Genomic DNA, 127,393 nt, shown 5'->3' with positions numbered 1-127,393 from the left:
TGCCGCAAATGATTGGGACCGCCACTCGATTCGATCAGCTTTTTTGGGGGGCCCTGGGTCTTTTCATTGGCGCCACACAAATGATGATATAAAAACTGGAACTCGACGTCGAGAGAGTGCCATTTGAAACGATCAGTTTCACTCGTAAAATCAGAATATCTATTCGACTTTTTTTTCCCGTGTCTATATAGTAGTTTTTAGTAATCCAATCGAATGCAACTAAAGAAACAGGTTGGGATACTGTGGGTGGCATATAGTGTCCGGACCGGACCCGTATTGGGTATGACTGAAACCAGAGAGTCGCCAGTAATTGCACGACCGTGTACACATAAAAGCGCAACGTCAAGAAAAGGACGAAAAAAAAAAATTCAAAAATTTCCATCAACATGAATACCTGATTTTTGTATTCACCAGCATATTATAGATATATAACAGACACAGTACACGACACAGACAAAAAAAATATAGAGACGGACAAAAAGAAATTTGAACAGACACACACACACACACACATGCACGATATGATCCCGCACTGGTTGATTGATCGCAAATTGTTTTTTTTTTTTCTTCTCCTTCCTTACAATTGAGGTTTTCGATAACAGCAAAACACACAAGACATTTCTTATTCTCCTTTCTGCGTTGGCATTCTCTCTCTCTCTCTCTGTCTGTGAAACTTACATAACTATTATTTTATCGTGGGGGTTCTTCATATTCTTTGTTATAGACAAGAAGAGATTGGAATTTCGTCTATTCTTATCCATTCAACCTGTTTGTATTTTTAGAGATGGTTAAAGGTGGGGTCTCGGGATTTCTTTTTTTTCCAGGGGGAGAGTAGCGAGAGTCTTGAGTGAAAACTGAAAAGAAACTGAAGAAGACAAAAAAAAAACAACCCCAAAAATGAGAAAGAAGAAAAAAAATTGTTGTGTGCCTCGGAGAAAACCTATACAATCCCAGCAGGAAGGCCACAGATGGTCGTCAGCGCGCGCACCTGAGAGCGTCAGAGCTTTAAAAATAAAAAAAATAAAAAGAAGAAGTGGAAGCAGCAACAGCAGCGGAATGAGTAGCATCATTCCAGTCAGTTGGTGAGGCTGCTGCTGCTGCTGCCTGTGTAGTTATTTTTTTCTTTCTTTCTTTCTTCTAAACTCTTTATCCCCCACACATTCATTCCATTCCTCGTTTCTTCTGCCTTTTTATTATGCAACTATACACTTCCCTCTGTACTTGTATTATCTATTCAAAAAAAGAGTAGAGAGAGAGAGGCAATTTTTTTCTTTTTTTACAAGGAGAAATCGACAGCCATTGGGATTATGTTCATTTACCAGCAGCTGCTGTCACGAAAAAAAAAACTTCCACAGCCGAGCATATCCTTCATCACATGAGATACTGCACGCAGAGAGAGAGAGCTAAAAACGGGAATAGAGAAGAAGATGATCAAGTGCGTGTGTGTACAAATCTCTTCTCGATAAGAGCAAGACACGAGCACAGAGAGAGAGAGACCGGGGCAGAAAACAGAAAATCATCAAAGGCGGGAATATGAAGAAGATAAAAAGAACTGGGAAAACAAAATTTGGATAAAGAAGAAAATTTTGGGAATGATTTGGCACGATCCAAACTACTTTGCACGATAGTAGAATAGTCATAGCGTTGATATCTCCTGCATTTTTTAAAAGATTGTTTTTTTTTGTGTTAAATTTCCTCCGTGAACGTCGGGCGTTGGGATATGGGTCGAAAAAGAAGAATAAGAAAATATAAGGAAATAAAATTCTCGAATTTAAAAAATTTAGAAAAATCAAAATAAAAAACGATTGAGTATATCACAGAAGCGCACACCACACATCGCGAATGTTGTTTGTCGGCTGCTGCTGAGATCGGTCATCAGCGCCGTATTTTGTGGGAAAAAAGTTTCAAAACGTTCAAACCGTTTGGCGCTCGTCACAAAACTCGTCTCGGGTTCAACACTCACATCGGGCAAATTGTTTGTTTCACGCTCGTCGAAGGTGCTGTACATTTTATACGTATCGGACGTCGACTCGGACACACTCAAACGAAACGAAAAAGGAACGTCAATTTTCTTCTCTTCTTCGTGTGTCGTTCGGTTCATTTTGTTTTTTAGCGACGCATAATGTCCTCTATGCTGAAGCCGGACGGCCGTGACGGATTCATCGGACGGGCTGCTGGAGGGGCAGGAGGCGGTAACAACTGGACTAAAGGTGGAGGTGGTTGAGGAGGTAAGCGGACAATTTCCGGGTTGACGTCGACATCCTTGGTGGCGCTGGCGGCGGCGGCCGCAGCGGCTGCTGCCGCTTCCGTCTGGCGGAGTAGGGCGGCCGCCGAGGAGGTCGGCACGGGAGACGAGGTGACTGAGATGAAGGAATCGCAAGAGTCGGACGAATCTTCCGACGTGTCCACGTAATCCATGGCCGATTTGGAGCCGCTGGGACCGGCCTCCAGGTCGGACGGGCGGTTGGAGTGGACCAACGACATCCCGCCGGACGATTTGACGACGATCGACGGCTGCAATCCGGGCGAGTGGAGCGAAGTGTCGTTGCTCTCGCTCTCGGTGCCGACGTCGCCGACGGCGTGAGTCAGGGCGTGGCGACGCAAGTCGCAATTGCGCCGGAAGACTTTGCCGCAAGAGGAGCACTCGTATGGTTTGAGGTCCGTGTGCGTCAGCAAATGGGTCTTGAGGTTGGAGCGCTGGTTGAAGCTGCGGGCGCAGACTGGGCACTTGTGCGGCGACTCCTCCAAGTGCAGAATGCGGTGGACGGCCAGCGTCCGCGATTGGCAGAAACCCTTGCCGCAGTCGGCGCATTTGAACGGCTTCTCTTTCGAGTGGATGTAACTATAAAATAAATCGAAAAGAAAGAAAAAGAAAAGAAAAACAATTAAGACTCTCTCATCTCCAGTAGCTGGCAGACACATTTATTTCTCTTTTGGGTTTTCTCCAAAGGTCGAATGACTTTTTGGAATCGTCCGTGTTTTTTAGTTTTTTTTTCCTCTTTTCCAGAAGAGGAGAGCCCCCCTTTAATCTCTGCCGGATAATCAGGAATAAAACACACACACAAGAGGAAAAACAAAAGGGGCCATTACGACGAGAGAAAAGAGCTCTAAAAGAAAAGAGAGAGAAAAGAAGAAGAAGAGATTGGAGAGCCATTATAATACGCAACGGCAGCAGACAGGTAGTCGCTGGTATATAGTGGTGGTGTGGGTATTTCTATATATAAAAACACACATACATTTATGTATATCTCTATACTCTCTTATAGATAGATGCCATACGCTGCCGTTTCTGTGTAGGCGCAGCAGCAAAGTGTTGCGTCGTGGGCCCCTTCTCTCTCTCTCCCAACACCAACAATGGCGAACGGTGGCAGATAACTATCTCTCCCTTTCTCTCCTTATTGTATGTGTAAGATATATTCGGCTTTTCTGAGTCTTCCAGCTCTTGTGCAAGAGGGGGGAAGAAGAAAGCAGAGGATTTCAAAATGTTGATATTCAACCCCCCCTCACTAGGCTACATGTATTATAACTATCGTTAGGGGGCAAGTCAAGAAAGTTAACCGACCCCGATCTGCTGTATGTGTGTTCCAGAATTTTCTTCGTCCTTCTTATTTATATTCTTTTGCTATGGAAAATAACTGGGAATAGAACATTATGCTAAAACCAGCTGTTTGTCAGATATGACAATGAGAAATCAAATAGCCGGAATGAAATTGCGCTGGCTGGACAGGAGAACGAACGAAGGAAAAAAAAATAACGCCTTTGACTGTGTGCAGCATTGCACAAGTCCGATAAATGAAAAAACGAGTTTTTTTTCTTCTATTCTTAAAAAAAAAAAACTTACAGAGGAGTATATAGTATATAGGATTTTATCCAAAGACCTTCAATCCTTTTTTTTCTTCTGGCCACATTCAGTTGATTCTTGTTTTATTTTCTTATTATTCTCGCATGAGAAATCGCCTCTCCCTGTCTCTGCTCCTTTTTGAAATAATTCCAAACATTTCGAACGAACAAAAAAAAGAAGAAAGAACAGACGAAACTTGTAAAACAAGTTGGGTTCGAAAAAAAAAATAAAATCAAAGTTTTCGTGTCTAGTTCTATCTTTCTTCTTCTTCTTCGGCTCGCATTATAATACGCATACACGTTATATGTACTATAACGTTTTTTTTTCTTTCTTTCTTTCTTATTAGATTGCTGTTGTTGTATAGTTGTTGTCTGGGCAACGCCATATAGGGGGGGACTGTAGACGAGAGAGAGAAATGGTTTTCATTTTCCCACATGGAAGAGAGAGACAAGAAATTCTCTTGGACGAAAAGTCCCGCGCTCTCAATCTGATTTTCATTAACGATCAAAAGAGACGATAGGGGTGCAGCAGTTATTTACCCCCAACCCCATCTAGAATTTAATTCGAGTTATATATAATAACAAATCTCTCCTAGGGGATATCGAAGGGGGAGAAAAATGTTGTTGCCAGACAGAGACAGACGACTGAAAGCGACTTGGTATAGAACAAAAAAATAAAACAAAAAAAATAAGAGACTTCCCGGATTGGTCACGTCACGGAGAGTGAATTACGAATGTGTGTGTGTTTGCTTTTCTTGTATCTGTCTTTTCAGAGTCGAAGAGAAGAAGAAGAAAAGAAAGAAGAAAACGACGACGACGACGACGACGACTAAAAAAAGAATTTTTCAAAAGAAGAAGAAGAAGAAGTGGAGGTCATCTCTTCGAAAATGGGCAGTTGCCGGGGCCACACAATCTTATATGTGCTGCTGGCTGGGCTGGCTCGGCGCTGCTGTATGGCTGCCGTTGCCGCTGCTCCTGGCTGATGCTCTTTAGCTCCTGCTGCTGCTGCTGGTAGCCTCCTCCTCCTCCTCCTACTTCTTCTTCTTCTTCTTCTTCTTCTTCTTCTTTTGTGGCCCAAGGAAAAAGTTATACCTTCTCTCCCTTTTTCTATCTATCTATCTATCTATCCATCTCTCTTCTTCTGATTCTTGTATTCTCTTTTAGCTCTCCTTTCTACGTGTGTGTGTGTGTGTCTCGATATCCGAAAGGTGTGCGTGCCTGTGCCTGCGGGTCGCCCGAAACTGCTGGCACGCCATCCACCGCTCCATAAGAAGAGGAAGAAAACAAAGAAGAAGAAGAAGAAGAAGGAAGAAGAAAGATGAAAATGAAAAATATTTTGGTTTTGTTTTTCTTTTCATTCTTGTGGTCCACTGGCCGCGTTGTTAGGTCAAGAAGAGCACAGAGAAGCACGACGGATTCCTCAAAGGAAAAAACAAAATCTCGGAGGAGAGAAGAAACAGGTGAAGAGCGCATCTCATCACGACCGCCTCCGCGTCCGACCGCAACCCCGTTATGTTAAGACTGTAGCGCATTCCATAACTCGGTTGGACCCCCCTTTTCGTTTCATTAGAGATGATTCCAAGGAAGCCGAACAAGTGTGGAAAGTGGCCGTCGTTTAAATTCCTTCATTAGGCCTACGAGGAGGGAGGCCTTAGAACTCCGCTAACGGCGGCGGACCCAGATTCATTTTTTAAAGGGACCTCACCGACCGCATCGAATCGAAATATGACGAGGTGTAGTAGGTAGACAATGGGAATTCAGAAAAAAAGGGACTGGCTGCGGGTCCAGTCCTTGGCTTCCCCCAAAAAAGGGGTGGAGATGTAAGGAAATGGACTGGCGACACATCACGATTCCCCCCATTGTCATATAAATTCCTTTTCTTTTATCCCAATAATAATAGGAAAATCATAACTTTGACCTCGTCGCCTTTCGTTCATTCGTTTCTGTACTCAAATGGAATTCCGTCCGAGTTGGAAGTTCCAGCCGGGCAGGAAAAGAAGAAAAAAAAGAAGAGGCGCTTCTCCCCTGGTTGTTGGAGCTATCTAGGACCGCCCTGGGCGGTATATGATACACCTCACACGCCCCCAGAGTTATAACACACGGCCGTCAACAAGTCCGCGCTCAGCCGGGATGAGACGAGACCTGCTGCTCCTGCCTGTGCTCCCCCCGCTGCTGCTGGAGGGGGGAAAACCGTCCGTCCGTCCGTCCGTCCTCCGGATTGAATAAATTTCATCCATCAGAAACGTGTTCTCTCTCCCCCCTCCCTCCTTTCCACTTGCTTTGCGTCTACCAGGCGAATGTTACATCGGTGAAGGACGACGACGAGCACAACAACAACTGACATACCAGAACAACAACAGCAAACCCCCTCTCCACGATGGCGAATAAAATACATAAATCTGAATAATAACTTAGGGGGAAAAAAACCCAAAAGAAATTTGGAAATTACCGGTGGTCACGGAGATGATCCTGTCGGCGGAAGGCCTTTCCGCAAATGTCGCAAGAGTAGGGCCGCTCGTCGGTGTGGGTCCGCTCGTGGATGAGCAAATTGTAGGACTTGGTGAACTGGCGGTTGCAGAACTTGCAGATGAATTGCTTCTTGGGGCGGGAAGCGCGGCCGGGAGCGATGCCGGAAGAGACGGCCGACGACGACGAAGAGGAGACTCCGCCGCCTCCGCTCCCGCGCGAAATCAAACGGCGGTCAAAAGGCGACGAGAAAACGGGCGAGAAAGTGTCGTAGTGCCCAGCGAACTGCTGGTGTCCCGACTGCTGGTGCTGCGACTGAGAGGGCGGGAACACGGGGAACGGACCCGATTTGCCCAGCGCGAATGCGGATGAGGCAGCCAGGGGCTCGAGGACTCGACCACCTCCTCCGTTGCCTCCGGCCGGTCGGCGGTTGGAGGACGACGAGGAAGAAGATGAGGAAGAGGAGGACGACGACGGTGGTGGCGGATGGGCTGGCGGCGGACCCAACGAGGATTCCTCGGCCGTCCTTTTGTCACCCGGGCGCAAACTTGTCGCAGTGGCAGGGGGTCCGTTGCCACCGTTTTTGTCTCGGCTGGACCCTGTCGGGTTGTTGCTGCTGCTGCTGTTGGAGTAGTCGAAATTGTTCTTGCCGCTGGCCGCATCGGTGCTGCTGCTGCTGGCCTTCTGCGACGAGGAGCTCTCGTCCAGGAAGGACGGCATGATGTTGGCCACCGATCGCGACGGCACCACCGGCCGGAAGGCCGACACTTCCCTCAGTCCGGCCGCGTGAGCGGCCGACATGTGCATAACGTGCGGATAGCCGCCCAGTCCGTGCGGCGGCGGCGCCATGAAACCGGACGACGACAAACGCGACTCCTTCGAGTCGGCCATGATCCCGACGTCCTTTGAGTTCTCGTTTTCCTAAACGCTGGGTCACACAATCCACCGAAAAACTATCAAACGGGGCTGGGATTCAGGAGCGCAACGTAGGCGCGACTGTTCAATCCGGAGACATAAGCGCCACTGTCTCAGGGGCAACACAAATTTTCCTTATCTCTTCCTTCCTTCCTTTCGGGCACTCCAGTATGTAGGAAACCTTTTAAAAATAAAATAAAAAGAGATAGAATAGAAGCGTGGCCGGTATATTATAAAGTATATTGCGTCATTGGGAAACGATTTCAGGGGGGGTTCTCTTTTTATTTTTTGCGCTCCTTGAAGTTATACGACCCAATTGCCGCGTTGGTTGCAACAATACACAACCTATGCGCGTTGGTTAGGCCATAAAAAAGAATAGGAGCCGGGCAAACCGTTTGAAAAAGCAGCCCGCCAAATACGAATTCCGTACCCAAAATAAAAAAAAAAAAAAAAAAAGAGAACTGGGCAGCCCAAAGTCTAAAGACAATAGGCAGTAGTCGTTTTTTGGGCAGTAGCAAAAAGGATGGTAAGAAAAAGTTGCGTGTGTAAAAAAAAAAAAAAAAAAAAATCAAATTGCCCAGTTCTTTTCTCAGGAGATACACACAATGCAAGGCAGGGCCAGACAACGTCAACAAAATGGCGTCCTCGCCCACCTCCGTGCTGCCTGCTGCTGCTACCCCCCTTCCCTTTTCCCCTTGGAGAGAAACACAATTCAATCGCTCCTGCTGTTTTTCAGGAGGCCTGCCGTTGGCCTCCAAGGCCCCAACGCGCATTCTCTTATTAAAAACAAGGAGGGAAGAGATATGAAATTACAAAGGAGAAAAATCAGGACGGAATTTTTGTTCCTTTTCAGACAGAGAGAGAGGGGGGAATCTTAATTTTTTCGGGGGGAACACACTAAATATTTTTAATGATTATTAGAGCTGGAGAGAAGAAAAAAGAAAATGTGTTTTATACCTGATTCGGCTCCTAATTTCTGCCTCCGTGCAGATGTTGTTATAATATCCTTGGTGGTAGGTCGACCTCTTCAACCTGATGCCTCGACTGAGAAAATCAGACGATGGAATTCCACTGAAATTGCTCGGCGATTAACCGAGAAGTTGTTCCACTTTGGAGAAATGGCCGATTGTCGATGCAACAAACAGAAGCACTTTCTTCTTCTTCTTCTTCTTCTTGGCTGACGAAACGTCGTCGTTGGCCAGCAGCAGAGACGGCCGAACCAGACACACACACAAAAAAGCACGAAAGCAGCGGCGAGGAGGCCGCAAGACACTGGAAACTGAACGTGGAACGCCAGCAGCTGTTTCACATCTGCACATCCAACAACTTCTAAACTAAACTGCTATTGAGCTGCTACTAGTGTATAACTACCAAGTAGACATCCGCCGGAGGTTATTAGAAGAAACCAACAACAAAATCAAAGAAACTTGAAAATTCGACAACCAAATTTCTTTTTCCCAGAAAATAAAAAATCAAACGTGAGAAAAAGACAAAAATTCAAATGTGACACACACGCAACTCACAGAAAACGACACGGTAAGTTTCGAGATAATCAAAAATTCGGAGGACACGAAATGGAAATGATTTGTCGGAGCCTGGAAGAGTCTCAAACTTTGCTGCTGTGCTGCTCTGTCTCAAGACGATGACTGGAACATATCCGGTCGGTAGCGTGAATCCGTCCCGGCGCGGCACAACAGACTGGTCTATCAAGCTACCTGTTGCCTCCGGTGTACGTACGTTTTTTTTTTCTCCTTCGACCGCCCTGCTCCTCCCCCCTTCTTCCCCCCCCCCCTTCTTCTTCAGTCTCCTAACTTGGAACTTCTCGTGTGTGTGTTGCTCCTGCTCCTCCCTCCTTCTTCTTGGGGCGCGCATAACAACTTGGCTGCCCCTCCGCGTGATAAGAAAGAAAACAAAAAAGAAGTTGCTTATAAGGGAGTAGGGTGGTTCGAGTGGGGTGGGAAGGGGGGAACGGGTGTGTTTGCTGGTGAACTTCTTATAAGAGATAGAGAAAGGGAGGGAATGAGGACAGAGTAACCCAACAGCTTCTCTCTCCATATTCGGCCTCCTTCTTACCTGTGTTTTCTGCCCTCTTATTGCGCGCTACCACATCACCTCCCGTCTCTCTCTCTCTCCCCTCTTCTTCTTCTGCTTCTTCTTATTCTCTTCCCCTCTTTTCTGACTACTACCTGGGAGCCCTTACACACACACACATGCAGAGCGTCCAGGAGAAGGAGGAACCCTCTGGCGTATCTACCTGCGACATGCCAACGTAACACACACACACGGGTTTCTTGTTCTTTTTCTATCTTCTCTCTCTTCTCTTCTTCTTCTTCTTCTTTCCTCCTCTTTTATTCTTTTTCTTTCTTCTCCTTCCACTTCGGTGTTACGGCAGCCCAGCCCCATCATGGCGGCTACCTTATAGTAGTGTCTCTCCTCGGCTGGTGAATAGGAGCTGGGCAAGATGGCCAAAAAAAGAAGCTGCACCAAGCAGTAATAAAAGCAGTGGCAAAAGAAACACGACCGACGACCAGCTTCTTTCTTCTTCTTCTTCTTTCTCCGCAAAAGACATTGACCGTAAAAATGCGCTGATCAAAAGAAAATCATTTTCATCTTCTTCTTGGAAATCTAACGTCATTATACTACAACGTCATTTTTCTTATAGGCCTAGTTAGATATTTCTCTCCCTATTTTTTTTTTATCAAGAGTTCCTCCATCTTCTTTTTTACCTTTTCCCCTCGTGATGACTAAAAAAGCAGCTGGCTTTGGTATGCAGCTCACACACATCCCTCTACTGCTACACACACATGGGAAGGAGTCGGGAGAAGGAGGAGGCAAATGAGTTCTTATACCTTTTGTTTACGGTTTTACAGCAGCACCCGGAGAAAAAAGAAATATATATATAAAACTTGGCAGCGCAGCAGCCGGACAGAGATGGTAGTTGCTACGCAAGACTATTACCTATATTTATGCACCGGTCCAGCAGCAGCAGCACCCTAAAGCCAGATTTTTTAAAAACAAAAAATTTTTTAGTTTTTTCTTTCCTTTTCTTTTTGTATTTATCATCTTGATATAAATAATAGGCGTGGAAACGGTCGGTGCATTTCCCAACTGTCTCAATGTTGACCGTTTATAATATTCCATAAGAATAAGCGCCGAGAGAGCGGGACTCTCTCGTCGCGTCTCTGTGTGTATATAAGCAAGAATAAAGCGCTGGCTTGGGCGGCAGTCCAGAAACAAGAAGAGACTAATGGCTTCGACTTATTCCAAGACTTTTTCTTCTTCTTCTTCTTCTTCGTCTCCTCATTCCTGGCGTTTGCTCGTCTTAAGAACGTCGCCGACTCGCGATGAACGTGCGTGAGCTTCCACCCGACCGAGCAAACTCTCCGCTTTGGCTTGGACATTTTTTTTGTTTTCTTTTACTTTTGGGTTTGTTTTTCTTATTCTTTTTTATTCTTGTAAAAAAAAAAAGAATTTCTCGAGAAAAAATGGACAACTGGGGTACCTTACATATCTCCGATCTTTCATGATGGAAAAAAGAAACCATCAATCGTCTGTTTCGCCATGCGAAATAAGCCGATCTAATCTCCCAGCTCAATTCCTACTTCTTTTATTTTTTTTTTTTGTCTTGTCTTTGTCGTCAGGGCCTCTCGGCGCAATGCATTGCATATCCACCACATGTTCCAAATGACTTTTAACATTTTGAATTATACATATCTAAAACTAGAATAATAACATTCTTTTCTTCAGGCGAGTTTTATTTTATTCTTTTCTATTTTTTCTCTTTGGGGGCCCTTGTAAAAAAAGAAAAAAATGTTTTAACGACCGACTTACTGCTGGTCGTGTTGAGTTTTTCGGAGGGGGGTTTTCTGGTTTAGTTTCGCTGCCAGCACAAACTGCAGAAGCATTTTTTTGTACCGGTGTTATCTCCGCTCGTTTTGTAACCGGGGGTGTATAGTATCTACTACACCGCTGAGCAGAACTTTTGACTCTTGTGTCAAACCCAAATGGAGCTATATAAACCACCAGACAACCGCACACCAACAACACACACACAAAAAAAAAGAAGAAGAAGACGGAGAGAAAAAAAAAAAAAAAAGGAAAAGAACTTTGGGGTCGTCAATGCACACGCCATGCCCTTTTGGTTGGTTTTTTTCGTCTTGACTTTTCTGTCGCCCGTGTGTTCTTCCTTCACGCAGAAAATAAAATAAAAAAATAAAATCAACAAAAAAAAAGGTTCATCCTCTTTCCTTTCGGTCGCGGAGTTCACAAAGTTTTGAACACACACACGGAAAAGAAACGAAAAGGGAATAAGTCAGCAGAGAGAGGATGTGTGTGTGTGTGTTGTTTGAATCTATAGACACACGCAACGACCCCAGTTCAGAGACTTAGCGCGATAATATGTTGGTGAGGGACGACGACGAGTCGAACAAATACGAGAGAGAGAGAAAGGGAAATAACCTCAGAGGAGACCAAGAAGTTTGAGGGTCTTTTTTTCTTCTCTCCTGTTCGGTCGTTAAAAGACACACGAAAAGAAAAAGAAAAATATAATGTCAGAGGCTCTCGCACATTATCGAAGAGAAGAGAGGGGCGACATAAGTACAAAGAAGAAACACCTATGATGCGGCCATCCGCAGAGAGTCGTCGTAGGAAAGAAGAAGAAGAAAAAAGAACTTGCGGCGTAATGTGGTATGATGATGATGATGTGCTTCTGCTGCCTGTTAAGTTTCTGCTGCTGCCTTTAGCTGCCGTAGGTGCTGTTCGTGTGTGCGGGCGCCGCAGGTCAACTATCCTTATACTATCTAACCTATCTCGTCTCTCTTTTTTTCCCCCTTTTTTTTATTTTATATTTTTCACTGCGAGACAGTGGCGGTCGTATATACGATAATGGCAATAATTGACTTTTAATGACGTTCGAAAAAATGGGGCTTTTTTTCTTATATGGGGCTTTTATTCTTTTTTTTTTCTTCTTCTTCTCCTTAGCCGAAATGTTGGCCCGGGCACGTTCCCGATTCACTTCACCTTTTTTTTTTGTTACCTCCTATTTTTTAGAAATAAAATCAAAACTATTTGACTTGTAAAGTTATCTAATACCATTATATGCTTTAGACGCTCAATCGGGGAGGAAATCTTTATAAAGTTCAGGTGTTTTTAATTTCCAGAACGGGGTCGAGTCAACGGAAAATCCTCTGTGTGTTCTGTTTCGTGAGACTGTGTTTGCCTATACGCACACACACACGGAAAGAGCTGAGCTGAGGAGAGAGAGAGAAAAGTTTTTGATGAGGTTCGAGAAAGTTGACGTTGTCGCGCGATGTGTATAAGCAACGCGGCCCGCCCTGTTCTTTCTGTGTGTGTGTTTGCATAACTATTTGGTTATGAAATCTTCACCCGAAAATTTTTGAAGAGAAAAAAGAAAAAAAGAGTCGGCTCTCTCTCTTCTTCTCTCCCTTCTTGTTTATACAAGAGAGTCACCTTTTTTTCCCCCGCCGTTTTCAAAAAAAGAAAAATGGAACGACGTGGCAGCACACACAGAGACTCGACGACGAGATGTTTTTGAAGGGAAAAAAAGGAGCCATGGTGGCTCTCTTCTCTTCTCTCTCATGTCTACTGGGCACTGTACTACTCTGTGTAGCTACAAGCGTGTTGGAATTCTCCCTTCTTCTTTTGCATGCCGCACGCGAGCTCAAGAAGAAGAATATCATCCTGCCGCAACCAGTGGACCTTTTTTATTTTTCATTTCCTTGGATTTGTCGGGATGCTGGTCGCCCTGGGTTGGATTTATCTTTCAAGAGATTATTTATTTATTTCGGTCAACTGCTGTTGTTGTTGTTCTTGGAACAGATAAGACATTTTTCGGGGGTTTGAAGAAATAAAATTCGGGCGCCCCCTCCACAGAAATCAGTTCACCCACGGGGCTGCTGCTCAGTTATGTGCGCACATGTATAATTATATAGCTCTCAGAGGTCACTCTGCTGCTGGGTAATGTTGGGGCGGTTATTCACCTGTCAAAGCCGAGCGAGACGGAGCGCGGACATTTAAACTTGTCGTTGCCATCATTAGCTGGCACATGGCACTGCAACCTCTTTTTTCCCCCTCTCCCCATCATCATGTCGCAATGGCCAAGCATTGCCAACCAGCTTAAGTGCCGATGTGTGTTTATAGAGCTAACTACCGCTCGCCATTCTCACACCTGTCTTTGAATTGACGCTCTCGCCGTTATAGGACTTGAATAGAAACGCAATCGATTCGTGCATTATTCATTGGGGTCGACGCTATTTTTAGCTGATTCGATTAGTTTTCTTTTTTAAAACTAGACGACAAATTATTTTTAAATTTCCAGCGCTAAGCACAAAAAAAATTAAAAAACCACGAACGTTTGAGAATAAGAACTTCCTGGACAAGGCGTCAAAAGAGAGTTTGAAAGTTGTGGTCAAAAAAGATGTTTGGCAATAATTACCCGCCGCAATCAGCGCTGGGCTATTGGGCGGCTTCCTTTGATGTATTTCACGGCGTCTTAAGTGGTTTGACATTTTTTGGGAGGGAGAAAAAAAGAAATGTCTTTGTGCCCGTAATATTTTTACAGCTCCTCTTTCCGGTCGCGGTTAAAATCGTTTGTTCTGTCACTCTATTGCCCACCGTCTTTTTCTTTGGCCTTATCGACGCGGAAAAAGGACCAATAAGCGCAGGGGACCGCAATCTAAATGCAGCAGCGTCTCTTTTTTATTTTGAAATAGCGCCGTGTGTAATGTCGTCGACTGATAACGTTCGCCCGAAAAAAGAAAAAAAAAAGTGTCGGAAAGAACTCTCTTTCCTTTTCCACCCACACTGACGTAACACTAAAAGGTAAACTGCGGCTTATTGCACAGGCGACCGCAAACAGGAATAATAACCATCGCCGGGGAAATAGTTCCGAAGTGAAAACGGGAACGTTTATTTCTTTTCAACCGATAAAGACTATCGCGGCAAACTGACCCCGGCTGAGATTTCCCATGGCAATTTTGCCCCGCAGGCTAACAGCAACAACAACCGCACGATGAACAAAACGGTGGTAAATAATGTACGAACACACGGTGTCGATGTGTGTAATGATTGGAGTTAATAACTGGAGCGGACCCTAAATCACGCGCGGCCGCTCGATTGTTATCGCACCGGACAGCGGGGAGGCGCGAAGCAATTGAATTAACCGACAGGCAAAATCGATTCACGGAGAAGAAGGAGAAGCTCGCGTGAAAGACGACGACGAACGGCTAATTTATTTTGGTGACAACCAAAAAGAAATAACCCGACAACAGTTACGTCTAAAAGTAAATTCTTTTCTCTTGTCTGTGTTTTATTTTTTTTGGAAGTTGGACGGAGAAAAAAAGAGCCACCACCAGAGTTTGATTTTCCAGCCCAGCGTGACGTCCATTTCCCTCCTCCATAGTGGTAGATACCCCCATCATATCTTTTTTGTTTTTTTATTCTTCTCTTCTACTTTGATTTTCTGATTTTTCCTTCGTTCGCTTCTCCTATTCTTTTATTATTATTATCTACGGTTATACTATACCCCCGGCCCGGCTCCAAAAGTCAATCATTCATTTTCTCGTTTGCAATCAAGAGCTCAGACTCAAATATAATTTATCTCTAAACCACAAGAGCTCTTTGAAATCGAGAACGTCTTTGTTCATTATTTGAGAAATACATTTCCAGGGATGAACCAGCCCAGGTAAAATGTGTAATTCTCGTCCTCTATTGTATTTAGCATTAGTCGACTTTTATGAAACTAGAGAAAGTATAGTAAAAAAAAAAGAATTTTTTAATCAGTATGATCATGATATTAAATTAGACTGGAATTTCGGAAAAAAAAGGAGAAGAATAGTTTCACCACAATAACGTTCAAGAAGTAAAAGGAAAAATCAAGTGGGCGTCTCACGCGAAAATGTCCGATATTGTTCGCGGTTATAGGAAAACATGCGATTCCTCTTTGGTATATATCCTGATCCTCCCCTCAAATAACCCCTTTTTTTCTCTCCTTTCCTTTCAGGAACAATAAAAAAAAAACCATTTTGGATTTAGTCCAAAATGATTTTGTTTACCCCCTTCGACGATGGCCAAATTATACAGCCGAGAGGAGGTAGGACAACAGTAGATGTAGTGCAGGTGCGGCAAAGCCTTTTTTATTTTTCAACTTGGTGGGCGACGCCCCCGCGACTTGAAGGATGGCCAATGCAAAACACAGTGTTTTCCAGCTCTTTTCCCCAGTTTCTTTTTTTTTTTAGTTGCTCCACAACCCGCAAATTATTGGCAATCGTTCAAAAAATTAAAAATCTCAAAAAAGGTTACAACCGGTGGGGGATGGAAAAAAGAAAAAAAGAGGAGCAACGGCAGGAGGAGAAAAAGGGTAGGATCGGTACCCAAAGGTTTTCGCCTACCTCGGCGGCCACACCCCTTCGATTTCCCCACCACCCCTTTCATCTTTTTTCTTCCTTCCATTTCAGACGTTATGGAGGTGGCGGAGTTCAGGAGAGGTGTGTCGGAGTAGCAGAGAGTTGCTGTGTCAACAACAAAAACAACCCAGCAATTGTTTCTTGCTTGGTACAGGTCTTATGCAGTAGTATATCTATACTACATGTATACGTTATGGGGGAAAGGGGGGCTATTGCTCCGGATGATTCTTCCTTTTCTTGCTCTCGAGGGCTCATCTCATGCTATGGACCCGCCCCTTCATTTCGTCGAGGATATTCATCACAACACTTGTTGGGGGGAAGGAACCCACATCTTATATGTGATATCCTCGTGTTCCCCTTGGCTCGACTACGTTCCAGGAGCGCAATAGCAAAACGCCCATCTTCCTGTTATTTTTTTCCCTTGGCAGAAAAGTTGGGAAATTCAGAAACTTCTCCGACCCGTCAATTAAAAAGAAAAAAAACAGAAAAAATTAGAGGATGTAAATAACAATGCCCAGTCGAAAACACAAACATTCGCATGTTTAATTCTACGTATAAGCTCCACCGTCTTATTATTTGTTTAAAATACTTGCAATGCCAATCTCTGTAACGTCCTAGTCTAAACATACTTTTGTCTTCCTACGAACAAGCGCATTCCTCGCTGGTCTTGTGGAAAAATATTCCACGAATTAAAAACGTTCAAACATCCCGCCGAGAATAACTCGACTGATTGACGGAATGTATAACATTTAGGGATTAAAAAAAAAAAAGAAAATAAGAAATCAAAGACACCGAAATATTAAAAACACATTGGGAAATCTTAAGTGATCGGCGATTATATTGCGCCGCCGGTCTACCAATAAAAAAAAATTTTCAAAAAAAAGAAGAAGAGGCCCCGACAAATTCCAAGCACCTGCTATACAAGGTGCTGCACATAACGAGATGCAGCACACGTATGGCAGGCTCCTGCTATATTGACGATCAAAAAAGGTCTATAGCAGCATATAAGAAAAGAAGAAGAATGTTCATTGTGTTACTTCACTCCCCCACACACCCTACAGATCCCGTCCGTGCATCATCTTCTATCTCTCTCTTTTCTCTTCTTCTTCTTTTTTCGTTTTTCTGAAGGGAAGAATTAAAGGGAAATTTTTCCAAAATAGAAAAGAAGAAAAGCTGTTTTCTTGTACACATCTCTACTATATACACACATAATTCCTCACAAGTGAATGCTGCTGCCTTGAGGGCCGTGGCATTCCTGGCGTTCCACAACGGCCGACCGCGGGGTGAAGAACGCGTACACGAAAAATACTGGGCTGCTCCTATATACTTAGATGCCTTTTATACGACTGCTGCTGCTGCTGCTGCTGCTGCTACTACTGGAGAAGAAGGGGGGCGCACTTGCTTCTTCTTCTTCTTCCTCCATTTTTTTTTTCTTTTTACATATGAATAAATCAAAGTAGAGTTTCTCTTTAAAAATAATAGCAACCCTCTTCTTTTTCTCTCTCCTCTGGCTCGGCCATTAAATATAAGGGGGGAAGAAAAAACACGTTCACGGTTGAGCAAGCAAAAGTCCATTGATATATGCACCACGGCGCCAAAATTTAAAGGTATTTCCAGCAGCAGCAGCATCAACTGGTTGGGAATATTATATCTAAGGCGGCGTTTAGATTTATAATAGCGGATTTGTGATGTCTTGTACGGATTCCTCGTTTCGACGTGTGTGTGTGTATAGCGCCCACACCGGGAGCGCACCGCACCCTAGCCAGCAGCAGCTCCTTGCGTAATGGCGTTTCTTTTTTGTTAACGGGGGGAAAATATTACCGACTTTAATTGGAAGCTAAAAAAAGGAACCCCTTTTTTTCTTCTTCCATGTTTTTTTTTAAATACCAAAGAAGATGATAGAATGTCTAAGATTCATCGCATTCCCCGGCCATCTGCCGTTTGCCTGTCCACCAAAATGTGGGCTCCGGTAAAATATCTTTGAAAATTTAAAAGGATTGAATGCGGTATGTGTTACTTAATTCAATAGGCCAAATGCATATATATCGTTTTAATTTAAAAGGAAATGATGATGACTGTACAATGTACGAGGAGGTGCCGGTGTGGTGGCAGGTCCCATTTGGACATACGATTTTATAGACTTTGATTGTTTACCCGCAGACAAAGTTGTGAGGTATAAAACAAGCCTGATGTGCAGTCGCTCTACAAATGAGTTATTTAATTAACCTCTGATTGAGATACAGAAACGGCAAGAGAACACTTGCAGTCAACCGTCTAGCTCAGGAATAATCGCACTTCATTACGTTTCATAACCAACGCCACCAAATAGTCAAAAAAATGAAGAATAGAAAGACGTGTGTCCTACCTTTAAGCCCGGGAAATCCACAGCCAGGCATCCAAAAGTGCTTCATCTTCAGTAAAGTTGACGCCAGGCAGGATAGGAAAAGGATGTCATCGTGACTATACACACACCTTCACATGGGTCTACACGAGAGGACAGAGTTTTCCCAATTCAACTAGGAGCTATTTATCTAAGCAAAAAATAAAAAATGGGTTACAAATAAGATATTGCAGAGACAACAAGTAAGGAAAAGTTCGAAAGAAGACAGTGGGTAAACCCTGTTGTTAATTAATAGGATTACTTAAGGTCTATGTGTAATAGCCTGCCCTTCCATGCAAGTTTCAGGCACCATCAACCTCCACGGCAGGTCACAGGTTAATAAAAACAACAACATTCTTTACCCAATTGATGATGCTGAGATTGCTGGTGATGACAGGTCAGTATTCAAACATCTTGTGAGTACGATGGCTGGATCAGACCTGAAATCTGCATAAAGGTAAAGGTTACATTGAGCCAACAAACTCTACCATGCATTGACAACGAGCATGCATAATAAATGCTAGTCACAGTAGTCTGTGACTTCAACATTTCACAGATTTGGAACAGGTTTAACTGTTCTGTTTAAGCTCCCAAAATCATTCCATTCGGATTCTTAGTTTTATTTACCTGAGAAACAGCATGGAGTGGAAGGCAGTCACGACACCCAAATTGAAAATTCACACGACGACCACATTTTATTTTGTTGATGCTATTTCTCATACGTGTAGCCAAGTAAGCTACATGTTTCCAAATCAGTGATCCGTTCAGTTTTATTCTACGAACAAAAATATCTGAAACTTCGTCTTTTGGTTTTTTCGAAACTGAAACAAAGAAAGCAGACGACACAATATTCTAATTAACCGCGATTAAGATATCGATATTGAAAATCCTCCCGCCAAAATCCAAAATCAAAGAAAATCAACCCTTTCCCTAAAACCAAACCACAATTTGATCGCCAGCAATCAAGATCCACTAAACGGATCGGGATAATTTTTGTGTCAAATTTTCCGAAAAACCAACCCAGTCCTAATATCATCCCCCAGGACCCTCTTGGAAGCCCAGAGAGAATTTAAGTTCTTTTTGGTGTGTTCCGTTTAAAATCACGGCGAGCGGGAGAGAGATAGTTGGTGAATCAAAAGAAAGGTGGGAATAAGAATATAATAAAAAAGGTGTGTAACTGCACGTGAGGGTCAGTCCAGTGACACAACGCCTCCCCCACATGCGGTGAACCGCTTAAGTTACTTTTTTTTCTACTTCTTCTTTCTTTTCTTTTCTTTCTCTTTTGTTATATTCCACCCCCGTGTGCGTTTCCCGGACCCCGGCAGAAATAAAACATCAGCAGCCGCACGTCTGGAATTCAAACCAACGGAATGTTTTTTTCTTCTTCTTCTTCGGTACCGGGATCGTCTCTCGAGTAAGAAAAAAAAAGAGAAAAAGAAAAGTTTTTATTTTTTTTCTCTTTCTGGCATTCCAAGTTTCTTCTTCTTGAGATCCTCCTCTTTTTTTTTCTTTATTCCATTCTTATATAATATGCGTTAGATGTTGTTCCTTAGACATTTTCCTGTTTTTGTTTCTTTGATATCGATGCCTTTCAAGTAATCATTCCCGTGGCGTCTCGTTTCACCTTTTGTTAATATCACAACAGAGAGCTAGCCGAGCTAGCTAGAGATTGATCCGCCGTTATTCGTCCCGTTTTCTCTTGTACATTTAACTCCGCCCAGGTATTATTTTTAAAAATAAATAAAAAGATTGCGGACTATTATTACCCAATAGTTGGTATTTAAACGTGTCTCTGACAGTGTGGGAGAGGATTAGATTTTAAAAGAGGGAGAAAGTGGATACGCAATAAGATTCTCGAAGGTTGTGTCAACCTGGATCTGTGCAGATTTTGACAATATACGGCGCGTACCCAGTCACACTGGCTCTAGCCTATAAAGAACATTTATGTGTATGTGTTTTGTGTGTGTATAGTCCTTGTTTGGTTGACCATTTCTTCGTCTTCTAACCTATACCATTCGTATATATATATTTTAGCTGCCCTTTTTTAAAAATTTGTTTTTATCTTTTTTCTTCTTTCTTTTTAAAAAATATCTCCTTGTGAGAGATGATAATCTACCGACGACGACGAGAGATCGGCTCGCGCTTTCTTTCTATTTTTCTGTTTTTCCTTTTCTTCTTCTTCTTCTTCTTCATTTTCCAGAGCTCAGGGCAGTGAGAGAGAAAGAGTCGCGTCCACCAAATAAGTCGGCGCGCGGATGCGATAAGCATCTGAGAAATGCTCTGGAATGTCGCCCATGCGCGTCTATACTACTCCGACAACGGGACGATACCATGTGTCATCGGCGGCCGCGTGACCTCGTCATCACTGACCTGTTGTGTTTTCATTTCTTCTTCTAGATTAGATTTTCTTTTTCTCGTCCACCATCAAAGTTATTCTTCTTCTTCTTTCTTTCTCCCTTTTTTTTCTTTTCTTTTTTGGAATATTCATTTTTAATTACTCGGCGGACGACCAGAGTTGAAAATTCCTTTTATCCAAAAGGGGGGAGGGGGGATTTTTTTTCTTATTAATAAAGCGGAAATCATGCAGAGTAGAGAGAGGATGGTTAGTGCTGGTAGGATCGAGTCAAAGACACACGGGGGTGGAATATATGTGAGAAGAAAAAAAAAGGAAAAAATGCTCGGCCGGAATGCTTGACCCCATGCTGTCCGCATATGGGGAGATCCTCTCTGGATCTAACAACACTAACATTTGTAATAATAACCATAATTTTTTTTGTTTAAAGAAATGAAAACAGCCGAGAGTGGGAAGGACAGTGCGAGGAAATTTGGTTGGTCGTTTTATTATTCCGCCTACACATCATCAGTTCCACGGGAAAAGTGTTTTAAATGTTAATTCACGTACGTTTATCTCTGATGAGTAGACCAGATAGATGTCGAGACCTCCATTTCATGTTGCGATCCTATTACAAACAAAAGAGCTCTAGTAGTCGACTAACCGTGAGTCGACACATATCTACTCCGAGAAAAAAAAACAACCAAAGTTATATCCAAGCATCAGTTTAAAGAAATAGAACCAAATCAATTTTAGTATAGAAGGAAGGATATGTTAGACGTGGAGGGAGAGGATTTGTATGTTTTGGGTTGAGTTTCATCGGGTTTCCCTCTCTCTCTCTCGGATGGAGCAACTGGATAAGAGAGAGAGAGAGAATGACCGAAACTAGTAATTATAATATTTCCAGTCGGCATAACTCGGGATCATAATACGGCCGATAGTCAGAGATGAAAAGAAAAGCACACACAACAACAGCATAGAGAGAGAGGGCAACCGTTTTATAATCATACATCTAGCTCTCCCGGTTTACAAGTGAGAGCATATACACGGAGCCCCAAAAGGTATCCTTAAAGAAAAGAAAGAAAAAAAACGAAACGAAACGAAACAAAAGGAAATTTCAAACAAAAAAAAAACCCCGAAAAATGTGAAAAATTCTTTTCTCTTTCTCTCTCCCGATCCCCCCCTAAAAGAAAAAAAAAAAAAAAAAACGACCCACATCCTCTTCATTCTGGATGTTGGGTGAGTCAAACTGACTTAGCAATTATCGAGGCGTGTCCGCCGTTGTGTGTTTAAAAATCCCGGGCCAACCGCGCGCAAGTCGCCGGCCGTGGTATTTTATTCCATCGGTCGGTGAGAGACTCCACCTATATACTCTTTATCTTTGTTATACCCAGCTCAATAGCTGCTGCTGCTGCTGGTCGTCGCTACACACGTAAATAAAAAAAATCCTCTTAACATCCCCCGCCATCCGAATCAAAAAAAGAAGAAGAAACGCCGCCACTGCCGCTGTTGCTGTTGCGCACGCACTTTGAAAATCTGTGCGGATATTTCAAGTCAGGAAATCAAAGAGAAAAAAAGGAGAGATAAGCGATCGTCTCTGCCGGCCCCCATCGTCCGTACGGACGCACACAGTGTGGTGCAGCAGCAGCACAGCAGTACATACAATGATCTATGGACACGAACGAACATAGTTCACCGCGTTCAACGCCGATGACTCTACGCCAAGCGCGAGAGATTGTTACATACGAGTATACTCCTACGACGGGCGCATCCCGGAGGAAATCAACGAGTCCCCCAGCACCGCAATCCAACATTTTATGAATAGGAGGGGCAATGGAGGAGGAAGAGGATGTAACCGGCTCATTTGTATAATCAAAACATGAACACACAACACACGTATACCGGTACATACGGGCAGAAAACAACTAGCGCCGACGTGTCAACCCGTTGATCTATTCACGTCCGCCTTTTAATGAGCCAAAATGCCTTGTTTATTATACCATATAGGAATTAACCGTTGGTACATTTTTTTTTTTAGGGTTTGATTAAAAAGTTGTTTGAAAATCCCGCGCATTGTAATAAACTGGTTGCGTCGTGTTCAGATAATTAAGGTCGCCTACTCTCTCTATCTTACACCTTGATTTGTAATGCATGATATCCAATTCGGCGAAGTCGCGCAGACGATCCTTTCTGATCATTTGGCGACCGTGTCGATGTGCCGGTTGGACGCCGGGCTGGCGACACGATCCTTGGGCGATAAATGCGACACCGATGAATCATGTGTTTCCCCTGTTGCCAAAATGATGGATTCAATGCCGCGTACAGAGCTGATTTTTCATTCTTTCTTTTCTTTTCTTTTCTTTTTGTTTTAATAGATCGGGCCGATAAAAAACGAATCGAAAAGGCGGTCAGAGAAAGTTGGACGATTCGTTCGCCACCAGCCAAAGCGATCTCGGATTATTATTATTATTCTATTGCGCAATATCACGAAACTGGGAATTTCTGTTTTTTCGTTTCGTTTCAAACGGGCGATGACAATTTCTCTTCGGGTTTCATTTGTAATTCGGATTGGATGAAAGATGGGAAGGAAGGAAAGAAGGAAGGAAGGCTGCGGTTATTGCGGGGGTGGGTTGGCCGATGAGATCAAAGGGGAGCGTGACATCAACCCGCCGCCGGTTTGAGTTGCGTGAAACTCGAGAGACACGCGCGCGAGCTCGCTCGCTGGCTCGCAGGGCGGGCGGTCGATGAGAAATCGCTGGGAAGATGAAAAAATTCCTATCGGGTCGGGAGAAAAATAGACAAGAATGAAAATCTTCTTCTCTCTCTCTGTCTCACGACGATATTCACACACCATTCGAGTCGACGTGTATTGTGTGTGCGCGTATACCGCGCCGCTATATAAATGGCGTCGCTGTTGGATTGAGTTACGCAAGACACGACGGCGGCCAAAAAGGCTGGCGCTCGGCAATCGACCGCGGTGGAAAACGACACGATATATCCGCACACGCTTATGGGTGTATAGTGTGTGTGTGGGTTCTAATAGGAATAAAGACCGCACGCAGCAGCAGCCCAATAAGCAGCAGGGAGAGAAAAATGTAAATGAGCCCATTACGTCAATTGGCCGTTTCAAAAGTCTCTCCCGCAGTCGCTAGAGATGATCGGTTGATCCACGTAATAGTTTTTTCTTTTTTTCCGGTTCGATTTATTTCTTCGTGATCAACGCAAATTGGCAATATAAAGACTCGAAGCGTGAGTGACGTCGCTGATATGTGTGTAGACTCGGTTGCGTCAATTTTTGCGTACAAGGATGAACACATCGGAGGCGGGATCGACCCATTCCCACGTCGGGAAAATCACATAATCGTCCCGTAAAGGGAAAACAAAAATCCGTTCGCGCGTCAATCACGAATCGTAGCAAACGCAAGGATAGCAATTATAGTCTCCTCCCTCCGTTCCTCCTCCTCCTCTTCCTTTATGGAAAAACCAAAAAACCAAACAAAACTCTATCATATAGCTAGTATAGAGGATATTCGGCTCAATCATTCATCGTTCGTTCGCCATGCTCCGGAGCTTCTCTCGGTCATAAGTATCGACTGTGAGGGAGGAAGAGGAGGTTTCGTAATAATCATATAGATGTTGTGTAATGTCATCATTTTTTTGGGTTTTGTTTTGGTTTCGGGGTTCGGAAAAGAAGAAGAACAAGGGCATTATGATGATGATTAACAACGGTAACAATAGAGTCGGTCGGGTCACTTCCTTTTGCCACATGTTGCTCATTTATTATTCCATTTGATGAGAGATGGAGGGGAGTATATTATACGTAAGAAAATAGGAAGCTGTCGTCATACTTGTGATTGGATATGCGCGTGGAAGAAACACAACAAGTCCAGGGGAAAAAGATCTACGGCAATTAGTGCAATAGTTAAAAAGCCCCCTCGACATTGTTCCAACCAGGGAAAAACAAGAAAAAGAAATAAATAAGATAAATAAATACACAGTTGCTAGCTGCTGCTGCTGCTGCCTGTGATCCGGGAGCCAAAAGAAGAAGAAGAAGAAGAAGGGGGCTCTTATGCAAATCGAATGGTAATAACGCGTGGGATATCTCCTCCCTCGTTTCCACAAATCATTGAAAGAGAGCCAGAGCGATCAGCCGGTGCTGTACAGCACACAGCGCGCGAGCTACACTATCCGGCTGCTGCTGCTGCTGCTGTTTAGTATTTGGCTGGTTGCTACCTACACGGTGGAGATTTTCTTATTTTCTTTTTTCTTTCCTCCACTCATTTAACTATTAAAAAATCCTTATAAGAGAAATAATATAAACGAGAGAATATAAAAGAATTGGAATGAGCTTTTTGGCTATTGAAACAATGAAGCACACACATATAAGCGGGGCAGCCGTTTGCCTTATATAGCGCTCAGAGAGAGAGAGAGAGGCAACTCGTTATCGAGTCGAATATGCATATCATAAATCTAAGTAAGAGAGAAGACGAGATTAACGATTTTCCTGGCTATTCCAGCGCACCGATATAAAAATTCAAAAAAGAGTCCTGGAACAAATATATTTATATAATACGCGCAATGTTTCGTGCGTGCCCCTTTTTTTCTTTCTTTTTCCCCCCTGTTTGGTTGTTTTATTATCATTTCATTTTAATTCCTTTTTCTCTGGCTGTAACATTTATTTTATTTTATTTTAGATATATTTTTTTAAAAGGAAAAAAAGAAAGAAAGAAAAGCCCCACAGGTTCCATGTCTAATTATGTTGGAAACGGCCATTAAGATGAAGAGAGTAGCCGTATAGAACGATCGTTCTCTCATCGGGACGACTCCCGTGCGGCGGCCAATCAAACCCCTCTCCGAGAGAATAATATACTATATCCCGGTTCTCCCCTCAGTCCAGCAGCACAAGAGAAACAAAAAAATAAAATAAAATCTGAGGAAAATAATAATTCGTGGAAACGTTATAGTCACGTAAAGCATTGCCTCCAGTTAACTATGTCGTATATTTGGTTTCTTCTTAGTCTCATTCTCACGAGCGCCGCCCATAGACTCGGGTGGCTGTGTGTGATATAAACAAGGAGTTATGACCAATTAAGACCAGTGCGCTAAAAAGCGATCAATCAACCGACTGCGCCGTTCCAGCTGATGAAACGTCCAACAAACGGAATAGGTTTCATTTCATTTCATTTCAGATTTTGTTCGGAATTACAAAAAAAGTAGAAGAAAAAAGAAATCAAAACTCTGCTGCTGAGCACGGAGATTATATTATTATTCCAGTCCGAATGTCCAAAGTTTTTCGGGGAGTCGACGCTCGTTGACGATCGATGGACTCCTTACGTCTCTGACAGGTTCTTAATGCAGTTTTCTTATACTATAAGCTCGTTTGGTGGGTTATAAGATTCTGTAATACATTTATTCCTATATAGCTGTGTGTATACACATCTATAATCTGTTTGTCTGCTGTGCCGGAGCGAATTAAACTCGCTTTAACAAACAAGTGACTGCGTGCTCAACTCGGGCACAATCTATCATGCGTCCCAGACATTCCCCGGTGTCAACTGGCCGTGACGACACACAAAAATAAATCAAAACCTTCCAAGCGAATCACACAGTATACACACATTTGCCTTTCTACCATATCCTTTTGATCCCTTTTTCGTGCCTTGTGATTTTGATTCTATATGAAATTCAATGGGCGGTATGGGCACACAGCGAACTGTGACACAAAAATGCGATAACAAACGATCCGCAAAAAGGGGCGCCCATAGTGTCTCCCCCCCCCCCCCTCGATCCTCTATAGTGAGGATGAGATGAAAGGCGAGACAATTGTCAGCCGGAATCTTAAACGGATGAAGACGCCTGGGCAGTGCCCCCCGAAAGAGATTGTCTGGCAGGTTATTGAGAGGAAAAAGAAGAATCTACAAGATCTCCTGTATCCAGCATTGAATCCATTCAACAACCAAAGTAGTGAAAAGAATAACAATTTCTATACTGTACGTTCACACAATAGATGGAACTCGAATTGCTCCGGCCGATGAGGCTATATCAAATTGGCTGCGGACCCCCCGAAGATCATCTTTCGAGACTATTATATGTACGTTAGATCTGTGTGGCACTGGATGTTCAAAAAGCGCCCAGACAAGTGTATACTGTATATAAATCTACGTGAGCGAACACTGATACACAGCTATTGCAGATAGCTTCTGCGGCAAATCCAATCGATCACCCAACATGGTGGGCGTCCTTTTTTTCTTCCCAATTCATTTTTGGATGGCTTGTGTAAGTTGTAAAAACCCTCCAGGAACTTTTTTCTTAGGGGGGGAGATGAATATGTTCTACCTGTTGCGAAGAACCGGAACAATGGAACAAAAAGTTACACACAGTGTACACACACAAACGTATAGTATATCTGGTGATTGGGAAGGGAGGATGTACACGCGTATGTAATATAATATAAGTATAGTACAATGTCCGTCCAGCGCTGAGTCGAATGAAAAAGGCGAAAAAAAGGAAAGAAGAAAAAAGAAGAGGATTGTCGACTTTGTGTGTTGTCGTGGCGAATTCCGGCGAGAATGGCAGCAGGAAGGATGACAATCGATTCTAGCGGATCTTGTGAATAGACAAGCCCCGAGAGAAGAATGTCCGCTCGATTCACCGCCGCCGCGCGGCGTCCTTTTGTTCATTGCGGCGTCAGATGTAATCGCCCAAATGTTTTTTTTTTCTTTAGTTGGAAAGTTTGTGATTTTTCGTTTCTTTTATTTAATTTAAAAAAATGGTTGTGTATTATACGGTTTATGTTTTTGTTTGTTTTCGTTATTGAAATCCGTGGGTTACATAACACCTGAGCAACGCCCCCGGTCGGATCGATTTACCTGCTCCAATAACGGCCCCACATCCGACTGATCCTCCTACCACTGGCCGGATGTAATTTCAGTTGCATTCCGTCCACGAGCCGAAATTAGACGAAAGAAAAATACCCTCAAAAATCCCTTTTTTCTCCTAAAATTAATTTTGATTCTAACCAGATGATTGTTACTTCTCTGTGGTTTTCTCCTTTTTCTCCAGGCTGGTATTTATTATAATGAAGAATCTCGCACGAGACGAACATTCCAACAGAAGACCCATAGCATACTGATGGCTGGCCCGGGCTGGCCATATAATGAGCGGTTATCGATACCGGCCAAGCACACCAGCAGCAGTCAGCCGTGAAACCAAAATCCACGACCACACGGCACAACATCGTATGTAGCGTCGAGTATAGAGCGATTATACTATAGGTATATATATTTCCAAGGTAGTATTAACCCGGCCATTGGTTTCTAATGAGAAATGATGGCGAAATAAGAGCCAGCATAATAGATTCTCTTGGTTGGAAGAAAAAAAAAAAGCCCCAAACATGGAAGATGGCCAAGATTAGTCCGTGTGGTGTGGCGCAGTAAACCTTCTGGCTGCTTTATTTTTAATAAAGGGTTACCATTTTCACGTCTAGGAACCGAGACGCTCCAGCGAGTCGCCTCATTGTCCACCAGAGGAAACCCAAAAAAGGGGGAAAATATCATAAGAAGCCTAAAAGAACCCTCACAAATCTAATATCTGCCGATGCTTACTTATACTAATAATCACGGTCTAAAAGTAGAAGGGAAAAAAAAAGGGAAAAGAACGGAGAGAGAGTGAAAATATCTAAGTAGCGAAAGAGATTGAAAGGGGGCCAACGGCTGTCATTATACGTCTGCAGTCGGACTGGAACTCTACACAGAAGAAAAAACAACCGAAAATAGTATAAGAAAGAAAAATAGCTACACTTGATGACTTTGGCTGCATGGTCGTAGACAGGTTCATTTGAGAGACGGTCGTCATTATTTTGACCACCGACTCTCGTCGACGTTCTATTTAGAAACGTTTAGAAAACGGACCCATCCAGTTTTGATGGCCCCCTCTCTCTCTCTCTCAGCTCCTCTCTCCCAAATTTGTATCTATACACAGAGGCACTGCCCAGTTTATTTTTATAAGCGCGTTTTTATATTTAAAGAAATCGTTCGACGCAATAACCGCTTAAACAACTCATTATTACAACCCGATCGTGTGCGAGAGCCACCAGCAGCTTGATTGAATTGAAAACCTCAAAACAAACCTGTTTTGATTATTGTTTCTATAAATTTTTCTTTTTGAAGAAGTACCAAACCAAACCCCCCCAAAAAAAGTGATTAGTGTGTAACGTTACAAAACAGAGAAAAGATGATTAGTTTTTTTCCCAGGCTCAAGGGGATATTACATCTATTTCTTTTATTTCTCGTTCATTACATTATCCCCTCGAGTTTTTTTGTTTTTTCTTTTTTTCTTTGAGCTTCAGACAGACAGTGTCTGTTTTGATTTCTTTTCTCGTTTTGTTTCTTTTTCTTAGATATACTTCTGCGTGTTCATAGGAGAGTGGCTATTGCGGAGAAATGGACACACCAACATTTATTTTTTTCTTTCCCCCAGTCAAAGAGAAAAAGAGAAACCATCTGCCCCATACTGTGAGCCGCTAAACAGCCATAGAGTACACACACACCGCACAGTCGGAGCAGAGCAAAGGTTTGTCTTATTCCCTCTGTGCACTTCGATTTTTCATCATGTCACACACAGCAGAGACTCGGACTTTGTGGAGGGAAGAAAAAAGACGAGTCGCAGAGACATCTTTCACCCCTCCGAAGGAAAAAAATTCACTGACCGTCGAGCTGGAGGGAGGAGCGCACAGGGAAATAAAGTGGCAAAAGTTCTTCCAGCCATCAAAACTTCTTTTTATTTTATTTTTTGAAATAATGAAATGCGCGGAGAGCCAACTTTTTGGCTGCTGCTGCTGCTGGTTCCTTAAAGTAGCCAAGAAGCAGATGGACGACCCTACATAAGTAGGAGGAGTTCTTTTGATTTTCCCTTTTTTTTTCTGAAAGAGCAAGCAGCACATAGTTGAAGAAACCCTGATTTGAATTTCAAAATCAATGCGCCAAAACATCAGGAACCAGCAGCAGCAGATCCTCCTTCCTACCACCACGGGATCAAAACAATCGGACGAGGGGGTCGTAACTTCTGGAATTCCAGTCTCCACCAACCGAAAAAAATCTATATTCCTCCTCCTCTTTTTGCTCCCTTATCGTGTGGTATATATAAAATGATTTCTCCCAACCAAACAGCAGACGGTAAGCCCCCGACAGGAAACCTAGACCAGGAAAAATCACTTGATGGGGCCTATATGGTCCGCGCTGGGTTATAATCATCCACGGGTTTTTATTTCAACCAAAATAGTCGAGGAATCCTCATGCTGTAGACACAGTTGTGTGTGTCCCCTCTCTTTTATTTCTTATATAGCCAAGTAATGAGATGCAAATGATTATGCAGGGAGGAATATAATGCTGGGACGATATTTCATTTTTCGATAGAGGAAAAACTGACGATGGCCGGCCGGTTTCACACCTGATATTCCTCACTGCTGGATATGTTTTCCGCTCCTACGCTTATGGATGTTGGCTGGCCAGGAATCTCTTTTGCATCGTTCCTTACATACTATACATGTACACAATTTTCCTGTACAACAAACCCAGCGTGTGGGTTCGACTTGTTTTTATTTATTTTTTGTTTCGTTATTTTCTTCTTCTTCTTTTATTGTTTGGTGACTCTGGCTCGTGGGGTTTCGGAGCAGCAGTTGACAGAAGAGATGACAAGTTTCCCTTTGGAGGTTCTCTAGACGCTTGTGGCCCTGCCTGGTGAAGAAGAGAAGTGAACTGGCCTGGCTCTCGGCTAACAGCAGGTACGTGTTCTCTTGTCGAAGAAGGGATAATGAGATTCCGCTCCTAGATATGTATGCAGGAATTAGTCATCGACTTTGGGAGCCCGGTTGAGAGCGGAGACAAGGGCAACGACAGACGACGACGAGAGGAATATAAGAAAAAGAAAAAAAGGAAGAAGAATATGTATAACCAGTCGACGACACTGGCGAAAAGGCGGTGGTTACAATATCCATCCACATTTTCTGCCTTTTGGATTTTTGTTTTCCTTCCCCCCTTTGGAATAACATTAACGGACGACATTGTTTCCATGTACACGCGAGACAACACGAAGAAGGAGGGGGTCGGTGGTGATGGTGGTGGATATATATAAACAACTAGAGTGAACTGCAGTCCAGGATCTCCTGCTGTTTCAAACTCTTTGACACACAGCCAAAACATTTGGAGGGGAGAGATCACAGAGATTTTTTCTTTTCTCTTTTAAATACTTGATTATCTTCCGCGCATATATAGTCAGCCCACTTTTGACTGTACACATTACCGCCCTCATTCCCCCCCCCCCCTCATTGCTGGATGTCGTACGCTTCTTTTGTGTCCCTCCTTGTCGAACATGAAAGTGTCCTGCTGGCCGTCGTCGTCGATCGTCGCGGTATCGGTGATGGACGAGGACAGCCGAATGTTCCAGTGTTGTGACGGACCAACGTGCCGCTTCTCTTTTTTTTTTGTCCGTACATGTATATACTCTGCGTGTGCCCCCCTGGTTATATTTTAGTTTTTTTGGTCATCCTCCGGGGTCGTCTGGAGAGACAAGAAGAAAAACTATTGGCCCCCCTACTGGCGTCTTTGGCACAACTATTTTGCCCGTTTGGAGTTTTTCACTACGTTCCATCTTTTTCCCTTTTCGTCTTTTTGGCAGAGACCCCGGGAGTTGAGACGTGCGGTATAACACACACACACAAACAGACGAGGACACTTTTTTTTTTGGTTGGCTTTTGACCTCACGTCGTCAAGGGGACGACTTATAAAGGAAAGAAAAGGTCGTCGATACTTTCAAAAGATTTTTCTTTTCGTTTGTATTGTCACTCGTTTTCACAGCTCGTCTTGTTCTTATCTTCTTGTGTCTTCGGCTCTATTCCTTGCTGGGCCTGCTGCGGTTGTTTTCTCTCTCGTCGATCTTGCTCGTATAATGGAGCCGACACGGGCGGTCCGCTGGTTTAGATTCTCTCTCTTTAGAACAGATGAGATGGCTATCGTCATATCGCGGTCGAACCAAAAAAATGAAAGCGAAAATATATCCCAAGATCCGACTTGAAGATTTTTTTCTATTTTGTTTTTCGGATATTTTTTGGGGTTGACCTGATGTTGGGGCGCGAGCCCGCAATTATTATTATCTTTCAATTCCTGCAGCGCGTCTTTCAACAAATTTAAAAAACCCAAAAACAAAACGAAGGAATTAAATGCGCGGCTCGAGCCAAACCGTTTTGCAATGCAATCCAATCTTCTCCGAACAAATTTGACAGAGCCAAGATTACTAAATCTTATTTCTATTGTTCTCTCATTCTCTCTCTGTTCTATTCCCTTTTTTTTTATTTTTACGGTGTCTATATGTTTCCTTTGATGCATGTGTCTGCGTATATACAAGCGACGAACAAATCTCTGCTGTGTGTAGAGTCCTAACAGCACACGGTGTAGGTATATATATATATAGAAATAACCGGTTCGTCATGGACGGGAGGTCAGTTTCAATCCGCGCAACACGTAATAATCATGCGCCAGCAGAGATAGAGAGAGAGAGAAAGAGGAGAGCCCTTTTTCTCCTCTCTTCTGTCTCGTTCGAGAGTTAAAAGGTAACACGAGAAGATGGGAAAAAGAAAAAAAGAAAAAAACAGTTTTTTGATGAGTAAACCGCAGGGGTTCGCGTGTAATTTCCACAGCCCTCTGATCTCTCTCCTTCGTTTTTTTGTTTTTTCTTCTTTTCTTTTCATTTTGTTTTGTTCTTCTATTATATTTCATGTTACAACCCGTGTTGGAAAATATACTATTCACAGACGATTTGAAAAAGAAGAAGAAAAAATGGGAGGGATTTTTGAAGTAGATATCTATACGTCATTTTACAGATAATGGGGCTCAATTTCAAACAAGAAATAAAATAGTTAAAGCGATTTTTTTAAAACTCGGACACAACTAGTCCAATAACACAATAGGCTTTTTTCTTTCTTTTTCAAACAACTGTTATACTCTTCTTCTTCTTGTTTCAAGTGCTCCGACTGTAATTTTACACACGTAACGGTTTTGCCGGGGTGTATAATACTGTACCGTCCGTATGTTTAAAGAGCCGACATTTATTGGAATTTAATATTAAAGAATATCTTATTATAAGTTAATTAATTCTTATGATAAAATTTTGAGTTTTTTTTTTTTTAATAATTTCCAGTAGATTGAATTGATACCATTTCTTGTTTTCTTAGTCATCTCTCTCCCCTCTTCGTTTTGGTCCTCACCCAGGTGCGTGATATCAGCTGGCGAGGAGTCCTCGCGAGTTCTGCAAACGAGGTCATCACGATATTCAAGCTCAGCACACTGGATAATGTCAGATGCGGTTAAGCGTGGACGGAGACGGTGAGGCAAACGTCATAAAGAACGTCATTCTTGTTCCCTTTTCTGACTTGTCTGCTGGTGAAATGAACGTAGAAATAGAGTCTGACGGCTCTCCCAGGTGGAACAAAAGTCAATCTTCCACATGTTGCAGCAACTCTACGCAAGGAATAATACACTCAGATTTATTCTTTGGATCAAACCAAAAAGCTGAAACCCTGCTATAGATGATATCTGCAACACATCACATGTCCGTGCTATGTGTAGTATATAAGATTTTTATTAAATATCACCCATGTGATTCATCCGTTGATTTCTCACCAAATTGGGGGTCGTTATACAATCCGAAAGAAGTAAAGAAAAATACCAATTGCCTGCGAGATTTTTTCGTATGGGAGTGAGAAATCGACACCTTTCTAATTCATCGGGCATTGAGAAATGTGTGAGAGCCTCGGGAGCAGCAGAGAATAACCAGCCGATCTAGGTTGAGCCGATCATCATCTCCTCACACCCGGCAGAGCAGAGCCATCACGGAAACGTGTAATCACGCTAGACGTGCGTCGGTGCGGACGCCCTCCCCCGTATCCTTTTCTGAAGGCCAACAAATTTGAAGAGCCGATGAAAATTGCTCCTTATAGAATTATTGTTTGCCCATCGGCGCCCCGTTAAATTATATGACCGACCGACCGAATCGAAGACCAATTTTATTCAAATTCAAACGTTTTACACAACAGCGCTATATAGCCTAGCTGCTTTTTTTTTCTTAGACACCGTGTTCGCTAATCCTGAAGAGGAATTAAGAATCTCATTAGTTGAATGTCTTCCTGTTTTTCTCTGCGATTCGTTCCATCTGTGAACGGGTTTTTTTCGATCCAAAATTATTATTCTAAAAATGTTGCGTGTCCTGAGAAAGGTAAGACAATTCGTTGCTTGCTGCCATCTCGCGAAGGCCGATCCAACTCTTCAGGTGCAACCGCACAATCAGAAAAAAAAACCCTAAAATAAAACACAATGTTTTGACCCGAGAGTCCCTCCCGTGTAATAAGTAGACACACACACAACGTAAAATAGATGCGATGGGAAAAGAAACTTTTTATTTTGTTTCTCTTTTGTGTCCGTGTGTTGGTGGCATAGTAGAAGCGAAAGAAGATGAAGTTTCCTTATAGATGCAGACTCTTACGAAAGGTCTGACAGGGTCCGAACTGCTTTTTTTCTTTTTCTGAAATAGGAGGAGAAGACGCCGACCGACCAGCGCATCTATGGAAAAATAAGAAGAAGGGAACACACTCTCCTATACAGTCGAGTATAATATAAGGAAATACAATCAAGAGAATCAAATACAAGAGTACGGCACAGAGCAGAGAAGGAGGACACTCGCTATCAGTTCTGGTGATCATTATCGATTGGCCCCTTCGCTGTGCTAGCAGCTAGCAATGCGCCCGTCTTTTGTTTCGACAAAAGGAGAGACGACGGGCGAAACAAGAGAACTTTTGCGCGGAACGCATTTTCCCTTTTTTTTTCTCTTATTTCTCCTTTTTCGAACCAAGAGTTGTTTCGGCCATCGGAGGGGGTCGGAGCACGCTGGCCATCGATAAGAAGACTGGAACAGCGAATGGCAAAGGTGAAAGACTACTGGAAATTAAGCCGAAGGTTTAGCACCCCGCTGACTGGGACAGTAGTGGCGCGTTGCGGGTCCACAAGGCCCCGCGCATCCCAGTTGTGTGTGTACCTTGTCGATATCCATACCGCACCGTATAGGAGAGCACAGCTCGTTGCCCATCAAACGCCATCGATGGAAAAAGAAACGCTATAACTTCCTTCCCCATTTGTGGAAGGAGAAGAAAGGCGAAAGAAGAACAAAAAAAGAAAAAACTTTGAGGAGAATCTTCATAAAAGTCAGTGCCGCTTTCGACTTCATGCTGGGTCTGCCTCACCCATACCGAAACATCTCGAACCTGGGCAAAAGATCGAGTTTACGCGGATGGATCCAGTTCTTATGGGTATATGCTCATCTCGTTTGAGGTCAACCTTTTAACTTGTTGGCGGTAAGACCCAATAATCATCATCCTCTTTTCGGAGAAATTCCCTTCCAAGTTTTTACTTGAGCTTTTGCCATTACGAAGCGCGGAAAGTTCAGAGTTTTTATTAAAGTTTGTGTAGACAATTCCATGTGCCTCGTGCGCTCTGAGCTCTAATCTATAATGCAATTGGAGTTGAAAAGGGAAGAACCAAAAAGGGGGGCCATCTATTTTTCGTTGGTGGGATCATATTTTCCTTTTTTTCTCCAACTTGATGGACGGAAGCGTAATAAATTCATGATAGGGGCCCATAAGCAATGCGCACGGTTTTATTGGGGACCGCCGACGGACGGAGCGCGGCGGGAAAGAGAAAACAAAAGCGGATCAACCCCCGCTGCGTTCAAAAACCGGCCAGTGCTGCCTCCTCCTCAGCCCAGCGCCTCTTTGCGGATCAAATAATGGCTGTCAAAATATGGTAAAAAAAGAAGAGGGGGGCTCAAATAATAAGTCTCTTTTGGTCTCGGACTTGGCTACGTTGTATATCTACCACGTGCTTCATTATTTCGTGGCAATGGCAGCAGTCCAGCGCACAGCGAGCCTCTGTCAATTCATTAATCAAGCGCGCGTTGTAATATTTCCCCATGGAAGCGGCACGAGATCCCCAGGGCCCTTGGAGCTTACGCCTTTTTAGTTTTTACATCCGCGCAATATTCTTCTTCTGCGCGCAGGTTTGAGACGTGAATAAAAAATCTAATGATGACCCGCTGCGACGCGCTCCATCAATAACTCAATCGTCAAAAGGCAAAGAAGAAGAAGAGTCGTAAACACTGGAGCAATAAAGGATCATCGCACAAGATGAAAAACATAACGGGGAAAACAATGAGCCAATTAAAAAGAATTCTTTTGGGTGATTATATTATTCTGCGGCTCGTGATATTTCTAGGATTTTTTTTCTGTTTGGTTGCGGTGGGGTGGCCGAGAAAAAAAACAATAGGACACCGGCAGAAAGACGCAACAATGGGAACTCCTTGTTTTTTTTTCGTTTAAAGAGAAATTTGAATATCCCACTCGTTATTACGGGTGATGACAACAACGCAGGAAGCCAGTCAGCAGCAGTTATAGGCATTTAATAAATGCAAAAGAGCGGACGGCCCGCTATATTTAAGAAAGGAACTCTGAGGTGGTCTCTATATAGTCGCATTGTAAGCAAATCTTTTCTACTGTGTGCTGTGTGTGTCTACCGATCAATGGAGATTTGAACTCGTGTCGAGGCGGTACCATTTTGGGGATCACCGGGATCACGACCAGCGTCAGCCGTCAGTTAAGGTCTCGTCTTTCTGATTGGCTATCAACAAGTCTGCCTTTTTCTCCGTCCTCCGTCTTCTTCTTCTTCTTCAGAAATAAATTTATTTCTTAGTAGAAGATCCGTTTGTAAAAATCCAGCTGGGAATTATTCGCCATTAGGCTGTATCTCGATGATTAATAAAGGAGATAATAAACAATGCACGAGATAACCTTCACGACCCAATCAGCTTATCTCAAAAGCCGAAATGACGTCATTAATTCGCCATCTTGTTCGGGCGGTTCTTTCATTTCCAAGCCAAATGGCCTAAAAAGGATCTTAGACTTTATACCTAAACGATAAACCACTTAGATTTCACTAAATTTCCCATCAAGTCATAATAATGTTCAATACAGGTGGTCTTTTATTTTCTCTGGCCAAAGCAATTTTTCAAAATGAAATGAAAGAAAAAAACTCGGCGGTTCTAATATTTCGATTATGGGGCACGGGTAAAAACCAAGGCACGGGTCACTCAGCAGGTTACCTTTTATACCGCGCTCGCTTTTTTTTTCCGACCCGTGTCTTTAAGATTTTTTTGGTAACTTATTAAATTCTTAAAAGCCCTCCAAAAATAGCCAAGATAATTCAATAAATGGGGGTTGATAATAACAGTCGAATGAGGGGGGATGATTGTTGACGCGCGATGGCGACGCACGCGAAGAAAGTTAATTTTGATAGACACTCTAATTCAGTTGGAGCAGAGGACTTATGGGGAGCTCGGTGGAAAGATAAATACCCTGGCGAGTAGTGTTTTGTGTTTTTCTCTATTCTTGTGGTCCGATCCATAAAACGGTTCCTCTCAATCACTATCTTTATACACACACAGGCGCACAGGGTCTGACTGCTGACCCCCACCAAATTCATTTTCTATAGAAAAGAAGAAAAGAAAAAAGGTTGGCTGCTGTCGCCATTCTGGCGGTGACCGCAACGCTTCTCAAAGGGGGGAAGAAAAACCTTCGACTGCTATTTCTGGGTTTGAAAAAAGAAGAAAAAAGATTTTTATTTTTTGGTTTTACCACAAAGATTGTGCGCGGCTGCATCAGCTCTCCATCAAGGGCCACCTGCCAATTTGACAGATGAGGTTTGGCTTGGCCATCAAGTATTTAAGAGAGTCCATGAATGATTTGGACCTTTAGCTACATATATCAGCCTGTAATTCATCGCCATCTCCGCCTTCCATTTGCTTCTGCACGAAACGTTATCCGCGCTGTGTCCGTCTATAGGTAGCCAAAAAGAATTGGGCAATTTTCCAATTTCCTCGAGACGGGAAAGCATTGCGTTGCGCATTATCCCAACACTACAGGCGGACCGATTCGCCATAGAAAGGTAGTTTCGTTTATTTTTAAAAAAGAATAAAAAACATTTGATTTTTGCATTGCCGCGCAGAAGGTGACGCCATTTCGTCGGAAAGCCATAACATCTCTCTTTTTTCTATGTGTGGTATACTACAACATAGTGTTGTTGTGTGTGTATGTATGGCAGGAGTTCGTTAGTCATTCCTCCGAGTGTGGTTCCGACAAGCGAAACTTTCCATCATTTTTGATGGGTTGCCGCTGTTTCCATGTTGATATGCGCGTGGGAGGAAGAAATTCCCCCTCCAATAATATAAGCAGCGCACACACACACACACAGAGAGAAACCAGAAGCGCATAATGTCACCCGAAGCCAAGAAAGAAAATTTTCTTTTTCTTTCCCCCCTTGAATCTAATGTTTGAGAAAGTCTAGGAAAAAGACGGACTTTTGTGGACAAGACAAATGAGGCGGAATATCAGTTTTAAAGAGAGCCACTGAGAAATGAGAATCCTCCTCGTCGTCCAGAAAAGATCTCTGTGATGAACTTTCGAACCGTACTGGTGTACACTGTATAGAGTCCAACTTTGTAGCACTCCCTAGCGCTCCAGCCCCAATCGGCGCTATCTCCGTGAATAGGAGCCGCACGTACTACCACACCAACTGCTGTATATAGGAGCGCGCTTAATGATTTCCACATCTGATTCCACTTGAGAAAGAAAATAAGAAAAAGAAAAAAAGAGCTGATATTCACAGCAGCAACAGTCTATCTATCTCCTCCGATAATCTACTTTGAAATCTTTTGAGGAAGTCCGCAGAGTAGTGTAACAGCAGAGATCGCAGGACTCTCCTTATTTCCTTTTCCAAGCCTTGATACCCAAAACAAGAGTTCCGTCACACACAGCACACACACACACAATCGAATGCGTGGCATTTCAAACGAGTTCTTGGGAACGGTCGCGGCAAATTAGCCATTCAACGCCATTCAATAACCTTCAGACGATGCTAATCTTCTATTTTTTTTCTCGGGTTGCTACGCTGACGCAATCAGAAAAAAATAAAAAGACGCTTCAGTTGTGTGTGTGTGTGCAATACACTTACCTGTGGCTGCTGCGCCGAGGGAATAAGAGTCGTGAAACGAGTCAACGACCAATTTCATTCCCCTAAAAGACGGTGGTAAAAAAACAAACCTTGTAACGGCAGCAATATTATAGAAATGTTAGCCCATAAGATTATACGGTTCCTTCTTTGACTTTTTTTCGTTCATCACAAACGACGCGGAGAAAACCCCAAAAATTTATTCCAAAAAGGGGCGAAAGGGCGCAACGGTTGAGAGAAGACGAAACGTTCCAGCAACAGCAGCAGAAGGCCTCTCGAAGAAGAAGAGGGCGGAGCGGGGGCTACTATATATTGCCAGAGTCGTATATATGCATAGAGAGAGGCTACATTCTATGCTGGCAACAATCTCATAAAGCACAAGAGCTCCCATCTTTGAGAGGCAGCAGCGCGCTGCGAAAGATGAAACTTTGAAGCCGCCAGAAAAGCTATGAATTTCGACACTACGGCCATCAGCAGCGGCGCGGTCTCTGACCAAGAAACTTAACAAGCTTCTTCAACACTCCCCCCCACCATCATCTCTTTGGTCCATCAGGAGCAGAGAACACAGTCAAAGTCAAAACGCCGTTTTGCCTCATTTCCATCGGGTTTCAAATCTACGATCAGCATTACATTTCCACGGTGACATGTAGTACGAAAGTTGTGCGACCTTAAAATTTGCAGGCTCCGATTCCCCTCCGCACTTGTCAACATCCAAACTGACAAACTGTGTTCTCCGATAACAAGATGTATACCAATCTGTCGAGGTTTCACACAAAAAAACTTTATTTTTTTTTGTCGCAAACTTTATTATTCAGGTAGAAACATAAGTTTGCTTCAAAGAGATCCTTTGGATTTAGCTTTGTCTTCTAAATATTTCACTCTGAGACGAGTTTATTATATAAAAACGAGGACCCAATTACAGTGCGCAGTCATATTTAGAACTTGTGAAACTAAGTTCCCGATGTAGAAGACTGCTGGGGCTGCAAGTGTAATTATACCAGAACTTTGGGTTTGATGTGGGTGTGTGCTTATGGTTGCTATAGTCAATTCATACATTTGAGCTATTTTCGATTCACGTCTGCCTGCCAGTCTTCACACGTGCGTCAATAACACGGCCACCGAACCAAAATAAGACCGCGTAACTCAGCAATCAGAAAATGAACATTTACTTTTAGCGACTTTTAGCGTTCCATGAACTTGAAGGATATTTTTTAATGGGGAATTTTCGAAACGTTCAACAGAGTTCCAACATAAAATCAACAAATTACAATACTTAAACAACTTGAAAACGCCGGGGAACGTTATCGTGTAAGTTTTAGTATCTTGACAGGAGCGGAATTTAGTTACATTTCTCTTATTCTTTTTTTTCTTATTCTAGAGGGGAATTAGTTCATGTCAGCCGGCGAGGAAAGAGATATCCTTGTAGAGTGGGCGGTTTTTCTCTTTTTTCTTTCCCTTCAAAGTTTTACTATACACCACGGCTCGAGTTTGACACTTGACCGTCAACTACACATCGCCTCCGACTATTAGGATTAGGAAGTAGAACTGGGAGTCAGGGCCACAGGGAGTATATACTAGTAACGTAGCGTACGTGAGGCGACATCCGAGATGAGCTACACACAGGCACAGTGTGTGTATATAATAGCGCTCCTTGAAACAAGTTTCCAAATGTGTCTGACATTCAAAAGTCGTAAATATTAGATTCATAATCCTACTAGAAGACACGGCTGGAATAACTGCGCGATTGCCGTTTGTATCCGACATTATTCACTCTCGGAAAGCTTGGAGTGTGATTAGTTTATTTGGATAAAACTAACTAACATTATCAAGTCAAATCAAGAAGCTTGTTTTATGACGCGGACGTGTGGGTGTACAACACTAATATCGCGCATAAACGTGCTGCACGTTCACCAGAAGAAAAATAAAAAGAAGGAAAAAGGTTATCTATCGGTCAACAGACACCACACAAATCCTGAACTGGTTTTTCTCCCCGTTTTCGACCCCTCAGCAGCAGAGTCGACCCCCTTGATGGCCACGATCATCTTGTGCGTTATGTGTGTGCTTTGCTAATGGTGAAACAGTGTTTCGTATATACACACACGCGGAGCGCTTGAACTTGTACCCATATAAGTAATTCTTCTTCTCCTTTTTTCAAGTTTAAACAAACACTAACATGTGGCTGCCGTTGCCGCCGTTTCTCCTGAAAGAGTCCAGTGGAAAAAGAAAAATTGTAAAGAGACCGCGCCGACACCGCCACCCAATCGCAGTTCTTTAGTCCGAGCGGATGCCATGTGATCTCGAGCAATTCCAACTGCATATCCCAGCGGAAAAGAGGATCGTTAACTGGTGGCCCTGGTTCTATTTACTCAAGGACTCAGAAGAAGAAGAATCATTTCTTAGTTGAAAAAAAAAGTTTGAAGGGAAAGAAAGAAAAAAGGCAGTCACATCACATGATGGGTATAGTTCAGCCAAAAAAGTTGGTTGGGATGATCATTTATTATCTTAACGGTTGCTGTGCTGGTACTAGAATAACTGGAGAAGTGAAGCGGTGCAAGTGTTGAACAAAAGGAAGGTCGCCCAGCTTTTGTTTCTATATTTTAACTACTAGATCTATAAAACTTCAACTAGTCGTTTCTCGCCCAAGAAAAAAGACAATAGATATTGTTGGATTCCAATAGAATCCAAGTCGAAAGAGGCAAGGTGATGAGGCGGTCGACAGTGGCTAAAGCAGTAAGAGGTTGGCTCCAATTTTCCAGCCTCAATTTGGAGACGAGAGTTTAAAGCAAAAGAAAAGCGCAAGAAGGCGAAAAAATAAAAAAAAAAGGAAAGACAATCAAGTCGGTCAAACTGCCGGTTCGTACTAATTTGTAGGCGGGGTCGCTCACCACTCGCCATGATCTTTTTTTTTCCTTGGGAACTCAAACGTTCCGCTTTTTTTCCGTCTTTCCCACCTGGATCAATATATACGTGTATATATACAGTCGACGTGTATAGTGCGTACCACGGCGTTTACAGGGTTGCGCCGGCAACACTCTTGGTCCCCCTCCGCCCTCACACCCACTTCAAATTATCTGTAAACTATCACCTCGCAATTAAATCTCCTCCAACCACCACCGCCACCACCTTTTCTTCCAACAACCGAAAAAGAAGAAGAAATCATGCCTTGATGGAAGGTCTTCCTTTGGTGACTAGAAAACTATTGGGCGGACATTTCTACATAGAAAAAGGGTAATCGATTCAGAGCCCAAACTTGAGAAACAAAAGACTGAGAATGAGAGCATCACTAGATGCGCATTCAGTGTGCTTCTCTTAGAGCCCACTCACACTGTACTGCTGTATATTCCTCTAGCATCACTTGTGATTATCTGAGCGCGGGAACCAGAAAACAAAAACAAATATGAAACTATCGTGTGCTTGTCTCGTACTGTATAAGCCGAAATGTAAAACGTTTTTCTCATACAAATCATCGAGCAGTCGAGCTAGAAAAAAACAAAACAAAAACAACACCGAGTTGCTTGTAAACATCTTTCTAGATGTATTTGTTCCCCAAACTCACCGACCGCTTATGGCCGCGTTTAAATTGCATCATAGGAAAACAACCAAGTCTTTTAGGTCATGCGCCGTATTATTATTAAAGCAGACTTTTCATCGTCAATAAACTCCTCTTTTGCCCGTGTTTGTTGTTTTCCTTTTCTTCTTCACGTTTATTACTTACTGCTCAATAAAGAATACACAGCAGACTCTTAAAAAGAGAAGAATCCCGTCTGGGCCGCGGCTATTCATTAATTACCTTCGGTTAGACTCAAAGGCAATTTCTCGCTATGTACTATGGCTATCCCTTTTTTTTTATTTTGTAGGGGAAATCGATAAAACAAAAATCATCGCCGTTTAACCCGCCCCAATAAAGGTTAAATTAGTGCGCGTGGGAAACACGTAGGCTACGCTCTACAATGCTCAATCCTATCTTTAAGCCTCACTTTAACTATTTTCATTTTCTTGAAACTTTTATTTTTTAGGTCAGGCAGAAACTTTGGCCATTATGAAGATGTTCTCACGTCATCCCTGTCTGTACTTAACTTTGTTTGATATTTTGTTAATTTAGAATTCCAGGAGATACGAAACTCAAGACGGAACTGTTCGATAAAGTTTCAATGAAAGGAAACAAAAATTATTTTAATTAAATCTAAAAATTTGAAATCGTAACAACTTTTACCAATAACTTCCAAATCATGTATTATGCAAACGTTAACTTCTGAAGAAAACTAAAGCGGAAACTTTACAAAAATGTGAACATTTCTGAAAACTGACTGAACATGTGTGAACGAATGAAATCTGTGTTACAACAGCACCTTTCGATGAAACAATACAAAAAGAGAACGTAATTAACAAGTTTCTCATATCTGTGCTTGGCAAAATGACGATCGCGAATTGAATCACTTTTGATTAGATTAAGGATGCCACATCATTGAGGCTTACATGCGACGTTTCTTCACTCCCACACTTGCCGTCTTGCGTTGGCTACGCTTAGTCCCAGGATCTTGGTCGGGTTCGAAATCCGAATCGGGCTGTGAGCCATCCGTTTCAAATATTACATCAGGATCGACTGTTTCGGATGAGGAGCCTGCCGCTCGATCCCCTTTACCTGGAACCGGACGAATGTTCGACTCGTGATAAATAACCCGTTTCTCTATGTCAATTTAAATTACCCCACTGTGAATGTTCGGGCCATGCGTTATACGATCTGGAAGAGAAGAAGAAACAGGTTCAACATCATTAAATAAGAGTATAAACGCAAAAATGATTCTCTACTTGTTGGATCGTGCGTTTCGTGCGATACGTTCCGAACGTGGGCGCTCCTCCATATTATTGATACAACCGTCAGCGTGACCCTAGAAATAAGGAGTTTAGGGTTATGAATGGTGAGTTCAGTGGAGCTATTTCTGGCACTTACTTCAATGACACTCAGCTGGAATAACTTGCCACAGATAGGGCACTCTTGTGTTGCGGAATCCTATCAGCAAAAATAACCAACGTCACAAATTAAACCAGCAATTATGAGAACTGAAATAGAACTGAAGAACCTCTTTGTTTTCAATGGGAGATTTCCTGTAGACCTCCATTTCAGCCTCAATAATCCCGTTAGATCCACCCGATCGCTTTCGTGATTCAAATATAGGGCTTGCCGGAGAAATATCCAATTTCCGCATGGAGGCGGCTGGTGGTGAATCGCAGACGATTTCAACGGCATCGACGCTTTCTTCTTGTGCATCTACAGGCGGAGTGGTACGACTGGTAGAGGGTTGATTGAAAATCTGGCGTCGTCTCCTGTTGCTGTTTGCACTAAGGATGATAGGCTTTCTCCATTTTATTGGCTTATAGCCCAAACTGTGTATAACCTTTAACTTTTCTTCGTTTTCGATCAGTAGTTGGGAGGGACCTTTGCTATCGTAGTTGAGATCTTCAGGCATCGGATGGGCTTCAACATTTTCAATTCGATTAAGCATTTCAGAATATTTCTTGCACAACGTTTTCATTGTTGCTAGTTTCGCTTTCTGACTGGGGTTAGCCTGTTCCGTTTTGGTACGATTTACGTATTCTTTTTGGCGAGGAGGGGGGTCATCAATGAAATCATCGTCTTCTGTATCATCCGATTTCTTTTCCATCGTCGTTTCGCCTTTACGAGAGTTTCCATTTCGAGAACTTCTTTTCAGTGGTTCAATCTTCAATGGAAATTCATAGACGTCATCAATCTCGTCAGATGAAATGATTAAGTCACCTCTTCTTGAACTTAAAGGACGACTAGAGTTGGGAGATTCTGTACTGCCATCCCTTTTTTGAATTGATGCAGCAACCATTTTACTGCCATAGCTTACAGGTGATGTCTGTACTAATTTCTTGGAATCAATACTTGAAGTCTTTGCCTTTTGTAGTTTTGAAGCATTCTTTTGAAAAGGTTTTGTTTCAACTCTAGAAGAACTACAAGGTTTCCCTATGGTTTGCAAATTCTCCTCTTCACTTTCAGATAACCATTTAGGTGACTTTTTTCGAAACCTGTTAGTAGAAGTTGTTGTATCTGTGTGGCTAATCTCTTTTAAGTCGTCATCATCATCAACTATGTTGAAGTCATCATCAAATGATGTAACTGTCTGCTCAGATGGTACTGATTTTTCAGTTTTTTTTGCATCTTCTTTAGATTGCTGTAACATCTGATCCAGCTCTTTGCGTGTTTCATACGTATCATTATGATCGTAAATACCAGCCTCTGGAAACACACAAAGAAAGACAATTAGTGTAGAAAGTGACAGCGATTTCAAAAACGCTAATATACCTTTCAGTCGACGGTTCATTCCCTCTTGTTCCATGGTTTCTTGCAGCGCAATATTGAATAATTGTTTCCTACCATTGTTTTTAGCCATGTTGAGAGCGAATCATCACCAATTATTTCCAGGATTTGATAAAAGTAAGACTAATTTACGTTCCAAACTTTTCAAACAAAAAAGGTTATTGAACGCTGGAATTCAAAGTTTTCATGGATAAACTCGCGTGTGCAAAAAATAATTAAAAAATACTAAATACTAACAATTCTTAAACGTCTTATTAACGACGATTCAACACTTTTTTTTTTCGTAAGCGACTGCTTTTGAACTAACAGCGTTGCCCAACAAATTTATTGTAAAAGTCAATATAAATTGCCTGAAATTTTTTGGGCTATTTATGCTCTATGCGGATTTCGGAATTAGCCCCTAATTTCAGGTTTATAAGCTAATCAGTAGGTTTATTTATATTGAATGTGCTTAGTATATGTCAAACCTTCTCTGGAGTTTTCTACTCCAATAAAATAACCATAGATATGGCACATCCAGAGCTGTAGTGCCCTAGAGCTATAGGGTACATCTCGGCTGCTTAGTCTACACTAGAAAAAATGTTCTCTTTTCACGGAATAGTTGCACAGCTCAAATTTATTGGTTTGATTTATTCGTAATATATAGACAAATTAAACATTATAGACGTGTTACAGTTAAACGAAAATGGGGAGGGAAAAGTTCCAATATTCTGTACCAATAATCTTTTTGTTGCGCTCTTGCAATTCTCCAATCCGTGGTGGAATTTTCGTTTCTCAGTATCAGGGGGCGAGAGAGGAAGGAACGAATGTCAGATACGTTAATAAATACAATGCGATCGTTTGGACGAATTTGAACATAAAATCATAAACAGAATATCGTGACTGAATCCCAGCAGAGGATTGTAATTTGAATTTCAGTTTCCGGAAAGTAGAAATCGATTGCCTCAAACTACGCCGTGAGCCGCCATGTTATTTGGGTATACTTTCTTTTGAAGCTATTCATCGTTTGACGTACGTAATCCTTAGACTTAGAGTAGGAGGATAAGGAATGCAGTGGGAGAGACGGCGTCGCGATCCACTCATCGACTTCATTACTCAGTCTTTTATTTTTTCTCGTGCAGTGCCGGTTTGATCCGGAAATAACTGATGGCCGATGGAAGAATTTTGTTTCTGCTGCTGCTGCTGCTGTCACTGAGGCCCAACTCTCCATGTCTTAAGAAGTCCTGGTCCTCACTCCTGACATTTCCAAATTCAAAAGAACAAAACTAGTTTAACAGGGTTTATCACAATTAATCACCAATGCAAGTATATGGGCTACTTTTCAAAGTTTCTTCACCAAAAATTGTACGGTTAACTATTCCGGACATAACTATCTGTGACGTAGGCTACAATTTTTCGGTTCGCGTGTTTCGTCTCGTTTGCTTCTATGATGGAAAACTTTGCCTGAACATTTCAGTGAATATGTAGGGATTTTAAAGTATTTTTTTATCTTGATTTTTGGGAAACATTACTTTAACTCAATTCCTTTCAATGTTATTTGACTTTCTTATATATTATAACACCACGCCCTGTTGCATGCTGTTGCACTTGCGCCATGTTACATTACACAAGAAATAAAAGTGGATTGAAGGAGACGACTTTAAAATTCATTGAATTGCTGTTGTCTATTTAAAGGGAATACGGCGTTTCACCAGAATGATCAAAATTTTAACGTTGTATCCTTAAATCGGAAAATCCTATTGAATATTGAGTCCATACAAAAATTCGTTATTTTGTTTCAGAGGATTAATGAGACAACTCTAGACGAAAAACAACTTCCCTGCCATTTGTATATTATGCAACAAAGGTGAATAAAAGAATATAGGCGGAAAGATCCGTTTTAAATTATATAAATCTCACAATACGACAGCCCTTCTGCGTAGAGACATGTGACATAAAATGACTTCCCACGCCACAAAGTTTGTGCCGGTTTCATATGCAAGAGCGTGATTAACCATACTTTCCACTCAAAGTTTCAAGATTTTATTTTATTTCATTTTATTTTTTTTGCTGCGGTTTGAGGTATTAAGATTCCTCCACGTGCTCCGGAAATAAAAGCCACGTTCCACCTCCAATTCTCCTCAAAAGACGCGACACATTGTTTCTTCCCGATTCAGGATCAAGTCATAACATCCCACCCACTTCTGTTCCGACATCTCATATATATTTTGCGCGCTCCACCTTGCCGCACAAGAGAATTATGCGGATGGCGTCTACATAATGCGTCATAACGTATTCAAGCTTAAAACTATGTTCCCGGATGAACGAAAAGTAGCTACATATGAAGAACAACACAAATAATAACTGAAGCGTGATGCACTAAAATAGCTTACCAGGTGGGATCAGATCTCTTAGCGGTGAAGAGAGTGAAGCTGCAACGACATCCGCCGATCATTCCGTGGTATCCGGTTAGTCTGCAAAAAAGGCGGCAGTCAAACCGTTTGCCGCCCGGGTGTTTGGCGACAGCTGATGAAGTCGGCCCGCACAGGACGAGTGCCGCGATCAACATCGCGCACGAAGTGTACGTCAATACCGAAACTTTTGGTGACATTACCAAGACAGCTGAAGAAGAAACCTGCAAGCGGGATTTTCCAAACAGATGACACCTTCAACAATGTTTTCTTATCAATTTATTCAATTTTGAAAAACAAAAACAAAAAGTGCGCTGTAGTTGTTTTAATATTCTGGCCACGATTCAACCCATAAAAAGCTTACACGTGCATGTGCGTTGTTGTGATTGATCTGTCTACTTACGATACCTTAGTCCTATAGGTCCTATACGTAACCGATGCAGTGATGTTTTTTGAGTAAGCATCAGTAGAAGTGAGTCAAAGCGAAAGTTCGTGTAGGGTTTTGTTTCCCGGGGAACGATCACGTCAAAACACCCACGATAAAGCAATTATGCAGGCGCTTGCAACTTCCTGCAATGTTATGTTGTATCTATATAGTGTCGAACATCTTTCTTTGAATCGTATAGTAGCCCACACATGTGTATACCTCAAATGATATATCACCAGCTATTGAAATCAAGGCTATCGTCACTAGGAACTTTTGAGTGCAAGTTAATCTGCGCCAGAGTATTGAATGTAGTAGACTCACACTTCTCTAATTGGGGAAAGGCAATGAATCATGTTGCACTCATTCGTTCAACCTTCATGACTTTCATTGAATCCAGTGGAACCTACGCCTTTTCAAAGTGATGAAATAGGGATGCTGCTAGGCTACCACTCGCGCAAAACACAGTTATAATGAATCCGTTTTAGGATTACGTCAACCAAATGATAATACAAAACTTTGGAATGTTATGGTCTACACAAGTCAAACAAGAAATCACGCGGGTTTTATGTGGGCTTGCACGAAAACAACTGCATTACCAATAATACATTTCTATAAATATTGAATGGGGAACAAGTTTGTGCGATGTGATTTAGATTAAAAATGCTTGTATTTCTATTGGCGAGGTTATTTACGGTACCTATCCTATACGTCTATGTTGGGTCCGGTTGGGTCGCTGACACGAGTGCCCCACATACATAACTAAAACGAACTGGTAGCGGTTTAAATGAAATTGTTATAGATTTCTTATAATCATTCATATAGTCATTGTCTTCCATCTAAGTAAATTGCCTCTCGGACGCAACTGCTGTTGACCTTTATTTCGCCATACATTTTATAAGTCACGGGTTTACTTATGCTGTATCGATTGTACAGCAACGACTCCAATAAAGAATTCAGTTGACAAAAGGTGGGGGACAAGCCTCTGTTTGGTCAAACTTGTGGCCCCGGCTCCTTTCCCCCCAGAGATATATATAAAGTTAGTATTGAGTGAAGATTCCTTTATATAGTGATGGATATTTACTTAGGAACTCCTTTTTTTAGCCTGCTGTATTCTCGTCGCGGTTAGCGGCTATGTGGTGCGCTTAGCACTACAAAGGAAAAACAGACCCTTGGAAGTGTTTCGAAGGTAAAAACAATAGATAAGCCCAGTCATTTTCGGGACACAATGAACATGATAGAACCATCGATCCAATAAGAAGGACTTGTGGCAAAATGGATGATTTAGTATAGGACCAAAACAGGGATGTACTTCTTACGGTCCACTGAACCACGATCGGGAATGAATCAAGTTATGGCCATCAGTCACACAAGCGGAATGAGTTGAGCACTGCGATGCTTTTATAAGAAAGAAAATAGTTTTCACTAAAGACTGGGTCTATTATATAACTTTTAAACGGCTAACATACAATAATTGCCAATGTACTACAAAATTCTTAACAAAAAGAAAATGATACTATGGGGCCGAATGGAGTTGTAAAATTCAAAGTAAGTATGTTCTCTCTTCGACTGTAAATGTAAATCAAATCCAGCCTAAATAAATATGAAATGCCTCGGGCCCAAAATAGAAGAGTCATAAATACTTTCTGCTTGACTTTTTAAGAGCTCTATGATTTTTAGTGATTGCATTATCGTAAAAAGAAGCATATGATTCAGAAAATTCAAGTTGGAAAAATTCGAATTCAATATGCAACAAGTGTACAGTAGCTATTATGGATCAGTTTTTCTTCTCTCGAGCGCTCTCAAGTATTCTAAAAGAGTGGCGTACAAAAAGTTGTCAAAAATTTCAAATTCTTTCGGTCTTCCATCCAGCCTGCTCGTATAAATTATTCGTTGAATCAAAATCCTACGTATCTCGGACGTGATCTACATATTGCCCACATAGAATTGCCCTATGAACTTAAGACTTTGTAAAAGTGAAACTACAAGTTCAAGAAAAATATACATTTTGAATTGCATTTAACTTTTATATTAGGCAACAGTTTCTTTTATAAAGGATGACATTTTTTCGTTTGTAGTTTCTTCCCATTGACCTCATACCTATAAGCCAAATGAAAGCTATAGTAACATGGCCTATACACTACTACTCTCTAAATCAATCATTCGACAAATCTATCAGACGACACAGAGAGGTTTATAATAAAGTGCATAGTTTACAACTGCGTCCAGCGCCCTCCATTTGCGTGTAGGCTACAATAGAGGATTTAACCGTTTTACACCAAACGTTACAGCATGCAGGATAATAGATGAAGCAACTATAGAAGGTGCAATAGATAGATTGCAGGATTTTGGGCTCTTCAAGCTTAAATTTGAACATTCATTTCCTCGCTTTCTTGTTGGGTCTTTGTGAAAACTGCAGTTTATTCCTTTTCATATGGATCAATCAAGTCTCTTAAATGTCGCGCCTCTGCCAATCTTCTATAGGGGCTAACAAAAGTCTTTGTTTGATTAGTCTGTGGCCACCTTACGTTTTAGACCCTGATTAACCGTAACGTTTCGCAACGATATTTCATGAACACATTCGCTGTGTATGAACACGAGTAGCTATTGTGACCCATTATCTTTTGAAGTGCACAATAACGGAGAAGGATGATGCGCGTGATTTGGGTGCTGCCAAAGACACCCGATCATTAATCTCAAGTCGGTACAAAAGAAATGTGAGATGCGTTGCAGCTGAGCAAAAAAAAAATTCAAATTGTCTATTCACTAGTTTCACTACATACACCTTTAACTAAGAAATTAGCCTCTTAAAGCTTCATTAGTCCTTTTTTGTCATCGACAAATGGACACCACCTACTAGGATAGATAAATTCATTAAACCTAGTATAAAGTGACGTAACCAACCTTTTGTTCAGGAAGAAATCTTTAAATGGGGAAGTTTGTTGCCGCAAATTACAGTCCGTGACAGAGAAAAACGCACTTTTCGGGGACTATACTTAACGCTGTAGTTGATAAAACTCAATTTACTGAGAGAAAACTAAAACGTAGCTATATACCGCGACAGCGAGCGTCCGACGTTTCTGCGTAAAAGCTCCTTCCGCACGGTTTCCAGGTGGAGAATGAAGGCAGATCGGTCGTGAGCAGAGAGCTTTATATCTCTCTCGTCGCCTACTTCCCTTGACGTCCCGGCTCGACTAACCCGCGCGCGGGTTTTATACGTGAGTCACGCGGTAGAGTGGTGGAAGAGTTGTGTGCGTTGAACAGAGAACAAGCATTCTTTATCGTTACTGAGGAAATATCTAGGATAAAAAAATTCATACAAAGAACGAGAAGAGTAGATTAATACAAAATAGGATGATATACTACAGTACCTCTGCTAACATATACGTCTTGCATTCCTAAATCTACAGTAGATTAGACAAGAAGGTTTTCCGTACAAAGAATTTAGAATATTTAGAAAAAAATTTCAGAAGTCACTAGTAAAAAAAGAGAGTAGGTAGGAGGAAAGAAGGAACGCAACTCCTGCATGAGGGGGCGTGCAGTCATGTTGGAAACGTCGGGATATGTATTTATGCAATTGACAGTTTCATATTGCTACCAAGGGTTCTTTGATAAAAAATAATAATGGCATCTGGTTGCAAAATACATAGAGATAGGCCCATAGGTTAGGTAGAAGATATTGGCATAATATGAGACTAGATAGAATATAATTACACAACCGCATAAAAGCACTACAATGACTAAATAAAAATGATACTTCCTCGCTGTACCCTGTAGCTCCGGTTACGCTTTACATCTGATTGAAAAGATTGATACATTTTACGTTTAGCTTGACCCAATCAAAACATTTCCCCTGCGTTGGCTGCAAATGCTCGCGTTGCGAGAATAATGGACAACACGGAAACTTTGATTTGAATCAAACGTTTTCCTTGCCCCAAAGCTCATCAGATATGGAATACGAAGTGCTATTCACAAATGAATGGACTAACCAGCTAACTAACCAGCTTCACTTTAAAGAAAAACATAAATTGATCCTAGCTATTTTGGGAATGTTCCTGTTCCTAACTCCAGCTTGGCAATGCAGCGTCAAATCATCATTCATGACACAAGGAGTACGGATTTCAGGGCATCTCTTGCCTGGGGATTTCACTTATCCAATGGACGTGTGCGTAACCTAATTATTTTTACAAGCACGTGCCCATCTCAATGATATCGTGTTGGTATTCTAAGAAAAATATCTTTTCTGAGTGATATGATTTCATCTCAACCAATGGCGATAAGGTTACCAGAGAAAAGAAGACACGAGAGAAAATCTTTTAACGTTCCGACTCCGAGTAATTTATGAAAACGACTAACGAATAGTAAAAGCTTTTGAAAAGGGTAGTTTACCAAATCTCATCTTGTCATAAAAAAGATGAAGAGTCAGGAGGCACAAATGAAAATAGTAAGTTATTTTATTTTTTAACTCTACGGCGTACTCGGGGACTCAACGCCCGAGTAGTATATGAAGAACCTTATAGATTGACTATGAATCTATGAGAAGCATATGATTAAGAGAATTTCCGAATTTCCCATACTGATTTAAAATCTAAATATGCAAATGAATAAACAATGAAGAGACGAGTTAAATACTCTGTGGGATTTCTTCAATTTACGATTTACCAAACTTTTCTCAAGCTGTCTCAAGCATAGACGAGTAGATATTGAAAACAAGAGATAATTGCATCACTTCTACGTAACGAATAGTCAAAAAGGATAGATAGTCAAAAAGTAAATAGTCAAAAAGGAAGAATAGATGTACATTTGTCCTACCTTTAAGCCTGGGAAATACAGTCAGGCATCCACAAGTGGTCCATCCAGAACAGTCGAATCCAGGTGAAAGACAGGAAACAGGGGGTCCTGCCCAAACACACATGGGTATACACACGAGAACAGAAAGGATTTACCAAAAAGGGGAAGAAAAGATCCTTAAATCTACCCGACATCGGTAGTTTCGTTTCTCTAAACAAACGGGATGCTGTTTCTCTAAATAAGAAATAAAAATTGTGTTACGAAAAAATATTGACAGAAACAACATTATGTTTGGAAAAAGTGGTAAGTGATCCAGTGGGTTAATTGTTAATAAACAGGAGAATTTAAGATTCTTATGCAATACACTGCATTACAAGTCATGCATAATTAAAAGATCTAGCAGGTCAGATGATTATAAAAGCAACAAAAAATTATTACCCAATCGATAATAACTGAGATTGTTGCTGATGACAGTGACAACCTGACAGACTGTCAATAGCAGCACAAGCACAACTGGCATATTGTTACGATGGCTGGCTCAGGCCTGAAATCTGTTTAAAGAAGGTAAAAGTCAGGAATTAAAATTTCACATAACTTGAACAGGTTTCTTTAATATTTAAGGTACCATAATCTTTCTATGGTAGTATTCTTAATTTTCTTTACCTGCTACAAGTGCTACATATGGCATGGGGAGTGGGCATTATTCCATTAAGCAATTCAATAAAGAGACGCGACCTGAATTGACACGACGGCCACATTATTGTAATTTCTTTTGTTCATTGATAATGTGCTATTTTTCGTGCAGCCACGAACGTTTCCTAAAAGTTATCGTTCTGTTTTTCTTGTAATGTTGACCTTCGCCTCTTTTTCTAGACTTATTGAAAACAAAAGCAGACGAGAGACACTGGGGTGTGGAGTAATTTTTAAGATATCGATAGAAATTAAATATCGACCCCCTCCCTAAATCCAAAGTCCAAACCTCTCATGAGTACGATAAAAGCGGTTCTGGGATTTTGTCTCACCCGCGCACGACATCCGTTGGACGGATCGAGATTATTTAATGTCTTCAAATCCAGAAGAAATATAATCTGAATATAATATACGTATGAGCTTTGTTGCTCAAGGAGAGATGCGTCGGCTTGAATAACTTTATTATTAACTCCTGTTTTACTAATCACAAGCGGATTCGATAATAAGATACAATTCTACCAACTATATAACTAGATATTATAAGCTTATAGAGAGATGTATAAATTTTATCTTCCCGTTATATTAATGATTCTTGATGTATTGCATACAATTGAATTCCAATCAGATCTAGAATTTCGAACAATGTGAACGATGCTGCTTCATTGAGAATTCTATACCAATTTTGGAATTTAGCTATTGCATGACTATCAGGAATATCTTTACATAACTGATCTTGGACTCAGAATATAAATTATTTCCTATATCAAACTTGATTGTGGATCTTTAAGTAGAGTTAGCATTCCATACTGCTGTAAACCTGTGCTGGCTTGAAAACAATTAGGGAAAATGAACAACCACAGAAATGTCGTCACTGCTCATTGTTTAAATTTTTGATATACTGTACATCATGTGCAGGCTCTAACATTGTTTGGATAATAACTTTTTTCTTAACTATTTCGGTCAAGTGCGCAACGCCTTGTCATCGACGGGTGAATTTCTTTATTGGTTTTTAGTTGACCGTCATCGATTGAGAATTTCTTATTGACAAATATCGGTAGTTTGCTTTTATAAAAGTTATAGACTATGAACTTGTTAACTGATTGGACGATTTATCTTGTTATTTATTATTTTATCTTCATTGTACATTTTCCTTTAATGTTTCAGGAATGAAGTGTTTTAGTTTCATCATCGTGCTGATAGAATGGAATAGTTTTATATTCTTATTGTTAAGCAAACGATAATCTTGTAAATTCCAACATATTGCACATCTAATCAACATCACACATCAATTATAATTGAATTGTGAAGATATATATGAAGGTTTAATTCTCATTTTCGCCCAATGATAATATGAGTTGACGTCATGGTACAAAATATATAAAGTCCCTATAATTCCCAACTTATATGGCGATTAAACATCTGTCATTATCACAGATTTTATACACGAAGGGTGTTAATAGCTACACGTTTATTCAGCGTTTATTTTCGCGTAGAGGGTAGATTTGCCACAAATCACTTATCCGAGTTTTGGGTATGTAGCTCAGCACATCCGTGAATTGAGATTTTCTTATTGAAACTTTCTTTTGCACTCGACATCCGAGAATCGACGATCGTGAATAGTACATTAGGGAACATTTACATTATTTTAGTACATACTAGTTTGTCTCAATTAAGCCCCCTGCCCCCTAACCAAAGTTAAGATAAAAGTAAAAATTTGCGTGAAATAAAAACATTTCGATTAAATTTCTCAACAATAATAACCCAGAAGAGTTGAAATGGCCATTCTCGAAAATTGCTGACGATCAAAAGGGGTGAATGACTATGTATCTATTAAAACGAATTAAAATATTTAAATCATGGGTAAACTTTACCGACTGCTTATGGCTAAACATGATGCGTGCACTGCTTCAAACTGCTCGTTATTTCAAATATTTATCAACTCGAAAAATTTATTTGCAAAAAAAAATTATCAGATATTCACATTTAATCGACGAAGCCTATTCGTTCGGAAAACGAAATGGAAGAGGGCGGGGCCATGTCTGGAAATTAATGGGTCACGATAATTGTTTGCTTTTGACGTATAGAAACTATAGATAGATTTAATTAATAAATGTTACAGTTAAACTGCATTAAATTTGGATATTGAGCTTTAATCTTAAAGAAGAAATTCATTGACTTGGGTAACTTTTATACCAACTCATGTTTTACGAATAATTTGCGCAACCGTTTTTATAGCGACCAATTTACGAACGATATCAATTTTTAATTAGGACATTTTTTATTTTGACTGGTAGTCAGTTATAGTAAGAAATAATTACGCACGATTGAGTGATAACGGCATCTTTATTCTAATTATCTTATAATCGCTATCACCTGTCGCAAAGGATATGACGGTTATCTACACCGTTACGTAATTTTTATTTTCATCAACAAATTTCAAGTGACCCCGAGCTCAGAATATGAAAATGTTTCTCCTTATCAAACGTGATGGTGAAAACTGATTATTTATACCATCTCTACACGTTCATAAAACTGTGCTGACTTGTAAAACAGCTAGGGCTAATGATTAACGACGTAAATGTCGTCACAGCTCATTATTTAAACTTTGTGATATACCATGGGCGCAGTCTTTGTCATTTGCTAATAACTATTTCCTGAATTGTTTCGGTTACGGGTGCAACCTTTTCAACGACGGCCGAATTTATTTATTGGTTTTTAATTGAATTACATTGATTGAGACTTTTTTTATTGACAAAAATCGGTAGTTTGCTTGGATGTAAGTTATGGAATGTGAGCTTGTTAACTGACCGCACGATTCGTCTTGTAATTTCCCTTTATCGTCATTGAATGTTTATCCTTAAGTGATTAAGGATTTGAAGCGTATCAGTTTCATTACCGTACTATTAGTACTGAATAATTATTTATTCCTATTTTGATTACCAATTGAATGAATACCGGGATATTATCATTCGAGCACAATAACAAAGCTGAAAAACAAAAAATTTTCTTATCATACATCGTAATATGAATCGTATGATGGAATCGATTTTGCTCCTGTTATTATTGGCTCTTGTTGATAAAAATCCGGAAACCTTGATGAAATGGATGTCACAGTCCGAAATAAAAAATTGGCCTCCTTCCCAACTAAGATGGCGAATAAAACATCTTTCATTCCCTTAAACAAAGGAAGGATATTAACTGCTACACATAAATTAAGTTTTTATTGTCGCGTAGAGGGAAGGTTGGCCACAGTTCACTTATCAGAATTTTTGGTATGTAGCTCAGCACATCCATGGATTGAGATTTTCTTATTGAGACGTTCATTTTGCGCTCGACAACCGCTGAACGGATCATGAATATTTTAGTAAATAATAGTTTGTCTCAACAGAGCCCCCTACCACAGTTAAGATAAAAGTAATGATATATATGATATATATTTCATAATATATACTTGGGTACTGCGGCTTTACAACGAAACTGGTCGTCTACGACTCACCTGTTTATTCCAAGAGAAGAAATCGCATTCATAATTCAGGCTTCTTATGTCGAAGGATGTCACGAAGGAGTACTAAGCCACTTTTAATCGCGCAACCAACTCCTAAAGCCGACACCTTCAGTTCCAACTAGTATCGTCAGCCACCCTTGCGACCGGATCCACCGACGCTAACGTCTTAGCCACATAGCCATCGGTGTATGTAGTAATCTAATTTTTAAAGCTAGTATTTTCAATTTAATCTCAATTATTATTTGCCTAAATGATTAATATTATTGAAAAATGAGTTTTTTACGTGTTCGGTAATAAGATGTATTAAGAGACAGGATGTTCTAAAATCCATAATGAACGTCATTGATTAATTGAAAGGGCTATAAGTTATAGGAATATATGGTATACCTTTTCTTGCGTTAATAAGAACAAATCACAAGAATGTTTTTGTCTCAATGATCTATGTCTCAACTCTCAACTCTCAAGTCTCAAGTTCTTTTAAACCATCACTAAAGAAATCAATCTGGCAACACTACATCTACGTGTATTGCAACGAGTGGGTACTCTCTGGGGTGGTTGCTGTCAAAAGACCGGCTTTCGTATATTGCGGAAAATATTAATGGTCTTAACATTTTTTGGTCGTATTAATTGATTGAATTTTTGTGCATCTCTTTTAAGGTAACATTTCATATTTTACGTCATATTATTTACTCCGTCGTAACATTTCATTTTACTATTATTCAGAGAAAGAGCTAACACAAGATGACAGTTGCATTGCTGAAGTCACAAATTCTTCACATGAGTATTGAGAAGCAGGAAACTCTTCTTAAATTAGCTATCCTCACTGTTGCTGCAATACTTTGTAAGTTAAACCTTAAAATGAGTAAAGCCATGGTTGACAAGATCTTTTCTTTTTGTAGCATTCTCAACAAGATTGTTTTCTGTACTACGGTTTGAAAGTGTTATCCATGAATTTGATCCTTATTTTAATTACCGGACAACAAAATATCTGGCTGAAGAAGGATTCTACAAATTCCACAATTGGTTTGATGAACGAGCATGGTATCCGCTTGGCAGAATCATTGGTGGTAAGCATTTTAGATATATGAATGTAAGCTGCTTAAGAGGGTTGTTAATTAATTCATTTTAAATTATAGGTACCATATACCCTGGTTTAATGTTGACATCTGCTGTTCTGTACCATGTTATGAACTTTTTACACATCTCAATTGATGTGAGGAATGTCTGTGTCTTTTTGGCTCCACTGTTTTCCAGCTTGACAACTATTGTTACTTTCTTTCTTACAAGAGAATTAAAGGTATTGTTGTTTTACTTAAGACTTGTTTGTTTTTTCAAATTTTCATACCAGCTTAAAACTTGTATTTTTATATTAGGGTACTGGTGCTGGATTAGTTGCTGCCTCTATGATTGCAATTGTACCTGGTTATATCTCACGTTCAGTCGCCGGTTCTTACGATAACGAAGGAATTGCAATTTTCTGTATGCTGCTCACCTATTTCTTTTGGATTAAGTCGGTCAAAACAGGGTCTCTATTATGGAGTGCACTCTGCGCACTTGCTTACTTCTACATGGTAAGCTTCAAAATTTTGTCTTCTTAAATACTAACGCTAATCTGCTCGTTTTTTTTTGTCAAAGGTTTCGTCTTGGGGAGGTTATGTATTCTTGATTAATTTGATTCCCCTACACGTCCTCACGTTGATCCTTACTGGTCGGTTCTCTCATCGTGTGTATGTGGCCTACAGTGCTGTCTACACTCTGGGCACCTTGCTTTCTATGCAAGTCGCTTTCGTCGGTTTCCAACCAGTTCAGAGCTCGGAGCACATGCTGGTGAGACTAGACATTGCCAAAGCGTTGCACTTTTAAAAAAGTAACATTAACATTATTTTATTTCGTGTAGGCATTTGGTGTCTTTGGTTTATGTCAGCTGCATGCGTTCACAGACTATGTACGTAGCCGTTTAACGGCTGAACAATTTGATGTTCTATTCCGATCTGTTTTGATGGCCGCTGGAAGTGTTGCTCTGGCTGCAATGGGAATCCTCACCATTACAGGTGTGTCTGAACTGTTTCACGAAAACGAAGCTAGAAAAATTTTGAAGTAATAATAAATTGAAATAAAAATTCCAGGAAAAATTGCTCCCTGGACTGGTCGCTTCTATTCGCTACTGGATCCATCGTACGCTAAGAATCACATCCCTATTATTGCTTCGGTATCTGAGCATCAGCCTACGTCATGGAGTTCCTTCTACTTTGACCTTCAGCTCTTGGTGTTCCTTTTCCCTGCTGGATTGTACTATTGTTTCGCCAAACTTACAGATGCCAACATTTTCATCATCCTCTACGGCGTGACTTCAATTTACTTCGCCGTAAGTATCCAAGTTTCTAATTTGAGCTCTGTTTTGTGCTTAGATCGATCAACGTTTCTAATTAGGGGGTGATGGTACGCTTGATGCTAGTCCTCGCACCGGTAATGTGCATATTGTCCGGTATTGCCGTTTCGACTGCTCTGGGCAGTCAAATGAAGTATTTAGACTCTCCGCGCCAGGGAAGTCAATCAGCTGCTGAAAAGAAACCTAAGAAAGGCGAAGCAGTCGTTCCATTTCGTTCTGAAGTGGCCTGGACTTTCACAGTGTTGATTTCACTTTTTCTGGTAAATATTGTTACCACCATCAATTTTAATTTTCTTAAACAATATCTTTAAAATTTGCTTTAGGTGAGTTACACATTTCACTGCACTTGGGTAACATCTGAGGCTTACAGCTCACCTAGCATCGTTTTGTCTGCTCGTGGTCATGATGGTTCTCGGATCATCTTCGATGACTTCCGCGAAGCTTATTACTGGCTGAGAATGAACACTCCCGAGGTTTGACTGTTTGTTTTGGTTAATTTTTTTTTTCAAAACGGTTGAACTTATTGTTTGTTTTCCTTAACAATTTAGGATTCACGAGTAATGTCTTGGTGGGATTACGGATACCAAATATCAGCGATGGCCAATCGAACAATTATTGTCGACAATAATACATGGAACAATACACACATTTCCCGCGTTGGACAGGCAATGGCTTCTACAGAAGATAAGGCTTACGAGATCATGAGGGAATTAGACGTTGATTACGTACTCGTTATATTTGGTGGATTGACCGGTTACTCTTCGGATGGTAAAATTTAAAGTATTTCTCAAGTTGTCAAAATATATAATTACGTTTTTTTATACTAGATATCAACAAGTTTCTTTGGATGGTACGAATCGGTGGTAGCACGGATCGTGGCAAGCATATTAAGGAAAATGACTATTATACACCTTCTGGAGAGTTTCGAGTTGACCAGGAAGGATCGTCTACGCTCTTGAATTGTCTCATGTACAAAATGAGTTACTACAAATTTGGATCTGTCTACACTGAAGGAGGTACCTACAATGAATTGCAAGCTCTTAATGATCTTTCATTAATAATAATTTTGACGTCGTAGGAAAACCACCGGGTTATGATCGAGTACGTAACGCGGAAATCGGAAACAAAGACTTCGAACTTGACGTGCTAGAAGAGGCTTATACAACCGAGCACTGGCTTGTACGAATCTATAAAGTAAAGAAGCTACCCAATCGTGGTGTATAAGTAAATGTTATTCATTGGACCACACGTTCCCCGCCTCTCGTGTTCGCTTGTCATAAAAACGTTGGTGCACAATGGTCAAGCAAATAAACAAAACAACTTTTCTTTCCAATTGAACTTGAAGTGTGTATTTTACATTGTTGAAATAATAACAACGCATTTTATAAGGCACCGTGATTAGAAAGAATTTGAGTAAGATAGTTTCTAAGTGATGGGTTACATGCTATACAATTAGAGATTAACGCAGACTACTAGTATCTTGTCCGGCATCATCTGCTGAGATTGCTTTGTCTCCCTCAGGGGAATCAATTTCCATATCTTCACTGGCCTCATGGTTATTTTCTGTCTTCACAATAGGGGCAACTTCGGATTCTTCATCTGATGAAGCATCATCGCCAGTACTTTCATCTGTTAATTACATCAACTTTAGTTTACTGAGCGATTTAATTGAAAATACGAACGTTTTACCAGAATTGTCTGAAATATTTTCACGATCATCTGTTCTTTCTCCTTTTTCGTCGCTTTCTTCATTTTTTTCGCTTTTTTCGTCAGGTTTTTTCTCTTGTGGAACTTTAGACGATGCTGCTACTGGGGCAGGTGAAGGAGGAACAGGCAACCGAGGCCCCATGGGTCGCATTTTTCTAGGAGGGTTAAATTGATAACAGTAGCAGCAATAGTAACTGACGTATTCAAACTCTTCCTGCAAAGCCATGCCATTGTGACCACTACAATGTCGGCAAATCAGCGCGTAACGCTGATGAGGACCATCTCCAACAAAAAGATCCATCATCCGATCAAGAACTCCTCTTTCGCGTGCTAAAATTGGCCGAGGTAACGGCCGTGTTGGAGCAGGACCATAGTTCATACCAACAGGTCTGTGAAAACATTAAATTTGATAATATCAATGCAATTCAATTGCACCCATTCTTATACATAGAGTGCATACAGTTAAGCAACTAGTATACATTTAATTGTTAATCAATCATCATGAATTTATTTTTTCTTACCTCTGAGTTGATAGCATATGTTGTTGTTGTTGTTGTTGCTGCTGCTGCTGTTGTAGCTTAGCTTGTTGGTTTAATTTCATTGCACTTCCCACAATGGCAGGGTTGGGTTGGAGTGGTCCGTTTGCTCGGGGTGGAATTGATTGTTCTATTTGTCTGTGCCTCAACTCAGTACCAGGTGCACTTGGTCTAACATTCATTGAAGGAGATTGTGCAGGTTTGACTTCAAAAGGAGTATTCTGAGGTTTGTCCCCAAATCTATCTAATATCTCTTTTGCTATTTTGTAAGTTTCAGTATCCATCACTTCTTCAAGAATCTTTTTCTTCTTTTTCCGTAACTCCACTGACTTTTCTGAGTTACTCACCATTTGTCGAGTGAAGTACCATTTTATTCCTCTATGAGAGCTCCAGGTTCTGTCAAAATAAAATTTATATAGTATATATTCTATATAGATTCCATTGTAAATTGTAAACTTACACAAGAGCAAATGTCACAAGCCCAGTAAAATAGTAAAGCTTGAACTTTTGAATAGATGTAATAAAAATAAATGATGCTATAGCTATGATGTAAACCAGAATAAAGATGACTAGAAGTCTTCTTGCCACACGTCTCTGTCTCTCGATAGTGTCTTGTTGAAATTCATCAATTGATTTAAGCTCTTTATCAATTCCTTCTAATACTTCTTTTGTGGAAGGTTTGCTCTGAAAAGTCAAAAGAGTTTAAGTTAGTAGTTACTGTTCAGATGAGAAAGTTTATAAAGTTCGTTATACTCGAAAGCGTGACAACAGAATTCCCATTTTTGAAGGGGAGGTTCAAGCCGAGGACGAAATAATAAGAACGCTCAAAAGCAAACGTATACTGTTGAGTTGGTGTAGGTTTTCAAGAGTGTTAGGAATTCTAAATTTAAACTAGTTCCGTGTTTTGACCTTGCCTATGTGTAAGGCGCCATAACAAAATCAGCAGAAATGATACACAGTTACACACGTCAGGAAGACATTGCCATACTATTCGATCAGCTGTTAGTCTATCGCTTTATCGTAGATCGCGGATTCACGGTCTATCGGATTCTTTCCAAATTTTATACAATTAAAAGATGTACACATAACCCAAATTACTTTTATGTTATAAAAAATCGAATATAAATACCCAGCATTATTGATTATAAGGTGTGGTCTTGTCCTTCAGCTTCTATAAATGGACATCCTTATCAGAACAAAAACGGTTTCTTTTTTAAATTCAAATCCTTCGTGTGTGCGTGGCGATATGGGATCAATGACTTAGGTTCGTATTCGTTAATTGTTTTTAGAATGCGAAATATAATTTGAAAACTGCATTTTTGTTGTTAATTGAAATGCGACGTGTAAGTGTACAGTTGGGAAAATCGTAGAAAATATCTGCGTTTTTAAAATAGATTACATTATTAATGCGTAAAAGTTGTAAATACTAAAACAAGCACTAGACTCACTTTACATATTTATTGCTTCTTCGTGTTTCAAACGGAGCAGAATTAGAAATAAAGAAAAAGACAAAAAAGTACGCAAGTTAATTATTTAATATACTGCACTACTGTAACACATGCCCAATCTGATGGAGAAATATCAAATACATTTTCGCCATTTTCTATCTTTCTATCTCTTTAAAAAAAACCAGTCATTTCTTTTCTTCTATTAAATCCCTACTACAGAACCCATTTTGATGTAGGCTAGTAACAACATTTTCCATTTCTATTAATTCATTCTAATATTCAGCATAGATAGCACTCCAAACATTTTTGGTATAATTTACTCAATTGGATTGTACATATTAGAGGCACTAATCTTATCCTTACGTAATATCAAATATATCTGAGTGGTCTTGTAGTCGGGTTAGTGATTTATTCTAAAAGTTCCTGTAATAACTCCAGCCAAAACTGAAATCAAAGAGGACATCATGGAGACGCGATGCGTTGAAAATGTAAGATCAATACGGTACATTTTGATGTATAGAGCGAGGTTTGCCTTCTTTTAGTTCGTGAATAGTCTCAAACTAACTTCAAGCAGTTGAAAGGCTTCCAGTATTCTTCCTTAATAAAAGCTCGGTAATCCATTTAGCTCCTTGAAATGAAGGTATTGATGATCTATTCAGCAAGAAGGGAGTCGCGCAGTACACCTTCCTTGAATATATCAAAAGTTACTGTTCGTTAGCGATGTCGTTGTGCAATTCCTAAACTCCGTGTTTTTTTTAGACGCCAGCTGGCGCAATACACGTAGGCTATTCTGTTTCCATTAAACATGAAATACTTGGTACAAAATGGAATACATCGCAGCAGTGTCTCTCGTAAGTCTTTTAATTAAAAAACAAAACAAAAAACAACATTTTGTAGACAATTATTATGTACTGAGCGCTGATTCTTCTACAAGATCGAAAGAGTATGTTGCCGCACGTATCAAAAAGACAGAAAGGGGGATGCGGGGACTCGAATTTTAAAACCGGAAGAATAAATAACAAGAGGGAAGTTGTTGTTTGTACACAATTCGGCATTGCCGTTCAGAATCAACCAAAAACCTTTCTAGAAAATGTTTCGATTAAGAATCGGCATTCAATTAGTTTGATTGCCAGATAAGGAGGAAACGACCTCGCTTGTATATATTTTCTTTTTTTACTTTACGTAACGATCGATATCGGTCGCTGCAGTCAAGTAGCTTCAGCAGCTCGTTTTCCTTGAGGACGGGGACTCTTTCAAGTTTGTGTTGATATATTTTTGTGTTCGATAAATTACATGAATTCATCGACCATTGCCGATACCATAAAAACCAGTCTCTGCTGTTTGGTCCACTCAGCTGGCAGGTTGATAGCATCTATTTGGCTCGGCGTCCGAATTCGGGATATATAGTGCTGCTGTTGCTGTTGGCAAGGTTGCACCTACACTGTGTGAAAGTACATCAGATACTCTTTTTCTACTGCGGGGATTGCAAAGTTTTTATTCCGTGACACGAGCTTCTTGTTTGAACTTGTTGTCAGCATTAGTGGGCAAGCAAAGCTTGAGCTTGTGTTCAGCTTTGAGTTTTCAGTTGCTTTCTGTTGTGTTTCATTTCCCATTTACAGATAGTCAACACTAATCTTTTCGAGTTCAAATAACATGGATCTTGACAACGTGTTGCATCACGCTGGAGACTGGGGCAAATACCAGCACCTGCTGTTGTGGTTGGTTTGCCTTCCTGCGTGTATCCCATGCGGTTTCGCAGCTTTCAACCAAGTGTTTATGGATCGTGTGCCAGATGCCTGGTGCAAAATTCCAGAGTTAATGTCGGCTGAATGGAGCCCGGAAAATCGCAAAACAGTCAGCATTCCGAAATTGGTGATTATAAAACGAATAAAAGAATAAGCGCAAAATAAAATTTCATGTTTTAATTATTTCTATTTTGTTGAAATTGAGACGCTTTCTATAGGCATTAATCAATTGAATGTTTTTCCCCCCTATTTCTTATTCTTTGTCCGCTTTAAAATTATTCGTAGTTGAATTGAAGTGATTCTTATGTATTTTGTTCAATAAGGGATCGACCTACAGTCAGTGCTTGAAATACAACGTAAATTACACGGATATCGTATGGGAAAGCGGTGTAGGATCCAACTTGACAGGAAACGAGTCTACCGTGACATTTTGCACAGATGGATGGGAGTATGACGTGGAACAAATATCCTCTTCCATCGTCATAGATGTGGGTTGAAATATCATGATTCTTCTATTATCTTTTTTCTTGATTACTTCTTATTGGTATTAAAATTCAATTATTTTCTACAGTTTGACTTGGTGTGTTCAAAATCCCTTTATCCAACTATCGGCCTTTCAGCCCTTAATGTTGGAGGATTGGTTGGTGTCCTGCTGTTTGGATACCTCAACGATAGGTTGGATTATTTTTGCCTGAATACCATAACACTATTATATAACTCACTAAAAATTCTTACAGGATAGGCAGGAAGAAAAATTATTTCCTTTGCTTGACGATAGAGATCGTTTTCGGATGCGCTACTGCCTTTTCTCCAAATGTTTATTGGTATATAGTCTTCCGATTTTTCGTCGGCTTGACGATCCCGGCCATTCTGCACATTCCATTCGTTATCTGTCAGTTTTCAACTATTTTGCCGTGCCTTTCAACTTTCACCTGACTCACGATTTTGTGTTACAGGCCTTGAAGTTGTGGCGCCTGCAAAAAGAACCCTGGTCAGCTTCTATTCGAACATGTTTTACGTTGTTGGGCTGATGGGATTCAGTGGACTCGCTTACGCCACTCCTCAGTGGCAGTTAATTGCGCTAACAACATCGCTACCTTTCGTCGTCTACTTCCTTTACATATTGTATGCGTAATTCCTCTGTGTGTAGCCAAAGCACCATTAGTTGCTACCCCTTTAGACTGTCTCTAAAATATTTAACCGTGATAATATGACGATGAGTTTTTTGGCAACTTTCCAGTTTCTTACCGGAATCGATGCGCTGGTTGCTGTCGCAAGGACGCGTCAAGGAAGTTGTCGAAATGTTGAAGAAAATCGCCAGTGTTAACTGCAGATATATTCCAGATGAAATTCTTCAAAAATTCACGGTAATAACGTTGACTAATATTCATTGAATCATTTGACAACCGCTACCGGTATGACATAACAGCAATTAGCATTTGTCATGTCTAATTACGCAACTTTGTAGCCTACATTTTGAAGAGGAAAAAGCTCAAAGCAAATGCTGAGTGTACATAATACCGTCGTTAATGAATTCGCTGTTGGAAAAGTTATATACTACGCTATTCAATTCCTTATTGAATAGTAGATTACTATATGAGATTCGCTATAAGTCTCCCGCTTCAAAAGTATAAAGTCATTGATCACTGGGTTGAATGAGAAAGTCGTTATTCATCGAACCACCAAATCCGAGTAATGGGTTGTTAAATTTAACTGAGAGCCCAGCAGCTGACGTTTTCTTATATAACCAAACAGTCTCTCTATTACCGATGACGTATTAAAAAAAACTCGTTTCAATTCTCTCACGATCGAGAGCGAGGATCGCTGAAAGGATAGAAAAGGGCGACGACGTTGAATTAGTTTTTTAAGATAAAGACCCACACACACACACACACACAAAAGTGCTAAGAAACGCTACGGTGAATAATGAAACTCTCAGCGCAACTGGGTTTGTTTTCCGAGACATAAAAGAAATCGTTGGTGAAATCGATAACACCATCACTTGTCTTATTATTTGTTCAGGAGACAATGGAGCACCAACGGGAGCAAGCTGACTGCTTACGCAACGGAAGGCGGGCCAATTGGCGAGACCTGTTCCAAACTCCCAACATGAGAATGAAAACGCTGATCATCTCGTTTAGTTGGTAAGTTGCTCGCTGCTGCTGCTGCTATTGTCAACATGCACGAAAAGCAGATGAAAGCCGAATTTATTGAACGAGTCAACTCTTCTGTTGTGTACATACTAACTGCTAAATGAGGCGCATTCCTTTCGCCGTATACAGGGTCGTTAACGAGACGACATACGTCGGATTGAGCTACTACGGCCCGTCGATGGGAAACGATCCCTATCTCAGTTTTTTCCTGTCGTCCGTTGTCGAAATACCGGTATAGTATCTAAGTTGTTGAGTCCGTGCCAGTTATTCTTGTTCTGTAGAAATTCCACGTAATAATTGTCTTTCCCTTCGAATCTTTGTTGCGCTAATATGCAGGGTTACATTTTCTGCCTCCTACTCATGGATCGCCTGGGTAAGAAGATGGAGTATTGATCTGTCAACCAGAAAAATAAAAATAAAAATAAAAAATAACACGGCGTATATCCCTTACATGTAGGTCGTCGGATGACACTCTGCTCCTGCATGATCCTCAGCGGCGTCGCTGCTATTTCTACAGCACTTGTCCCTACAGGTATATATCGTCTAGTGTCTGTCATGTTTCCCGCACCGCTTCGTGACCCAAAAGGAAAGCGGCGGGATTGATACAAGCTTAAGTGTGCAAATATGGCAGTGTTGAGTTGGATTATATATCTTGTGTACAAGCAGACGCGGAAATGTTGACGCTGGCTCTCTTCTTGATTGCCAAATGCACTATTGCCGGCGGCACGATGATCATCTTCCAATTCGGTGGTGAACTGTATCCGACCGAGGTTCGCGGAGTCGGGATCGGTCTGGCCAGCTTCCTCGGCGGAATTGGCCTCACCCTTATACCCTTCGTTAACTATTTGGGCACTCAGTGGCTGGTGCTTCCCATCGTGATGATGGGCGCATTCTCAGTCGCTGGCGGCATCGTGACACTCAAACTACCCGAAACGCTAGGCGCCAAATTGCCACAGACACTCGAGGAAGGTGAGGATTTTGGCAAGGATTTCCAAGGTTGGGCAGACGCCATCCAACAAATATCGAGGTGATTATATTATGCAAGCTCAACAGCACTTAGAGCCCTTTTGACTGCTATTCGGCATCTGTTTGTTTCGACCCGAATTATAACTAAATATTCCATCATGTGTGCTGTGTTGTTGCCAATGAAATGCTTGTACTTTGATCCGCAGGATATTGCCAAAGTGCTCCAAGCGCCCGACCAAACTCATCCGCGAAGTCGTGAATCTCGAGCAGACTGGTGGAGGTCATCTGAATTCTGGATGCGTTATTACAGCAGGCGAACATATTGAAGCCTTGTAATGCGCTTTTCAAACTGCGCCAACAGCAAATACCTTGTTTGCTTATGCTGCCATGTATAACTACTGTACAGTACACGGTACACAACAGACCCATCGACGCTATACGAAAGAATTAAGGACTTTTCGCAGCAAAAGCTATATTTACTATATCAACTTTTCATATTTATAATGCAAGATGTATTTATCCGATTTAGACACAGCAGCACACAGGCATCCGTAATGTAATAATCTTTCAGTCACCCCGTCAGCCGGCTTCACTTGTTACATATAATAGAATGATAATGTCTACAAAATTAAAAGCTTTCCGAATGATGCAAGTCTGAATTTTCTTCTGCTTTTTTTAAATATGACAACTGATATAAGACATTTGATCAATTTCTTTTTCAACAACGAAATATAATGTGAATGTTTTGGTTGATTGGAATCGGAACAAAATTCTAAACGGTCACACAAGAACACAAGAAATCAATTGGGTTAAATTGCTCGCTGATCTGTCGATTTGGTGTCGCCGCCGTGGTGATTCCTTGATGACCAGGGCTCAGTGATTATCAAAGAATGACCCAGTCGGCTACAACACGGACGCCAGATCAAATCAAGAGCAAAAAAAAAACATTCAAAAATGAATTAAACCGAGATTGAAAACGGGGGGTGTGCGCTGCGCTGGCAATTGAGTGCGCTATACAATTAAGAATTTTAAAAAATTAAATAAAAAAATATCGGGTCAAGATCAGGGTAGACACCGAGAGACAGACATTTAATATGAGAGTGAACAGCAGATTTTCAAGGTTTTTTCTTTTTTTTCATTTTCTTTTCTTTTTATAGGATCATCACGATTAGGAGGGCAGGACGTGTGTGTGTGTGTTGTATGTGAAGTATATAACGACATTTTCTCCCCTCTTGTCTTTTGTCAAAATAATACAAAGTGCACATAGTCCAATAAATAACAGCAGCAAATATGTAATAATAATTATACTGTATACAAATCAATTTAGCAATTTGATGTTATATTGGAAGAGTGGTTTTTTTTTAGTCCATTTCACTATATATGTTGAGAGTAGGAGGAGGAGGAAAGAGCTGGAAGAAGGGGGCGGGTTCTATATATATATATATGTATATATCAAATGGGGTACAATATATTCAAACGGTGACTTCCTCGGTGAAGCGCTCCCGATCGTCGGTGTTGATGCGCGTTCGCGACGACGAGAGCGAACGACCGGGCGTACTGTCTGGCGTGATTTGGGCACTTCTCACCGAACTGTCGACTTCAAACTGCTGCGAAGAAACCACTGGCAAATCGAATTGATTGACGACGACGGACGAACTAGTACTAGCAATAGCCGTCTCGTCGGCGACGTGATCCTGCTGTGAGGTGATGGCAAATCGGCTGTTGAATTGGTTCTGGCCGCTAGTGGGGCTGCTGGTGCTGCTGACTGATGGCTTACGTCTATGACCTGTTTGGTGATGATTGGCCAGCACTGAAGTCACCTGCTCTGCTGTCGATGATTGGCACAGACTATGAACACTAATGGAGGTGGCCATTGTTGATGGATCCCCAGGGTGGAAAAGATGAAGGGCGCCACTATTTGTGTGGTCGCCGACCAAACTGAGCTGAGCGCTAATGGACGTCGAGAGGTCCGTCTGCTCGGAGGAAGTGCGCCGGCTGTTGGGGGCGCTAAAGTTCCTCAGGACGGTGACGCCTCGGGAATCGAAGGCGAAATTGGACGTCAGAAGCGGAGCGGCGGCCAAGGCTAACGACGAGGCCGGGACGGTGGACGAAGGACTTTCTGGCTGATTTGGCTGGCCGGCAGTACTAGCGGAAACCGTCGCCTTCCTGGATTGTTTCGCCAGCCTCACCGACGACGAAATTGACGTTGACGAATTTGAATCGGCGTCTTTGACATCTTCATCGTCCTCGACCACCACTGATGGATCGGCGCTGAACGTCGCGCAAACGATCCTGTCCGTCATACAGGCCAGCACGTTGTTGACCACTGGTCCGGAATGGAACATCAGACCTCCCAGTCCTATATCAAGAGAAATATACCCAGAATAACGTGGGATCATCAATCAGTCCATCAATCAAGTGAGACGACAAGTTGACTTGACAAACTTTCAACGTACCAGAGTCGGGACTGTTCTTTGGAGATTTGATCTTCTCCTTGACTGAATGGCCGGTCTTTCTCTGACGCAAATCCACGTCACTCTGCTCCTTATTTACCCTGCTGTGGTCGCTCGACGGCCCGTTCTCCAGGCAATTGCCACCCGCCACCACCGCCGTCGCTGCCGCCGCCGCCGTATCGGCGGCATCAAGGACGGCGATCACTTCAGTGGCCGCCGCAGGACTGATGACCTGGCGAGCTGCTTGCGACATGGCAGCTAATCGGGCGGCAAACTGCGTGTGACCGGATCGCACCGTCTTCTCCTTCAACTGCTCCAACTCGCAGAGCAAACGGCGAATCTCCGCCTGTAACGTGTAGCCCCGTCCCAGCCAAGCAACCAATCATCATTCACTTCCTCATCAATGAATTGCTCCGCTTATATATATATATATATTTTTCACCAGAAATGATTGACTTATAGATCTTTGTGTGCGCTAAATATACTGACCTGAATATCCGGATCGTTGACGCTGGACAACTCAGGGATCATGTCCGTTCTGAAACTCCCGCCCGAAGGAGTGACGTTGGAATGGTTGGCCGATTTTGGCTTGGCCAAAAATTTGGCAGCTTGGGGCTTGTTTGTAGTCGAGCTTGCGTCATCTTTGCCTCGCCCACGGAGAGCCAGATAAGCCTGTGAAAAACAAGTTTGAAGGGGTTCAAAATTCACTAGTCTCGTCCCCACCAATATAAGTTCCGATTTCAGTCGACTGAGCTTCTCGAGCCCCAACTTACTTTGCTAGCGAATATGAGGACGAGGAGAAGTGTCGTCGTCAGCTGCGCGTGGGAGAACATGATGATGTACATCAGATCGGGATTGGCCGGCGATTGTAAGAAAAGCCTGGAGAGGTGAGACGCAAAAGAAATGAGATCTTATGTCATTCGATTTTATTAAAAAATACTACAAGACGCACAACAAAAGTTGAGCTAAAAGAAGAAAAAACACACGCAGCCTGGGCATCTGATTGATTGCGATGACGTCTGGCGGGGAAGGAAAGAAGCATTGACTTACATGGAAACGTTGAGGAATATGGAGAGCAGGAACTCGTTGTAAATCGCCATGGAAATAAAACGGCTCTCATTGAATTCGGACGGCGCCTTACGGACGACAATGCACAGCCGGATGCCCCACACCAGGACTACCATCTCCACTGCACACGGAGAATCAAATAAATGTATAGAGACGGGATGCATATATTAGTCACAATTAGGGACGACACAAGAGAAGAGTTGGCCGTGTAGTTTCTGACGTCAGAGCGAAATTTAATTTACGATAACGCGCTTCTCTTCTTTAGTTTCCGCTCTCGCTTTTCAGACGGTATCACATATTTCTTTTGCAAAAAAAAGAAAGTGTATCATCCCTATACACAGGTGAGAGTCCCATCATTAAAGGGGATGAAGCTTGCTTCGATTTTTTCTCTCAGGAAAATGTCTAATTAAATTTTCGTTCTTTTTGTTCGCCGGCAATATCGCAATAAAACACGGAAAAGGGGAGTGAAATGATTGCGTTTCTTTCTAATAAAATCTACGGGGAAAGAAACTGAGTCATCAATCTAGCCGGATATCCCGTCACGATCATTAATGATGGGAACGCGGGCGATATTATGTACAGCAGATAATAATAACAGCAACTCGACAGCGGCCCTTTCTCTCATATTAAGTCAATTTAATTAATCAAACGGGGTTTATACTGCCCCAAGAAAATGCTTACGAAATTAATAGATTGGAAATTTTTAAAAAATAAAATAAAACTTACTTGCGGTGAAGACGTGATCCCACCAATCCGTCTGGCAGATGTAAGCTTTGAGATCGTCGGCCGTTTTGGCCACGATGACGTGCGGCGGTCCGACAATAGTCCGGATCGACAAAAATACGGCAAAGATGGACACAATGATGCCGAGTCGCTTGATCAGATCGAGATCGGTGATTTTTATGGCTTTGGCAGAGCGGACTCGAAAGATGACCGAAATTCTGTGTAAAAAACGATTACAAGGAATTTAAGGATTAAGCGCGCGTCATTTGAAATACTTTTCTATTTCGATAAATGAAATTCAATTCAAAGAAATGTTACGACGAATAATAGTTTGACCGATTTATGCGAAGTCCTTTTAAATATTATCGTACACTCAATCCTAACAATGTATTGGCCTAACCCGATTGAGATTTACCCCAAATATTTCTTACGACCCCCCCGCCACCGCCCACCGAAATTCGAAAGGCAAACTAAGCCAATAACGATAACGCAATCATGTCAAATAAACAGAGGTACTTCAATAGGAATAGCCCGCCTCCCCCAGACATCACATGGATGTGCGCGTGGTCGGAATTAAACATTTATAAATAAGACTTGAAGTTGAAAAAAAGGCATCACACATAGTCAGTCAGGCCGATGAAAATGTCGCATCCCTCCTATATAATCCTGCGGATGAGTCGAAGACTTTTGTTTTCCCGAGCCATTTACTTTGACGCCTCTCTCCATATACCGCGAATGATTTTCTTCAGTGAATATCTCAACGTCAGTTGTGGTACATGGAATCGGGAGAAATAAAAAAAAAGAAAACCATCCCCCAAAATTCCACTTTTGACATGTTCATTTCCGTGCTCACGAGGGACTCCTTGTTCTAGCTATATTGTCACTGACATTCTCTCTTGCGATGTTGCACTGAAACTGTAGAAAGCTCCGCCGGTATACACATACTGTACTATGGTTTTGGCCAAGAATAAAAGGCATGATTTTCAACGACAAGCTGTGCTGCTCATCAGTACGGGATGATGAGGACGCGACGCGAGATAGAGTGACAAGCAGAGGAAAAGAGACGGGTGAATGACGAGAGAGACCAGTTTTTCTAGTACTATAGTACACTATATGGAAGAAGAAAAAAGGAAGATGGCTGTTAAAGATATATACACGTCTTTGGAAGAGAGAGAGAGAGAGCTCTGATTTTTTCCTGATAGGAAGGAAGGAATAAACCTCATCTCTGTCCTTTGATCTCCTCATTGTTTCAACTTGACGTCGTGGTGGGGGGAAGAAAAAAGAAGTTCTCGACTTTTGCTCGTCTCCGTCTACCTCTCGTGCCCAATTTCTCCGCTGCTGCGTCTCTCATCCGTCGCGGTGTAGACCCGTTGGCCGTGCCATGCCAAAGCTGATGAAAACGTCATGTAGTCTAGTAGTATGTGTATTCGGGGATGGGTGGGTGGGGGGGCATTATCGATTGAACTCTTCTATATATCCTTGATTTCTGCTTAGCCCGTCTGATGATGCCTAAATAAAGAAGCTTGAAGAGCTAGCGAGGAGGAAAAGGGAAAAAAGGGAGAGACCAAGAAGAAGAAGAGTGGGAGAGATCAAGAAAAATTGAAAGAGCCAGCGAGTGAAAGAAAAAGTATGTATGGAGCCGTACACAAGAAGAAGAAAAAGAAGAAAAAAGGGACGACCGAGGAGAACTGAAAGGCAAAAGGTTTGTTAGCAGGCAGGGATCGATAATGCTCGCTGCTCGCGATCAATTCCCTTAGCCGCAAGAGGCTTGGCCGTGTATAACATAGGTGTCACTCTTCGGTCGCTGTATATCCATATCAGCGTGCGGATATATAGTTCTTCATCTCAGACGCCACAGCGTCCGCATTTAACCGCCTTTCACTTGACGATCTCCTCGCCACTTGCGAGCGCGGACCTCGGCTGAAGAACAGCGGCGAGTAGCTGCCGACCGATTTCTATGTGGCATTATATCCACTCACGAGGATCCCCAAAGGAATGGAGCAGAAAAATGTTACACTCCCACCCCCACCCGAACGAAAAAAAGTCAATAAATCGATCGACCTCAGAGAGTAGATATACTAGCCTATTGTGTACTACGACTCTTGCGTCGCTCCAACAAACGATGGGAGAATAAAAGATGCGGGGTGCAGGAGAAAGCATCAAACAGCCTACCTACGCATCTTATTCCACTACCAACACGCCAATCAATGAGAGGAAGAAAAAATCAGAAAAACAAGGGGTGGAAATAATTCATAGGGCGCGCCTTCAATCAACCGAAATTCAAAAAAAATGAAAATCGATTTCATTCGTCCATAAACGAGAGGCGACATTTTGTCTCACGCCAATTGACCGCCGTCTTTTCTGTTGACAAAATTTGTAAGAGAATAACGGCCAACTTCTCTTTTTCGCCCGTTTAATCAGATGTCGCGTATAAATAAAGCAATGAACGTAGAACCAACGATCATATACTGCAAGTTCCATGTACGTATCAAAAAGTTGGAAGATATTGGTGACTGACAGCAGAGAGACGTCAAAAAGACTCCGGGATCGCAAAGCTTCACTAAGTGCTGACGGATGAAAAGAGACGAGAGTTGCACAATTGCTGAGCGTTCGCCTTGACTACTGCTACTGTATTCGCCCTGTGACGTCGTGTACAGCCCTCGGTCTTAGAAATTCTTCTTCTTGCTTCTGTTTGTTTTTATCATTATTCGTTCGTTTCGGGTCGGGAGGATTGAGGGGATGAAACATCTTCTACAATGGACCAGTTCCAACAGCGTGCATGTGTATGCTTTACGTATTGAGCGCGTGTCCCAAGACTCCCGAAATTCTAAACAGGATCTCATCAAACGGAAGAGCGGCGGACGTATATAATAGTCTACAATTCTCCTCAGAATTCTCCTTTTCTTTCCTTTCATCCCCCTGCTGCTTGTGCTGTTAGGATGAGGACTGTTGGAGAGAACTGTCCACTATAGCTGCTGCTACTTACCGCCATGTTTTCAGCATCAAGGCTCCGTAAGCGAAGGAAAAGCCAATCTCGCGGAACCAGACGCGAAGTGAGCAGGTAATCATGTTGGGTCTCATGTAGGCCACTAGGATCTAGGAATGGAAATGGCATGAAAAATTAGAATAAGAAGAAAAAAAAGAAGAAGGAAAGACCCGCAACACGGATACCATGCGCGCCTGTATATTTTTTTTACGTCTGAACATTTGAATGTAAATTTGGTCGCACATTTTTGTTTTTCTTCTTCTAGTCTTCCGAGACAGCGAAGATTTGTTTGTGTAAAAAAGAGACGAAGTGGAGATAAGGCCGTCTCATAAACACCTCTGAAGAGCCGTCAAACTTCTTCTTCTTCTTTCTCCCATTGATGAGCCAATTTTTTCGCATCGAAGAGGCGTCGACTATGTGTATCGATGTTGCAAATCAAAAGCCCAGCCAGCCAGCAAAGCAAAAAAGTATTGAAACTGGGTTCGATAATGAAGGCGAGCGTTCCGCCTTCATTCGGAAAAGACCATAGGGGACGGATGCAGCTTGATGCGGCTGATGTATGAGGGTCTTTTGCTGGTAAAGTCACGAGAATTGCAAAGCCAGCATCCAGCAGCAAGGAGCTGACGGTTCTGCAGTAACCGTAATAATATATCTAGTGCGGAATAGCACACTACTCGCGCCCATTCTTGACCTATACGCGGTATATCTCTGTCTCTGACTCTCATTTCAACACGGCCGGAATGATAGTGGCAGAGTTGACAGGGTCGTTGAATGTTGACTGCCGACCATCTAGCTTTTCTTTGAATTTCCGTCGAAACGTTTCTAGTATTTATACTGTGGTTTATGTTACGCAATTTTCTATCCAGCAACCTATATGCGATATTCATTCCGCGTTTCGCAGTAATAAAATGCCGCAAAACTATCGAATGTCACGGCGAATTCGGGAGTCTATCCGTCACGAAGGCGGCGGTTGCTGTATCGAACGGAATCCATCAGACCGCCGCGCCTTCCTACCTCCACCAGTTTCTATCAAGCAGGGGAGAATCAGCTTCAAATTGATGATTGCGGCCGCAGCACCGCGAGTTTGCCCACTTTGTCTACGTGATTAAGTTGAGAGAGCGGAGAGAGAGGAGAGAGACAAGCAGCAATATATATTAGATCCTTTTCTTACCGTGCAGTAGATGAAGAACGCTCCCAGAATGATCAATCGCAACAGAGCAGGGCTGGCGGCTCGAACGACCTGTCGCAGAGCGGCAACAGAAAAACATAACAATTAATAAAACGGGATCTCGTCGAGACTTAAAACACGGCGCGTAAGGGAACTCGAGTTACGTATCATATAACATATATAATATATATACTGTGCTGTATCGTTTTCGTTAGTTCATTTTGCTATGGTAATTAACTCATAAACCATGGCGACCGTGGAGCGAAGGGAGGAAATATAAATATTCTTTTTGAACATTTTGCATTGCTTTTAATGTTATCGACGAAGGCCTTTCACCTCGTCTCTTATATGCAGACGACGCTGAATAGGATTTCCGTCCGATAACCATGAACAAATCAGACAACCTTATGAGAGCTACTAAGAAAAAAGAGAGAAAAAGGAGAAGAAGAAAAAAAGAAAAGAAAAGGACGAACGGAAAAAACTTAATAACATTTGTACGTAGGCGAATGGAGCGCGTGTGTTACGTGGCCCTCCTTTCATACCTTTCCTTTTCCTTTTGTGTTCAAATTCAAATATGTTTTGCTATGGCATTTGAAACGAGAGCACGCACAAACGCACAAAAGTCTTGATATATCCACACACACACACACACACACAGCAGATATATATATTTATTCGAATTCAAGACGCGGGCTCATATAATATACCTATTCAAATACATAAATAAGCAAGAGGCTTTCAAATGCAACTCTTCTGAAGAGGGATTTTTCCAAACTGAATTGGACGGCACGACGTCTTTGAGTGCTGAATTGATAATCCTATAGATCTAACATTTTAGCTCGATGCATGCATGATCGGATGCCCGCTTGCATAACCTTTTTCTATATAAAGGCAAATTTCATTTCTTAATTAAGTCAAATTTTCAAGATTAATGTCATATACGTCACGCAACACGCGGGGCTGAAATGTCAACGTAAAGTGAGCAACGCTATTATCAAAGTTGTAAAACACCAGGACTCCCATTATTATTTAACACGCGGAAATGCTTTTTAACTTTGATTGCATTGTGTGTGTGTGTCATCACTCTTTCAAAAAACAGACTCCGGCAAGACTTACTATTTCACCGGAATACCTTTTATCTAATCCACTAAATTATTAGACCTAAGAAGAATTGCAAATATATCTCGTATACTGTAATATGCCTATCATATCATGCAGGGTAAAAATAAGGTCTTTCTTTGATATGGTTATATAGCGCTCGTCGGTTGTACTATCTATCCTCCGGTCTATACTCTTGAGAACGTAGAAGCTTTCGAGAAGTCTCATTAAATGTCCATACCAAAGTTGCTGAGTCAACCGCCGCTCTTACACGCATTCGCTATATATATACTTAACCAAGATCTTAAGGATGTATATATATCTCTGCCTGTGTCCTCCTCCCTCATTGCATCATTCAAAAGGAGATTCGAAAAGGTTTATATTTGCCATAAACACGTGCGACGTCAAATTCTAGCCACGGCTGCACACCCGCGTTATCAGCAGCGACGTATATAACCCTTTCTCAACGCGCGACGAGTTTGTGTGTGTTTTTTTTGTTTTTTTACAATGACTATTACGCATTTGATTGTCTTTATCTTTCCGAGAGGTGCCCTTTGACGATATTCCTTCATTTCTGCCCTTTTATTCCACCCACCCCTTTTTTCTTGGCAGGACGACAAGGACAAAGTTCTTTTGGGTCCTGCTGAGACGGCTGATGTCATAAGATTCATTCATGCCATCCTATCGTAAAGGAAAAATCCTCTCCGTTTCGTCCAACATTCTCAATTGTCATTCTCGAGAAGACATTTGGTCCATTTGACTTGGCTTCTGCGTGTATTTTTGGCCAAGGGAAAAAAATATCTGACATAATTTAAAAGTTGCCTCCATTTCTTAAAAGAAATAGAATAGACATTCGATTTTTTTTCCCGACCAATCGATCTAGAGATACATCGTACCCTGAGCTGCTGGTGTCGGCCAGATGCACGTGGATCTTTGGATGTTTGTTTATACTGGACAAGGAACAGGACAGGATGGATTGAGCGCTGCTGGCGATCCTACTCAAAGATTGACTTTGAAGAGGGCGCAATTCTATTGCTGCATGTTGGCCCATATTCTCCCGTGAGTGGAAACGATTTATAGCGTAGGTTTTTGGATCTGAACGATTGTTTCCCACTATAGAATCGATGGCGCAGCAGCAGCTAGTAGCGCAGAGAATAAAAGTCTGAAGAAGAAGAAGAAGAAGAAGAGGGTGAAGACAACGGTTCATTGCGCATCATGCACGAGCGATCCCCCTCCCGAATGGTTGATTCGCAAACACCGGCCAAACGTAATCCCTCCCAACAAGAGAGTTTGAGTTGCTCTATATCCTAGTTGCAGCTCTCTCCCTAGTTCGTCGATGATGTGCACCCGCATCCAGCAGCCAGCAGATTCCGGCGAATGCAAAGGGGCCAAAAAACCTTCCACCCGAAAAAAGCAGGGCAGCAGCAGAAGAAGCAAAAAAGAATTGAAAGACATTCGATTGCTGCTGCTGCTCAGACTGCCTTTCTCTTCTTGTTGGAAGAATCGCATCAGTGTATGTGTGTGTATGGTAATGGCCCCTTTATGTTTAAAAGATTTCGATTTAAATAGACAACGAGCGGCGGCAGCGGCAGGGAGATAGATAGGAAAAGCCTGTCAGTCAAATGGCACACTCTATTCGGTTGCTGCACTGCCCATCTCTTGTTTGGGGGAGAACGGAATTGCGTTCGGCTGGGGGTGAAATCTATGCGCCAAAGAAAAATGATTGGAAACTGTTGATTCTTCCCATTTTAATGTATTCCGGTTGGATGAAAATCGTACTGCTCTTCTCGCTGTGTGGGGGCTAAGCGAACGTTAAATAATTCCACGACCTATTCAGAAACTTGACATTCGACGTATATAGCGATCGTTGGCTTTTAAAAAATGAATCGATCTACTGGTTTATGCATAGTCGGAGGCGGCCTATGCATCTATCTATCATCACCATTCTCCCACTCATACAGTCATATACACCCGCCTTTTTTTACTCCAACTCTTACATGCATTTAGAATTCGTATTTCATCATTCTTTCGCCTTCAATGTAGCAATTTGGATCTTGGGGATTCCTAAAACAATCATTCCCACTTTGCGATCGATAAAAAGTAGATCTATAAGCTCGCTCCTCTTTCACTCTGGTGGATGCATTTGCTCCGGGTTGTCTTCAACTTTATCATTTGCATCTCCGCAGTCGTCAGCAGTTTTTCGAGGGATCAAGTTGAGATCCATCCCCCTCGATCGTTTTCCCACCCATGACATAGGGTATAAGTGAAAGGAAATTTGACGAGATTTCAGGAGGATATGCCACCGGCTGGCACTTGAAATAGCGCAGAACATGCTCTCTATATAACGAGCTTCTACCAAAAAAAGGTCGTCGTCAGAATTAGTACGTAGATATATTGGAAATGTCGCTGTGAACGAGATATTTTTAGCTATCGTTGATGATGGCCGTGTGTAATCGAATAGAAAGATACCTAGTCCAGCTATAACTTGCCCTGTAAATGCCAAATGTCTTGACTCTTAGCTTTTCTCGAGTTGGACGACGGTCATGGTGATATACAAGGAGTCCTCACAGCGGAAAGTTGTGATCCCTGATGAGCACTTGTCTCTGATTATCGTGATAAAATCACAACCTTCCTTCATCGTCTCAACTTTCCCTCTTCTCCGGTATAGTCGTCACGTGACCTGTCACTTTTAGAAACTATTGCTTATTCGTCTAGTTCTTGATCCGAGTCTAACAAGCAGGCAACTTTGTATAGACACGAGATAATACCGAAGAAAGTTGACGGGGTATGACGTTAATACAAACATCTTTTTGACTATTCCTATTATATACGGTGCTGAATATAAGTTGGGTGAAAAGTTGTGCGGTATATATATTACACCAGCCACTGACCAAACACATTGGGTTACCTAATATTCAATTATTTACCTTGACGTGACTGTAGCGCCAGGTGAACAGGGCGACGACCGGTAGGCAGCAGATGACGATTATCTCCAGGATGAGAATGGTGGTACGCATTACCCAGTTCAGGGTGACGATGCATGGGCTATCATCCACGCAGACGTCACATCCTTCCGGACAACGTAGGCATTCGAATTTGCCTTCTTGATCGTAGACACCGTCCAATCCCTGAGAATTTTAATTTTTTTTTTTTTAAATTAAAATTATGCGATCAATTTAATTTTAAAATATTCGTTAACGAAAAACACCGGGGGATTGATTGAAGATATGTAGAAACAACCGAGTTATATACCCATGAGGAACCTTGTCTTTCCGACCAAATCGTGTAAACACAGCACACTAACGATTTATACTGCGCGGGGGGTTATACGAGCCAAGACGACGAGCTTAAAAAATGGTAATATTCTATCGACAGAGTCTTTTTATCTTCTTTTTAAATGGTCTGACTGTTATGCGTGCCCCCTTTCGCTCGAATAGGAATGCAGATGATAAGATATAGACCATATACAAGAGCGGAATCTCGTATTACACGCACGTATATAATGCGTTATTGCCGGGTAAAAAGAATAGCAAGAAAGAAAAAAAGAAAAGATAAGAAGCGAGGACGGAGCAACTGACGCGCTTCTCTTTTTCCTTTCGCTATTTTTTTGGCTATTCGAGTTTATTGAAGATAATAGTGTCGTCGTGACCTTGTCTGGTCTTGTTATATGATTGCACACATTTAGCGCACGAGGCTGGACTGAGAGATGATATCCCCCTGGAGAGTGGTTCCGTATAAGCCCGAATATGACTCCACGTCCACTCTCTCACTATGTGCTGGCAGTGGGCTAACGGCTAATCACAATGAAAATAATCGACTCATATAGAAAACACAAAAGGATCACGCGCTTGTGTGTATATAAGACGAATAAGGCAATGATCATGCAGTTATAGCATTCTGTCTTTTCTTTTTCTTTTTTTTCATCAACTGCGCCATGTGGCTCAGTTTGAGAGACTCATTCATTCCTGTCACGTTCCGAAGACGCCGAATTCGCTATCGCAACGATGCGCTTCATCATCACAAACTGGCGCCAATCTGAAGAACGAGAGGATGAAAGCGAAATGGTGATGAATATGGCATTTAGTGTCTTGTACGTATATTGTGGATCAACCCCCCGCTAGAAAACAAGTGTTTCGCCACCTAATTCTTGATACACAGCAGGACATGTGATGTTTTTTTAAATACTAGATTAGACTGTGCTGTGCTGTATAGTTTTTTGTTCTTGGGGCCAAGACTGAGTGATGGCGACATAGATTTTTAGTTGCTGTCAGCAACGCTTCGTCGTTTTCTGTCGACGATATTCTGACTGATGCACTTTGAATAGATCAATTTTGAATCTATACTACTAAGTAGGCCCTATATACGTACGTTGCTCCAGGGTTGGAAGTGAATGCTTTTCAGTGCAGAAAATAATTATATTTATTTGGACGAGATCCAACAACTTCCCCACTCTGAACAGAAGGCAGTTTGATTTGTTTTCATTATACTGTAGTTAACTGTTTCTTTATGGCGCAAGTGATTGCTTTCTATGGAAACAAAAATCTCTTTTTTTCTTTTATAGTGTACTTATTATGTGGGACCAGCCGTCGAATAAGTTCCGATAAGTTCCTAATTGAAATGATGCCTCATAAGTTGCGACAAATAACTAATTTACAGACAGGAGTCAATGCACCTTAGGCATACCTTAACAATTGTGAAAAGAATGGGAAACATACCATGAGCTTCTTCTCGTATTCTTCTTCGATTACAGTTCCGTTGTAATAGCGAACGGGGGCACTCGTGTCCGGGAAGTAGAAGCCGTCCTTGCATTCGCAGCGGTAACTTCCTCGTCGGAAACCCAGTCCCGGAATGTGTTCACACTGTACGTATAATATAAAATCGAACGGTTAAAAAAAATAGAAAAAAAATCAATATCATTTAAAATGTATGCATAGAAAATCATCATGGCGATAGTTAACTATGTATAATATGAGATCTAGTTTCTGCCGATTTCCAATTATATATGTTCTGCTGTTTCTACTTCTGTAGCCAATTTACCATCCGATTTTTAATGATCCTGTGGTTATAGCCCACTATACGCGGAGTAGCTTCGTCTGTTTTTCAAAAGGATCTATCGATGAGATTCTCTCGACCAGAACAAATCAGTGGGTTGAAAGACGACCAAAATAAGAAGAAAGGGATCAAACGGAAAAGGAAAAACAAAACAAAAAAAAAGGAGCAATCGTTTTTTTAAGAGAAGAAAAAAAGGAAGAAACAACCAAAAAGAGAAGAGTGAACGCACCCGCTAAATGACTCGAGGGCGGATGGAAAAATACGGTAGTAATAAGGGGGATTGTGAAAGCTATTTCCCGTGGGAAGTAAGAGTCTGCCCGTATGTTTGTGTTGAAGACGAGGTCCTACCACCGGTGTAACGAATAAAAATGTTCATCATCATCATCTTGAATCTGTATAAGGACGTAAGCAGTGGATCAAAATCAAAACAAAAGCTATGCGGACAACATAACAAAATAATAAAGATTTTCCTTTGTTGTTTATAGTTTTTGAGACCAACAAAAGAGACTTTGCTGGGACAGATAGATGCGTTTCATGAACATTTAGGGCCATTTTTTTCTTCTTTTTACCAGCCGTACACCATTTAATGAAAGAAAAATCAACCTACTTTTATGCTAACTAGATCTATTAACAAGGATGACGAGATCTGTATTCTGGCACCGTCCGGAATTAACTAAGATATACGTATAATTAGGGTTCAATAAGTTTTTAATACGCGTCACATCTGATTACTTATTGTTCATTTGTCATCATAAAAATACATTGCAGCAGATAGAGGCATTTTAATTATTTTTTTGTTTATCTTGTCAAAATTTTAATTTCTCGTCCCAAAAACTATACGCAGTCCCATTAACTTTTACATCATATTTTCTAATAACAGCAATCTTATCTTACAACAGACTTAACGACTCATTCCTATAAGTGTTCTTTATATTTTTCATTAATGAACAATATGCACGCAATTTAGAGCACTGGATGTATGTAAGAAATTTTGAGATTCGGCAGGAATACATCCAACAATCAGTGGTTTTCTGAACAGTGTTTTACCAGTGGGGGTATGGATGTAAGTTTTTTTATATTCTAGATTGCTATCTAGTGAGGAGTGTAGTATGATGATGGCTGGTTAAAATTTAAGAGAACAAATTCCGCTTGCGACTTAGAGCCAGTTTGTTCTTCTTTGCACCAGCCGTGCACCACGTAATGAAAATAAATCAACCAATTTTTGTGCCAACAAGAATTACTAACAATGATGACGAGATCTGTTTCCTGGTACCGTCCGGAATTTTCTAAGTAACACGTTTAACCAAGGTCCAATAAGTTTTATTACGCGTCACATCTGATTACTTATTGTTCATTTATCATCATAAAAATGCATTGCAGCAGATAGAGGCATTTTAATTATTTTTTTGTTTATCTTGTCAAAATTTTAATTTCTCGTCCCAAAAACTATCCGCAGTCCCATTAACTTTTACATCATATTTTCTAATAACAGCAATCTTATCTTACAACAGACTTAATGACCCATTCCTATAAATGTTCTTATATTTTTTATTAATGAACAATATGCACGCAATTTAGAGCACTGGGTGTATGTAAGAAATTTTGAGATTCGGCAGGAATACATCCAACAATTTGTGGTTTTCTTAATAGAGTCTTACCAGTGGGGGTATGGATGTACGTTTATTTTATATTCTAGATTGCAATCTAGTGAGGAGTATGGCATGGTATCGGCTGGTTTTCAGGATATCCTTGGCCATTACCGTCTTATGGTAATGGTGTGTTTTCATCTTATTGAGGGAAGAAAATATTAATATGATCAGCCAGCCATACCTAATCTGAACAAGAAAATAAAACTATTTAATGCTAATCAGATCTAATACCAAAGATGATGAAACGTATTTTCTATTACTGTTCGTAATCGACTTAGGTATACGTTAAACCAAAGGTCCAATACATTTTTTAACGGATCACATCTGTATAATTACTGTTCATTTGACATCATAAAATTGCATTGCAGCAGATAGAGGCAAGACAACGATCCAATTAATATTTTGTTTTATTATGTCAATATTTTAATTTCCCCAAAAACTTTTCAAAATTAGTTAAGAATTTGAATTTCACATCCTCTTATATCTTACTCGTCCAAATGGCGATAACACATGTGTTATATTCCTTTTAATAATAAATTAATAATATATGCGGCTCCGCTGATCCAAATAACGTTTGCTTTAGTTTATGACTTATGAAATTTTCATACTTTAAATGATCTTGCGTATTTATCGTCTCATCATACTGATTTTAGAACAAGTATGTTGATAAAGAATAAGTACGTTGATCAGTTTTATCACTAAATATTTTTAACTTTGTTGAGACTTGAACCATCCATTACTGAAGTTGAATTCCAATTGCTAACAACCCTGGTATGAAGACTATATTAGAAGAAGCAAATCGTTTGATTTAATTACAGTTATGGTTAATGAAATGGACTCATTTTTTCGTTGCAACTTCTTTTTTCGTTTTTTTGCTTCGTCTGTTTTTCAAAAGGATCTATCGATGAGATTCTCTCGACCAGAACAAATCAGTGGGTTGATAGACGACCAAAATAAGAAGAAAGGGATCAAACGGAAAAGGAAAAACAAAACAAAAAAAAGGAGCAATCGTTTTTTTAAGAGAAGAAAAAAAAGGAAGAAACAACCAAAAAGAGAAGAGTGAACGCATCCGCTAAATGACTCGAGGGCGGATGGAAAATACGGTAGTAATAAGGGGGATTGTGAAAGCTATTTCCCGTGGGAAGTAACTGTAAGAGGCGTCTGCCCGTATGTTTGTGTTGAAGACGAGGTCCTACCACCAGCGTAACGAATAAAAATGTTCATCATCATCTTGAATCTGTATAAGGACGAAAGCAGTGGATCAGAAGCAAAACAAAAGCTATGCGGACAACAAAATAAAATAATAAAGATTTTCCTTTATTGTTTATAGTTTTTGAGACCAACAAAAGAGACTTTGCTGGGACAGAAAGTTGCGATTCAGAACCATTCAGGACTATTTTTTTCTTCTTCTTCCCAATCGACACAGAAATAAGGAGACAGACAGCAGAGAGAGAAGCTCAGACATAAAAATCAATTTTTTAGTGCCGTTTTATTTTTTGCTCGTTTCCTTCTCCACACAATATGGGCGACATTGTTTGTGAGAATGATATTTGGCTGGCTCGTACACGGTTTTTTTTTTGTCAATTCTATACATGGCTTTATAGCAGAGCATCGGATGAATGAATAAAAGTTGTCAGCTGGCGTCGACGCTGCTGCGCTACTTTCCATTTCCAGTCGTTTAATTTACTTAATGTCCAAAGTTTGGGTGATTTTGATCGTCTTGTTATTCTGGGCCGCCCCCTGCCGTCTGAATACTTAAAAAGCCAAAACCGAAAACTTTCCTTCCACTTCTTAACTACGATCTTAAGTAAATGGTTCTTATAAAAAGAAAAAAAATCAAATCAATCACATGATTCAAGCAGCAGTCGACCGGATCTTGCACGGTCGCATCTCAGCGGAATGAAAAGTATCTCTAAATGGAGTCAAAGAGTTCACGTACTTCTTCGAATCTCGCACGAACTTAATTAACTTGCGGTAATTAGCTAACTGTGAAAAACCACAACATACCTAAACTCGAGTCAAGCAGATAAACGAGACCGACCATGAAGACGGCAAGTAATAAACACGGTCCATTTAAAATACGCATACGCTCCCTTCGTTTTCAACTTAATAAAATAAGTGAAGAGCACAAGGCGGAAGGAAATGACGTTTACGGGAACATCTGTGTGTTTCTCTGTGTTTACTGTGCGGGAATTATTTGCATTTAATGATGAGACAACCTTGTTAAATCAATTTGGGGCTTTCATTGCTAGTTTCTTGTTTAGCTGCGCTTGGCTGTTATTTGTGGAGTGATTATCATCACGCTCGTTCCCGTTACTGTTGAGTGAACACGAAATTTGTGAAAATGAAGCGAGGCGATGGCAGATGGAAAGGGAATGGGTCGATTCAAGTTTAAATCGGTTGCAATTAAAAAAAAATGGTCTGGTTTAAAGTAAATGTCAGACTTTCACCTTCAGAATATTCCGCCCCCCTCCCTCCCCCCAATTTTTCTTTTTCTCGTTTTTTTCTCAACCCACCCTCCCTTTAAATTGCGTCATTAAGATTTGCAATATCCACCACCAGGACGAAGTTAGTGACAGTCGTGACATGGTCAAGTGACAAGGTTAGATTTGCTCTACCGTCAGTTAAGTGAATTTCCTATTGTTCGTGTTGAACTGTGTGTGAATTCGGTAAAAAGATTTACTGCAGTGACTGCATTGTTACACCGGTGCTGTGTTAGTGTGATTGTAAACGGGAAGACGACATTTCAATTCCAATTGCGACATCTAGAACTGGATCGATTTCGTTTCCGGTAAGTCGCGAACTCGCGATTCATTTCATTATTTAAAAAGGTCCACGCTCGCTGTTAGGCTCCATTTGCTCTCCAAATACAATTTTGAGGTAGTATAAGATTGTCTCGTTGAGAGTAAATGAGAAACGCGGTTTGTTTTCGATCGTTCGATCTCGTGACCGTGAGATAGAATAGAAATACCGTAGTACTACCAATCTTGATTGAAGGTTCATTTCTGCAGTCTCCCTAACAATAGCGTTCTATATACAAAGCCAAATGGAAGCTCATGTTTGCAGATTGCACTGGCTATACAGTGTGTCAGTACTATTCCGCTATGAAGTACATTGGTTTATTTGATTAAGGCTACTTGTAATGTAGGAGCTCGGTGGCTCTATCCTCTTCTCAACAACAAGCGCAGATGGACATTTCTGCTTAACGAGAAGATATGTCTGGTTCTTCCGGTAAGGACATCACAAAGAGGCCAGTCATGTTTGCGAAATGACCAGCTCTTCCCGCATTATTGGATTCTGATGGTTTCCGTCTCTTATTGTCCGTTCCTGTTGTGCATTGAGTACTTTTGATACAGATCTGATTTTACCATCGGCATCTATCCTCTTCTCAATCATCAATAGAGCTAGATGTCGGCTAGATGCATGTTTTCCAAAGATTGCAGCCCCTATCGTCTAATTGTGGAAGCATCAGTCGTAAATTACTGGTGGATTCTCACAAGTGCGCTTACGGGTCCAACGTTAGAGCCTTAAGTTTTTTCCTAATGATCGCCATTCTCCATGTCTTTAAATTTGTCCCACTCTTGTTCAGTCAAATTGAAATAAGAAATCCTAAAGGAGCTTGTTTCGACCTTCCACCTAAAGTGGTTTGCAACCAGCAGGTCTATTATTGCCATTGAGTGTGCACCAATGCGCCCTTTCCGCACCCAACTTCACATATTGTCTCATTCTATTGTTTGCGCGGATGGCGGATGCCTTCGCTCTCAGCTCTCGTTGAGAGAGTTCTTTGGCTCTAACGCCATGCTCACACCACGGATGATAATGAAGAAGGGGATGGATATGTTGAGGAGGGTAGTAGAAACTCGAAGGCCGACCATAATGAGTCCCGGCTCTTTCATTTTCTTTATTTCTCCCTGTGTGCTCTTCTGTCTGAACTGCCAGCCAGAAAGCGACTCCACGCGATCCTATTCTAGCTGTCTCGCCCCAGCTCCCTTCGTGCATTTTTCAAAACTGCTGTCTAAGACGAGAAACCACAAAAAGAAAGAAAGAAGGAGAAAGAAAAGGGACCCATCCAGCATCAGTTCTCAATCAGTTTCCATCTGCTGACTTCACGTCGCCCTTAATCTGATTGCCACCCGTCCGAGATATTTTTGTCGGGATTTTATCATGTATACCCTCCTTTTGATATCTGTGACTTCTTTATTCTTTTTCCCTTCTCTACTACTCAGCTTTTTCCTTCATTAATTCTTTCGCCCCATAACCGATCAAATGAATCGTGATCAGCGTCCCTGGTCGCGCGGTTAAATCGATAATGATGACATCTTCTAGCTCACATCGGGAAATTATATTCTCTTTAGACTCGAAATGAAGCCTTCTATCTTGTTTCCGCCCTATCTTTTTTTTTTATTATTTGGCTTTTTCTGGCCTGCAGCACATATATATGTGACAGTGTCGTGGAAAACGGCCACAGAGTTGAACCTGTGTATAGATAATGTCACCAGAAAGTCTCTGCACGCCCAGTGATTTAACGATTTAATAGAAAAATAACCGAATGATGGACCGGTTTATTTTTCTATACAGAGTTTGGCGTCCATATAGCTTGCTCTGGGGGCAGTTGGCGTTGTCAGGTTTCATGATGATTGAAAAAAATAGTTGATAAATGAAAGCCCGAAACTTGAATTGTGATTTCTCTGAGTCGGCCAGCAAAGTCCATTCCGAAAACTTTGATGCTCATAAGTTTTCTTTTCCGTTTTGTTATACATCTACGCATCAACTGTGGACTATTCTTCATTTGCCTGCATGGTTTACCTCCGTAAAAGCTTTTTTTCTTTTTCTTTCCATCATTAAAAATCATAGACCTGTCGTCATTATTTAGCGTTTCCGAGCATTTCATGGATCAACTGAGCTCGGTTCGTTCCTAGCTGCAACCATTAACAAATAAAATTGTTTCTCAGCGCGAACAATCGTCCCTATATGTTCGATTTTATTTCTCTATCCAATTGTCTGCGATTCTCATATCCTTTCACTTATTCACCATTTATTTTTTATTTTCTCGATGCAATACTTCATTTTGGCGAATTGTTTCTTGTACGTAGGCCTATAATAGAAAGCGAATCCAGGGAGAAAGTTGTTGGATAACTTTTACTTAGCAACCAGATTACTTTACGCTGTAGTATATAGCCTTAGTAGTAACTATGTCTTCTGGAAATAGTTCTAAAAATGTGAAACAGGAAATTGAAATCCTCTGCGCAATAACTATCAAACTAGTGACAAGTTTGGAAAGTTTGAAATTTATAACTCGTGATGCTAGATTTAAAAAAAAGGGTGTTTCGGTGAATCTTACCTTTGTCGTCCTGAATTTGCATTTGTCCGAGGCGGCGAATATGTTGAGCTGAGTATTGCCAGATTTTTGCGGGCACTGGTCGATGTCAACTCTCCTTAAATCAATGTCGATACCGCTTGTCCCTCTGTCAAAAAAGATTAGCGTTACGAGGTTTATGTACAACAACAACAGCGGCACCATCATCTAGTTAGTATAGCAATTAGCGATGAGTAATATCGTTTCAGTTTCGTTGCATTATTAGCGAGGTAATCTGTAGATTGGTCATAAAGATGGCAAACACGGCACCATAAAGCTATCGACCATTGGATACGAGCCAATTGTCTTTCTCACCAAAAGCCCCCCAGTTGACAATGGCAAAAATGTCATTATTTCTCTGGCTGTATACTATGGCACAATTGAATATGACGAAGATTCCGAATAAATGGCCGAAGGTTGTCGATATCGGGCGTCTGAAAGACGTGCGCTGACGAACTCTCTTTCACTCGAGCCCAGCCACCTATTTTTTCCGGCCTCTCTTGTCAGCTCTTTCTTCTGTTGTTGTGAGTATTCTATAACTTGCTCCGTCGACGATTTGTTGCATTTCTCTCTTTTCATTCGACCAGTTATTTTTGTAACACATTTATGCTCTGCGTCCGTGTGGTTTGGCGGAGTCAGTCTATATTACTCTCGGTTTTCTGGCGCTAAATTTAGATCATTATTCTTTTCCAAACGGACATCAAATGACCACCTATGTGCCGTTGGCGACCGGCAATCTATATCCTGTTGCTGTGGCAAACTTACTTGAAAAAATAAGTTCCATTTGCGAAGCCGAAAAATGGAACGGTGTAGGTCATCATCCAGATGTTGCCTCCGCCGCAGTCAAAGTAGGGCTTACTCCATTTCCCGTCTTCGTAGGAAACCGTGAGGATCTCGTCGTCGAAGCGCTCTGTGTGGGCCGTCTCGTTCGCCGTGTACGTATGATATGCTACAGAATGTCAAAAGTTGAGTCTTTGTTAGGCATATGATGAATAGCATTAAACTGTTTTTTTTCGAGGAACTTTATTCATTATTAAGCAGCGGATTATCTCCAACCATTTTTTTTTTGAAGAGTTGAATTGCTTTTAGAAGGTTAATGCTCGAGACTCGTGTAATCTTCAAATTATTGAATTTTTATGACAGGAAAAATTCTAACTTTTCTTTTTCGTTGCACATAATTCAACCACGAACTCACAAAAAAAAAGTTAGATGTAACCAGAGGATTACTTTGCCGAATCGATCGCTGAAATCCGTTCGTTTTTTTTTACATTTCTAGGCCAGCATCTCCCAGAGGAAAGAAAACCTATATACACATTAATACAGTTAATACAGCAGGCATTTCTATCCTGCAACTCCAATAGCTTGCTCGCCTCATTTACTTTCTTACATCTCTTGTGATTTATGGGAGGTCTAACTCGAATCCCGACACTCTTACATATATATACATTTCATTGTGTTTCTCTCGCCTCAGTTATACGATCCTGTGACCAACACGGCGTTCAGTGTTTTCTTCTTCCTTCCTGCATCCCTTGACTTGACTCTGGGTCGATAAGTGAGTGAAAGACGACGACGATCGTACGTGTTACCACTCGTATTGTCTGGGAGGAGCAGCAGTACAGAAACTGTGGAAATCTTTTTTTTATCCAGCATCCAATTCACCGGGTTATACTCAGCACAGCCTGTTTGGATGTTTTTTTGTATTTTTCTTTTGTTTGATTTATTCAATCGTAGCTTAACATTTCCCCTTAACATCGTTTATATAATCTGCATTTCTACGATATACCTAGAACGGCGAACGAATGAATTTCTTGAAATTCCCATTGACTTAGTTATTATTTCCGGTACGTATACCTTACAGTGTTTCGTATAAATAATTACGTTTCCTATGCACCACCGTTTCACGAGAAAGATGTTTTTTTTCTCAAAAATATTTTTCCTTTTCATTGATTGAATTTTACGTAAAAATCTTGCTTTGAAATTCGCAATCCTTAAATTCTTGTTCCTCCAGTCATTAGTCCAATATTTAACCATTTGATTTTCCTGTTCGTCTATACAGTCATGCAGGCCTGGCAGGCCTCCTACCAATGATTATTGCCATCTAAAAATGGGTTTCTCAGTTGCCGTTGCTACGTCGGTGTATTCTCTTTATACTTTTGAGTTTGGCGGTGTCTTTTGAATTACCAATTTTTAAATGTGAACTGACACGAAGACGTTCGCAGAAGTGAGTAAGTGGGTTTTCCTGGGAAGTCTTGTTGCATTTGTAACAAATAGAGCACTCGAGTCGGGCACGGACATTGTCAGGTTGGTGACACTAACCGGATTGTCTATACGCTACATGTTTTCCATAGCAATCTACCTTAGTGCCCGGTTTTATTCTGCTGTCTCCTAGGAATCGATCCCGTTCCCTATATTCCTGGAAAGACACAAGTACTAGGCTAGACCGTGCGCGTAGGGAAGATCAACAACTAATTTCTCGGTTTCTATGTGCGTTATGTTCGTTTTATTCGCCCAGACGTAAAGCCAACCTGGCTTAACTTTAACATAGTAAAACCTGGCCGGAAAACCGTAAATTCAGTTATTCCCTCTTGGCTTACAAGCGGGGTCCTGGGGGGTGTTATTAAGACGGGTTTTGTGCAAATTTTTATTTGGATCTTGTCCATTCAGAGTGGGATCAAATTTGTTGTTACGAACAATTTGATTTGAGAATAATCCGGATCCGGGGGCGGGGTCTTACAGCTACAGGGGAATTAGATTCCAAAAAGAAATAAATTTGATTTCAACTAAAATTTATTCCCTCAACTTATTCCCTTGTCGTTTTTGAGCGGTCTGGATTCTGAAGAGGAGTTTGATTATTATCATTTCTAATTTCTATATTCTATCTATTTCTAATTTGATTTCTAATTTCTATTAGCATGCTGATTAGATGAAAATTGGACAAGTGTCGTACTGTCGTCTGCTTTCGTCTAGTCGGTTTAGTTTGTTTGTTTTTTTTCGAAAAAGTCGGAGACATTCTTATAGATTTATTTGTGTTTGTTAACCGTCATGCTCCATGCTGTTTAGCGGGTAAATATAACTAAGAATACAAATAAAATTATTGTGGGAGCTATAGAAGAGTTAAACCTGTTAACCCAAATTTGTGAAATGTTCCTGACTAGCATTAATCATGTGATTGCCCTGTCGATGCATGGCAGTTTGTTTGTACTATGTAACATTTTTATTTTTTGCAGATTTGAGGCCAGAACCAGCCATCATAACCACACAATATGCAAGTTTTACTTGTGCAGGTGTTAACCTGTCACCAGCAACAATCTCAGGATCATCGCTTGGGTAATGATTTCCTTTACTTTCATTGACCTGTGATCTACTAGATATTTTAATACTGTATTACAAGTAAACCTTTAATTCTCCCATTTATTAAGAATTAGGGTTTATTACCCAGTCTCATTTTGAACTTTTCCTTACTTGTTGTTTCTGTCAATATTTTTTCGTAATCCATTTTCTATTTTTATTTAGATAGAAAGCAGCCCTGTCAACTGAATGTGGCATTTTCAATCGAGTTACAGATCTATCTTTTTTCCCTTTCTTCAAATGTCCTCGTGTATGCCCATGTGAATGTGGGTGTATTCACGAGGACACCCTTTTACCCTATCCCGTCTGGTGACTGGTGATATTCAACTCTTCAGCGGATGGATGGAGCAACTGTAGATGCCTGGCTGTATTTCCCAGGCATAAAGGTAGAACAAAATTGATCTCTATTCTTCCTTTTTGGCAATTTTTGGTGGCGTTGATTGTAAATCGTTACGTAGTCACGGAGTACGTTTATTCCTGAGCTAGGCGGTCGACTGCTGCAACTGTTTTCTCTCTCCGTTTTTGTTTTTTCTCAGTAAGGGGTCACTAAAAATCTCATTTAACGACTGCAGATCAGGCCTGTTTTTGTAGTACCTAACAACTTTTTCTGTGGGTAAACCATCACATTCGAAAATATTTTAACCTTAAACACTTCAAGCAAAGTGCAACGAAGACAATTTTTTTACCAAGAGGGACCTGCCGCCACACCGGCACCTCCCCGTTGTTTGCAAATCAGTGGGCTTCGATCTTCTTTCCAACAATCCTAAGCTCGCGAATGTAGCGCAACGACATCATCTGAACGTGCTTCGTTTAACATTCACTCCAGAACGTTATCTAAAGTATATTACTGGACAACAATCAATCAGTTCGTGCTCAATTTTGTCTGGTTTGCCCATTTTTTTAAAAATAATTTTCTAGCTCATTTCAATGCGTGTTTGTTTCCCTTTAGGGCAGCGCTGCCTGTTCGCTTGTTGATTGGACAAACACTTTGCAGGGAGAAAAAAAGTGAGCTAACGAGTCGGTCAGGAAATGGGCGCCACAAAATTGTCTTCCTGTTTCCTCATTGCTCGTCACTGCTGTTTGCGGGGGTTGGGAGAGTAGGTAAAGACGCAAAGAAAAAAAAAACAGAAATAAATGTTAAACGATAATAGAAAGGGTAGTTTAGGATGAAAGGGGGATCGATCGGACGTGAAAATGGGAAAAAGGTCTTGATGGGCTTGGAAAAGACCCAACAAGGAATTATATGCCACCCCACCCCGCTCCAACCATCAATTTGCGGTAGCTTCGTTCTTCGCCCAGAAACGTCAATTGGTTCCACAAAAAAGCAAAATCAAGCGATTCTCTTAAAAGAATAGATTCTACGCCCTTCGGACGCGCCAGTCAAGTGTTAGCCGCCGCCCGTCTCATCTCTCGTTAGATCGGCCCCTGCGCATTAATACACAACAGATCCGTCCGCCTTCCAGGTGTTGTCCTTCACAGACCATCAATCACTAATGTTCTTGAAAGCATTTGGTTAGCGAGTTTATGGGGAGGGCTAGAGGTTATCAGGAGCGCGTCGTAGCTCGAGCAACATCCATAGTTTGTCTTGTCCGAACGCTTGTCTATCTACGAAACTACACGAAAAGGGATACTATTTACTGTGTGCAGTGTGTGTGATGTTTTTCGGTCAAACACAAGCTGGCCTTCTAAAACCAACCCAAGATTGTAGAGCGGCCGGGGTTCCCATCGATCGTTCCTTCCTTTTTCTCTCTTGTTGTAACAGCATTATATCGTACCTACTATACACGCACAACGCATAGAGCAGCCAGGCTTTATATTTCCAACACAAGCTAACAACAACAACAACAACATGTAGATCAGTTACTGTTGTAAACAGTGTGTCGCCATTTTACGTGAACATCGAGCGTGTTGTTGTTATATATTCCCTTGTTGGCGCTATATGGCAGCAGCCTGCACTTGCGTCGGGAGGTCGTTGCAGATAATCGAGTTCAACATTTGCTCTTAGCTTCTAACACGGTGAGCAACCAACTTCCAACATCGCCGGCGATATATATTTAGGTTGTATGGCTTTTGGTAGACCAGTCAACCAAAAACAAATACATCCAGCCCCTTTTGATCTTTGAACCATCAAGTTTTAGGCAAGGACTCAAGAACATAGGGTTGCCTACGTAATAATGAAGGGATATTTGATGCCCGTTTTTGTCCATCACGTTGATACAGCGACCGACAAAGTTTGGTTGTTTAGCTTTCCTTTGAATTTGATAGCAACTCGGAAGAATCAACAAGGCGCTATACTCTGTAGCTTTTTTAAATATGTTCTTATAGATCTTTTATGGATAGCCCTAGGTTGCTATACCAACTGAACTGCCTTAGTCTCATTCAACAAACATATGGAAACAAATATGTGTTTACATATAGAACTTTGACGTCGGCTGTTTCAAGTTTTAATTTGTGTAAAGAGGGCGGGCACGCGGACACGAGGGATGAGATTGTTGTAAGTGCGAGCCTCTCCCCACATATTTGTCGTCTCTTCTATTTTTCATTTCGGTTTTACAATTCAAACAGTTATTTGATTAAGTGCTGAAGTTTGGGGCTATAATTATGCATATCTGCGTCTCCCCGATTCCGCCATCTGCGCTGCTCGAATTTAGTTACGTAAGAATTGATCTCTCAAAGTTTTACCTAGGCAAAGGTAACCTGCTAAAGTTTCTAATTAAATTTCAAAGCCTAAAGTCCTGCGTATTTTTACTGGAAGTTTTTTTTTCCCAAGAAGTGAAAGAAGAAATCATACTTTGTAAAACTTCTTATTTTTTTCTTATTAGTTAACGTGTAGCCTTTTTTGCGAGTTGTTTCCATCGATACCAAACTTATGTCTACCAAAGTTGATTTCTTTTTTCTATTAAAATGAACACCGGTTGTATTGCAAGCTTTGGCCTACTCATTATAGTCAATTTTTTTTCCCGTGATCTTTTTGCTCTAGTCATAACTGAATAACGGATTGTGACTGGAAAAGTGGCTAGGTCTCTTTTGGTTTTGGTTGCCACAAATTCGTTCGATTCTCGTATACGAAAAAAAAACCCGGCTTGTTTTTCTTTTTCTTCCTCACTATTTACCGCCATTCGGCGAGGGAGAATGTCTCCCGGTATCATTAGGGTGGAAAAAGGACTTTCTCCTTCGTTTTCCATCACTGTGCGTTTGAACGCGTCTGTCCGCACTCCAACAATAGCCGTGTTGTTTCGACTCGTGGATAACGTGCTAATGCGATAGCTGCCAGAGACTAGCACGACACAACTTGTGTCACTTAAGTAGCGTTTGATCGATTTATCGGGTGAACACTGCCGCGCACTGCTCTGAATGACTCCGTTTGAAAAATTCTATCCCATGATTTACCTGGTCGAGATATCGGACAGAACTCAATCTGTTAACGTCTAAAAAAAGTTTAAATTTGATAGATTTCATGTTTTTTAAATTATTTAATGAGGCAAATAATAACTTTGTGGCTTTTGAGAAGCTTGTCTCTTAAACAGGCCAGAAACATTTAATCTTAAATTGAACCAGTTCATCAATTTTTAGATATAACCGATTGTGTTCCACTGATTCTTTTTCTCATTTGTGGAGATCAGACGGATGGTTAATGACAATCGGAAAGAGACGGGAAGGAAAGAACAATACATTTTGAGCACGGAACGTGTAGGCCCCGGCCTCTCTGTTTACGCTCACTTCGCCCACGACTGTTAGTGGATCAGCAACAAGCTAAAGTGGTCCGTATAGCTTCGGTTACACGTCCATCAGTCACCCCCTATAGACTGAAAACAAAATAAAGGGAAACTTTGTCTCGATGCGTCGCACGGAGCCCCTTTTATCGGCTGGGAAAAGTACAGGATCACGCGTTCGAACGCCCGGTCGATGACCCACCCCGTCAGTGTAAACAGTGCGCTTAAAGCTTAGCGGTTGTTTCTGACATGTTGGGCTCGCTGCGGAATTTACGCAATGTAGAGTACTATATAGTTCTCATTTGTTGTGAATTTACGACGAAATCGCTAGAACTAGGGTGTATATTGCGAACGGTACTGAGAGGGTGGACATCAAATGCCTGAGATTGCGCAATAGCCCAATCGGATGTTTATTGGATTTTGGGCTTTGATTTTTCAATGTTCTTTTCCGTGCTGGCAGTCTGTATATTGCTGTTCAATATCCTATAGATTCGGTGGCCTATTATTGGGGTTCATAAAATGCCAACAAAATCAAATGGAAGGCGGAAGTCCTTATTCAGTATTTTATTTCCGAAATTTTTGACTGGTGAATCAGGCCCGACAGCGTTATGAGAGCCAGGGCGAGACGAGCGGATGAAACTGGAGTTAACTCCGCTTTAAAGCTCACGCCATCCTTCCATTCGACGAATGTGATGGTATTCAGTTAAATATCGCCAAGTTTTGTAGCTCTGCGCTACATTATATAAGCACACATACGGTAAAAGCAATTAGCATTCAGGTCTTTATTACATGCAATAGCTTCCCAACTGGTCGAAATTCAGAACAAAACTGTGTGAATTCTAAAAAGGAGTGAATGCGGCCATTGGGTGCGCGTCTACAGGAAATCGATCGCGAGTTTTTATTTGATTTTTTCCCCCCTTTGCGTTCGATTCAATTCTATAGTGATCTCCATGAAACCGAATCGAAAAGAAGCAAGTCATCTATACACCTCGAAACTCTTTTCGTTCGTGCCAAAATGGAAGAGGGGGGCCAGAAATAAAAAAAAAGGGGACTACTCGCTGGATGAGAACCCACAGCGAGCAGCACCGTCGTCGATTCTGTTCAAAAGCGAAAAAGCCGTACACTATAAATTGGCGCAAACCCAAGAGCCAAAGAAAAGAAAGTGCCCTGTGACCCGTCGAACGATACCGGCCCGAGTTCCGAGTATCCGAAAACCCGCAGAACAAAGTCAAAGGAAGAAATTAAAATGACAAAAAAAGAAAAAGAAGAAGAAAAAAAGTGAAACCTTTTGATCGTCGCCGTTTTCTTCATCAGAAACCATGAGCTGCTGACATACATTGGGAAGGGTTCAAGTTCTTTTTTGGTCCAACCTTGGTAATGTGCGGCAGCAACTGTATCATATAGCTAGCGCATGTATCGGCGTGATTTATAGAGTCTAGGAACTAGGTTAATGACGATTCAATGGCCATCCAGCAAGCAAGCATAGCGGCATTCTTTTAATGGAATTGGGTAACGCATTTTTACCGTGACACCATAAGTTGTTGGGGAGGCCCGTCACCGAAATTTATGGCCCTGGGGTTGTCACCAATATTTTTATGTCCCTCCCAGAGTTTTCCTGCCTCTATAGTAGTAGTCATCGCCGACTCGTGACATTATTATTATATACCTCGAACGGCTAAAAAGGAGAGTGAGAGCCTTTGGAGTCTTGGACGTATTTTCAATAAAAATGGCTACGTATAAAGCCCTGTTGGCTCACCGAAATCTACTTGTCTTTTTTTTTTTGTTTTTATCCCATTCAAAGGGAAAAGAGAGAGAAAAAAACCCTGCTTATATAACGATCGTGATGACAGGAGAAGAGCCCCCCGGCAGTGTGATTGATGTGGATTTACCTTAATACCATATAGGACGGTTTTGCTGTGTTCATAAAGGGCTAACTCTCGGATGTCAAAAGTTGCCTGGAACCGTACGGCGCGCACACAGACCTCAAACTTTCTGAGATATTCGAAGATGGAACTTGTTCCCTATGCTCCCGTGTATGTAGGACCACTATAAAGCTTGTTTTTGGCTCCTGCTGCATTAGAATCTGCTGGATAGTGACAGGCCGGTGAACACTCCCGATTTAGGCCGCAGCTCAGAGCGATCGCTCGGTTGAGCGTAAAGTTAGAAGGTGAAATCTTCATCGCTAGATTATTAAAAAACAAACAAAAAACATTTCTCGTCTTTGATTTGTTCTTTACAACCTCGATTGTGATTTTCTCTTGTAGAAAATAGAGAGAGACTGAGAGAGCAGCCAATCAGAAGCAATCAATCGATTAAGAAATGTTTTGATTAAAAGACGATGTCTGGAGGGGGGATTAATAATAATAAGGAGCGTGCTCTATTTTTTTTTTTCATTTTTACTTTTGATTCTTTTCTCTTTCCTGGTATAAAATTCGTTTCTTTTTTTCCCCCTTATAATTTGTAGACTGGTGGGGGCGATCACACGGAGTCTGATCTATTTGTGCGACCCCTCTTGCCTCCTTGTCTCCCTCAATAAGGTAGATGCAATCAAGGTTAATCAATCTGGCATATGTCTTCCGCTCGAACTGTGAAACGCACTGATTGATGATTTTTTCCCCATCAAAGGGGGGCGATTGGGAGGCAAGCGCGACGTGCCCTATCTGACTTGAGACATATCCCGTCGCTCTCACGCTTCCCATACTTGCAGCAGCCACATTTCGTTGTCTTATTCTCTCCCGAGCTGAAGATGGGGACCAGCACCACAGTATACATATACAGACTCGCTCTTTGCACGATCGATCCTCTTTTTCTTTTCTTTTTCTTTTATCCACTCTTCCAACCTTCATTGAAAAACACGCCCTTTCTTCGTCGTGCTTTTCCCCCTTGATATATCTACTGCTGCTGAATAGTTCCGTTCATAAAGTGCTAAAGCAAGCGGGACTGCTGCTGCTCTACTGCTGTCGAGTCTATCAAATGTGAGCAAGAGCAAGTGGGTTGCAATAAGTCTTGTCCAGGCAGACGGGAAGTAGTAGGTAACACAATACGCCAGCGATGGTTTGGAACGCGATATAAAAGAAGGACGTTATCTAATGAGCTAGTCAACGGGAGACAGACAAAGGGGAGTCTGGGGGCCCTGGCTCCTTATTTGGCATTCAAAAATCAAGATGGAAGTACTATATGTTTAACTATATATACAGGAGGAAGGAAAGGATGGAATTTAATGGTTAGCCGCCCAAGTTAAAGCCTTTTCTTGATTCAATTTCCCGAGTAGGACTTTTAGCAGCCAAGCAGCTCAAGCGGCAGGTTCCAATCAATTCTAGTTCACTGCTGGTTCCATTGTGTGTATGGGCTAGATGTGTATTGCTATGTGCCGGGGATCTGTAGTAATAGTAATACTGGCCGTCCTGTGTACCACTTTTTCGCCTTTTTCTTCCTGTATACACGCCTCATCGAAGCCTGTCAAAAGAAGTGTTGTACTGGAATGTAATATGTGCTCGCAGTGGACGCAGTCCTATATATATTTGTTGTCGTCACGCTCGCCACTCGCCTTTTTTTCTTTTCTCTCTTTTCCTCTCGGTGGCGGTTCATATCTCGCGGCCGACACAACGGCCGCACCGTTTCGGGTGTCCCTCAAAACGGTCAGCCCCGGTCATTTCTGTTTGATAATTCGCTTGGATGGCGAGAGGCCGGGCGAGAGGCAGTCGCCATCTAAAATTCAGTTTGTCTTGGTCTATAGCTATAGTCCCCCCCACAACTTTTCGTATATATATAGACAGAAATATCAAAGAAATGGATGGGCCACAGCTAGAAAATGAAAAAAACACTTATTAAGGGAATTGCGGCAAGTTGATGTTGACTTCCGCTCGTCAGAATGAGCGAGCTTTGCATAATTTGGCTTCAGGCAACGTAGAATGTTAGGTCGATAGAAGTTAGACGATAGAAGTTGGTCGGATAATAATTTATTGAAATAGAGTCACTTCTGACAGCTGTACACGTCGCCACTCGCCACTCATCGGATGAGCGAGTCAACACGGTCATTGATCGCGCGGCTTGCCGCTCTTACACGGAGCTGTTGGATGTTATACAATATCGTTTTGCTCATAGCCCGCGCAGTGCATATATGGCAAGGAATGACCTGGATAACAATATAATTGATTTTCTATAAATATATGTAATCCCTTTACAAATCCCCTGTCCACGTGGGTGTAGTTAATTTCCAACGAATGTTTGGTTGTATCTCTTCCGAGAAGAAAAGAACTCACTAAATTCGCTAATGGTGGAACACAAAACTGTTGGAGCAGTTTATTTCCTTCGCGTTTTTCTTTTTTCTTCGTTTTCTTCTTGTACCGTCGCTTCGCATTCCCGTCACGACGGAAGGAGAGTCCTCTCTAAATGGTTCGTCAATCATCCAACGAACCAATCAATCTACTTTTTTCTTCTTTTTTATAATCGTCGTGATGATTTGACGGTCGCGGTCTGTCATTTCCTTTCTCCCTTTTCTTTCTTTTTTTTTTTTTTTTTTTTTCGGTTGCCTCCACCGACGACGACGTCTTCCACCCCGTTTGGAATGTCCCTGACATCCGGCTCGATCCCGGTGTATACACCATTGAACGTACTGTGTCCTCCCCCCCTCCTCGCCACCCCCTTATCGTTCGTCGCCGGGTGGGTCTTTTCTCATCCGGAGCGAATAGAAAAGAAAAGGAAGATGCAATAGAGCGTCGTGGAGTTTGTCAGGTCGAAGGAAAATAAATAAAATCGAACGAGCACAGATGACAACCAACCCCCCTCCACCCAAAAAAGAGAGCTTTCCCATTTATTCGACAATGTCATCCGGAATTGTAAGTAAAAAGTCCCCAGACACAGCACGGGGAAATTCGAATTACGTCTATATCTTCCCCCCCCCCCCTCGCTGTTTTTTGTTCCTGAAATTTTCGACGTCGAGGGCGTCGAAAGTCTTGCGCAACTGATCTCTCTTTGAAAGAAAAAAAGGAGGGTAACATGTTGCCCTTTGGGCAACACAATATAAACACGAGATCGTCTATTTTCATTATATTCCAGCTATTATTCCCTATATTCCATAGTTACAGGCAGTGGGCTGGCCATATATATTATATTACATTTTTTTGTTTTATTCTGAAATCTAGAGCAGCTGTCTATACAAATTGGATTCGACAACATAGACACGTGATTTTTTTCTTCTTTTTAAAAAAAATGTTTTATGGGGAAAATGGGCCCGTGGGCGTGGGTGTTGTGGGCGGAAGAGTGTCGGAGACAGGCGCAACCCATCTGATTATACTTTGTTTGTCTAACCTTTTAAGGTTTTGACGAAAAGGAGAAAAGAAACAACAAAAACGGTCGCCCTCGAGTCCAACTGTTCGTACCGTATCCCTCCGGAGAGTGCGAATAAAGCGGAGGAGAATGTTGTTTGAGAGAGATTTGACGACAAGAGAGAGAGAGAGCCGCGAGTAAAAGAGTAAAAGCAACCAGCAAACGGGTTTTTCATGGGCTCGTTGTGACCGACGAAAAAACTATAGTCTCTCTCTCTGCTGTGTAATGTGTGGCAGAGCACAGACAATGCCCATAAACGGGCGATTTATGTGGGAGCTCTCTTATGTATGCATTTGAAATCTCCCGCCTCCAACGGAGGCCAGCAAATCTGTTGGAGTGAATTGGTGGGGCGCTCTTTTGTCACACTTTTCGGTGTATCTTCCATCTTGAACCGATGGCTCCATTTACCAGGACGTTATTGACTAAATTCCATCCCCGTATACAGCTTCTTCTTCTCCCTCCCATCTGTGATGTCGTACATTTCTTATCGCATTTCCATGCCAACAAAGCAATAAAGAAATGCTTTTGCGCAATATATTTTTGAAGCCTGTTGATTACATTCTGACTGTATATTTTCCAGCATATTCAATTCTGATTGAAATTTCAAACTCTAAGCGAATTATACTATCGTCGCGGTTGAGGCTACAACATAAAGGTACGGCGGGTACGCATTTCCCCTCAAGTTTTGCCTTGTTTTTCTAACTTTTGCGCACGTCGCGATACTTCTTGTATCCACCCGAAAGTACTTAACCATTTTTATTTTTTTTTATTTTTTATCTTCGGTCCATCGTATAGTACTCGCAACTCGAGGTACAAGTGCGTGTGTGACCGCGGCTGCTGTCAAGTGTGTGCGCGTGTTTTGGGATGGCCGCTCGTCGTGAGGTTGAGATTGGGATGCATCTATAATCGAATGGCCGTCGGCCAATGGAAAACTTGCTTTTTCTTCCCTGGGCTTTTTTTTTCTTTTTGTATATGTAGGCTACGCCGTTCGATGGAACGTAATATAGTAACCGTGTGTATGTGTGTGTGTGTATCCCCGGCGATATTTTGATCGTTGCTGCTGCCGCTGGAGCGTTGCTTTCTTTTCGTGAAATGGGTCTCCCGGAGGTTGAGGTCCAGCAGCCCTGGTGGCGGCAACCGGAGCGCCGATGGACTTTGGTCTAGCTTGAATTCACGCCGATGGCTCTCCGCCAGGGTTATTGTTTGCGTCCAATTTTTATAGAGTTAGGCACATCTCCAGAGCTCGACTGAATTCTCTCCTTTTTCTTTTTCTTTCTTTCGCCATGTATAAGGATCCTCATCCATCCGTGACGCAACCGGTAATCAAAACACGCTTCTATGCTGCTACTTCTTTTTTTTTCTCTAGCGCTCTCCTTATAGATTTCTTCCACCCACACGATCTTCTTCCCCTTTTTCTCATAAACACGGGCCGGAAAGAGGCGACCATTATCGTCGGCCATTTTGTCCGTTTCAATTGTAACTGACTCTTATTTATTCGATTTGTTCTTTTTTGCTGCGCTCTCCCCGCGTAAAAGGAGGATTCGACATTTCACTGGAATGACTCTTATGGCGGCCAGAGTGGATCGAACTCATCAAGTCAAGAAATAAGAACGTCGCCGAGAATAAGAGTGCTGCGCAATCCATAACGCACAGTGCACAGTGTACTGTATACACACATAACATGCTGTGTCTCCCGCTCCAACATTTGCGTAGAAATGTTATATTAGCCATCGCCAATGTAAACCAATTTCCCGTTTTCCCTGTTTCTTTCTTGTATATACATTGCTGTAATACATACAGTGCATAGAGTACAACGGTGCGTACGTGTTTGTACTGGAAGCGAACGAAATGGACCGTTGGTCGCGTACCAGATTTTTGTTCGTTTCTAGTGTTTATTGGTCCCGCCCTTTTATGAATTCGGAGAGGGGGCCAAAAGAAAAAATTGTTTTCGATCAAATGTTTCGCTAAAAGACGAATTTACAATTTTGTCATCTTGTTTCTTTTTTTTTGGCTTGGCCGTCTATTGGATATACACACAAGGAAACATCTGGCGAACTGGAAAAATGTTTGCTTACATCTAGCGCGGCATATTGGTGGCACTCTAATTTTTTGTCCCCCCTTCGTTTCATCCTAAAGCAATCTAGTATAGAGCACGAGAACTGTATATAAAAGGGAAGCCGCTTGAGTCTCGTCTAGTATATATAATATTGATTGAATTACGTATATATGTGTAGGGTCCCTCGGCCATTTGCCAGTTGAAAAAGAAAGCACCTTTTGTTGCGTTTTACCGCCGGGTCGTTGTCCCGAGTGATCAACACTCGTTGGTGTCGCTCCTTTTTTTTATTTTTAGAGTTTCACTTTTTTTTCTTCTTCCCTCCCATTTTGTCTTGTTGTATAAGGAGAGACACAGCCGGTGTGTATTTTCTTATCGATCGGAGAAAATACCGCGAGGAGGGAAGAAAACTTTTTACCAAACATATATTAGAAGAGAGGTAGTAAATATATAGTAGAAGATTGTGTGTGTTTCTCTTCTACTCGACGTCTTTTTTTTTCTCTTCTCCTCCCTCGCTCTCCTAGCTAACAACATCCCACATGACTGAAAGGAAAGTAAGCAATAAAGGGAAAGAGCTAAAAAGGAGCTTCAGGAGGGGGTATAGAGCAGGTCGGAGTTGGAGTGAGGTACCACCTGGAGCAAAAGGATCGACAAGGTTTTAGGTGATAACAGCAGCCGCCAGAAAAAAAAAAAAAAACGGGGGCGACGTTATAAAGATCCGGCAGATCATTACGCAACGATGGATAGCTGCTATATCCACCCCCCACCCTCACGTGTGTATATGAGGGAGAGATCCTGCTGCTGTTGTTATATAGAACCGACTTCTACTATATGTGCGTTACTCATCGAGAAAATGATAATGGACGCCCATCTCGATTCCAACCTCTGCTTGTTTCTGTTATTCTAAATGGGAGCCGGAGACCAGTGTGCCATTAACCTCCGAGTCCATTAGACTCTCCTATACACACACACACACTGTGTGTATATTCTAGCAATGGGGGTGCACTAAGAAATATGGCCGTGAAAGATCGAGTCCAAGAAGCTATAATATATAGAGAGAGAGCAGGAGAGACCATTCAGAGATTGTATTGTAGCTTTCCCCACTCCCGAAATGTCGTCCAGTTGAGTGTAATGAATATAGACGGACATTGAGAACATGTTACCGTGATTTCCACGTACCCCAAGACGTCGTTGTCTGTTAAATCCTCCAGGGGAGAGAGAGAGTCAGAGAGTTGTTCTGAAAAGAGAACACGGGGCATGTGGCCAACCCTTTCATGTCACGGGATCAAAAGATGGCTGCGAATTTCAGGTACATTCACACGAAAGAGTGAATGAAAAGTAACGCTGAAATCATTTGGCGCCTTAGATAAAAAATCACTGCTTGTGTGTGTTATTTGAAACCCGGCCGAATAAGAAAGTGAAAAAAAAGAAAAAGGAAAATTGCGAGTGCGTCAGTGCGAGCTTTCGTGGAAAGACTAGTGAAAATGGGTTTGTCTACTGGGAGTAGTGGCGAAAGTTTGCGCTGCACTGGAAAATGCGTTCATCCATTGCCATTTGTCGAAATCGAGGAGGCGCACGTTTACTCTCTCTCTCTCTCTGCTGCGCCCTTTCGGGAAAACGTAATAAAAAGATATGTATTTTATTTTTTCCTTTCTCCGTACATGTATAGAAAATCTCGATGCGAAACGCAGTTGCATTCGAATGGAAATTTTGTGTTTTTTTTTCCCTGGGCGGGAAGCGGAAAGAAAAAAAGAGAAACGGACGGAAGTGATTGAGGGACACAGTGCTGACGACTTTTGATGCTCGAGAGCTTCTTCCTGCCGACTTCCGAGTGATTATGCAATTCAGATCACGTTGTATATTGAACTCTCTCGACTATATATATATTCTCTACTCTGTATGTGTACGCCCAACATAAGCTTTTAAAAAGAAAAAAAGAAAATAAAAAGAAACGATGGGAAACCAAGATATTTCTGTTTGCCAATCGGAGAGAGAGAGGGAATTCCGGCAAATAACTCGCTGCGGATATATTTGTCAAAAGACACTTGATGACTTCTTATTTCTTGTCTAAGAAACTCCGAGTGGTTTCGCGTCACTGGATGACCTTTGGTAGAAAACAAATTTGTCATCGGTTGTAACTCTAACCCCAAATGAAAGCCCCAAGTCTCTGCTGGATCGCCGATCGCGCTGGACAAACATCAGAATCGTGTGACGGGAGACGCTCAACAGTTTTCCGGTTGAACACACTCGCGTTACTTGAAAAGAAAGAAGAAGGAAAAAAAAAGTGAAGTGGAGCTGACAAGAGTTTGAGCGCTCGCCACTTGAGGCCAAGTAGTAACCAACGCGGTTCGACCATATATAGACCCTCAAGTTCCCCCCGGTGAAATTGTTACGATTACGCTACTACTACTACATGTAGCGCTAACCAACGTCAAATCAATATCTTTATAGCTATACACACCGGCAAGAAGCTATATAGTAGAGTCTTGCAAGTTACCTAAGTATACCCAAGGTTCAAATTCTCTTCCGTGCTGTGTCCAGGAGTCTGTAAGGGAAAAAAGGTCGCGGATCGATTATATGCAGTCGTTTCTTCTTTCGCCCTGACGAATAAACCTCCCGCAACCTGGTCGCCCCATTTATTATAATTTTGTTTGGTTTGATTTGATTATCCCGCCTCTCTCTCTCTCTCTTTCTCTTTCTCTCTGTGTGTGTGTCTGCTAGATCTCCACTCTGTTGGTTAACTTTGCCGTGTCAGAGTTAATGGAATCTGGGCCCATACTTCTCTATCGGACCTCTCCATGTCGAAGAATGGGGAAATGTCGTAATGGCTCCGCGTGAATAGTCGAGGTGACGGGGGGAAAAGCCGAGTCCCAGAGTCCAAAGACCCTCTCTCTATTATAGAAAAGACCAGGTTTTGATGGGGATAGATGGTCCTTCGATCGTGTCCAGCAGTTATAGAAAAGAGGAGACGGCCGCCATGCCAGTACATAGCCTATATAGAACCGAACCCCTTAGCTAATAATCGCTCATAGAGGTCCCTCTCCCAGTATAGCTGGCTATGGTGGCTCTAACACAACGCTCCTGGAATCATTCCAATCGACGTTGGATGCAACTGGTTCCCCTACCGAGTCCACACACACACAGCTAGCCGGCCGTTGGGCTGCAAACCTTCGAAGGCAGCGGCGATCGATATAGGGAGGATCTAAGGAGAGCCGACGAAGATTATTTTCCGGCACGCAGGCGGGCGTTGGCGGTGGTGGCGATGTCGGTCGCCACTTCCTCAAATGCCCAGAGACTAGCTGTTTCGGTTGACTGTGTCGAGGTGAGAGAGAGAAAGAGTTTGCTGGATGTAGCGACACGCCGTCACTTGATGGATCGTCGGCCCCGTCTACATACCCACACACAAACCAAAATTGGATACAGCGAAAAAGCGGACACTGTGCGGAAGAATATCAGATTTTCTCCTTCAGTGTAACACACTCTCTCTCTCGGATTTCTTTTCCTTTTTCTTTTTTTTTTTTTTGCAGCCGCGACTCGTTGCCACACTTCCCACCATTTTATATACTACCGGTATCCTCGATATAATGTCATCTAGCTCTCTCTCGACTGTCGCCACTCAAAAATAGGATTATGTTAGGTCTGCGCCTACGTGCTCCTGCCGCTGGTGCTCTGCAATGTTCAGTGTATAGGCCTGTATACAGACTATTTCTACTATGCAGAGTTTATTTTCCAGTCTGATGTATATTCTCTACATTGGATGTTACTTTGTTATCCGGTGCGGGATGCGATCGTGTCACACACTGTCACCAGTCGTGCAGCAAGCACTTTTGGGGTTTTCACTGTGGTAATAGTCTATTATAGATATACATTTTCTTCTCTAATCTGCCAAAACGCTAGACGGTTGGCGGCTCTATTTTCACTTTCGACTGTATATACATCAATAAATTGAAGATTAGCTTTTTATTTCCTTACATCCTTATATCCCGATTATATCCTTACATAATATTGAACAGTTTCTGGGAGGGGTTTATTTCGGAAGGTAAGAGCGGGGTCACCGGAGAAAAGCTTCGAGTTTCTTATGAATATTATAGAGACAGGTAATATATACGAGCGAGTCTGGGAATACGATCCTAGCTGTTTTGCGTTTTCGATCCGACTTTAACGTTCACGGGAATTTGTTTCAACATTTATGTCGCTTTCTTTTTCATTCTTTTTTGTGTGTATTATGTTCTTACGTAGTAGTCTACTACTCCTTTTCGTGACTTCACACCTCAATCGGTTTATATCGGGTGGCCTTTCTCTTATTGCACCGGTGCCACGGAAATGAATACATACCATATCCCGGCGACAAAGTACAAGTGCGAAACCCATTTTGCATACACTTTATTACATCAACGCCGGATATAGAATCTCCTTCCCTTCGAGGAACATTCGACATATAAGAGGCCCCAGAGTCGTTAGCCTTTTGCCGAGCGCTTTTTTTTTCTTTCTTAGTATATATATAGATGCTGTTTAGATACTATTGTATAGTGTAGCCTATAGTGGGGGCTATAAAGAAGAGGAATACTGCCGAGTTGTGCGATATTTTCTACGTCATTCTCGTCTCGAGTCTTTGTCGATGGCAAACTTTGGTCTTATATCGACGCATCGTAGTTTTCATTTTGATTATTTCTATTCTATTATCAAATGGCATTGAAGCATAGTCGAGTCTCTCTCGCAAAGTTTCTTTTCGTGCCGCTAACGACGTTCTAAGTGCAGCGCCAGGCTCAGATGCGGAAGTCGAGCAACGATTTTCCTTTTTTTTTCTTTTTCTTTTAGAATCAGGCGATCAACTTTGGCTGGCACATTTCAACATTTAAACAGACGGGATTGTTGTCGAGAGAAAAAAAGAAAAGGGAAAAGTATTATAGCCGCTCGCCAAAGTATCGACGACAAGAGGCCGCGAGGAAACGAGGACATAACAACAAACGGGCGAAAATGAAATCTAAGGCAAACAAACCAACCAACCAACGCGAAATAGAGTCCAAGCAGCAAGCAGCCCATCGCAGTGCCTGGCCTAGTATTTATTACACTATGGTCGCGTGTATAATAATACGGAGAAAGCGATGTGTGTGGCGGATGGAACACAAGGGGTGGCGAATCTCCATTAAATGCGTCACGCAGCACAGCGGCGTATGTTTTATGCAGGTCGGACTGCCAGTCCTATTACATATGCGTGTGTGTCTACATGGGAAAGCACAGACGCTGGTACAGAGAGAGAGAGAGAGCAATTCCAATCTTTATTTTTTTTTATTTTTTGGTTCTTCTGTATCTGTTTTAAAAATCCCTTAGTACATTTATTCGTACACAATCTATCCTCCTGTCTCGTCTGTATAGTTGCTATAGTCTTGCTGCTGTCAGTTTCATTGCTCCGGCTCGGCAAACTAGAAAAAAAACACACACACACACAAAACACGCGCATTTCTTTGTTTTTTTCCTATGTACACGAGCGAGTTATTTGTCTTTTCTTATACATACGCCGTTGTTGTGCATATTTTTGTTTTATTATTTGAAATCCGCGCCATTTTTTCCCGATTTTTTTCTGCCTCTTGTATTGTTTTCTTTCCACTTTCATCTTCTCCGCTGTGTCGGACGCACATCCATAAACATGTAGAGAGAGAGAGCGAGAGAGAGGCAAGGAGAGAAAGAGAAAAATATGAAAAGATTCGGCGGATGAACCCACGGGCCATCCATCTCTGGCGGAATATCGGCAAAAAGGTTCGTCCCGACTCGGACGATGTGTGCGGCTGACCGAGAGCGGACGTCCGCTGAGACTTTTCGGGCATATATACAGCTAGGACCGAGCAGCTGCAGGCCATCGATTGTAATAGAAGAAGAAGAGGGGGGAAGGGGGAAATATTACGTAAACTGATGGGATATACACACACGCTTGGATATCCTACATAGCCGGACGGTATATAATAGATCCAGCCAATACAAGGACCGATCCTCGAGTCTCTCCTGTTTATCAAAGCGTTCTAGTGTACGGACTCCTACCGTGATCAGGAACCACTCACGGGAATTCTGGCTGCTTAATACGGTTTCCGCCTGTTCTCTCGTCGTCCCTCTTATCCAGTCATCCGACTTTTCCAATATAGGAAGCCACCCGAACAACGTCCCTTCGGTCCAGCCCACACAGTCACACACACGAGAGGAGACAGCCGAGACCGCGGCGCCGGCCGTCTCCTGGTCCGCTTGGATTCTTGATCGCTTGTTTGTGTGTGTGCTGTGCTGTGTTGAATGGCGGTGGCGGCGGCTGGATCATCTGCGGAGGAGGCTACACACACTTCTGTCCACATTCTCATCTCTTCATCCATATTAAAGGCCCTCGATTCTTAGCTTGTTATCCCCCACATGACTGCCTCTTTATCTTGGAGATTTGATTTTCGGCTAGCTCCTTTAAATTTTTTTTGCTCACCCGAGCTCTTTGGCTTGCTTCCCGCGACCGATCCGCTCGCGCTGTTGATGATGACTTAATCAGTTTGCCAAAACCGCAAACAACAACTCTGAAGCCGAGCCGCTCACACACACACACACAAATCAAGGGAGCAGAAATCTTGACTGCTGTGTTCTGGCCGGCCTATATTATGCGTTGCAGACTTGCAGCTCGGGAAATATTCATTGAATTATTTGGCGCAGGAATGGCACATTCCAGCACATTCGCTTCACAAATCCCTGGTGATTAGCTTTTGGTTGCGCGCATTTGGGTATTATATGCCGTCCCAGGTGGATTACATATGAGACTGCCTACCCCAGCTAAGTATATAGGCCTTTAAATCAAATGTGTATGGTCTAAGCCAATAAGATGTTATAAGATCGCATGTAGAAGGGAAAACTACAACGAGTCCCATTAGCTTTTCCCGTAAAGAACTGGAACTGATTTACCGTACCTGAATTGATGATATTAAACAAGGCCCAGAAAAAGACGAGAAATTAATGTTTCTGTTTTTTTAAGCACGAGTTGTTCTATATGCCAGCACGTATAACTTTGCACGTAGTATAACTTGTGCAGCCTTTGATTCGACTGTACCTACAGTATGTTGTTGTTTTTTTCATGTTTTGTACTCTACTTTGCCGGGTAGAATAAGTTAAATGGAAGGTTGCGAACTTGAAAGCCGTAAAGTAGATTAGGCTGCGCACAGCCCCGAAATGTCTTGAATGATTTAAGGTTTTCAAACTCCCAAGGCAACCCAAGACTACCTTTCAATTTCATGTCAAGAATCAGAATTTCCCACAGTCGAGTTGGAAAAACTCGTTTCTATCCTCTTACACCTTGAAGTTCGTGGTACGCATTTCATCTTCCGCATTTCATTCCTCGCCGCAAAAATAATAAAAAGACGAGATGCGACATTTTCTTTTTAAAAACAGATATCAAACGAAGAACAAAGTTGAAGCTAATGGCAACCGCTGTACGCGTATATATACTTTCCGAATACTTTCCCGAGAAAACCCCCCGCCCAAAAATAAAAGCAACAACAAAAGAAGAGGAAAAAAAACAAAACAAAACAGGCAAATGATGTCAAATCAACATATTGATGGATAAAGAGGGGAGATGCAAAGGATCGGAAGATTTCCAATGTCCCCCCCAGGTCGCGAAAGAATGGCTAACAATTTTCAGACTCCTTGCATAATATATAAAACTCACCAGACTCGATGCGAGAGTTATATTCGCATGGAATCGGGCTGATGCACGGGCGGCTAGTCTATATACAAAGAAGGGGGCAGCAGCAGCAGTATATATAATAATAAATACAGCAGCCTGACCAAAAGAAGAAGAAGAGTGACTGATATAATAGAGTATCGGATTGGTGGTGGATGGAGGATATATGCGGAACGTGAGTTGATTACAGAATCTCTTGCTCCACTTTTTCCACGAAGGCCTACGATGGTTGTGGCTCTTTTTTTCTCATCTTTTTTTTTTACCTATGCAGAGTGTGCTGCTGTCTGTTAGCTCCTATTGCATCCTCCTTCTCCATCCTCTAATCAGTCACCGCAAACGAGAAATTGCGGTATAGAAAACAGAGAGAGACACTCGTTGACTTCAAAAAAGAGACTTTGTTTGTCCGTGCTCTTGTGTGCCTGGGATGATGATGGCGGCGCGTGGCCATTCAGCCGGAGCGAAAGCGAATAGCAAGTGACAGAAAAGTGAATGATCCGCGCGGTCGGCATCCGAAAATAACGAGCACAGGGTGAAAAAAGAAAGAAATGAAATCCTTCACAGTTTTCTTTCATGTGATGGAAAAAGAACAACACACATCAGAATTCTGTATTTATAATATTTTTCCGGCTTCTGTTTTCCTATCGCCTCGATTCCGGTCCGCGTGTGGGTGCGTCTGTTTTCTTTGGAAATCAAAAAATAGCTGAACAGAAAAACTCGTCTAGCCTTTTGAAAATGAGAAAGGTATATATATATATTTCTATATGATAAATGTTGTATAACCTGCTCCGAGAGAGACACACACACACACAAAAAGGAGAGACCGGAATAAAAGAGAAAAAAGATGAAGAGGGCTCTCAGTTGGATGAGCTCTAGAAGTCACTAGCCCGCAAGGTTCCACTCGACTCGGCTCGATGTCCTATTTTTCTTGTTTTGGCGGGTATCAAATTGAAAAGTTGGCCTTGCCGAGCTCCTCCTGTCTGTGTGCTGCTAGAGTGGCCTGGGTATAAGAGCCCTGGCTGCCTGCCTGCCTTATCAGTGGAGTATCGGGACAGCAGGTTCCCAAATTCGCAAACACACGCGCACACGGCACGAACTGACAGAAGAAGAAGAAGAAGAGGATCGAACGAGAAGAATGCAGAATGTCTACGCCATCGGGGCGGATGAGAATCCATACACGGGAATGAAACCAGGCACGCGCTCGTCATCTTGGGTCGGTCTCGCCTTTTGTTGCGACCACGTTTCGGGACTGTCAAGTATAGTACATACACGGAAGCAAGACCGCCGTCGGCTAGGGACTCGTGCGATTTGGCTTTTTTTTTGTTCGCCGGCACGCCTCATTCTTTTTAAATACTCCCCGACCCGGCTTTTTTAAAAAATTATTATTATGACGACGATCCTTTATTTTTTGACTGGGGGATTTTTCGCCATGTCGAACTTCCGTCAGTTCTTATTGTAGACAAGTGGCGTCAAGAGTCGCTTACGCATATGTATAACTATCGACCTTTCAACAAAAATAAAATTTCAAAAAGAAGTCTTATCTCATTGCCCATATACAATTATACATATTCCCTCTACACCCGTACTATTGATTTCATTACATAATAAACCCCACGACCGTAGAAAAGAGGAGAAAATCAAAACCCTGTTGAAATGTCAAGTTTGATTTTCATTTTTAATGGTGTCCGTGTTGTTTCTTTTTTAATCCGTCACGAAATTTCGTGACTCTACACCGTTCGTTAAAAAAAAAAGAGAAAAAGAGTGGGAGGTTTGAACACCCCTCGACGAGTTGCGTGTTGAGAGTAATTGAATTCACGTCGCAAATTGTTTCCACTGCGGACGCGGCGACTGTGTTTTGGCCAAGGAAATAAAAAAAAAAAGAATCAAAAACTTTGCCCCGCCACCCCTTGCGCTTACTTCGTTATAGTTGGTCATTACCGTTGAGCTGGCGATGGCCATCGATTGATCCACCTCTTGGACTATCCCCCCCTTAACCTTTTTCTCACTTGGAGGAATCACTTCTCGTTCCAAAAGCAGAGCGTATAATAAGAGCTGATTGGAAAATGAAAGGGATTTGGAGACCTGTCGGACGATAAAGTTTTGTCTTACTGTGTAGCAGCAGCAGCAGCAGTTTATAATAACCATGTACAAAAGGAAACAAGTTGAGACTGCTGCGTGCAAACGTGATAATTATGCAACTACTATACAACAGCCGAAGGGGGAAAAGTAGGAAGGAACGCACCAAGACAATCGAGTCTTTCCCCCCTCCTATCTAAAAGGGCAAACCGTCAATTCCATCATCAGTTTGATCGCAACTTTTTAGCTTCAGTGTGCACAGGTATTTTGTTTTTGTTTTTGGGTTTCTTCTGGCTGCACGCAGCCCGTGTAAAAGTTTGCGGGACAAGCTACTCCTAATGACTGAAACAACAGAGGAGCGCGGGCCAGCCGTGCTCAATAATTGTTCTCATTTCCTCCCCATTTGTCTTCATTAGGTTGCGTCAGATTTTCTCTCTCTCCGCGTCGCCCGTAACCTTTGGCGTCTATTGCGCCTTTCAGCCGTTTCCCTGTGATATTTCACGGCGGGACAAAGTTCATTAGCGAGTCTAAAGGCCAAAGTGAGTCTCGGCAAGAGCGCGTGATTAGAAAGTAGGAAAGATGGCACTGCTGCGCTGTCTACGAAAAAGTGACGATGAATAGTTGCACTAAATATAACTTAGATAGCGTCGGGGGGGACCCGAAAAATTTGAGCCTTTATGTCTAATAACGTCGTCGATGTGTAGGATATTTTGTATTGGGTGTGTCCCCTCCTATTAGAGACGCACTCGAATTGATTTGATGACTCCATTGGCGGCACCTCCGTGCCCACTACATGTTGTACCCTGCGCTTTCATCCGGCACCTTTGAAATGCACCGGAATCTATTTTTTTGAAGAAGAAGAAGAGGGAAAGACATTTTCTCTATTGCATTCCCCTCTCTCTCTCTCCACCGTCGTCTCTCTCTCTCTTTGATTTGTATTATGGACGTCAAGTTCCGCGAGATGAACTTCTCGGGCTCTTTGAAAAACCTTTGGTGTGCTGCTGCGCGATTTCCACGAGTCGCTGAAGAAGCTTTCAATCCCTTCATCAACTCTGCGCTTCGTCGTCGTCGTCGTCCTCGTCGTCGTCATTATGGCGAAATGATGAACGAAAACCGGCGAACCAGAGTTATACAACGCCCACCACCAGCCAGCCACCAGCCATTCCCCACCATTCCCCTCTCGTTGCGGGAAAATTTCCGACCGACTTGCTGACTTCAAAAACAAAAGGAGGGAGAAAAAAGATCGTCACTTTTTAGCGACAAGAATATACTGCCTCTCTCTCTTCTTTCGTCTCATTCTCAATTCTCTTTGCCCTCCTGATATTTGTCCTGTCGTCTGCGCCATCTCACCCCCCCCCCCCACCTCTGTAATCAAAAAGAGCTAGGTAAGCTTTATAGCTATACTCGAAGAGATATTTATCTACCATTATAGGATAGCCAAAGAAGAAGCTGTCCGTATAGAAGCGGAGATGTGCAGAGTGCGAGGGATAAGTTTTTGGAAACTCTCCGCACGTCTGCGGATCGGTCTTGTTGATGATGAGCTCCATGGCTACTCTTGCAGAGTTACAACTGCTGCTGCTTGCACACACACAAGCGCGGATCTTTTCTTTCGTGTGTGTGTGTGTGTTTGTGCAGTTGCCAAGCGAGCGCCGTGTCAAAACTCGATTAGAGAGAGAGAGAAAAGAGTGGGAGGGGGGATTCCTACTCGGATGACATACGACTAATGATTCCCGTTAGCGACAGCGTTTTACCCCCCTAAACACAGCACACTGTCCTCTTCCATAGACTGCGATATCTGTCAGCTAATGTTCCGTCTTCATTTGGACGAGGCGGCGGCTGCGCTTGGCGTTGCTTGGATATTTATTTGTATTGTTTGACGACGACAAATGAACAGCCCAGCTGGATCTTTGAGCGTTGGATGACAGCCACTACACTGTGGGCCGTCCACCTCCTCCTCATCTCTTACATCACTTTTGTTTCTCTGTCAATGTTTTTCTTTTCGTCGAGCGTTATATGTCTCTCGTAATAGTTCCGGCGTCGTAAATCGATGACGCACAATAAGCTGGGCGTCTATCTAGAAACAGAGATGAGAGAATGCATCCCCTTTTTCCAACGAAAACTCTTGACGATATTTGTACTGTGTACGCATAGTAATATAGTAATATTCTCTCTTGTCTTGTCTATTAAAAGTAGTAGCTAGACAAAGTCTATTATTCAATGTGCCGTGAGCGGAGATTGCCGGGAATATATTTACTGCGCTCCGTAAGTTGGATATTAATTGCCCAGCGGATGGGGGTGGAGAGGGGGAAATAAAAAAGAGAGATGGATAAAGTAGATGCGTATCAAACAAACGCGCACTTCATATCGGTTGGTTAAGTCCTAAGTTGACGGCTTGACAGGGATCAAATCAGTTTTTTTTTTTTAGCATTGTTAGTTTCTTTCGCTCATATTTCTTCCGCTGTTTTCTTGTTATCGTTATGCGTCTGCGTGTGTTCCGCGCGTGCAGCGGAGAATTATGAGCGAAACCGGAATCTTTCGCCGGAGCCGTAACTGTAAATTTCTCGACCAGAGAGAGAGGAAAAAATGAAACAAGAAAAAAAAGAACAACAGCAGCAGTTGGGCTATACCACACAGATGTTCTCTTCTTCTTCTTCTTATGCTATATAGAGATCGCCCAACTGGAAACTTTAGCAGCTCGAGCAAACGGCAAAAGATGGATATATATAGTCTATAGTCTAGAGGAGTAGGGAAACAAATGACATGTAATATAATACGCTCAATAAACAGCCGGCATGCAGCTGAGATATTGTCAAGTGGATTCTGATATTGGCAACCTTTTCTTGCCCGTGTACAATAAAGGAGAGGGTGGGAGGGTGGGAGGGGTCTTATTGACTTTTGACGGGTTTTGTATGTATAATGCTCTTGTTCTTCATCCGAGTGACGCGCCGGGAGATTTCGAGTGAATCAGGAAGTCTGGGTAATAACTGGAACTCAACTCTATGACAGTTGAAGAGAGAGAGAGAGAGAAAGAGTAGGCGGCAGCGGGAACCCGAGACAGAGAGAGAAATGGTCGGGCCGGGACTTGCATGAGAGACAAAAGATTAAGGACCTATGCGCTTCCGACCGCGGCTAAGTGGCTCCCAAGACCTTGTTAAGAGATGCTAAAAAAAAGACGACAGCAGGAGGGAAAAAATGAGGCTATTTTCCGAGGGGTGGAGCCAAAGTTCTTACCTTTGGTCAATGACGTCATGTTGCGGATGACGCGCTCGGCGTTCTTGCGAGCAATGTAAAACCACTCGGATGTGTTGGCCAAGTACTTGTACTCGACGGCCAGATCCTTGGCCAATATGGGACCCTCCAACATCCGAAAGGCGAACGGACAGAATAGGACGTAGTCCTTGTACTGGTACCTGTTTCAACAAGAAAGACAATGTCCACGTCCACGTCGACGACGAAAAGAAAAAGAAAGAAAAAGAGACAAATAAAAAAGATGAGGGCGGATTCATACATTTGTCATATTTCCGAATGAATGGGGAATCCTACAAGGAGGACAGGAGGGGGGTTATAAATATAATCCTACTTGTCGTAACAGTTGCCAGCGGCGAAGATGTCCTCGTCCATCTCGATCATGGAGTAGAGCTCGACGTGCAAGAGGTACTCTGAATCGAGGACGCTTTTGTCGGCGTACTTCCAGAGTCGCGTCAGCCAATTAGCTCGGTTGACGGCCACTTCGGCCTCGAGGCGGAAGCGATCCTGGGCGTAGCGATCCACGACGCCTTCCCCCAAGGTGTCGTCCGTTCCCGCCGTGCAGTTGTCGCCCAGCAAAGATTGCGACTCGACAATGCGCAGAAATTTCGTCATTATGTCAAGGTCGGGCTTGTTGATGGGATCGTACGTGCTGGGATCGTCCAGCGAGCTCGAATCCGACGCTTCCGCATCGCTACTGTCGTACACTTCCAGGCTGTCGCTTGACGACGACGATTCGCCATCAGCGTCCGAGGATGAGAGTCCTTTCATGGCGGCGATTTTATTCTCCAACCTGGGTGCGCCCGTCGGCCCATTCTCCGCTGAATGGGACGAGGTAAAGAACGAGCGCGGAACCACCGGTTTGGGCGGGTTCGTCCCTGTTGTTGTTGCCGTCCGCTGTTCTTTGTTATTTGCCTTGGCCGGCACGGCCGGATCTTTATTGTCCATTGCCTCCTCCACGTGTTGGTTTTTCCCATCGACCGCAACGTCCTCGCCCGTTTGACCGGCTGCCGTGACCAGGTTGTTGGTCGAAGATCCTCCTCCCCCGCTACTGGAAACGCCTTGCAATTTGTTGGTTTTTCTCGTGCCGGACGCCAGGATGCGGAAGGCTTTCGTGCTGCCCGTCCCGTTCAACTTGCTGTTGCGGCCCGATTTGATTTTATTGACGCTGGCGCCACCACCGCCGCCTCCGCCTCCGCTCGGATTGGAATTGATGGCGACGTCTTTTATTTGAAGAGCGGCGCTTGATGACTTCTTCCCTGCCTGCTGTGGCTGGAGCTCATCAGCGCCGGATGTCGGAGGTTTGGTGGCATCCTCGACGTAATCCCACTCTTGAGTCGGACTGCCGGTGGTCTGATGACCATCGATTTCTTGCTGATCCGCATCTTTGAGCCGCACTTTTTGGTGCAAGTGGCGGATTTTGGCCCAGACCTCGTTGACACTTCCCATCGAACGCTCGGTCGAATCCTCTTCCACCAGCGCAGGATCCACCGTCGAATGAGTAGCTGCTACCGGGTAATAGTCGGTGGCCGTCGTAATAGATTCAGCATTGACGACGGACGAAATGTTCTCGTGCTGCAGAGTCCAGTTCATCGAGGACGCCTCTGAGGGTGGCACGGCGACGCTGCTGCTGGAATTGAATCCGCTGGCCGGCTCGCTCCCAGAAGCCCGGCCAAGTCGCGTCGTCGCCGTCGTCAAGATTAGAGTCATCAAGAGAAAGTCTGTCCGGCTGACACCTGGCCGTAACCACTTCATCTTCCGGATGCAGTGTTGGTCCCGCCCTAGTTCCCCTCTGGTCTTATCTCTCTATACACGCCGTGAGATGGATTGATGATTAGGATGATCGACTCTGGCGCTCCAAATCTATGAGAGAATGGGAATCAGGAATGGGTCGAGTCGAGCAAGATCGCCGCTGCCGGAATCGATAGTCGCTGATTATCGGCGAACGGTTCGATTGAATTCATGACAAAATCACCGGGTCGACCCGGAACGTCCAATGATTCTTTTTTGACCGCAATGTCCCCCCAGGAGCAGCAGCAACAAATCAAACGGCGAAAACACTTTGACACTTTTCTTGATCGATGCCGTTCAAATTCAGTTCCGTCAGCGCCGACGGGAGAAATATACGAAAACTACACACGCACAATGGACGCACTATTTTACCCTGTTTGAATCCAATCACTGGAATTCGTTTCGCATCACGCGCTCACCCAAAGTTAATCGTAAGACATTAACACGCTTAGACGTCTGCAAAATTCCCTTCGCTCAAAATTAAAGTCTATCCATTCAACGACAAATTTTTAATGAGCGCTGACTGAAGCGAAAAAATAAAACCTGATGATGTTAGTGGTGGTGGTGGTGGGGTAGCGCCTCAAAAGATATGACGCGCAATTCCTAGAAGCAGAAGCAGAAGAAGAAGAAGAAGCTGAGAGATGAGATCGCGGGAGCGGATGATGCACGTCGGACAGAAGACTCCCGAAGACTGATGCACCTCCGTCGCGATCCTTGGGCCACTTGGGCCAGGCAGGAGGAGGAGGATGTCAAGAAAGGACGGTGAAAGAGAAGGAAGAACGAAAGAGAGAATAAGAGAAGGGAAAAAGAAGTACATACAAAGAGAGAGAGAGAGAGAGAAAGACAAGACCGATATGTCTGCATGTACGGGTGGGCGAGGGGTGGCTATCCAAACAGCCTGAGCGTCGTCGCCGTCGATCCCGCGGCGGCGCCGTACTACTTCCCCCGGCCCCCTCCTCTTCTCTTCTCGCTAAGCTATGATCAAACGTAAATAACAAGAAAGAACATCAACAATAACCCCCCGTCCGTCCGTTCGTCGAGTGTAGAGAATTGGAAACGCCAACGGAATGAAAACAACATTGGCAGCTCCTGACTTTATAATCGGTGGGTGCGGGATCCAATTTTTATTTGAAAAACATTCTTCCGTCGGGGGGGTAGGTCGTTGTTGATCCTCTGAAAAAAGACGAAAGTGATTGCGTTGCCTCGAGGCGAAATTGCCCCGATCAATTAATAATAACGGCGAATCTCCCGACGGCAATGGAAAGTGAGTCACGCAACAATGGAGATTGAGTCTTGAGATTTCCCGCGTTCAAATATCGTCAGAAGAAGAAGGTGGGATTCTTTTTTCTTAACGGTATATGGGGGGAGAGGAGGAGGAGGAGGTGGACTCGATTAGCGATTCGATTAGCGCCTTTTGTCGGGTAACATTTCACGCTTCTCCGCACCTTGTCCAGGTGAATTGTAGCCTGAGCGCGGACAAGATGGGTATAGTGTAGGTAGTATAAAATAGAAGAGAAAGAGAGAGACAATCGATTCCGGCACGTGTTGACCATCTGCCATAATGCACCGCCCGGCCAGGACAGCAGACACATGCAAAAACACTTTTGGCCGTTGCTGTCGTCTTCTGTTACACATCGCCGGCTTATGAATATATTTGAAATACGATTGAGTGTGTGTCCAGCAGCAATGGGCCCAAACTTGTGACGGCGGGTGTGCATGGGCCGTCCGCTTTGCTTTGACTCCCGAGTTGCTGTGCATATTGGGCAACGACAGGCTCATTTGTCGAGGGCCTCTATCTCGATGTACACAGGACAGGACAGTGTACGGGAAACGGAACCTCGATGACGTGATGTAAAGCGACGCCATCACGCATCAAGTGCCGCGCCAAAGTGCCAAAACGGATGGCTATATACGACGGCCATTCACCGACGGATAGGCAGACATTGTCTAGACTTACAACACACTGGGAATTCAATACATATATCTGCATGTATTCCGACAGCACACTCCACACATCTCACGTGTCCTCTCGTTTCCTATCTCTTTGCAGTTGATCCCGCGGACAATTCAACGAAGGAATGCTAATTACGTTTCCTTTTGTCGACTTGTTCGTCATCGGAGCTTTTGGATCACGTCAACCGTCAGTTCCGTCACGTCCAGTTGACACTGCAAAAGGTAGGAACATTTTTTATATTCGTTCTGCCTTAACCAGTTAACTTTGAGAGCCATTAAAAACGGAAAGACAGTCTAAAGGCTCAGTCATGGTTAGATATCCTCTGCCATTTGTTTCGTTCCAACGTAAAGACCCACAGCACATACGTAACTCAATAGTGTACAATGTTATACGGATGTTGTTTATACCATCTCATCAACATCTTATAGAATTTTGTGAATTTTGTATGGTTCGTTACTTTGTCAATTTATAGTCCTACTTTCAGCCCCCGTAGATTTTACTTTGCCCACGTCGTGACTGCGTTGATTTTTTCTTCATAATGTGGGACTAGAGAGTCTATTAACTATTAAGTTTTACCCTTCATTAGTCTGTCTGGCCACTAGCGGTTTCTCGTAATGCCTAGAGGTCCGTCCAACTTTTCCATTAACTGCAATGCGCGCCTTAACGAAATCCGATCGCGTTGCTGATTTTCACGTCCCAATTTGGCGAGTAGGTATACAAGAAATAATGGCGATGTGCGATTAGAGAGCCGAGTGGAGATCACGCTGAGACAGCCCGAATCGTGAGTCAAAGTGTCAAAGCAGTATATTAGACATACACTAATAATACGGAACGCAAGGGCATCGGGTATACGTAGAACGTAGAACACCCACGTCTCTATAGTAAGGAATCTGAAACAAACATCGAATCAATAATCTTCTACGAAAAATCAAGCTCGGAATCATATACTGTAGTATCGAGTCTTTTTCTTTCCCCCTCGCTCACTGATGATTAACGGGGGTTGCAACATCTGCAGTGGACGTTTTTTTACGAATAATATACCGGGTAGTACTACACGGCGAGCTATTTCCAGCCATTTTCCTGCTGATCATTCACAACGACCTAGAGTCAGCACACTATGGAGAATCTGCAGGGAATGATTTATTAGTCACGTCCTAACGCCGTTGTCTAACAGACGAAGTTTTCTCATTATCACCACTAAAGGGAAATGTCGCGAATAATAGGATTCGACTAATCAAAAGAAATTCGGCACCATTAATGATGGTTACGTAACTACTGTAACGCTATGACGCTGTTATCTATCCTATATGAAAGGCAACAGTACAGCACACAGTCGGGGTGGGTTAAAGTCCCTGTCGTGTGATGCGCGAAACAAAACAATGCAAATTTGGAATTATTGGAATACAGCAGCGAAATCGAGTCGCGGGTATAAGAAAAATGGCGTGTCGCAACATCACACGGAAACCGAATTCCCGAAAGAAAAAAAATGAGTTTTCTCGAGGATTTACTTCCTACACGGCATTTCTATTTAAAAAAATAATAATGAAAAAGAAAGAAAAGTTGTTATTTTTTTTGTTGTGTTTCTTCCGAGCTACTGCCTCTTGTTTCCCATAAACTTTGCAGAAGAAAAAAGAATAGAAAATAATAATAAGAAACAAAAGAAGATGGAGAGAGGGATATTGAAATCGGTTCTTCTCTGTCATGACGTCCGCCTGTATAAATAGTAAAAAAGGAGCCTCATTCCGGGTTGTCATAAACACGCAAAACTGAATCAGAAAAAAAGCGCTGGGAACGTGAAACAACACAAAAAAAAAGGGCGACAGCGACAATATTCCAAATATGGCGCGCAAGAATAAAAAAGAAAAGAAAAAAGAAAAGGACGAGCTAGACGGTAGTTGGCGTCATCGAAAAATCTAACGACAATGCAGATCCGTAATATCACGCGCCCTTTTATATTTTCCGTCGCTCTCTCACGCCTACGTAAGATGACTTGTCTTGCCGCCAGATAACTCGACGAGGAAAACGTCGCGACTCTCAGCACGTTCTCTGAGCTTTTAAATTTGACCCATTTCTCGTCTTCATGAGACTTTTCGTGCTCTTGACTGGCAAGCAAACTATGTCTAGAGTCAACTAACCGTATCTATTTAGAGAAAATGTACTATAGACTAAATATATATACTGTATTATTGTGTTATTTGATCACAGACGTGGGAAGAATGGGTATATGGGTGTTCCGTTTGATCAATGTTTTGGGTCGACCAATCGATTGGACGCTCAGCAATCGCTGGCAAACCGTACAGCAAGGGGGGGGACGCGGTATTATATACAATATCCGGCGCCGCGGAGCTGCTGCTGCTGCTGGTCTCTCTCCTCTATTATATAGATTCTCTTGTGCTACTCTTCAAGTTTGTCTTTGCCGGAGTTGAGTTTCGTATAGATCCCGTGTTACCGTATATTATAACTATATCATAACCTGCTGTTTGCTTAGAAAAGATGAAGGGGACAGTTTGGAGAGAACAATAATAATGTTGATTGCAAGTTGGTCCTCCTATACAGACGAACTTGGGCCCGCTTGACTTGATTCCATTATTACAGATTCAACTGCGCCTTCTCTCTTTTAGAATAAAATGATATTTCTTATTGTCGCAGGATTATTCAAACGTTTTGCTATAAGCAAAGGCCTCCCTCTGTTTGCAATTGATATAGCGTATAGTTGTGCACGGTCTGTGGTACAAACGAGATTTCTAATACATTTCCAAGTTGATGTTTGACGGCCAGGATTGGATATAAATGTGTTTTCCACCTCTCGGTGTGTAGCCATGCGAGTTGCACATTGCAATAGGTAAGCAGGAACACGCCAAATGACAAGTGCGACTCGGCTGTTTTAATATCTTTCTTATGAGATATGCTGTTATTGGTCATGGCGAATAAAAGAAACAAAACAAGCGAACAAATGGAATGTTTCCGGAGCATTTAAAAAAAAGGGGGGGGGGGGAGAATTCGCTTTTTATTTTTTCGGTTGGGTGGTGTTTTTTCTATAGAAATGGCGACGAATAAAAATAAATAAACTGGAGCGTATAACTGGCACGGTGTGTGTAAATAAATATTTTTTTACTTTCGTGTTCCGCTCGATAGACAAGTTTGCCGGGAAGGCTATAACAGCTCTGAGCACGTCATTTATTCATTCCCTCGGCTCGGGTAGGACGGCGGGTTCCCGGCATTAGACATTCAACAAATGACAGCCTTCTCCGTCAACCAATCGAGTTCTTATCATATATATGGAGCGTGGGACAAGCTCTCCCACGGCTTGCTCTTCACGGCGGTGTATAACTGTACATATAGTATAGGCCTATACATGGGAAGAAGACTCCATCTCGTTTTCGTAGAGCATCAATCGATTTCCGACTCTCGCAATCGACGTCGCCTTCCTCCGCTCGCTAAAGTGTGTGGATGTGTGTGGAATAAATGCAACTAAAAATGTTGGGGGAGAAAGAAAAAGAAAAAGAAACTTTGGAACCGTCGTGGAAAAACAGCCCTCCCGGGGATGCCCCGGCGTCATTTGGGATGAGGTTCGTGAAAACCCCGGAGGGTGGATAAAGCGAAAAGGAAGAGTGAATGAGTCGGCCATAGCTGCAGGGAAACGGCGCAGCACGCAATAGATTAACGACAGATTGGAACACGGCGCGTAGGTAGACACATATAAAAAAATAAAATGAAAATAAAAAATAAGCGTCTTTCTTGTAGCAACAGCCCACTTGCGTGTTTTTATTATTTGCCTTCGTATATAAAGCTTCGACGGTGGAATTAGCAGACGATTAGGGAGCTACACGTCGAAGAAGAAGTGTTGATGGCCAGCCATCAAATGGGAAATTTGACTAATCAATCCGGTTGAAGAATCCTGGCTCTGATTGAATTTTTGGCTTCCACCCCTTTTAGTTTCCTTTTTTAAAAAAAATTTGGTGAATAGGTTTAATTAATTTCTTTTTTCTCTTTCTGGTGCTGGTGGCTCGTCATGGAAACGAAAACAATAAGCCTTGTCGCTCTTTTGTTTCCGACACGCCCTAGTCGGCTGAAATGATTCCATGCATGTCTAAATGAGTCTCGTTCCACGGTCGCCAGAGCTGATTGGTTGAGACGAGCGTCGCGTTCGCTTCCTGACTCCATCCCACTGATGTGCCGTTCTTTTTTTCTTTCCATTTCCAACACGCCCCGAATACTACTACTATATACGCTATCCTATACTACTACTATAGCTTACTACTGCTACTATCCGCCTAATTGATATTTATGAACTGACGTGGATCATTCCGCCAATTTCCCGTTGTCGTGGAACTGGGCCGAACCTTTGCTCGGAACTAACAGACACACGAAAAAAGATAATAGGAAAAAGGATGGAGGACGAGAACCAACCCCCCCAAAAAAGTTTGAAATTGAAACGTAGTTTAGATTAAATAGACCCTACTAAAAAATAAGGGTCAGAAATAATGAAATCTCTATTACAAATGCTACAGCCAGTCTTTATTCCTTTTGTTCCTTAATCTATTAATGACATATTAATCGATGACGAAATCATCATGTATGTTTCTGTTGATTGTGTCTGGGGGGCAGGCGGATAGTTTTCCCCAACTATATTGCTTCTTACACGTGTAGTTTACTTTTCTGGTATTACCATTCAAAATGTAGGCGATGATTTGTTATCTATTCGACTAGAGATTATATACGTATATAGGGAGGGCGTCCGTCCCCTTTGGGGGAACGTGGCGATAGCGTTGGCGTTGGCGTTGGCGTTTCTACAAAACCGAACCGGCTTCTCCAAACGGAAGACGCTGGGCCGATAACTTTGGCCAGCTATTTAAGAGACCACAATAAGTAGATCCTCTTTCCCACAGTTTTTCCTTTTATATCTTTTAAGTACACATTAATAAGGGATGAAATGTTTCAAAGTTCCGACGATCAAATATAAAATGAGCCGGCCGGCTTCTCTCCGTAAATCTTGTTGCAGCCCACCACAGCCGGAAGAAAAAGAAAAAAAAGAAGTGATCCCACGACAAACGAAGAAAAAGAAAAGTTTCATCTCTATTATACAAATATATACGTATCGTATAGCGTCTCCGAGTCTTTGCGGCGTTTCTGGCGGCCGGGGCTGCGCTGACTCGCTGCTGTCAGATCTCAGTAAAACCCTGGGCACGTCCTCCTGCATTTCCATCTCATTTCAGGTTTATCTGGTGACACACAGGGTTCGGTAAGGGGGGAGCCAGATCTTATTGACACGGGAGTGCTGATATGTCGGTAGACGCCCTATGATCCACCTCCCGACAGCTTATTGTTCTCTCTCTATAGACGTGGGAGAGCCGGCACGCGATGAGCGAAAAAAGAATCATGGCGATGCTGAGCTATATAGAGGGAAGAAGGATATGTGTCACGAATTTGAGCGACAAGCCGACGAGCGTCCTTCTTTAGAGCTCACCGGGGGAGATTCTGCCGTAGACAGACACAGGCAAGAATTTAATCAACATCTCTGAACGAACGACGCCCCAATACGTAGGCTATGCAGTTGTCGATTGGGCTCTGCCCCTGTGAACAGATGATGACTGCCTCCTTCACCGCGCCAACTCATAAGCAGAAACACTGTCATCCGAGCGTATCAAACATTTACAAACAGGGGCCAACCGTCAGGTCCATTCTATTAAATTCTGATTCAAAATCCAGCTCTCCACTGAATAAAATAACAGTGGCGTAGTAATTCCGAGAGAGTTGTTACGAGCAAATCACGGCCAGAATACTCCCAAGAAGTGGTACTAAATATTCTAGAAGCGATTTCACGGGCTGATCATGTCTTATAACTTTATACCGGCCTGGGGCTTCAGCCTTACGTAAGGTGTTCCACTGTGCATTGTAAAAAAATAAAAATAAAATAAAACTTGACTTTCATCGTTTTATTGCCAGCATTGGCTTTATTTTTTTGTTGCACTCTATACATGTGGCATTGCATGGTGAAAGAGCAGTGGACGGAATCTTATATTCCATCGAGGGGTTTACCTATGATTGGATTTCAGTGCAGAGAAGATGGGGGGCTATCTTCAGCTCGATTTCATGGGAGAACTTTTAGTGCTATACTATTATTTGCTAAGGTTTATACTTATTGTACCCTGTGGTCTGATAGGCCTACTTTGATTTGATATAGGCGCTGACATGACGACAATCACCGCATTGTAGCCCGTTATACACTTGTCTTTTTCTCCTAAATAATTTCTTCCATTCGCATCGCTAGCGCATGATCCTTTTCAAAGTCCTCGCGCTGTCTTATAATATTATATTCAACAGCCGCCCACGCTTGGTTATATTCCCAATCGCAGCGTCGTGCTGGCCGCCGAGTGATAACATCTGCATGATGAAACAAGAAAACGTGAAAGGCGGGAGCGGGGAGCGCCAGCAGGGCGGATGACCGAAGAATTGTTCAAATGTTGCTCGTGTTATCCTCGGCGTAGAATCAGCCGCAGCTCTGCGTCACTCATTATACATTTAAGAAAGCGGGCCGAATATTTCTGCTCTGTGGAAATCTCATCAAGTTTCCCCTCCGTGCTGGTGTTTCCTCCTCAATTCGAACGAGATTTGGGGGCTGCGGCGCGCTCTTCCGATTACGTTGCCTATTGAATTAATTCTCATCTGCCGAATGCCAAGGCAGAAAGGCTGCTTTCTCTGTCCCCGGTGCCGCAAGACAAAAGTGGCTTCACTAAACGAGAAAATGTCATACCTTTACCAGAGTTTCTCAGTTGACGTAACTCATTGACCTTTTCATTCGACTTTCGAAGAGGTTCTAGGAATTAGAGACAATCATTTAAACACTGCGCACCACCTACTATATAATAAATTTTTACGAGATTTCAGAAAATCCTCGTGTGCTCAGTTAAGCATGCACTAATTTGAATTTACTGTGTGACCTTGCGGAAGTTATCCCTATGCGTAGTAATTATTTCTTTTGCTTCTTTGTCGCCGGATTTAAAGTTGTGATTCTTATTATCAAGTAAAACTTTACTCGACAAAAACTTGGGCATCCGTCTTTTATTTCGTACTGCGTGTACTATATGTAG

At 42.1% G+C, this 127,393-nt stretch overlaps 6 protein-coding genes and 3 long non-coding RNA genes across 9 annotated transcripts; 3 read left to right on the top strand and 6 right to left on the bottom strand.

Moving 5' to 3' along the window:
• Positions 1-383: 383 nt before the first annotated feature.
• On the bottom strand, positions 384-10,209 carry LOC124192834 (protein bowel-like). The gene is made up of 3 exons (XM_046586330.1): positions 8,179-10,209; positions 6,290-7,402; positions 384-2,842 (listed from the first exon to the last, which is right to left on the bottom strand). The coding sequence occupies exons 2-3, from the start codon at positions 7,195-7,197 to the stop codon at positions 2,110-2,112; spliced, it is 1,641 nt and encodes a 546-aa protein (XP_046442286.1). The 5' UTR covers positions 7,198-7,402; positions 8,179-10,209; the 3' UTR covers positions 384-2,109.
• Positions 10,210-17,908: 7,699 nt separating this feature from the next.
• On the bottom strand, positions 17,909-18,873 carry LOC124192833. Its single transcript, XR_006873860.1, has 3 exons — positions 18,652-18,873; positions 18,387-18,471; positions 17,909-18,175 (listed from the first exon to the last, which is right to left on the bottom strand). It is a non-coding gene; the product is annotated as an uncharacterized LOC124192833 (long non-coding RNA).
• A 23,800-nt stretch (positions 18,874-42,673) lies between these two features.
• LOC124192832 lies at positions 42,674-45,120 on the bottom strand. The gene is made up of 6 exons (XM_046586329.1): positions 44,786-45,120; positions 43,539-44,719; positions 43,409-43,468; positions 43,267-43,346; positions 43,164-43,198; positions 42,674-43,099 (listed from the first exon to the last, which is right to left on the bottom strand). The coding sequence occupies exons 1-6, from the start codon at positions 44,871-44,873 to the stop codon at positions 42,930-42,932; spliced, it is 1,614 nt and encodes a 537-aa protein (XP_046442285.1). The 5' UTR covers positions 44,874-45,120; the 3' UTR covers positions 42,674-42,929.
• Positions 45,121-45,387: 267 nt separating this feature from the next.
• LOC124192831 lies at positions 45,388-53,516 on the bottom strand. The gene is made up of 6 exons (XR_006873859.1): positions 53,069-53,516; positions 52,844-52,956; positions 52,427-52,639; positions 50,519-50,913; positions 47,173-47,414; positions 45,388-46,036 (listed from the first exon to the last, which is right to left on the bottom strand). It is a non-coding gene; the product is annotated as an uncharacterized LOC124192831 (long non-coding RNA).
• Positions 53,517-56,741: 3,225 nt separating this feature from the next.
• Positions 56,742-60,327, top strand: LOC124192827 (dolichyl-diphosphooligosaccharide--protein glycosyltransferase subunit STT3A-like). Its single transcript, XM_046586325.1, has 14 exons — positions 56,742-56,786; positions 57,095-57,257; positions 57,324-57,441; positions 57,500-57,667; positions 57,737-57,897; positions 57,974-58,171; positions 58,236-58,427; positions 58,498-58,651; positions 58,727-58,965; positions 59,031-59,249; positions 59,313-59,462; positions 59,538-59,757; positions 59,817-60,005; positions 60,068-60,327. The coding sequence occupies exons 3-14, from the start codon at positions 57,342-57,344 to the stop codon at positions 60,211-60,213; spliced, it is 2,136 nt and encodes a 711-aa protein (XP_046442281.1). The 5' UTR covers positions 56,742-56,786; positions 57,095-57,257; positions 57,324-57,341; the 3' UTR covers positions 60,214-60,327.
• LOC124192829 (endoplasmic reticulum junction formation protein lunapark-A-like) lies at positions 60,316-62,277 on the bottom strand. Its single transcript, XM_046586328.1, has 5 exons — positions 61,986-62,277; positions 61,693-61,916; positions 61,218-61,628; positions 60,679-61,085; positions 60,316-60,618 (listed from the first exon to the last, which is right to left on the bottom strand). Exons 1-5 carry the CDS (start codon positions 62,010-62,012, stop codon positions 60,449-60,451), a joined length of 1,239 nt encoding a protein of 412 aa, XP_046442284.1. The 5' UTR covers positions 62,013-62,277; the 3' UTR covers positions 60,316-60,448.
• Positions 62,278-63,346: 1,069 nt separating this feature from the next.
• On the top strand, positions 63,347-67,968 carry LOC124192828 (carcinine transporter-like). The gene is made up of 13 exons (XM_046586326.1): positions 63,347-63,531; positions 64,300-64,552; positions 64,749-64,913; positions 64,997-65,100; positions 65,163-65,317; positions 65,382-65,550; positions 65,666-65,792; positions 66,448-66,569; positions 66,708-66,810; positions 66,915-66,951; positions 67,036-67,110; positions 67,245-67,605; positions 67,751-67,968. Exons 2-13 carry the CDS (start codon positions 64,334-64,336, stop codon positions 67,878-67,880), a joined length of 1,767 nt encoding a protein of 588 aa, XP_046442282.1. The 5' UTR covers positions 63,347-63,531; positions 64,300-64,333; the 3' UTR covers positions 67,881-67,968.
• Positions 67,969-68,033: 65 nt separating this feature from the next.
• On the bottom strand, positions 68,034-119,088 carry LOC124192826. Its single transcript, XM_046586324.1, has 14 exons — positions 116,892-119,088; positions 116,543-116,721; positions 89,863-90,046; positions 89,083-89,206; positions 81,756-81,899; positions 79,968-80,168; positions 75,946-76,014; positions 74,775-74,884; positions 71,792-72,006; positions 71,048-71,186; positions 70,771-70,876; positions 70,487-70,669; positions 70,001-70,343; positions 68,034-69,903 (listed from the first exon to the last, which is right to left on the bottom strand). The coding sequence occupies exons 1-14, from the start codon at positions 118,310-118,312 to the stop codon at positions 69,017-69,019; spliced, it is 4,305 nt and encodes a 1,434-aa protein (XP_046442280.1). The 5' UTR covers positions 118,313-119,088; the 3' UTR covers positions 68,034-69,016.
• LOC124192830 lies at positions 92,789-103,300 on the top strand. Its single transcript, XR_006873858.1, has 2 exons — positions 92,789-92,831; positions 103,022-103,300. It is a non-coding gene; the product is annotated as an uncharacterized LOC124192830 (long non-coding RNA).
• Positions 119,089-127,393: the final 8,305 nt, after the last annotated feature.

The sequence above is a fragment of the Daphnia pulex genome, chromosome 4, assembly GCF_021134715.1.
Source record: "Daphnia pulex isolate KAP4 chromosome 4, ASM2113471v1".
Classification (NCBI taxonomy): Eukaryota; Metazoa; Arthropoda; class Branchiopoda; order Diplostraca; family Daphniidae; genus Daphnia; species Daphnia pulex.
The sequence above is the reverse complement of the archived record's forward strand: the minus strand, read 5'-3'. Positions and strand labels throughout refer to the sequence as shown.

Excerpts from the sequence above, each read along its gene's own strand:
- LOC124192834 (XM_046586330.1), bottom strand. The coding sequence starts at position 7,197 with ATGGCCGACTCGAAGGAGTCGCGTTTGTCGTCGTCCGGTTTCATGGCG. Across the intron at positions 2,843-6,289 it reads GATCATCTCCGTGACCACCG|TTACATCCACTCGAAAGAGA; the intron begins GTAATTTCCAAA and ends TTTATTTTATAG.
- LOC124192832 (XM_046586329.1), bottom strand. The coding sequence starts at position 44,873 with ATGGCTAAAAACAATGGTAGGAAACAATTATTCAATATTGCGCTGCAA. Across the intron at positions 44,720-44,785 it reads AATGAACCGTCGACTGAAAG|AGGCTGGTATTTACGATCAT; the intron begins GTATATTAGCGT and ends GTGTGTTTCCAG. Across the intron at positions 43,469-43,538 it reads CTCCCATTGAAAACAAAGAG|GATTCCGCAACACAAGAGTG; the intron begins GTTCTTCAGTTC and ends TTTTGCTGATAG.
- LOC124192827 (XM_046586325.1), top strand. The coding sequence starts at position 57,342 with ATGACAGTTGCATTGCTGAAGTCACAAATTCTTCACATGAGTATTGAG. Across the intron at positions 58,428-58,497 it reads AGAGCTCGGAGCACATGCTG|GCATTTGGTGTCTTTGGTTT; the intron begins GTGAGACTAGAC and ends TATTTCGTGTAG. Across the intron at positions 59,758-59,816 it reads GACCGGTTACTCTTCGGATG|ATATCAACAAGTTTCTTTGG; the intron begins GTAAAATTTAAA and ends TTTTTATACTAG.
- LOC124192829 (XM_046586328.1), bottom strand. The coding sequence starts at position 62,012 with ATGGGAATTCTGTTGTCACGCTTTCGA. Across the intron at positions 61,086-61,217 it reads CATATGCTATCAACTCAGAG|ACCTGTTGGTATGAACTATG; the intron begins GTAAGAAAAAAT and ends ATGTTTTCACAG. Across the intron at positions 60,619-60,678 it reads AAATATTTCAGACAATTCTG|ATGAAAGTACTGGCGATGAT; the intron begins GTAAAACGTTCG and ends TGTAATTAACAG.
- LOC124192828 (XM_046586326.1), top strand. The coding sequence starts at position 64,334 with ATGGATCTTGACAACGTGTTGCATCACGCTGGAGACTGGGGCAAATAC. Across the intron at positions 67,111-67,244 it reads TACAGCACTTGTCCCTACAG|ACGCGGAAATGTTGACGCTG; the intron begins GTATATATCGTC and ends GTGTACAAGCAG. Across the intron at positions 67,606-67,750 it reads GCCATCCAACAAATATCGAG|GATATTGCCAAAGTGCTCCA; the intron begins GTGATTATATTA and ends TTTGATCCGCAG.
- LOC124192826 (XM_046586324.1), bottom strand. The coding sequence starts at position 118,312 with ATGAAGTGGTTACGGCCAGGTGTCAGCCGGACAGACTTTCTCTTGATG. Across the intron at positions 89,207-89,862 it reads AATGGAACTTATTTTTTCAA|AGGGACAAGCGGTATCGACA; the intron begins GTAAGTTTGCCA and ends CTTTTTTGACAG. Across the intron at positions 80,169-81,755 it reads AATACGAGAAGAAGCTCATG|GGATTGGACGGTGTCTACGA; the intron begins GTATGTTTCCCA and ends TAAAATTCTCAG.